Source organism: Lissotriton vulgaris, chromosome 2_1, assembly GCF_964263255.1.
Source record: "Lissotriton vulgaris chromosome 2_1, aLisVul1.2, whole genome shotgun sequence".
NCBI lineage: Eukaryota > Metazoa > Chordata > Amphibia > Caudata > Salamandridae > Lissotriton > Lissotriton vulgaris.
This window is the reverse complement of record NC_141687.1, coordinates 1,335,569,508-1,335,713,686: the sequence shown is the minus strand read 5'-3', so window position 1 is coordinate 1,335,713,686 and position 144,179 is coordinate 1,335,569,508.

The following is a 144,179-nucleotide window of genomic DNA, read 5'->3' as shown; positions in this document are numbered from 1 at the left end:
ACTGGATGGCAGGAAACTGCCTTAAGCTCAATTCAGCAAAACTGAAGTGTTGCTGTTTGGGTCCAGAGAAAACTTCTGGTCCCCTAGTTGGTGACAAGAGGAAATGGGGCCCCTCCCTCCCCGGTTGCGAAGGTCAAAAACTTGGGTGTTTTGATGGACGATTCACTGTCTTTCAGGCCACAAATCAATGCACTGTCTTCTGCTACCCACTATGTGTTAAAAACTATTCGGAAAGTCCTACCGTTTCTTGCGGATGAACACAGGAAGACAGTGGTTACAGGACCGGTGATGTCCCGACTAGATTATTGCAATAGCTTGCTGCTTAATGCCCAACAGGGGCTGTTAAACAAACTTCAAATCCTGCAGAATGCAGCAGCTCGTCTGATCACGGGCACACCCAAGTTCGCCTCGGTAGCACAGGATTTAGTGAAGCTACACTGGCTACCAGTACATAAAAGAATAATCTTTAAAACGCTCTGAGTGATCTTTAAGGCTTTGCATGGCCTAGGCCCCCAATGCATGAGGCTGCTCTTCCAGTGGTATAAGCCTGTAAGATCTTTAAGGTCAGCTGAGCTGGGGCTGGTTGTAGTCCCAAGAGTTAGGAAAGCCCAGTGGGGAGGTAGGAGCTTCTCCCTGGGAGCTGCGAAGGCATGGAATGCGCTGCCGTTGAGCCTCAGACAAATTCCAGATCTGCGTTCATTCAGGAGAGCCCTCAAAACATGGTTCTTTACACACTAACTCCTCAGTTCATATATACTAGTGATCACTCAGTGCCAGGACACCTTCGGGTAACAGTGCGCTTTAAAAATTTAAAAACATAAATAAATAAATAATGTTACTTAATGGAAATATGCAAATAAGGCCCAATGATCTTCTTCTATGAGATACAGTGGAGTATGGAGTAGTCTTGGAACAAATTACTTTGGATTGATTTGAGTAAGCCATTGAATCACTTGAAGGGATGGGAAAGGTGTAATGCGTCTTCCAAACCAAGTAACTTACATGCCGAACAAACTCAAATTTAATTATTTAGCATTACACTTTATAATTATATTGAAGAGGTTCAAGATCGAACTGTTTCTCACACTTCACGGAACAAATACACATTTATATGTCACACACAAACGTGGGAAGACAGCTTTAGTAGTCGAATCACCTAAGAATCCACCCACAATAATGTTCGCTAACTCCACCCACAATAATTTTTGCTAATCCGTGAAAATCCTGGACTGGCCATTCAGCCACTATGGCATTTTCCCAGTGAGCTGCAGACTTGTAGTCTGCTTTCAGGGCAGAATCAGCTGCCAGGACCTAACCGTTCCCCCATAGCACCACTGTTGCTATGACCTCTTACTGGGTGGGGCGGAATTTGAACATTTTTGCCAGTGTTGAATTTGCTTTTCAGTCTGGTTCTGAAATCAGTGACTCTCCCCAAAATTTGAGTGAGTCGGAGCCAAATATTTTCACAGTATTCCAATATAAAGAATCAATATTTCCCAGATCTATGATTTACAAGATCTTCTGTAGTTTTCAGGCACAGGAACATACAGACACAGAAGATACTTTTTGTACTCTTTGTTATCATGTTAAATAGCCTAGCAACAAATCAGTAGAGGTAGTCTCAATCTAGTTTATACGGGCTTTAAAAAAAACCACCTCAACTTTCAACAACAACCATATAACATCATCTGAAAGTCTCCATGGCTAGTGGTGGTCGTTTGTAGGGGTGGGAGAAACTAATCCGTAAAATGTAAAACAGGCAAAATATATCTGTTTTTTTAATGCATCTAGGGAACGAAATTTGGCTGCAAAAAATACCCAGATTCACTCCGCAGATGAACGTGAGAAATAAGTATATTTCCAATGTATCTTGTGGTTCAGACACTTTGTCTGGTACTCACTTGCGAAATGAGTCCTTTGAGAACCTTACAAATTGTCCATGAACCGGGCAGTTTGTGTAGCTTGTGTGGTATTCCCTGGACCTTGGTCCGCCAAAACTACACAAACTGTCTGAACTAAATGTCTGACTAAATGTCCAGCACTTGTTTATGGATTTTTTAGGTCTTGTCTAGTGACACAGCGCATACGCTGCACGCCTTGGCGAGATCTAGTGGCGTCGTTTTCTCAGCCAAAGGGGGACAGGAGATGTGCACGCGTACGGACAGGAGATGTGGACTCCGTACACGTGCACATCTCCGGTCTCGTACGGGTCATGTGTACGCGTGCACATCTCCTGTCCTCCATGTCTCTTGCTTGCTGTGCCTGCGTGGACAGGAGATGTGCACGCGGAGACAGCTTGTTTTGATCGCACTGGCACGTAATGACTTGAGGCGGAGACTCAAACGAGTTACAAGTTCTTGGACTAGATACATTTTAAAGGACACCTTTAGTATGGAGGGTGACTTGTGCCATCTAGAGGCTGGATGCAGTAATTTTACTTTGTTAAATAAGGCCTCGAACCGATGACTGAAGACACCTCCCAAGGGACACATTTATTATCAGCTAGTATACTACAAAACCCAGTGGACCCACCTCCTCCGTTCTTCCGAAAACAATAATTTAAATTAGTAATTGGTTTAAACTATTTTGATGGTGACCACAGTGCCGCAAATTGCACTGCTAGCAGACCTTCAGCAGACGCTCACATCTGTGCAGACTGGTTCAGCCCCAAACTCTGGCACAGCTATTGTCAAGTAGTTTTGTCTCCGCTCCGAGTGAATGTGCAGATAATCTTTACATGTAGCTGTTATCGGTATTCGTTCTAAGAAATTGTTCCTTCAGTGGTCATATGTATCAATAGGCAATATACATCAAATAATTAAGAAAGGTGACAGAATTATATAAGAGTGTTTACTTTATCATAGTTTTTATTTTCATTTAATTCAGTTTTTTTCATTTCAGTTTTTCATATAAAAAATACATGATTCATCATAAATACATTTTTCAAACTCGAATTTTTTGCTTTTTAGAACACACATTATTATTAACACACCAGTAATAGAGAAACATTTTTTTATACACAATTATAGTAAACAATTAATTTTTAAGTAGCCCACCTGATATTGAATACTCAACTCAGTTCGCAAACATACACACATGCATACCACAACCACACTACCAAAAGGGGAAAAAAGGGAGAAACTACGTATTGATTGACAAGTTCACAAGTTGTCAAATTCTAGGGTCTCAGAAGAACTCGAGACCCCCGCACATGATCGGTCGACGCGCGTTTCGGTGGGTGAACCACCTTCCTCAGGACCTTTTTTTCTCTTGTGGATCAAAGATATCAGGGGACCTAAAAAGATTTATTTACAAAAAAAGACAAAAAGTATATCTGTCACCAACCCTTCTCTTAATGATTTAAAAACACAATCACAAAACAACAATATAGGACATTGTTTAGATCTAGCATGGCTGCTCCTCACATGACCGATAATTATATAAAGGAAGAGTGTATTAAAGCCAATTACTCCGATGTAGATGGATCATAAATGGGTAATTTATTATGATGCGGATGGAAAATAATTTGGATATAAGACTCTAGTTGCATGAGAATAAAGAACGGACATTACCCGTATTGTTTAACTGAGATCCCTTTATGCTAATTTGAAACACAAGGGGCATTGTCATATAAACCAAGACATGGTACTACTCACGATAAAAGATAGGCCAATTCGTGTTCCTCAAGTGCTCAGTTGCTAGATTTTAGGACCGGATACTTGTTAAGAGACACCTGCATGGAGGATACAATGCTCCTTATTCTATCATTTATAGCTAAATATGCACAACATATAATACCCAACGGGCGGTCAATCTTACCAATTTTCGTTTCAAGACAGGGTACAATTACTCCAACCTGTTCTGAGATAGTTATCTGTTCTCAAGGGAGTCAAATAAAAACTACAAAGCAAAAGAGTGTCCATATTTAATATTTGGTTTCTTCTTCCAATTAGTGAACACACTATTTGAGCGCGATGTAACCTGCCTAGATGGTATGGTGTTTAGCAATATACCTTTTAGTGACTGATGATGCCCTCAGCGGTACAATATGGATCGATAAGAGGTGGTCTCAACAGCTACGGTCTACATGGGTAGAAAAAGGAGACACAAAAACCCCATTTCGTCAGATGTATTCCACTTTGATACAACGAGTTCTACAAGTGAATACTAATAAGATGGACTTACATCTTGTTAGTGGCACAAAGGAGGAAAGCATTCCTTTATTTAGTTAGAGATATGCCGCCATTCTTCGGACAGGGAGTAAAGATATTCCTTTCTTCGGTTTGGTAAATAACCCCGTTCTTTATACTGCATCCATCTATTGAGTAAAGAGGTTGGAGACATTTGTACAGCCGGGAGCAGTAAGGTGAATTTAAACTACTGTAACGTCTAAAGTCTCTCCCGTTTATGGCAGGAAGAACTCGGTGTGGTTGAAGCGCTAAGATAGAACAGTTAAGGCGAGATGACATAAAGGCTCTAATAGTGCGAGATTTTTAACGAGGTAGTCTCCCCTATTTATGGCAGGAAGAACGCGATGAGGTTTAAGCGCTGAGATAGGACAATTAATACAAGATGACATAAAGGCTCTAGTCGTGCAAGATTTTTAACGAGGCATTCGCGGCAGGGATTTTGGTCGAGGTAACAGACGGGCAGCGTCTAAGATGGTTACATACCTGCACATACGAGGTCTCGGCGTCTATTTTGATCTTCCTCGGCAGTCGGCGGTAAGCGGCGTACGGTGTCTCCAGTCCGATTTTATCCGATGTTATCGGTATTCCCCACTGTGCTACAAAACACCACTAATCCGGCACAAAAAGGAAAATTAATTGACTGTTTTGTAGGCGCTATTTTCTTTGGATGAGAGTGAATTTACTCCCTGGTATTTGAAAAAAACACAATAAAGGCGTTTGTGTAGCACACAGGCTGCACTTCAGATGGCCTTGTAGCACTCTCTGTTGTTGTGTGCGTGCCCTCTGTCCTGTGGCCAGTGATGTGCTTGGAGTGTTCTGGTCAGTATGTATGCATTATATGTGATGTGACTTGGTTCGTGTGAGGTCAAGCAATGCATTTGTATGTTTAGGAGCCTCAAAATCGTTATGGAAAATGTTTGCTGGGTGCTTTGGGGAAGGTTCCAGAGTTCTCTGCCCTATCTGGTTTGAACCCCCCCCCCCTCCCCCCCAGTACGCTAAGAAGCACCCTCAGAAAAACAAAAGTAACGGCTGCCATGCTGTTCTATAAGCAGTCTGTTTTCCTGAAGTTATGTATATGTGTAATACTAGCCCAAGAGCCATTGTCAAATTATCCAGATTTGTTTTTCTCATCTGTGTAACTTGAATCGTAAGGTCCTTAGTAACAGCTTTTACTGTTTGCGACTTCATAAGCAGTTTGCAGTTAGTTTCCAACTGTGACATCACCAATAGGCCTGGCAACAGTGACCATTCTTGGCCCTCTAGGCAGAGCTGCTGCTGCATCTTTGGTCCTGACGGTAATTCCTCATTCTAAATCCTCTAGGCAGTGCTGCCGCTGCTTCTTTGGTCCTGTCCGTAATTCCTCATTGTTAGTCCTATAGGCAGTGCTGCAGGTGCTTCTTTGGTCCTGTCGGTAATTCCTCATTCTTAGTCCTCTAGACAGTGCTGCAGCTGTGTGTCTGTTCCCAGTGGTTATTCCTCATTCTTAGTCCTCTAGAGAGTGCTGCAGCTGCTTCTCTGGTCCCAGTGGTAATTCCTCATTCTAAGTCATCTAGGTAGTCCTGCAGCTGTGTCTCTGTTCATACATCCAATACATTCCATACCAAAACACATATTTAAAATACATTGTCATTCACAACGCAAACAGTTCTAACTCTCAAAAATGCAAGACCTATTGCATTGCAAATGCTTGTTTTCTGATCTGGTGTGAGACAAGACCTTTGGATTTTACTAATATATATATATACATATGTAAAGTAAAGTATAAAATATACCTAATTACACAGGCTTTTTCATCCACTGGTCTGTTGTTGTATCACTCACATTTTGTCTTCTGTCCACTGCAGCATGCACCGTGGGGCAACGGATCAGCCCACTTCGGTGGTTGGCTAGCTTCACTGTAAGTGATGACATTTCTGTTCTTTCTCAATGAGCACATCCACACGCAAAGTAGTTCGTCAGTGCCAGAGTCTACTATGGCATTATGTTCTCAAAAAAATGAAACAGAGACCAAAAAATATATGTTAACTTTTAGACTTTTTTATATTGTAAAGGGTCCAGCAGCTCCCTCAACAATAAAGCTTAAGAAAAACCATGATAAAAAACCCAAGCATTTACAAAGCCTAAAAGCTAGCAGCAAATGTAGAACCTAATGGCTTTGCCAATGCTTGCTCTTCAGTGAAGGCTGGAAAGAAGAACTTAGAATTTTACTGCAAATCACTTCCTCATTCTGTAAAATATTTTTTTTTCCTGGTCTTCTGCAGTTCTCCCCTCACACATTTACATGGGTATCTCAGCATTTAAAACCAATGGTGAGCGTTTTAACATACCTACAACCCTCGCCACCCCAATGCCAATGACCATTCATTCCAAGTGAACACTATGCAGAAGCCCAGGAATGATCGAACAAGACAAATGTCTGTGGGTGGATACACCAATATTGGATCTTGAGACACCTCTTGTTTTGTGGTGGAAAGGACATCAGAGCCAGGGTGTACTGTTGTCCTTCGTGCTACAGGATGGGCTGTCATTTTTGGGAAGTGCCTTAATGCGGCTGCTGATGCTAGAACTTGTACTAGTGATATAGGTCTGGAAGCCGGTGAATATTCTTCGGTTTAACAAGGCAATGGCCTGAAAAGTACATTTCTACATCAAACCAGTTTCTGTGCCTACAGGGAGAAGTTAGAGAAGGTTCTACTAAATTCTAAATTTCTTTGTGGATTATTAAGGTGCAAGGCACACCTCTTCTCCTTCCCACCAACCCCTATACCCATTTTCAAAACCAATCAATGCCACTTAGTAGTTCCCAAACAGGTGGAAGAAGCATTTTTTGTGAACTTTCTTTATAATTGTCCATTTTACCCAGTAGGAAAAAACTGACCTCTTTGACACCGAATTTCACTGATATCTTGTGATTCTTAGAAAAGGATATGATGCAGTTGAATAGAGGTTGCACTCTCGGATTGTGTGGTGTAAGCCAGGTTCATTTTGAGGGGAAATGTACGTATATTAGTGCCCTAACAGGGAATTATTGTGTTGTCATACCGTGCATCTGTGCAGTATGATGCAGTTCACAGGTCTTTTTAGGTGTTGCCGACTCTGTGCATGTGCTGTTCTGCGAGAATTATTGTTTACTGCTCAGTAGGCTTATAACCCTCCCATAGAATACCATTAGATGTTTTTGTTGTTACATTCACTTGCAATCTTTTGATTGCGTAGCTCCCGAAGGCTTCCCTCCCTTTCATGTGGTAGCTCTTCCCTGGAGCGTGGACCTAGTACATGTGTTCTTCCTTGACATTTTGTGACACACTAATTTTTTTTATTTTATAAGGGTTTCAGCATTATTCCTGGACATGGAATGTGCTTTCCTAGGCGTACAGCTTCTTATTTATGTTGCATTCACTCTATCTGCCCTCTCTATTGACGCTTTTGTTACTTCCACACTGTACTACTATACCCCACTCTACTCTACACTACTCCACTTTACGTCACTCTCTCCACTCTACGCTACTTTACTCTATGCCACTCAGTTCAACTCCACTCTACTCTACACCACTCTAATCTATGCCTCTCTACACCACTCCACTCTACTCTATGCCACTCTACAATGCGCAACTCTGGTTTACTTAATGCCACCTCACTCTACACAATGCTACTCTACGGCACTTTACACCACTCCACTCTATGCCACTCTACCCTCTGCCACTCCAGTCTACTCTACGCCACTCCACGGTACGCCACTCTACTCTAAGTCACTCCACTCCATGTCAGTCTACTCTATGCCATTTCACTATATACCCTATGTCACTCAACGCCATGCCACTCCACTCCAAGCCAACCTACTCCATTTCAACCCATTTTATGCCACTCTAATTTATGCCACACTCCTCTACGCTCGTATACTCAGTGATACTCTCCTCAGTGCATTCTACGCCACTCCACTCTATGGCAGTCTACTCCACTCTATGTCAGTTTACTCCCCTCTACTTCGATCTATGCCACACTGCTCTGCACCACTCTGCTCTACACCACTCTGCTCCACACCACTCTGCTCTATGCCACTTTGCTTTTGCCCCTCTGCTCTATGCCACTCTGCTCTTTGCCCCTCTGCTCTGTGCCACTCTACTCTATGTCAGTCTACTCTACTGTACACCATTCCACACCACTCCACACTCCACCATATGACACTCTATGCCACTCCACTCTGCATCACACTACTCTACATCACTCCTCTATGCCACTGCAGGCCACTCTATGTCACTCTACTCCACTTCACTCACCTAACTCTATGACACTCTACATCACTCTAGTCTACTACATGTTACTCCACTCTACTCTCTTCGACACCACTCCATGCTGCTCCAATCTATGCCACTCTGCTCTATACTACTCTATGCCATGCCACTGTACTCCACTCCACTGGCTGCTGCACCACCCCATGTCACTTCACTCTGTGCCACTCTATTCTAGAATACTCTACTCTACGCCACTCTACTCTATGCCAGTCCACGCCACTCCACAAAACTTTACACCACTCTACTTAACTCTACGCCAATCCACCCCACTTTGAACCACACTATGCCATTCCACTCCACTCCACAAAATACCACTCTACTCCACTGTACACAATGGCACTTAATGCCACTCCACTCTACTCTATGCCACTCTATGCTTCACCATTCTACTCCACGCCATCCCACTCTATGCCACGCCACTCAGCACCACTCTGTTCTATGCCACCTCAGTCTTCAACAATCTATGCCACTTGACGCAACTCTATGCAACTCCCTTCTACACCATTGTACTATATGCCATTCCAGGAGATCGCTCCTTCCAGGTCTTCGAGGGTGAAATCACCTCCCCTAGCAAGCCTCTTGGCTGCGGAGTGCCACAGGGCTCTTCTCTGAGCCTGACGCTCTTTAATATATACATGAGCCCCCTAGCTGAGATCGTCCACCCCTTCGGGCTAAAAATTGTCACCTATGCGGACGACACTCAGCTAGTGGTGGCTCTCAACCAACCACACACCGCGACCAACCACTTAAGAGACTGCTTAGAAGCAGTGACCTCATGGATGACCTCATCTTGTCTCAAAATGAACGGAGACAAGACAGAGCTGATGCTCCTAGGTAACTCCCCCACACTTAACATCAATTCCCTCTGGCCTTCTTGCCTGGGACCTGCCCCCACACCCAAGGACACAATCAAGAGCCTAGGCATCTGGCTGGACAAGGCCCTTAACCTTAACTGCCAAGCAACCAAGCTCTCGGCCACCTGCTTCGGTCTTCTTAGGCTCACCCGGAAAATTCTTCCCCCATTACCTTTTAACGCAAGGCAGATCATGATCCAGGGTCTAATTCTGTTGCGTCTGGATTTCGGGAATGCCCTCTACCTAGGGTTCCCTCAGGCTACCCTTCGTAGAGCTTCAGGTTATCCAAAACTGTGCAGCACGAACCCTCGTCCAATTCCCCCGTCAGCTTTCTGTTGAAACTGGACTGAAGAATCGCCACTCGATCCCAGTCAGAGAAAGAATCCAGTTCAAAGGCCTAAGCCTTGTCCAACGAGCTTTCTGGAAAACGGGCGCTCACATCAATCATTCCCTGATCACCCCCTATCTCCCGAACAGACAGCTCGGATCATCCTCTTCCCATTTTGTTGTAGTACCCAGACTAAAGAGAGCCAGATGTGGGGGTCGCTTGTTCTCCTATGACTCGGCGAAACTCTGGAACTCTCTTCTCTTCCATCTGCGATCAGAACCCAATCTACTTTCCTTCCGCACAAAACAGCTAAAAACCCTGCTTTTCAATAAATCAGACTAACATCCAGTTGTTCCTTCACACGCCTGTCCGTAGCGCTAGGAAGCCTTAGGGTAGCAACCGCACTTTACAAATGATCTTTTCATTTCATTTCATTCACTCCACACAATACCACTCTACCTCGTTCCACTCTACTCTAATCTATGCCACTATACTCTAAGCTAATCAACTCTACGCCACTCTTCACCACTCCACTATACACTCTACTGTACTCTACACCAATCTTCTCTCTACGCATATCCACTCTACTTTACCCCTTCTTTTCTAGTCCACTCTACTCCATACATTCTACTTTACACCACCCAATTCTATGCCACTATATTCTATGCCACTCTATGCTACTCTACTATATGCCACTCTACTCCCAGCCACTTATTTTTTTTGAAAATCTGTTTATTAGCATAGTGATCAGAGCAAAAAACATAAATGTACAAACGCAGCTATGAATCAGGGTGTAACATGTTTCTGCTCGCACAGCATTTGCAGATACTTAGTACATTTCAATTTTGATGTTTCTTTTCCGATTAAACATAACAAACCCATACTGTTCAAAAACCCTCCCTCCACCCTCAGGAATCCCTCCTGACACTCCTTTTGCATGCGCATAAACATAGGATGTACATCTGTTTCACCCATGTTGCCGTGTAGTGCATTAAAATCTATATACACAGTCAGGCAGGGGTAGAGTTAATGATAGTACGGGATTTCTCGTACCATCTCTCAGTGCACCACAGTTCGTGACGGTACATGGAATCTCAAGAAAGGCTGGACGTATGTATTACATGTGCAACGAGTAATTTGAGTCCCCGTCGTCCCCTGCTTCGAACATTCCCACAATGGCAAACCAATCCAGCGAAATCGGTGTTTTTCTGAGGCCTCTGTGTTCCTCTCGCTGGAGTGCTTCACCCTCCGCCTTACCCCACCGTGTTACCTCTGCTTTCCATAAATCAGGATCAGGCGGCCTAGCTGACTTCCACCTCATCGTGATTGCCTGTTTCGCTAGCAATAGGGCCATGCCAGTAAAACGTGTTGCTACGCTTCTCGTACGTGCCGATGGTCCCAGCCCTAGGAGTGTATATTCTAGGGTGAGTGGTTGGGGCAGGGAGCCAGTTCCCTCAAGTATGTCACTAATAGTGGTCCAGTAGTAACCCAGTTTGGGGCATTGCCACAGCATGTGTAGTAGCGATGCGTCATCAGTGTCGCATCGGGGGCACACGCCAGCTGCATCAGGGAACATCATGTGTAAGCGGTGTGGGGTCAGGTAGGCTCTATGTAGCAACATCAGCTGGATAAACTTGAACTTGGGGTTCCTAGCTACCTTCTTGGGGAACTGGAGGACACGCTCCCATTCCTTGTCTCTCAGCGGCCTTCCGATATCTTCTTCCCATTACGCCCTGAGAGGCGACAGAGGGATCGTCCTCCCTGTTCTGATGCTAGCAGTGAGCCATTTAGTCAGGTGGCCGCCCGTTCCCATAAGGAATTGCATCGTTATCAAGGGGTTTATAAGTGGTTCTTGCCCTTCAGGTGCCCACCTATGTGTTACATAATGGGGAAGGCCAGCATGCAGTTCCTCCGGGAACACCATGCGTGGCTCTGAAGTCTACGAAGGACAGCAGACGTCCCTCAGCAAACAGGTCACCTACATGTGTTACTCCAGCGTCATGCCGGGACATCAGTTTGTTCGCTGTGAGCGTTCCCGATTCTAGTAGGATTCCCAAAAGCGGAATCGTAGGGGCATAAGACGTCGTTGGGGACGTGTATTTTAATGCCTTCCGCCAGTATGACACTGCTAGTCGGAGGAGTGGCGGGGCATCTCTCGGTAAGTCCGAGCGGGGTAAAAGCAGTGTATGGATTCCCCCTTTAGCATGATCGTCCTCCGTCATGTTGAGCTTGTGAAGGTTGCGACCCGCTATCCAGTAGGGCAGCCATTGTAGCTGGCATGCGTAGTTGTAAGCCCTGAAGTCCGGCAGTCCCATGCCTCCGGATCCAGAGGGGAGCTGTAGTTTAGCGAGGCCTATGCGCCTGCGCCCTGTCCCCCACACAAGTTCCGTGAGTAGTGTGTCAAGAGTTTTAAAGGTCGTTGCAGGGATCAGGAATGGCAGATTGGTGAAGTAGTAAATGAGGCGGGGGAGCATTACCATTTTAGAGATGGCCACTTTGCCGGCTATCGAAAGGGGCAGCGACAGCCAGAATTGAATTTGCGATTTCAGTGCTCTTATGGCCCTCCCAAGATTGCCATCTATCATCGTTTCAGCTTCCCTGTAGATGTGTATTCCGAGATATCGGAAAGTGGTGTCCGCCATCTGGAATGAGTGCGGAGCGAAGGGTAGAGGAGCGGACAAGCCCGTCGCCGTAAAGGTGTATCCGTAGGACTTAGGTTCGCTTATAGTGAGGCCTGATAATGACCTGAAGTCCTCAAACATTTGAGGGATAGGGTCCAGGTTGCCCGGCAGGTCACGGAGATATAAGATGATATCGTCGGCGTAGGCGGACACAACGTGCACCGTCCCGTGCCTCCGAATACCACAGCGGGGGGCTGCCGTCCTAAGTTTACAGAGCAGTGGTTCGAGGGCCAGGATAAATAGGAGTGGGGAGAGTGGGCAGCCTTGCCGGGTGCCCCTCGCTATAGCTATGGGTCCTGAAATGTGCTTGGAGGTACGCACCCTAGCCGTGGGGTGGGTGTATAGCAGTTTGACCCAGGCAACATATTCGAGTGGGATCCGGAATTTCACGAGCGTAGCGAACATGTAATCCCATCTGAGGGAGTCAAAGGCTTGTTTCAGATCCAGCGAGATGCAGCCCTCTGAGCCCGCGCCCGTTGGGTCTCCGAGCATCAGCTGGGCCAATCGCCTGAGGTTCATGGCCGTACTTCGGCCCGGCACAAAACCACATTGGTCAGGATGGATCAGTTGTGGATTGAATTGCGCTAGTCTCGTCGCTAGCACCTTGCTCAGAATCTTGTAATCGGTGTTGAGGAGGGATAAAGGTCTATAATCGACCAGCTGCATCCCGTCTTTGCCCGGTTTTAAGAGGGATGTGATTAATGCTTGCATGGATGACTGCGGTAGGGAGGCAGTCCGTAATGCTTCTAAGTAGATAGTGTGTAAGCGTGGGGCTAGGAGATCGATGAACATTGCATAGAACTCGGCCGGTAGGCCATCCGTCCCAGGGGCCTTGCTCTTCGGGAGAGCGCGTATGGCCTGCCTAATCTCTGCTATCGTGATTGTACGCTTCAGGTCTTTGCATTGCCTGTCTGTGAGTTGGGGTAGGGCCAAATCCCTCATTAAGTCCTCAAAGGCGGCTTCTGAGAGGGGTTGGTGGAGGCTGTACAGTGTGGTGTAGTAGTCTTTGAACGCAGTGTTGATCCCTATTTGAGTTGAGGTCAATCTCCCTGTCTGGTCAAGTATTTCCAGAATCGGATGGCAGACTGGAGAGTCTCGTATGATACGGGCCAGTAGGGGGCCAGCTCTATCTGCCTGCGTATGCTGCCTATTAGTGTATTCCCTGTAGTCTAACAACCTCAGGTCTTCTAGTGGCTCTGCGTGTTTTATGTGTGCGTCATGTAGTGGTGTGAAGTGTGCATTCATGCCTGCAGCTTCGCTCTCCAGCGACGCTAGTTTACCCTCCACCTCTTTTAGGCTACCAATCACCTCCCTCCTTCTGCCCACCCGAGTGGCCATCGCCTCCCCCTGAGAAAGACTTTGAAGGTGTCCCATTCAATCTTTCGGGTACTGGCAGTGTGTGCGTTTGTGTAAAGTAGGCTTCTATGGTGTCAGACAGGGACGACCTGAAGATCGTGTCCTCAAGCAGGTCCGTGGGCAACCTCCAAGTCGGGATGGGGGTTAGCAGTCTGCCCCATTGCCAAGTGAGCTCAACGGGGTTGTGGTCCGATAGGGTTTTTCCCATGTGTTGGGCCTGAACAATCGAGTCTGTTAGGGAGCGGGAGCAGAATATATGGTCGATTCTGGTATGGAGCTGGTGAGGTGGGGAGAAAAAGGTATATTCCCTGTCTTGTGAATGCGTGCTGCGCCACGCGTCTGCCAAATCCCACCCCCCTGCCCAATGTGCCAGAGCGTCCGCCTGTTTCCTGCTTTCGGTGGCATGCAGTGGGGGATGCGACCTATCCAGGGCAATATCAAGAACAGCATTGAAATCCCCCCCAATTATCCAGTGGTGATCGACCCAATCTGCAAGGATCCCGTTGACATTTATCAAAAACTGACCTGTATTTGGTGAATACACACAACCTAGTACAATGGCATCCCCGTCCAATAAACCCCTTATAAACACATATCGCCCCTCCTTGTCAATTCTCTGCTCTAACAGCTTGAAGGGAACAGAATTGCGTAGCCAGATAGCCGCCCCTCGAGAGAACGCTGAATAGGAGGTAGCAAAGAGCTGCCCTCTCCACTTTTTGCGTAACTTCACATTTTTGGCACTGTTCAGGAGAGTCTCCTACAGGCAAGCTATCTGCACCCCCCTACCTACGGTTGAGTTGGGCTAGAATCCTGTGGCGTTTGTGGACCGAGCCCATGCCCCGCACATTCCAGGTGCACAATTGGTAAACATTAAGAGGCCCCATGACCGACTGTGTAATGCAGTAGAGTGGAGCACATGGGTGTCCATGCCAGATCTGTCTTGCTACAAGGGAGGAGTGTCTTACAAACTGACAACCCCTTAACATTAAGGTCCCCAGGCCAACGGGCTCGGGAGCCAAACCAAGATGCCCAACGTGGGCATAATTCGATTAGTTCCATGTGCATACGGGGGGAGCAGACCACCCGTGCCTGTCTCCTAATGGCCTGCGATGGCATGGTAGCCCTCCACAAAATAGGTCCTTATGCAACCCACCGTATGCGAAGAAGTAGATCAGTTATACGTTACCACCCGGATAGTGCCAAGCGTGATGTCGATCAGAACTCTGCAGCCATCTGGGCCGTGATCTTAGGGAACAGTTGCAGGCTGTCCACCGATCCTGATACCTCAGTGTGGGTGTCGGTGGTGACGGTGATCCTGTCTCCGGTTGCTCCCGCGTCGTGTGCGGCTAGCGCCTCCTCCGTCAGCCGAATCATTGATGATGACTGACCCGTTGGTCGGTCGTCTGAAGGGTGAGCCTTTGTCGGTGCCCCCGCTGAGGGGGAGTGTCCGATGTTGGAAGTGGCATCCCTCTGGTCCGATCGGTTCCGGCGTCCGTCGCTGTTGTTGTCGGCAAATGGGTCCTGTGAGGCCGGCGGAGTTAGAGTGACCTCCATCCATTCCTCCGCCTCCTCTGGCGAGTCGAAGAAGTGAGACTTGTTGCCATGCAGTATCTTGAGTCGTGCGGGGAACAGAAGCGCATATTTCATGTCTCTTTCTCTCAATTTGCGTTTCACTCCCATGAAAGTGGATCTGGCACGTTGTACCGTGGGCGTGAAGTCGGGATACACCGAGATATTTTTGTCCTCAAAGCGTATTGGCGCTTTCTCTCGAGCCGCTCTTAGCACAGTGTCACGATCTTTGTAGTGGAGAAGGCGCACAATCAAAGGACGAGGGGGTGCTCCCGGTTGCGGGGGCCTCGATGGCATTCTGTGTGCCCGTTCCACACTGTAGAGGGCAGTGAGATCCTCCGGGACCACCAGTTTCCGCAGCCAATCTTCCACGAACTGGGTGGGGTTCCTCCCCTCGCTTCGCTCCGGAATGCCTAGGATGCGGACGTTATTGCGGCGGGCACGTCCTTCCGCGTCGTCCACCCTGTCCCACAGCTGTTTGAGTTGTTTCTCCACGCCCTCCAGCTTCGTAGAGTGTTCCGTCTGTTGGGGTATGAGGTCGTTCAGCGCTATCTTCTGTTCCGAGACCCACTCTGCCTGTTTATTATGGTCGGCTCGTAGTAGGGATAGGCCCGTCGCCATACTGTCCATGCGTGACTCTAACGCCTCACGCGTGGCGCGTATTTCGTTGAGGATAAGATCCAGTTGGGCGTCTTGGGACCTCTTCCCGGTCGGCGGGATAATGTCCGCGTTTGAGGAGGCTAGCGGGTCCTCCGAGCCCGTGGACTGCATGTCTGTCGGTGCGCTCTGGTCCTGAGTCCTGCCCCTGTGCCTGCCCATTGATCTGGTGAGCAGGGTGGCGCTGTAGCAGGTGTGCGCTCGCCGGTTTTTGTCCCCTTCAATTGCCCACTCAGAGGGCCGGATAGTGACCGCGCAGTATCCTGATTCAAGGGGAGGGAGGCAAGTGTGAGGTAGGTCCCCAGCGCGAGTAGTGATAGCGTCTCTGAGGGGTGATGCGGCGGTCCGCAGAGGGCCTCGAGGACAGCAACAGAACCGACCCAGTGAGGTGTAGGGGGGAGGCCACAGTCCGTAGGTAGTGGTGGGGGAGCTCCCCGTAGATGCCGAGTGTGTGATAGGCGCCCCTCACCTGGTCCGGCCGCAGGGATCTCGTGAATCGCGGTCCTCTCACAGGTCGCCGATTGTGCGAATTCAGTTCAGGTGCATGGGGGCCCCCAACTTGGGGTGGAGTGCAGGGGCCGTGTGTGGGCATTGCCGTGTGTCTCACTCCGGCTCCCAGGCCGCCGCCGCTCAGTCCGGGGGGAGCAGGGCGACGCAGCAGTCACTCGGGAGCCCGGGGCCTGAAGGGGAGACAAAATGGCGCTCGTAGGACTGCCGTAGGTGCCGGCTGCACCGTGTCCCCGGAGCGTTGCGCAGTCAGAGGACTCAGGACTCCCAGCGCCGGAGATGGGCCACACGCTCCCCCTGGCCTGTACTCCTCACCCGTTTCTCTGTCCGTGTGGGTGCCTCCGTTGTGTGCAGGCGGGCGGCGGGCCGGTCCCGGTACCTCCCGCGGCCGCGGGCGGCCCGCTCGGCAGGATAAGCCGGCTGCGTGTTACAGCAGCCAAGGGGAGGCAGCAAGGCGGCAGTCGGAGCGGGCACCATTCACAATCCACAGGCACAACAGCAGGTCTCGTGCCCTGTCTCCGGTCTGGGTCCCATCAGCAGTCCGCCGACATCCAGGGGCAGCCCGGGCAGACCGCCAGTCGAGGCCGCGGCTTCCCACAGTGCTACAGGCCGCAGCAGGCACCACAGCTCCGCAGTGTCTCCGGTGGCGTCTGGGGGGGGGGGCAGCTCGACTCCACTGCACGCCGCTCACTCCCTGAGATTCGGAGTACAAAATTCAGGCGGGCTGCACTTCGGACAGGCAGGATAAGTTGCTCGTGTCTAGGGCTAAGGACGGAGCTCAGAGACTACACGTCCACCATGATCGGCTCTTGGCCACGCCCCCCTACTCCCAGCCACTTTACTATATGCCACTCCACACCACTCCACTCTTTTACACTCGACTCCACACAATGTCACTCTACTCCACTCCATGCCACTCCACTCTATGCCACTCTGCCCATGCCACTCTACACCATGCCACTCTACTCTATGTCATTCTATTGCATAGCACTCTACTCTGTGCCACTCCACTCTACACCGCCACTCCACAATACTGTACACCACTCTACTCAACTGTACACCACTCCACTCTACTGCACGCCACTCTACTCTTTGGTACATCACTCCACTCCACAAACTGCCACCCTACACCACTCTCCTCTACTCTAAGTCACTCTACAACAATGTACTCAGTGCCACTCTATACCACTCCACTCTATGGTACTCTACGCAACTCTATGATACACCTGTCTACTCTATGCTACACTGGTCTACTCTATGCCACTCCACTCTGCACCACTCTACTCTATATCACTTCACTCCAGAAAATGGCATTCTACACCACTCCACTCTACAGCAATCTACTCAACGCCACTCCGCTCTATGCCACTCTATTCTACGCCACTTTACTCTACGCCAGTGCACTCTACACCACTTCACTCTGTCACTCCACTCTATGACATTCTACCCTATGACACTCTGCTCTACGCTACTTCACTCTATACCATTCTTCTCTATGCCAACTACACTTCACTCTACGCAACATTATGCCACTCTACTCCATGCCACTGTACACCACTCCACTCTATGTCTTTCCACTCCACTCCACAAAATGCTGCTCTACTCCACTCTACACAATGGCACTTAATGCCACTCCACTCTACTCTACGCTGCACCATTCTACTCCACGCCATACCACGCCACTCAGCGCCACTCTGTTCTATGTCACCTTAGTCTACAACAATCTATGCCACTCTACTCAACTCTATGCCACTCCATTCTACGCCATTTTACTATATGCCACTCCACTCCACACAATACCACTCTACCTCACTCCACTCTACTCTATTCTATCCCACTCTACTCTAAGCTAATCAACTTTACGCCACTCTTCACCACTCCACTATACACCACTCACTCTGCTGTACTCTACATCAATCTTCTCACTACACATCTCCACTCTACTTTACCCCTTCTTTCCTACCCCACTCTACTCCATGCCACTCTATTCCATGCATTCTACTTTACACTACCCAATTCTATGCCATTCTATCCTATGCCACTCTATGCTACTCTACTCAATGCCACTCTACTCTACGCCACTCTACTCCAAGCCACTTTACTCTATGCACTCCACTCTTTTACACACTACTCCACACAATGCCACTCTACTCCACTCCACTCTATGCCACTCTACACCATGCCACTCTACTCCACCCCACTCTATGCCACTCTACTCTATGCCACTCTATTCCATAGCAATCTACTCTGCGCCACTCCACTATACACCACCACTCTGCCCCGCCACTCAACAATACTCGACACAACTCTACTCAACTGTGCACCTCTCCACTCTACTGCATGGCAGTCTACTCTTTGGTACGTCACTCCACTCCACAAAATGCCACTCTACACCACTCTCCTCTACTGTATGTCACTCTACAACAATCTACTCAGCGCCACTCTATGTCACTCCACTCTATGGTTCTCTCTCAACGCAACTCTATGCTACAGCAGTCAACTATATGCCACTCCACACTGCACCACTCTAGTCTACGCCACTCTATTCTATATCACTTGCCTGCAGAAAATGGCTTTCTACACCTCTCCACTCTATGCCACTTTACAACAATCTACTCAATGTCACTCCACTCCACTCCAAGCCACTCTACTCTACGCCACTTTACTCTACACCAGTGTACGCTACACCACTTCACTCTGTCTCTCCACTTTATGCCATTCTACCCTATCCCACTCTGCTCTACTCTACCATTCTACTCTATGCCAGTACACTACACTCTACGCAACATTATGCCACTCCACTCCATGCCACTCTACACCACTCCACTCTATGCCACCCTACTCCACTCTCCTTTAATGCCATGCTCCTCTATGACACTCTCCTCTCCTCCACTCTACTCTACACCACACAACACTATACCATTAACTTTTAGCCATGCTGAACAGTAGCCACACGGATGTACAACGTGGCTAAAAGACATTGGCAAACCCAATAACTCCCACATAGGCAATACCTATTGGTATTGCATCAGGCAGTCTCTCTCCTGCCTTTTCATTTCAGTTCCTGACTGAGCTCTGCGTTGTTTAGTATGTATGCAATTACTCATCCAACTAGCAGTGTCTTCCCACAGCATGAGCAAATGTCTCTCTACAGTAACCTCCTGGTTTTAAAGCAACATGCTTAAGCTTACCTCAGATTAAAGGGAGGGCTCCTCTACTTGGTGTCCTTGAGGTGGCCTCCTAGCTGGGTCCTATCACAACAACTGTGGAAGAAGTCAGAAACCTGGGAGTATTTATTGACACCAAGCCGTCTTACGTTCCCCATGCCAATACATTTGCTTATGCTTGGTTGGCATTCATGAAGACCTTGTAGAATACTGCATTCCTTCTGGCTGAGGGAAAATGTGCTGTTCTTCATGCGGTGGCAGCACCCCGCCTCACCTGAGCATACCCAAGGACCTGATAGCAAGATTACAGGTGATTCAAAACGCAGGTGCCCGACTGATACTCTCATATTCGTGCTCACGTTAAACCCCATCTTGAAGCCAAGTAATTGCTGCCTGTTTTAAATCACCATTACTCACAAGGCCATTGCTCGCATGTTCTCCCTCCACCTTAGGTCTAAGTTTGTGCGTGGCCTAATATCATCTTCCCTTGCTTTTCGTTAAGTACTGCTCTCTGAAACTGCTTTCCCTTAACTCTGAAAGGCACTATAAGCTACTTTGCATTCTGCAACTTTTAACAATTTACATTTTCATCTCTTTCGAATACCCAAAAAGTGGCTATTGATCAGGTTTAGTGAAAAGCCACTTTGGCAGCTAACATCTGTTTCATTCATTCATTCACTACAGAAGGTATGTCTGCCTTTATGGCACTGTTCAGTTAATTTATTATATGCTTATTGTTTTAATGTCCATTGTTGAGAAATTTGTCTGGCTTAAAAGACATCAGCCATCGACTACGTGTGGGTATTTGTCAGTTTTATGGATTCCAATGATATGGGTTTCTGTTGTGGTGCAGAGTTATGCAGCAGTACAGCAATACCCGTGTTATGCGGTTCTAAGGCCCTTGTTATGTGCACTTTGATGCAGTTATGCAGGAACTGAGCATCGCTTGTGTGCCGTATCTCTGAACTGGGATTGTGATGTAGTTTCATTGTACTAGGCATGCGCAGTGTAACACAGTCTTACAAATACTGTGGTCTGTAAGTGTGGTGTTTAAGCTCAATTCGAGTGCTTTGAAAGTTAAATATATTTCCTTTGCACTGTGTACGTTCAATGTGTTCCTTGAAGGCTGGAACGTGCATGTTCATAGGGCGCAATACACTTTGAGCGTAAAGTACTTTCACTAGAGTATGTTTATTTAGTGTTACCCAATCCACATTAGTTGGTCGGGCTGTGCATACTTTGTGATGCACTACCACTGAGTAATGTGATGTTGTTCCAAATTGTACACCATGGGTAGGTGACACAGTTCCGAAACACTTGAATTGTGTATGTACATAGAAGGCGGAAGTGGCACATGGGTTGTGTGTGCATGTACACAATGTGACACAGTTGCAGTTAAGTGGGCCTCTGCATTCTTCACCATGTTCCAGATCTTGCCACCTTTAAGACCAGACTGAAAATGTTTCTTCTTTTGAAACAGAACTGAGTTTATGCCTACTGGGAGGGTTTCAAACTATGACATCACTTTGGTTTTAGTTGAAAACTTTTGTATATGATCATATATTCAACCTTCATGTACTCGTACCTAAGACATTTTAGTGTGGAATTATAATTTTAACCCTTGTAGAAAGTTTTAGATTGAATTATTTCTTGTTTTATGGGTCAGGTATTTGTGATTGGAGATTTTAGGCCTGGACTACAAAATAGTGGTTGCATTATTTTTTAAAGCAGAATGACATTTTTGCCAACCAAAGTGTACTATTAAATTGCCATTCAGAGTGAGTCGCAATTTTGAAGTTTTTAGGCCTTTTGTACAAAAGCTTGGTCGCAGTATTTTTGCAACCTGTGAGGAATTTTGCAAACAAACTTGTGTACTAGTAGGTTGCTTCAGAAAATTCCCATTCAGAGTGAGTTGCAATTACAACCTAACTCATAAATATTGATATCACAGAATTGGTGGCCTACTGGGGTCAGTGGACTACCATATTGTTGATCACATTTAAATAAAGTACACTTTTTTTAATGTGACTCATCTCCCTTAAAGAACATGGACTTAAAAAAAAAGTTTACATTTCCTAGAAATTTTGTTTGAGAGTTGGCAGTTGTTCTCTGGACCACCACCAGGTGTGCAGCGTCCATTGGGCTCAAAGGGCTTCAGCACTGCTCCTCCCACCCCGTCATGTGTGGCAGCCCGGGATGAGAAAGCTCAGGGGCACACACACAGCCCCACCCAAATACTTCACAGGTCTTTAAAAGACCATTTACTTGTTAACGATCCTTTGTTGTTTTTCATCTCTTCTTGGAGCCCCTGCAACGCCACTCTGCCTATTGCTTGTAGAATCAGCCCCCCCCCCCCGAACTTTTTAGTGGCCACCCCAGAAATTTTGGCCAGAGCCGGCTTTAGCACTGGTGGCGCCCGGTGCGACAATATATTTTGACACCCCCACACCCAATGGCCACCTCCTCTGATTCTCTCACTACCACCTGACAAAAGGGTCCCTAAGCGCTACATTAATAAGTTATTGCTAAACACAGCGCCCCCCTGAGGTCAGCGCCCAGTGCTGCAGCACTGGTCGCACTGCCTTAAAGCCGGCCTTGATTTTGGCTCTAGTTGTGCCTTTGACCACCTCTGCATTTTTTATAAATTCAGGAAGAGGAAGATGTGCCATTTGTGAATGACTTATTGCCCCAACTCTGAAGCCAGTAATTTTTCAATGCTTTGCGATCAAATCACATTTGCAAAGAACTGATACACCTCATACTGATTTGCAACTTGGACAGGTAGTGTTGCCCCTTCCAAATTGCAATTGGGTGTCCATTCACAATCCCATTTTAGGAGTTGGTAAAAGTTCCCTGACTCCTAGACTGGGAATAACACAAACTAAAAACCTATTTTGCGATTACAAATGCACCTGTTTTGTGAATCGCAGTTGATTGAGAAGCCAAAATAGGTTCCTACAACAGGCGCTATACTGCCCGCAAAGTTTATGTACTATGTTTCTTGGGAGTTTTTGTTTTGTGGCTTGAATACACGCTTGTACTGTTTGTGTTTTTACAAATAATAAAGCCAGCTAAGCTAATAAACATTCTGTGTAGGTAAAACAGTCGACCATAACATAAAATGCAATACAACTGACATGTTATCGCTTTTAGTGTAGCTATTTCTGTAGTGTTATAAATTTGAGGAATAACAAGTGTTTGTGGTGGAATAGTCAGATTATTGTGCGATATGTTTTTATTGTAGTCATCAGGCCCACAGGCTTGCCCCAGTTTCAGGGACTGGGACAGCATGACGGCCATTCTGAGTCACTTTAAGGAGTCGCTGCCAAGCCACAGTCTTTGCAAGGATCTCACGTCACGACACGCAAAGCTCCAAAAAATACAATCCTGACAGCCTCTGAAATGGAAACCGTTGCCTTTGGCTTCACGTTTCCCGAATGCCGCCACAATCCTGCGCTGTTCGCCTTCTCGTTTGGGTGAACGTGAAGTGAGTGATGGCCATTACAGCCACGCTCCACACGTTCAGCCACGCTCTAGGCGTACAACCACGCTCCAGACGTACAGACACGCTCCAGACACAGCTGCAGGTAATTCCCGCAGCCGGGCCTCGCCCTGATGCACGAGGCCTTTTGGCGTCTGCTGTTCCAGGTTCTGCTAAAACCTGCTCTAGCAACGATTTGCATGTCTGGTTTACAATAATCAATCACCAAAGGCGGTTGCTCACGCAGGTTCTGTCTATAATGTCTGCACACACCGGCTGACGTAGAGAACATTTTCGCAACCTCTGGTTACTAATGTGCTGTTGGTCCGTTGTCTTCATAGTCTATGAATGCAGATGTTCCCGCGTCAGCTTTTGTGCCTTTTTACTTAGACTTTCTGCAAGCAAGGGCATTACAAAATCTGCCTTTTAGGTAATGTGAAGCGGTTCAATTGTTTCAAACAGCCTAGCGGAGGATAAAATGGCCATTGCAAGAGGCAAACAAACCACAATCCCAACAACAACTAAAAATCCCAATGATGAAGGAAACAGCACATTGAGCTCCGGCTACTGGAAAAATGCACACCAGTTGACAATGAACTTATCCAATGAGCTAATGAGAGGTATCCAGACCTGACTTCCCTTCAGAGCCCACAGGAGTGGGAAGACCCATGGCGGCAGATGTTGAACAAACTCACCTGTGCTAGCGGAACTCGTCTGCACAATTGGAAAAATCTACAAATGGAGCCACTGAACACACCTACATTCTTTAGAAAAAACTCACATGGCCTGCCACCGTTTGGAGACACTAACAGCAGGCACCTATCACAGCCGCATGTGTTAGTGGTTCTCTTCAGAACCACCACCATTAGGCAAGCCTATGGGAGCAGATGGTGAATACACCTGCATGTGCTAGTGGAAGGTCTAAAAAACCGAGCCCTACCATCAAGAACCTCCACAACTGTGAAAACCTACAAAAGTAGGCACCAAAGACACCTACCCACAGGTGTTAGTAATAGAAGGAGTGGAGTGGTGTGGCTCACTGGTTAGAGGCGGCAGACCCAGAAGCAGAGGACGGCCCGGGGCCAGGGTTCAATTCCCGACGCGGCAGGGTTGTGAAGCAGGGTCAGCGGACTCGATAATTCTCGCCTCGGTGCCTACTCTAACCAGGGATCACACTCGGCAACTCTGGGCATTAGCTTGCCGAATCTCCACAACGGCCCCCCACAAACGCCGGGGATGCCTGGTTTCACCTTGGAGATACCCAGGAGGGAACATCTCACAGGGAAAGCCAGGACGGGTTCCCCAGCGGTCTATAGCGCCAGGACGCCTCCGGGTAGCAGTGCGCTTTACAAGACACACACATTTACAAGACACACACAAGGATACTAGATCCCGCTTTAATTCAGAACAAATACATAGGAGGGACTTAACAAAGTAGGGGTGGGTTTATAAGGCCTAAACCCTGCCCTTGACAGCCTCCAAAAATTGTAAAACCTACAAAAACAGACAATAAATGGGCTGATACAAATCAGACGCAACAGCAGAGACATGCAGCAGCTGCACAGGGCCACAAAGCTTTGGATGCCACCAGCAGGCAGGGACCACAAGCACCTTCTTCTTCAATGAGGTTTCTCGCACTGATTACTGATGCTAGTGCTGATGCTAATTTAATAGTAACTCATGTTTTAGCGTTCTCGTTACCACATATATTTGCTTTGAACATATAGTAGGTGTTGTTCTTCACTGGTCATTCGTGCTGATTTTCTTGACCCTCCTCCCCGGAGTTCTAAAAGGAATTCGGAATTTAGGATAAACTCCCACTTTGTACTTACAGTTATTGCTTAAGTGAAACAAGGCTGGCAGTAAAAGAGGCAAGGTTACTGGCAGCCTTGCTTCTCCTAAGCAAGAACTATAAGTAGAAAGTGCACAGGTTTTCAAAACACATAAATAAAATGCATTGTCAATTACAATGCAAATGGCTCAAGCTCACGCAAATGCGAGACCTATTGCATTGCAAATACTTGTTTTTTTTCTTAGGGTCAGGTCAACATCATCTGCCTTGAGTACTCACTGCTCAGTGAAACTAGTTGCACTTCCTAGATTCTGCTTTAATTTACTGTATGTTAAAAGTATGTGACACTGCACTCAAGCAGCACATGGGTGTTATGCAAATCACATTAAGACAGTAACTAATCAAAGGACGCTGTTTTGGGGGCGCTTCTCCGGCTGGCCCCGTGCAATTCAGGGCCAGCGGTCATTCTGGAAAACGTGAGTCCTCTCCAGGACCAGTGGAAATAATCGATTGCTTGGCTGCTGTGTTTCTTGCATAATTATGCATTTGCCACATAAACCATCATCTGCTGAATAATTTGTGGATTTTACGAACAAAACTGCCTTTTCTTGCTCCTTAGTTAGTTAACCCCTGCAGCATAATTTGGTCCTACCCTGTTGCACAATTCCAGAGGCCCTGCTCGTCTCCAGTGAATTTAGGACTGTGCCTCTGTCCCGCGGGAGCAATGGGGCAGGAACCAAGAAAGAAGAAAAGTGGACAATACAGGCTAAGGCATGCATAACATCAATATCAAATGGTGTCTTGCAGGGCTGGTGATTCTGGAGCTTAATGCAAGTTTATCTCTTACAAGATTAACAGTAAAACTCATTCTAAATTTGTCAAGTAAAGTATTTTAGCTTCTTTTCATGGTTCCTGTTTTTATCGGTAGCCCTACCAGCTGGGCCTGTCGTTTTTAAGTCTTGCTTGCATGTCACTTTTGTGCCCTCTTCAGTACTGGTACAGGGCATTGCATCAGTGGGTAGGCAGGATGGAGCCTTAAACATAATTTAAAGATGTGGTCGCAGCTGCGACTGGTGTCTTACCCCTTGAGATCCCTGGCATTGTGAACTAATGTATTTACTTATGTTGCCATAGGTTACTGTGACATTCCACTGCATGAGACTGCACTATTTGTTAACCTACGGGTTGATGGAGTGTTGTGATTCAAGGGGGTTCTAGGATCTTCATGTTTGTACTGGCATTATTCTTACTACTGCCCAGTGTGTGGGTGCTAATAAAAAGGACGTAAGAAATATAGACAAACCTTCCTTTATTGTTTACCACAATTGGCAACAAACTGATCCGGAGTTAGCAACCACATCCACTGCTGTGGTGCACGGGTGATGAGCGACTTCTTTGTCTCTTCCTGAGTCACTTACGAACGGCGAGCAGGAGAAGTGAAACGCCAATAAGCGTGATAAAAAGCAGAAGGAGAGGTGCATGAACATAAGGGGCACCCGGCAGACGAACCCAAGCCCGGCTACATCCACTGGGAAGGTGGACAGAAGCGAAAGGAAATCGGCAGGGGAAAAGGAAGAGGGAAGTGCAAGATGGCGGCAAGCTCCTAAAGGAGGAACCCGAGACGCAGACCGCCAAACCACCAAGTAAGAGCTCTCCCAGGGCGACACCATATGCGCCGCATGCAAACTTCCAACAAAGCCTGTCAGCGGACGCGGAGAGGGTGGCGAAGCAAGGCAAGCTACGGGGCGAGGCGGGTTGCGTAAAGCCAAAAGAAAGCAGAAACCGAATAACGGAGGCACACCCAAGCAAGAAAGCCCTTAAGCAAACAGATGCCCCCGCCGACAAACAAGCCTGCGACTGCAGATCTAATTCCTGCCTAACCAAGGATTATTAAGACTACACGCCACCCACCGGGAAATCACAGGCGCAGGGGGCAGCCATTTTGGGCAGGGCACAGAGTAAACAAGTGGCCATCTTTGGGGGTGAAACAATATGGAACTGCAGCCGTCCGCTCACATGCAACCCCTGACCCCCAAGCACCACCAAGCAACAAGCATCAGGCGAAACGAGGCAAACAACGCAAGTTACGGGATGAGACGAGACGCGCAAAGCCACATGAGAGCTGAAACCGAAGAACGGCGGCCATCTTAGGTTGGGCACACAGTAAACAAGCGGCCATCTTCTGGGGGTGGAACATTACGGCACTGCAGCCTCCCGCTCACCGGGAAATCACAGGCGCAGGGGGCAGCCATTTTGGTTAGGGCACAGAGTAAACAAGCGGCCATCTTTGGGGGTGAAACAACACGGAACTGTAGCTGCCCGCTCACACGCAACCCCTGCCCCCAAGCACCACGAAGCAACAAGCGGAGAACAGGGCGCAACGCTACGCTATCCTCATGCACGACGGCGGCCATCTTCAGACAGCGAAAGGCGGCGGGCAAGAGGGGAGTAATTAGCGAAACGGAAACGGGGAAGACGAAACAAGGGACAAACAACAAGCCATCAAACAAACGCGCACTAAGGGAAAGAAAACAACGAGGGAGGCGCCAAACCACGCTGAGGCAAGGTATAAGGTACGGCCAAAGTAAGGCCAGCAAGCAGGAAAACGCGCCCAATAGCTACCAGCGTGTCGACTCCCCACCCCAGCAGTAACTACAGAGTGGAAAAAGGTTAGACTGGGGACACACAAAGAGGGGAAGACGCAAAGGGGGGGATACCGCAAGAGGCTGGCGGAATCCAGGACCAAGACCAGAGTGGTCAAGTGGCCACCCAGATTCAGGGACAGCAACCTGACTGCAAGAACCACCCCAAGTAACAAAGAAGATAAGGGACCAAAAAAAGAACCCGCAAAACATCAACTAACAGAAGGGAGACCCCAAACGCATCAGGTTAGAAGAGGCTTTGATGCCATGGCGGATAAGGATGATAAACAGGTCACAAATGACCAAAAAAAGAGCAAAAACGACATACCTGCCTCACCCGCTAAGGGGCGAGGCAACCAAGACAACGAAACTATCACACTGGACACACTACTGAGGAAGATAACAGAAGGGAACGATCTAGCTAAGGCCACAAAAAAGACAGTGGACAATATCCAGATGGAACTGATAGTAATCAGAGCTGAGCAAAGCAGGGCGAACAGCAAAATTGACTAGGCGGAGAAAAGGATAAGCCAGCTCGAAGACCGCGCTAATGCAACTCATAAGGACCTAGGCTTGGTGATAAAGAGAACCACAGCGCTACAGAGATCCATGGCGGAGCAAGAAGACAGAAGCCGCAAAGGGAACATAAGACTCCTGAGGGTGCCCGAAGATGAGGAGGAAACCCCAGGGGCGTGTGCCCTAATGCTGGAGAACATAATCCCCAAACTGACCGGTCTCAACTTTGACAGACCGCTCGAAATCGTTAAAGCCTACCGTATACCAGCAAAGAAACTAGCGAACAGCAACACTCCCAGACCAATAATATGCAGGCCATTAAGAGACAATCATACAGACGCAATCTTCGCCGTGGCCAGGAGGGCAAGCCAATGTTGATTAACGGAAAGAAGGTAGCAATCACCCAAGACTTCTCCAGGCTAACAGTGGAGGTGAGGAAAAGGTTTCCTAGCCCAGAGAGAGATCCTGCGCAAAAACAACATCACATTCACCTTCGCAGGGCCTTCCAAAATGAGGATTACGGACAGGCACGGAAGTAGAATTTTCGACGATCCCAACGAGCTACACAGATACCTGCAAGGCCCAGTCCCAGAAGACATGGAGCATCAAAGCCCAGGAGCAAAGAGAAGAGCCTCCTCAGACGGAGCCGAAGGAGAGGACATATGATGAAGGCGTGCAACCCACATGTATCACTTTCTGCTTCTTTCTTGAACCCGAACTCAAAACGAACTTATCTACCTCAAACAAACGCACACAAAGCAACCGCATCTACCTCAGCCGCCGGAAACGACGGGAACTATGGAGAAGGGGCAACAACAACAACCATATCCTTTTGACTTTGAATGGTTTTGTTTTTCCTTCCCTCCACTCTAGGCGGACAACCAACTAAGCAAAAGAGACTATGCAAAGACTTGGGGGGAGGGGGAGTGTGAGGACCCTTGCTGTCGCACAACCGAGTTTCTACAGGCGGGGGGAGGGGGAGGGAGGGAGGGGGGCAGACAGAGGGGGAGGGCGGGACAGGTGGACATGATGGCAGATGAGACAGTAGGCATTTGTGTACAGAGAAATTCCTTTTTCTTCCCTTGCTATATCTTTTCCCTACCTATCATCCCACTTCTTACATTCCAGCCCCTGGGGGGGGGGGGGGCACAAGGCACACCACAAGGCACACCACGGAATATGGACACACAGGCTAGCACCAGAACACAAAGAAGATAGAAACACCAGCGACAGCACAGTACCCCCATGACAGACACAACAAGGGCTAGCCTAACGGCGAACTTAAAGGTGGTGTCCATGAACGTTAAAGGCCTGAACCATCCGATTAAATGCAGGAAAATATTAGAGCACCTGGCCAAACTAAAGGGGGACATATACACGCTGCAAGAGACCAAACTCTCAGAGGAAGAAGCAAAGCTACTCAAAGCAAAATGGATAGGGGACGTACTATGCTCGCCAGCGAAAGGGAAGAAACGTGGAGTAATAACCATCCTGAGCAAGAGGGCTAACCTAACCATACAAACGACAAACGCAGACAAGGATGGCCGCATGCTGATAACAAGCGTCCAGAAAGGCAACGACCGAATACACGTAGCCAACATCTATGGACCAAATTCTGAAGACAAACGGTTCTGGCAAGAAGTAGACAGCAAGCTAACTTACATACCGCAGGAAGACCTCCTGCTCGTAGCAGGGGACATGAACAAGACGATGGACCAGGCTACGGACACGCACCCAATCAGACGAAGTCACAACTCCCATAACATCAACACCCTGAAAGACCTATGCATCAAACATCACCTAGCAGACCCATGGAGGCTACAGCACCCAACGGCGCGCGAGTACACTTTCTACTCACACCCACACAATTCCTACAGCAGGATCGATTACATACTGATATCCAACAACCACACGCACCTAATAGAAGAAACGGAGATAGCTCCAATAACCATCTCTGACCACGCGCACATATCGCTCGCTCTAAGCGGCAAATACAACGAGAACCCAACGAGAAGATGGAGACTAAACGACAACATCCTACAAAACAAAGGAAACGTGAAAGAGATTGAGGAAGCACTAAGAGACTACCTTGAACACAACGACAATGGTGAAGTGGGGAAGAGCACCATTTGGGACGCCCTCAAGCGACACTGAGAGGTAAAATGATCAACATCAAATCAAGAATGAACAGAAGCAGGAACAAAAAAATCTCAGAGATAGAAGAAGAGATAAAAGCACTGGAAAGAGGTCACTGCGCAAACACAACAGACAAGAACACACTCACAATGCTCACAAAAAATAAATACGAACTGAACAAGATTTTGAGCGAACGAGCAGGCTCTTGGCTGACAAAATTCAAATCTGTGAACTTGTGCAGAGCCAACAAAGCAGGGAAACAGCTGGCATCCTACCTAAAAGCTAAACAAAGGCAACACACAATAGCAGCAATAACAGACAAAACAAACAAATCCCAAACAACGAACAAAGGAATACTGGAAGTTTTTAGACAGTTTTACCAGGAACTATACTCCGAGGATAAGAACCTGAGCAGAGACGGAGGATTCGCTCTCCTAAACGACACCAACCTGCCAGAATTCAAAGAGGAGTAGAGAAGCCCGCTCGAAGCCGACATAACGGAAGAAGAAATCGAAGCTGCAATCAGCCAGCTAAAACAGAACAAAGTGCCAGGACCAGACGGATACACCTCCATGTTCTACAAAACCTTCAGCCACCACATAAAAAAGCTACTGTCAGAAACGTACTCGGCCTGCATACACAACGGCAAGATGACAGAGTCCATGAGCGAAGCCAACATCACAAAAATCCCCAAGGAAGGGAAAGACCCTCAGTATCCGCAGAACTACAGACCCATCTCGCTAATAAATGTCGACTGCAAAATCTACGCGAAGATATTGGCCAATAGACTAAACAAAGTCCTACCAGACATCATCCATAACTCACAAGTAGGGTACATCAAAAACAGGCTATCGCAAGATAACACAAGGCTACTATGCCATCTAATCAACCATACAACACAGAGCAGCGAACAGGCGGTCATAATAGCGCTGGACGCAGAGAAGGCTTTTGACAGAGTCTCATGGCCTTTCCTTAGGAACTGCATGGCAAGGTTCGGTCTAGGGGAGAAATACATAGCAATGGTGATGGCCCTCTACAACAAACCCAAAGCAAAAATAGTGGTGAACGGAAGCACATCCGAAACGCTCACACTAGGAAGAGGCACCAGGCAAGGATGCCCACTCTCACCAGGCCTCTTCCTGCTGGCACTAGAACCCCTACTAGCAAAAATTAGAGACAACAAGGGGATAACGGGCGTTAAGGTCAAAGAGAAGACAGTTAAACTAGCGGCATACGCGGACGACATCCTCATCACAACCACAAACCCATCTACGTCAATAACAGCGCTCATGGATACAATAGGGGAGTACGCAGAAGCCTCAGGGTACAAACTCAACAAAGACAAATCGGAGTGCAAACCAATGAACGTCCACACTACAAGAGAGGTCCTCGGGGACTCAGGCCTGGCCGGGCAGACAAAACCACTCAAATACCTAGGTCTACACTTTGGGAGAGACCTAACATCCACGCTACAACATAATGAGGACTTACTGCTGAAAAAAATAAGACTAGAACTATGGTCGCCAAAATACATTAGCTGGTGGGGAAGGATAGAGACGATCAAAATGATGATAACGCCGGCGATAAACTACACGCTAAACATGCTACCACTCCCGATGACAGAAGGCTTCCACAAGAGACTGGACAAACTCATTAACATCTTCCTATGGAAAAACAAAAGACCCAGAATCAGCCTCCCCAAACTGAGACTTACGAAAGAACTCGGGGGCCTCAACCTGGCAAACTTCAAAACATACCAAACAGCATGCCTGGCAAGACAAGGGATGGCCTGGATAGACGACACCCAAACCTACAAACCAGTCTGGCTAGAGGTGGAGAAAGACTTCCTGGGGGGCCTCAACCCGACAGCTCTGCTAACAGCAAACAGGCACCCCTAAGGTCCAACCCAATACTGAAACACACCAGGGAAGCGCTGATGAAAATAGACAGGCGAATGATGCAGAAGCTGAGAGGCACAGCATGGGAATCCATCTGGTTCAACACAAAAGTAACATACCAAGGGGCAACAATGAACAACGACACATGGATCAAGAAAGGGATCAGCCTCCCCAAACAGATGGAAACCAAGCAAAAACTGCTGACATTTCAAAACATACAACAACTACATGGCCTTCCAAACCAAGAACTCTACAACTTCCTCAAGATCAAAACTGCCATAACCAAAGCAAACCTACACAGAGAAGAACCAGGCATCATCAAATACATGCAAACCCTAAACTCAACAGGCCACCAAACTGCAAAGATCTATAAGCTCCTGAGCCCATCCACACTGTCGCAAAACAAGAAAACGACAAACTCATGGGAAACACTCCTAGGCAGGCAGCTAAATGAAAAAGAACGGGCAAAAATGTGGAGCTCGGCAACAACAAACAAAGTCACCCCACAACTAGCACAAACCAAATACTGGCTCCTCCACAGGGCCTACTGGACCCCGTCCAGGCTCCACAAGGTCGGCATCGCAGAATCAGGCAACTGCTGGAACTGCCAAAAGGAGGAAGGAACTCTCGAGCACCTCATCTTCAAATGCGTCAAAGTCAAGAAGTTCTGGGCGCAGATCAACACATTCCTAAACGACATGCTCAAAGCAGACCTAACAATCAGCTACGCAAGCCTTGCAACAGAACACCTGACCGCGAACCTGAACAGCAGAGAAGAGAGAGACCTACTGGACCTGCTGCTCACGGCAGCCCAAAAAATAATCCTGACAAACTGGAAGAACACTGCCAAAGCAAACTTCAAAACATGGATTAACTGGGTCACCTTCCTGAGAGGAGCAGATAACATCACAGGCTACCTCTCTAAGGAGCACAACCCCAAAGTGCATATGTGGGGCCCACTTGACGAGCACCTGAAGAAAACGCAATAAAGAACCCCCCCCCCCCTTTTCTCTTTTTTCTCTCTCCTTCTCCCCCCCCCCCTTACCCGGGGGAAGCCAAGAAAAAGCGAGCACAAATGGACTGTATACAAGAAATGCCAAATGTATATTCCACTTATATTTTTTATCAATAAAAATGTATTAAATAAAAAAAAAAAAAAGCTGCATTTCCCACTGTGTGAAGCATCCATGCTGCGGGACCTGATGGCTTATAGTGCAGTGTGTTCCACTGCTTGACACTGCATTTTGGGGCATCAGAGAAGTAGCGGCGATTCACGCTACCGTTGACGCATTACTTACAGGCAGGCCGCTCCTTGAAGCGCGTACCTGCAGAGAGCCAACCAATGAGGATGTTGTGATGTATGGCCATTTTAGGAGTACTCAGGAAGCAAATCTTTGTAACATGTTCTTGCTGTGAGTCACCAGACAAAGATGCCATTATATGCGGCTATTTTGGAGTGTTCTGCTTTGCATTTTGAAATCAGAGCTTACTGTCTGGATGCACTGTTTTCTGCATGTGCTTCTTTGTGAGTTAATGCGCTTTGCTGCTAAGAGCCACCCAGCAGGGACAAAAAGCGTGCTGCCATATTGTTGCTTTCCTATCACCATTTGTTAAGAGTACCGGCAAGTAGCGCAAAGAGTAACTTAAAAAAATTCTTAAGCAGCACATACTTGAGGGGGGTTTTGTGTAAATAGTTTTTGGGCAATTTTTGAGTACTCCAAAATATCTTTTCACTTACAATGAGTCCAACTATAGGCAATACCCCACCTCTGTTTTTTTCAGGGCCCAATCAACCCAGCATGAAATGGGACAAATGACTCATACTGTTTAAAACATACATGTTAGCCATTATTAGAGATTCCTTTGAGTCTGGGAGAAAGAACGCCCTACTCTTAAATCTAATTGGAATGGAGGCTGAGGACATTTTTGACCATCTGGCACCTATATATCCTTCAACTGGTACAGTTGCAGAGGATTATGATTGTTTTACAGAAACCTTGGATAGACTTAAGAAATGATTCAAGGAGGAACCATATTTTGTTTTAGAAAGGTTTCATTTTTGAACTAGACATCAGCAGCCTAATGAAACTATAGATGCGTACATTTCTACACTGAAGTGTTTGGCTGCATTTGGGTGTAGTTACCTACATTTGGGATCAACAAATTATTCGATGTTCTAACAAGAAGATACAGGAACAATTATTGCGATATCACAATCCCCCTTTACAAGGTAATACGGATATAGCCAAGAGTGTGAAACGTTCAATCTCTTCCTTTAAAACTACTAATGTGGATACATCAACTTCTGATGTAGCTGCTGTCTCGCTCAAAGATAATTCAGTAGAAAAAAAGTGCATTTACAAAATATTGTGTAACAGGTGTGGGTCCAAAAATAATTCATCACAATGTAAAATGTGTCCTGCAAGGAATTGTTTTAAGTGTGGATAAGTAGGACATTTTGGAAGTCTATGCATGTCATCCTCCAACAGAAGGGTATTGTTAGTAGAGGTAGAAACCAACAAAGAAGTGCCTAGAGAAGATATGGTGCTAGGGATTGTAGAGAATGTAGAAGGTAATCTGGGTACAAGTGTAGCCAGGATTCCCACTTGTGAAATCGATGAGGTGCCTTATTCACCACCTGTGTGTTAGATTACTATTGAGGGAAGAAAGGTTGAAGTGATGGCTGACTCAGGGTCACCATTTACAATTTTAGCAGACATATATTTTTATAAAAATTGGGTGGATAAGATTTTGGAACCCAATGATGTCAAAGATTTTGGTTTTGGAAAAAAGGAGCTCAATATGATCGGATACTTCATTGCTGAGATTTAATTTCTTGTTAGGTCAATTGTAAGTAAAGTGTGTGTTGCCATTCATGGTCAGCAGGTGTTGCATTGGAAACATCAGGGCAAATAACGTATGCACTTGGATCCCAGTGCCAAGAATCCAATTTACATTGTGCATGATGATCAGATAGTCAGAAGAATCACCTTCGAGAATGACTTGTTAGAAAAGTTGTTACATTCACATAAAAATGTTTTTCATGAAGAACTAGGAAAAGTTGAGGGGTTCACTCATCGGATTTGTCTTAAAAACAATCTTGTCAAGTAAAACACAAACTTAGGCAAGTTCCATTGTCTGTAAGAGGAGAATTATCACTCATGCTGAAGGGTATGTGTAAAGAAAAAGTTATTGAACCTGTTGATGCAGCACACTATCTCCCAGACTAGTACTGTCTCTCATCGTACTATTTAAGAAAAAGAGTGGTAAATTGAGGATGTGTGTTGACATAAGATCAGTTAACAAAAAGATTTGTCATGGCCGGAGATCATCCCTGACCATGAATCCAAAAGATTTTTGCAAAGTTGGAGGGGCGAAGTTCTTTACCACGATCAATTTAAAAGCTGCATACCACCAGATTGTGATAACTAGGGATTCTTGCAAACGTACAACTTTTTTCACCCCAATAGAACTTTCAGGTACACCAAGATGCCATTTTGTCTTACATCTACACATTCAGTCTTCCAGAAGCTTATGTCTTGTTTGTTTGGGGACATTGAGGGTGTAACTGCACTTCAGGATGATATCCTGATGTACACTGATACGTTGAGAATCATTATCAACCTTTGGACAAAGTGTTAGCTATTCTGGAGAACAAAGGTATGATAGTTCAACCTGAAAAATTTAAGTTTTTGACTTCAGAAGCTGAATACCTTGGTCATGTTATCACAGAAAAGGGAGTATCATCTAAAAAGATTCATTAACAGTAGTTGAACATATTCAGGTCCCCAAAGCCAAGGAGCAGTTGAGATCTTTTTTGGGAATACCTGAATATATTCATGGTTTGTTAAGTATTTTAGTGCTATGACTTGCCCTTTGAGGATGCTGTTATGAAAAGAGACCAAATATGTATGGCGTCAGGACCAGGGCAGTGCTTTCTTTTCTTTGAAGTTAAAAATCATTAAGGCTTCACCATTGGCAGCCTTTTTATAATCATCACAAAGTATTGTGACTGATAATGGCAGCTCTATTGGTTTAGGAGCTGTTTTAAGTCAGTGCAAGGGTGGCATTGAGTACACTGTCACCTTTCCATCTAGACTGTTAACTACAGCTGTAAGTAAATATTCAACAATGGAAAGAGATGCATTAAGTTGTGATTGGGCTCTGGAACACTTTAAAACATATATGGGGAAGCCATTTCTGCCGAAAACTGGTCACTAGCTTTTGATTTTTTTACTAACATAAAATGAGGTAGGAAAGGCTTCATCAAGGTTTATAAGTATTTTAGCTAGACTATTCAAACTTAACTTTTATGTAGTCTTCTTAACTGGTTCAAAAAATGTTAGAGCTGGCTGTTTATCAAGATTGTCTGTGGATTGTTATAATGTTGTGGAGACAAAATGTGAAGAGGAGTGTCTAGTGGCATCCGGTGTCATCATGTCTGTGAGCCAAGTGCTTTCAAAGGATAAATGGATTTAAGCCTCCTGAAAAGAATGATTTTAAAAAACATATTGTGGAAGTGTGGCCTATGGAAAGAAATTTGGAAATTTAAAGAAGAATTGTCTGTAGAAAATGACACTGTAGTGAGGCATCAATGTTTTGTATCCCCCAAGGATATCAGGGGTCACATTATTTCTATGGCTCATTTAGGACATGCAGCCAGTCTCGGACCATTAAGAAAACTAGGGATTTGTTCTGGTAGGCATGTATGGATGCTGAAATTGTACAGTTTGTCCAACAATCAATCAATCAATCAATCAAGCATTTATATAGCGCACTACTCACCCAGAGGGTCTCAAGGCGCTAGGGGAGGGAGGTCCGCTACTGCTCGAACAGCCAGATCTTGAGTTGCTTCCTGAAGGCGAGGTGGTCCTGGGTCAGGCGGAGGTGGGCCGGGAGGGAGTTCCATGTCTTGGCGGCAAGGTAGGAGAAGAACCGTCCCCCTGTGGTGGCTCTTCGGATGCGGGGGACGGCGGCGAGGGCGTGGCCGGTCGATCGAAGCTGGCGTTTGGGAGCGTAGAAGTTGAGGCGGCTGTTGAGGAATCCTGGGCCTTGGTTGTGTAGGGCTTTGTGTGCGTGGGTGAGGAGTCGGAAGGTGATTCTCTTGTTGACCGGGAGCCAGTGCAGGTCTCTCAGGTGTCCGGAGATGTGGCTGTGACGGGGGATGTCCAGGATGAGTCGTGCTGAGGCGTTCTGGATCCGCTGGAGTCTCTTCTGGAGTTTGGCGGTGGTTCCGGCAAAGAGGGAGTTGCCGTAGTCCAGACGGCTGGTGACGAGGGCCTGGGTGACCGTCTTCCTGGTCTCGGTGGGGATCCACCGGAAGATCTTTCGTAGCATGCGCAGGATGTTGAAGCACGACGAGGAGACGGCGTTGACTTGTCTGGTCATGGAGAGGGAGGAGTCCAGGATGAAGCCTAGGCTGCGTGCGTGGTCTGTTGGTTTGGGTGCGCTGCCTAGGGCGGGGGGCCACCAGGAGTCGTCCCAGGCAGAGGGTGAGGATCCCAGGATGAGGACTTCCGTCTTGTCCGAGTTCAGTTTCAGGCAGCTGATCTTCATCCATTCGGCTACCTCTTTCATCCCTTCGTGAAGGTTGGCTCTGGCGGTGGCGGGGTCGTTGGTGAGGGAGAGAATCAGCTGGGTGTCTTCGGCGTAGGAGATGATGTTGAGGTTGTGCTGGCGTGCGATGTCTGCGAGGGGGCTCATGTAGACGTTGAAGAGGGTTGGACTGAGCGAGGAGCCCTGAGGAACGCCGCAGATGACTTCGGTAGCTTCAGATCTGAACGGGGGGAGGCGAACTCTCTGTGTCCTTCCGGCGAGGAAGGAGATGATCCACTCCTTTGCCTTCTCCTGGATTCCGACGTTGCTGAGTCGCTGCACTAGTGTATGGTGGCAGACAGTGTCGAAGGCCGCTGAGAGGTCTAGGAGGATGAGGGCTGCTGTTTCTCCGTTGTCAAGCAGTGCTCGGTTGTGTCAATTTTGCGAGAATTCAGATAAAAGGGCAGATGTTGTTTGTCGCAAATTTCCTGAAGAACCATGGAGAGAATTGGCAATGGATTTGTTGGGGACCTATGAGAGTTTTGATCAAGGAAAAGTTTATGTGCTAGTTGTTATTGACGATTTTTCGAAGTAGACAGAAGAGAAATGGATATCGAAACCTGACACTGATATTGTCATTGAATTTTTGCAGGAATCCTTCAAGAGAGAGGGGATTCCTGATTTTGTAATGACTAACATGGTGTATAGTTCACATCTACCAAAGTGAAGTCATACGTTGTGGAAATGGGTATTAAGCATGTACGCGCAGCTTTATATGTGCCCAATATGAATGGCTTAGTTGAGAGGTTCAATAGGGTGATTGTGGAAGGGGTTCAATTGGCTATCAAAGCCAGGATTAATGATAAGAAACTTGTGTCTGATTTAATTTGGTCATTACATTGTAGCCCACGTGTGACTACGGGGTTTCCTCCGTGTGTAATGTTGAAAGGTAGGAAACCAAGACAAGGTGTGAATCCTAGCTGGTTGATTGAAAGTCGTGTAACTTGAGTATGAAAACTATTCATGATGAAGCTAAAGAGAACGTTCATTCAAAACAAAAGTTAGTTTTTGCTGGGTTGCCTGCAAACGTGAGTGTGAGAACAAGCGTTTTACGCCTTGGTGATATTCTACAAATCAAACTACCAGGACATGTTAATAAACATAGTTCAAAGTATTCTAAACAGCGGAAAGTGGTTAGAATTGGAAAAACGTCAGCATTGCTGAATAATTTACAAAGGGTAGGACGCAATATTAGAATGCCTAAAAAGTATGAAGAATTTGTTCTTTTTAATAGATAATAATGTCTATGTATTTATGATTTTTTGTGTTTTTTATAAAAGAAGGGCAGATATGTAGTCATGTGTTTACTTATGTTGCCATAGGTCACTGTAACATTCCACTGCATTAGCTTGTACTCTGTTAATGTACAGGTTGATGGAGAGTTGTGATTTAAGGGGGGTTCTAGGTTCTTCATGTTTGTACTGGCATTATTCCTACTACTGCCCAGTGTGTGGGTGCTAATAAAAAGGATTTAAGAAATATCAATAAAGCTTCCTTTATTGATTACCACATACAGCTTTTGTGGCCTTTGGCCTCAGAGGTGACAAAATCAGTATTGACAGTGCTCCATCCTCCTCTTCTGCACATTTTTTTATTATGCTAATAGTGAATAATAGTGTTTTATTCACTATTAAAGTAATAAAAAATGAAGCAAGAGAATCTGGAACTGAACCTTCACTGACAGGTGTGGTAAGTAAAATAAAATACTTTTAAATGTATGTTGTGTGCATGCAGGTGAGAGTGCTTTAGTGTGAGGGAACGCATACATGTATGTGTCTATATGTGTGAGCACGTGTGTGTGCATGTGAAAGCGAGTGATAGTGAGTGATAGGTAGTGGCAATGAGTGCAATTGAGGGGTAGATTTATCGAGACTTTGCTCTTGTGCAAAGTCACACAGAGTGACAAAAATATGCTTAAAGTTGTTATAACCTACTTTCTAGCGCAAAGCATTTTGTAGCACTGAAACATATCCTTAAAGCATCACAAATAGCGCTTTCTTCTCTCTTAGCTCTACTTTATGCATTCTTGCATGAGTGAGTTACAGCAAGAGTACATGTGAGTGAGAGTGAATGAGTGAATCATAGTGAGTAAGAATAAGTGAGAATGAGAGCAACAGTACGTGAAAGCAATTGTGAGCCAGCGTCAGAGTGAACAAGATTGAAAACTAGAGTTTGACAATGATTGTGTGGGAGTAATAGTGAGAGCAACGCATAGAATGAGAATGAAAGAGTGCAAGTGAGTTACAGCATGAGTGTGAATGAGTATGAATGTGTAAATGTTAATGAGCATGAGTGAGAATTTGGCGTTAAGCTTACGAGCCTGACATTGTCCCTGGCATAAGGAAGCTAATTCTTTCCATAAAGAGGCACCCATGGCACAATGCTCGGTCTGGCATACTGACGATAATACTGACGATAATCCTGCGATGACAGGCACCTGTGAGAAAATGCTGGCAAATGATTTCAAACTAAAGGTTATACGTGGCATATGGTGTCACCTGTGGCTAAATGCTGGAAAACTGGAATGCTGGATCTAATTCTTGGCAGAGGGACACATGTGAAAAACTGCAGGCAGTGGCATATTGAAGGTAATTCTTGGCATAAGGGAGAATGACTGTGGCATATGGGAGGGGGGAACCATAACAAAATGCAGGCCCTGACATGATAGAGGTCCTTTTTGGCATAAGGGTCACTCTTGGTACATGGGAGGCACTAATAGCAAAATTCTGGCACTTGCATTTTATATGTAGTTTTTGGCCTTACTTGGCACTTATGGCACATGGGAAGCACACATGGCAAAACGCTGGTCCTGGCACAATGGGGGTAATTTTTGACATATCGGGACACCCATAGCACAAATGGGGTAAACTCTTGCGGAGCATCAACTTTCATCTGCCTGTCACACCATCAAAAGACTTGGATATATAAGGAGTTCTCTTTCAGAGCCGGAGCGTTTTAGCAAATTTATGTGAAAACTGTACTTTAAAGTGAACTATCTGACTCCATCTTTTTTGAAAATGTTCTTAGTGGGAGTACTCACCTCCCCCCTCCAACCCTCCCTAGAAGAGGTCAGGATTACTCGAGTCTGTCTCTCGCTGTTCTCCAAGGCAAGTTTTAGGGCTCACCACTTCCAAAACTCACCTGATACCATTCCTAGAACAGAAGGTAAAAAGTGTCTTGATGAGCATTGTTAACTTTCAGCAGCTTCCACTGAGACTTGGAGATTACACTTTCGGTTTTGCAAAATAAAGAAATTCAGGTGAGCAATGTACACTATTATGATTAAATTACAAAAATGAACTAAAAAAACATTAGTAAATAAGTTGCTGCCATGTTTCATTATTGTGAAGGCATACAAAATAAAGTGCTTGAATAAAACATTCACATCTGTGCTTCACACAATAGTGCCTTTCCAGTGGTCTTAAATCAAAATGTATTAACAATAAAGACTAATTTAGGCTGATAACTTAGTTAATATTACGATATAGTCTAAATCAATAAATGCGCACTGTTTTATTTAAATCTCTTTTTCTCTCCCTGAGATTTGTCAATACCGTTCTCATTGCAATATACACTAGAGGCACTATTTAAACACAGTCGGTGGTACAAATATTTTGGTTTCAGGTGTTGTTCTGTGTTTTGTGGCAGTAAATCCCCTTCAGATTAACAGATAATTATTCATGAAACATAAAGAAAAATTCGTATTTTTCATTTGGCATCTGAAAGAGACATTTTTTATGGTCTTATTTTATATTAGTCATGCCGAAATTATGGACCTCAAGCTATGTCAATTATTTTGACGTCATCAGGGCTGAATTAATGTTTGATCACTTCCTGGGACGATTAAAGTCAAAGACCATATATGTAACTTCCTGTGTTGTCATTAAGATCCAAGGTGCGTGACTTCCACTATCCAAGGCATTTTGGTCAGTCGATGTTCATGGTCAGTTGCGCCCCTTTTGAAAGTAACAATGAGTTGCTCCATTTATGCTTTGCACTCAGCTTCTTCAAGGCACTATACACAGGAGCGCCGCCCTACTGGCTCAGAGCCAACAGGCGAAAAATAAAACTATGTTCTATCATCCTTTTATTTTTCATTTGCCGGCTTTGAGCCAGCGTCTTCAGGGTAAGGCTGGACGTGGGAGGGGGTGGGGGGAATATGGAGAAGGAATGCTTTGTGCACTTACAATCGGCCATGTGTGTTAGGACGATCGTGTCAGGGCGGCCAAACATGCATGTACACTTAGGTTTCTCCAACCTGACTGCAATGTACAGCCAGGCTGGAGAAACTGCACAGACTCCCTGTCCTGAGGGAGGGACAGGGCTACAGCCTACTCAAGGCCAATCCCTACACTGCTCTCGTAGCATGAGAGCAGCTCAGGGATTGCACAGGGAGTCTGTCCCAGTGTATGCTGGGAGCCTGGGACCAAGAGGAGAACTCTGAAGTGCGACGCCACTTGGGAGGCGGACGGTAGCTTAAGATAAGTTCCATTAAAATATATATATATATTATTAAACCCCCTCCCGTGCTGCCTCCACCCACCCCACCCCCTTTATTTGTGGCAACCAAAATTGACAATACAGTCAGCTATCCTACGTCAAAAGCATAAGCTGTCATAAGATGGGACCAAATTGCAACAATGGCACGTTGCTAGATGGTGGGGAGTGCCCAAAAAACATTAAATAGAAATCTGCCAGTCTCTGGCTAGAAGGGAATAATAATACAGCCCTGGCAAAATTGCTTGTAGGGAAACAAAATTGAAACCAGACCGGAAAGCTCCAAATCAAAGACAACAGTAACACTAGAATTTGGTTAATGGGACGACCCTAGGTTTCTGCTAATGCCTTGCATTTTCTGTCATCTCTTCTTTGCCGAGGGAGTTTTGTGGGGTGTGATACCTTTTATTGGATCAACAGAGGAAATACAGAGGGGGTTATCGTGTCTTAGATATTACGACCACACAGCTCCCATCTTTGCTAGTATCTGTGTGGTCCTGTGTGCTAATGTACTTCGCCATCCGTGTTCTTCCTTTTCATGGACCAATAAAACTCATCAGAAAATAGAACATGAAAAATTCATTTTTTAAACAGACTAATGAAAAACATCTTTCTTGAAGAATAGGAAAATAAAATGCCTGTCGTTTCTAAAGAGATCCCCCGCCTTTAATTTGAAGCTTATTCCCACATAAAGAACTAGAATCTATTGAGACAGCGTATTTCCTCACTTTGGACCTTTTTCTAGTAAGGGCGTGTGAATCCAGGCGAGGGTATTCCGCAGGGAGAAATCCACTTCTGTAGGTATGACTCTAAGAATAAAATCAAAATTAAAATATAACCGTTTGTTGTGTGGGTTCAGCCTCAGAACCAGTAAGTCCTTTGTGATTTGCACTATTTAGGTAGGCTATACATGTGCCCTAATTTTGAGTTACGAGTCTTAGCCAAATAGGTGTACCACTAAAAACAATGACTGGCAAAAATATATATCTAAAAACTTCAATCGATCATGTGTTTACTAAGTGATGATTTTCAATATAAAAAAGCGACAAAATTCAGCAGCAAAAACATGAAATATTTTGTTATGTTAGAAGTAAAGGGGAGGTATGTTGGATGAATGAAACACGCACAGAAGCAGATTGCATTGGGACTGGGGTTTTACTTTGCCTCTTCATCCCAGTTTTTTTGTGATTTTTATAAAAGCTGCTTTTTAGGTCTCTGCCTAGCGTACACTGCGCAAGCAGTGTCGCGCAGCTGAGAAATGTTGTTTTACAGTATTGGGCTTTATCCCGCCTCTCTCTTAAATTGGCTAGCTCCATAAATGGAGGCTAGCCATTGGAAGAGAGAAGTGTCAATCTTAGTGGGAGCAGATTCGCGGGCGTTTCTGTCTTTTTTTTTTAAAGTCCTGCCCCTTTTCTCTCCGTCATTCGGAGGTGGGCGTTTACTTTTTTTTTTTTTTGCCGGCGCTTTTGGTTTCCATTTCCCCCGACCGCCGCCGGAAGAAGTCGTCCTCGGGTGAGTGCTTGCTGTCCTGCCCTCCCCCCCCTTGTTCGTGCTTGCTGCAGACACCACAACCGGGCGCAAGATGTGTGGACAGTGTTTCGGGGTTGCAGGCGGCCAAACACAGCAGGGTGGTGCCGGTGAGGCCGTTAACGTGTGCACCGAACGAGAGGGTTAGGCGGGCCCCGGTCACAAGTGGGGACCGGTAAGGGAGGTGCCTTGGGCGCGAGACGTAGACAGTGTTACGGGGGTGAGGCCGTTAACGGGTGTTGTCTCCATTAAAACATATCCGGGGCTTCTGTTCATATTGGGAAGGGGCACAGAACGAGAGGGTTAGGCGGGCCGTGGTCACAAGTGGGGGCCGGGAAGGGAGGCGTGTGCGTGTGTTTGACTGTGATCAGTGCACCAGCGGCAGCTGCTGAGCCTGATCGGGAGCCCCTGACAAAGAGGCGGACTGGGAGCGCGCTCTTTTTCAAACAATATATACATATCTATTTTTAATTTTTGGGGGACACATTTTACAGGCTTGCCCCAGCCGGGCGTGAGATGTGGGCAGTGTTACGAGATTGCAGGCGGCCAAACGCAACGGGGTGAGGCCGTTAACGTGTTGGCTCCATTAAAACATTTCAGAGCCTTCTGCTCATATTTGGGAGGGTATTACATGTAAAGGGGTCCCAGTTGAAAAAACTCCTTGAACACAGAGACAAGATTTCAAAGGAAAGAAAAAGCTTTTAACACTCTATAGTTTTAGTGATGTTTTTAATTCACATCCTCAGTTGTAGATCAGTTACATATACATTTATCAAAGTAGTAGACTTATTCTTGTTGCCCAAAGAGGGAAGGGCGTGGGAAAGAGGGACAGGTAAAGGCGGTAGAGTGTTGGTGAGGGTGGTGTGGATATAGAAAAGTTTCAAAAGAAATCACAAGTGGTCACATATACATTTGGAAAATGATACCGCAGGGGCACATTCACATTGCCATTCGGAGTATTTCTCTACAAGTACGTATTCCTATCCCAATACATTTAACACAGACAAAAATGATCTGTTGCTGGTGGTACAACAAACAGATGGTATGTCGACGTTTCGACCCCAGTAATGTAGGTTGATTCCTGCTCTACTGCGGGGTCTTCATCAGGACAAGTGGGGGCGGGATTCCGGGGAAGTGAGGGAGGGCACCTATAAGTAAAAACATATTAATCAAATGGGGAATACCATGTACGGTTACTTGGAGAGGCTTGTACATTCGCAAAACATTACCTATAGGGCCACAATGGATTGAGTGGCACCATCTAGGACGAATAGTGGGCCAGAAGGCTCCAGGTATCGGGGAGAGCTTCAACCTAAAAGAATTAGGTTACTGTCCGAAAGGTGGACATTCATGAAAGTAGTCCCACACATCATATAACCTAATTTTTCAAAAACGTGCTTAAGTAAACAAGCATCAAAGATTACCCAGCCGGGTTAAAACGGGGGAATAATTATCACATACTACAGGACATCACAACCATGTCGCATCAAGATATACCAAACTATATAAGCCCAAGTTCCAGTCGGATATACACGGTGTTATAAAGTCTCGGTCATCTGTGACAAAGATGTAATTTGGTGTCACGATATCGGCCCTGTTTAAATCATCATATTATATAAAGCAAATTTTCTCTTAAGGCACTCTTGATCTTAGCCAAAAACCATACTAAGTCCTTGTATTCAAAGTGGACAGTTACCCGAGGGTTCACAGTCGGACGACAATTCTTCATAAGTCGATGTATTGGACAGTAAATCCCATATTCGAATCTGTATTAATCATCCTTGTGAGAGGAAAGAGGGGTTCAGTTGGAAGGCCCTTGAACCTGACCTTATGTCCTACATATCTATTCTCTTTATTAGACAGTCTAATCATGTAAAGGAAACTCACCGCGAGCGTGGCGGCGGTACATCTCTGCCAGATCCGAGCTCCAATCTACAATAAATAGAAAGCTGGATGCTCAGTAAGATACTCGCGATTGCGCCTACTATTGGAAAAGTGTGCAGTAACCAAAAAAGCCCGGTCTGTCTGCCGCAAATCACTCACCACGGACAAATCGGTTGCTACATCTCACGTGCGCCTCGTCCAGAGTGAGTGCGAGCGGGACATTCGATACCATTTAAAGGGGAAGGATGGCATCGGCGCGTGTGCTTGCAGCAGCTAGATGACTGCTGCTCACGTAGCCAATGTCCGTACACGGCAAAACCATAGAAGAAAGACAAGTACGTTGCTGTAGAGGCTGGTTAAAACTAAGCTCTCAGGAATATTCAACTGGATTCGAGAAATCCTATTTATAACATTAGGATTACTTATCAAAGGGAGGGTTGTCTTGGCTGGCAATGTAAGATATAAATAACACTTCGCTATAGCGGAAACAAAATATTCTGGCATTTAAATCACATTGTTGGTAATGGACAGGTGCTAGCGATTCACAATACATCCCGTTTGTAACATTTGGATTACTTCTACAAGGGCGGCTTAAGGTGGTTGGCAATTTTAAGATGTACATAACACCTCACTATAGGAAACATAAAGAAATATTCCAACAGTACAGTTCATTATTCGTAATACACAAATGCTAGCAATTAAAATTACATTGTCGCTTTGTTCATCTGTAAATGACCTGTAGGGGGACAAAATTGTTTTGGAAAAAACAGCCAAACAGGTACACACATAGTATTTACATCATAGACACTTTTCATCTTAGAAGTACCATCATTTGTAACGCAAACAGGCTAATTGGGCACAGCTTGTATCTTGTTCATTGAGCCCATGGTGGATCGTGTCCAGACGGGTCATCCATTTGCTTTCTCTTACATTAAGGGCAGAGCCAATGTTCCCACCCTTAGGGCCCAGGGAGACTTTTTCAAGGACCACCCATTGTAACTCTTCAACTGTATGGCCGGCACTTCTGTAATGGTCCACTAAAGGTGCCCCCACAACCTCGCACCTAATCCTGCTCTGGTGCTGGAGAATGCGTGCTTTTATCTTTTGCTGTGTTTGTCCTATATAGGCAAAACCACACAGGCACGTGATACAATAAATGACACAATTTGTGTTGCAATTTGTAAACGCTTTGAGATCTACGTTATGATGTTTATAATTGAACTGTTTGGTTTGTATACACATTGGGCAAGCCTTACAGTTACCACATCTGTAGTTGCCAATTGTTACCGGTAGATTCCACATAGTTTGTATGGACGGTGGTTCAGGGGTTTCTAAGAAAGAACACACCACATGGTCCTTTATACTCTTGGATTTCTTAAAAGAGTGCATGGGCAACTGGGGCTGTCCAATATCATAGGCTATCAATGGCCAATGTTTATTTATGATTTTGCGAGGGGGCACCGAACGAGGGGGATAGGTGGGCCGCGGTCACAAGTGGGGGCCGGGAAGGGAGGTGCCTTGGGCGGGAGACGTGGACAGTGTTACGGGGGTGAGGCTGTTAACGTGTGCACCGAACGAGAGGGTTAGGTAGGTCGCGGTTACAAGTGGGGACCGGGAAGGGAGGTGCCTTGGGCGCGAGACGTGGACAGTGTACTTTAACATTAAATTAGGGCGTCTGCGCGTTTTGTTGTGTGCAGCTCGGCCAACTCATTTATTTTATTTTTTTACATCAAATCATGGCACCCGCATGCCTTTCTCCTGTCCATGATTTCACCCAAACCAAAGGGGCAAGGCTCCTAACAACATAGTAAAAAAACCATATGATATATATATTTTTTTACTATATTGCTGGGAGCGATGCTGCCGATTCTTTGCTTTGGGTGAAATCACGGAGGGTAGCAGTGGGCCCTAGCAGTGGCAGAACAGGCTAGAAGGAGCCGCAAAGCGGGGACGGCGCCCGGGACGCAGACGCAGCGTCAGCCAGGCCAGCTTACCCTTCTGCCTGTGGGGATGTGGGTTTAAAGAGTGGCCACCATGAGATGATCACAAACTTGCAATGAATATTTAGGCTCTAGTGTGCAGGGGATGCTACACCCTGTCATATTTTGAATGGCATTTCCTGCAGGTGACGGTCAGAATCTTTCAGAGGATCGTGCAGGGTTCCTCCCACCCACCTCTAATAGGGAACTCATTTTACACAATCCTTTTGGCACAGGAAAGCATTACACGCTAATTGCTTTTGGTTCCCGAAGATCTTGTCTTATGGGAAATCGTTCAAAATAGCAATTTACATATCCGGTCTGGCATGCGGCCTTGCAGGAAGGGCTTGCCTAACAGCGGACATCCTGCGACGTCATTGTTAGAACGGTCTATCAGATTGCACGCACTTTTAATTGTTTTCCATGTCATGTGGTAAACAAAGACCATGTGGTAGTTTTTAGGTCTCGGCCTAGCGTACACTGCGCAAGCAGCGTCGCGCAGCCGAGAAATTTTGTTTTACAGTACTGGGCTTTATCCCGCCTCTCTCTTCCATTGGCTAGCTCCATAAATGGAGGCTAGCCATTGGAAGAGAGATGTGTCAATCTTAGCGGGAGCAGATTCGTGGACGTTTCTGTCTTTTTTTAAGTCTTGCCCCTTTTCTCTCCGTCATTCGGAGGTGGGCGTTTACTTTTTTTTTTTTTTTGCCGGCGCTTTTGGTTTCCATTACCCCCGACCGCCGCTGGAAGAAGTCGTCCTCGGGTGAGTGCTTGCTGTCCTGCCCCCCCCCCGCGCCGTACTTGACTGGCAGGGCTTGTTATGTATCGCAACTGGTTCTTATGTAAATTGCTCTGCAGCTATTGGCAATATGAATCTGCTGCCCCCCGCGCTGTACTTGACTGGCAGGGCTTGTTATGTATCGCAACTTGTTCTTATGTAAAGCGCTCTGCAGCTATTGGCAATATGAATCTGCTGCTGACACCGAACCACCACCAATATGGCCGCACCAGAAGGCTGCTACGCGGAAGTTACGCAGGAAAACCGCGACGGAAAATGAAAGCGTAGTCCGGGCGATCGGTACGCCACTGGCTGCTGCTGCTAGCCCATGCCCAACAAAACAGGTGATGGACAGAATGTGGATCAATGTCACACATTCACCCCAGTCCAAAGATCTGGGCCCAAATCCATCGTTTTTTTGCACTCCACACCACCCTGGGTTAGACAATGGCGATATGCAAATCAGCTCTGACCCTGTGCCCCATGGGAACAGTCCAGTCCGAACTACAAAAGCCATGTCCTTCCCGGAACGGAATCAAGCATCCGAGGACCGGACCGGTTTCGAGGTAACACCTCTCATCAGCCCGGCTAGCTTGACTCCAGTGGTGTGGAGTGCTTGGGACCCACGTCTGAGCATCCCCAGCGCACTTATGGCGGCAATTGCAAATAAAACAGGTGATGGACAGAATGTGGATCAATGTCACACATTCACCCCAGTCCAAAGATCTGGGCCCAAATCCATCGTTTTTTTGCACTCCACACCACCCTGGGTTAGACAATGGCGATATGCAAATCAGCTCTGACCCTGTGCCCCATGGGAACAGTCCAGTCCGAACTACAAAAGCCATGTCCTTCCCAGAACGGAATCAAGCATCCGAGGAACGGACCGGTTTCGAGGTAACACCTCTCATCAGCCCGGCTAGCTTGACTCCAGTGGTGTGGAGTGCCTGGGACCCACGTCTGAGCATCCCCAGCGCACTTATGGCGGCAATTGCAAACAAAACAGGTGATGGACAGAATGTGGATCAATGTCACACATTCACCCCAGTCCAAAGATCTGGGCCCAAATCCATCGTTTTTTTGCACTCCACACCACCCTGGGTTAGACAATGGTGATATGCAAATCAGCTCTGACCCTGTGCCCCATGGGAACAGTCCAGTCCGAACTACAAAAGCCATGTCCTTCCCAGAACGGAATCAAGCATCCGAGGACCGGACCGGTTTCGAGGTAACACCTCTCATCAGCCCGGCTAGCTTGACTCCAGTGGTGTGGAGTGCCTGGGACCCACGTCTGAGCATCTCCAGCGCACTTATGGCGGCAATTGCAAACAAAACAGGTGATGGACAGAATGTGGATCAATGTCACACATTCACCCCAGTCCAAAGATCTGGGCCCAAATCCATCATTTTTTTGCACTCCACACCACCCTGGGTTAGACAATGGCGATATGCAAATCAGCTCTGACCCTGTGCCCCATGGGAACAGTCCAGTCCGAACTACAAAAGCCATGTCCTGACTGGAGTCAAGCTAGCCGGGCTGATGAGAGTTGTTACCTCGAAACCGGTCCGGTCCTCGGATGCTTGATTCCGTTCTGGGAAGGACATGGCTTTTGTAGTTCGGACTGGACTGTTCCCATGGGGCACAGGGTCAGAGCTGATTTGCATATCGCCATTGTCTAACCCAGGGTGGTGTGGAGTGCAAAAAAACGATGGATTTGGGCCCAGATCTTTGGACTGGGGTGAGTGTGTGACATTGATCCACATTCGGTCCATCACCTGTTGTGTTTGCATATTCCGCCCTAAGTGCGCTGGGGATGCCCAGACGTGGGTCCCAGGCACTCCACACCACTGGAGTCAAGCTAGCCGGGCTGATGAGAGGTGTTACCTCGAAACCGGTCCGGTCCTCGGATGCTTGATTCCGTTCTGGGAAGGACATGGCTTTTGTAGTTCGGACTGGACTGTTCCCATGGGGCACAGGGTCAGAGCTGATTTGCATAGCGCCATTGTCTAACCCAGGGTGGTGTGGAGTGCAAAAAAACGATGGATTTGGGCCCAGATCTTTGGACTGGGGTGAGTGTGTGACATTGATCCACATTCGGTCCATCACCTGTTGTGTTTGCATATTCCGCCCTAAGTGCGCTGGGGATGCCCAGACGTGGGTCCTAGGCACTCCACACCACTGGAGTCAAGCTAGCCGGGCTGATGAGAGGTGTTACCTCGAAACCGGTCCGGTCCTCGGATGCTTGATTCCGTTCTGGGAAGGACATGGCTTTTGTAGTTCGGACTGGACTGTTCCCATGGGGCACAGGTCAGAGCTGATTTGCATATCGCCATTGTCTAATCCAGGGTGATGTGGAGTGCAAAAAAACGATGGATTTGAGCCCAGATCTTTGGATTGGGGTGAGTGTGTGACATTGATCCACATTCGGTCCATCACCTGTTGTGTTTGCATATTCCGCCCTAAGTGCGCTGGGGATGCCCAGACGTGGGTCCCAGGCACTCCACACCACTGGAGTCAAGCTAGCCGGGCTGATGAGAGGTGTTACCTCGAAACCGGTCCGGTCCTCGGATGCTTGATTCCGTTCTGGGAAGGACATGGCTTTTGTAGTTCGGACTGGACTGTTCCCATGGGGCACAGGGTCAGAGCTGATGTGCATATCGCCATTGTCTAACCCAGGGTGGTGTGGAGTGCAAAAAAACGATGGATTTGGGCCCAGATCTTTGGACTGGGGTGAGTGTGTGACATTGATCCACATTCGGTCCATCACCTGTTGTGTTTGCATATTCCGCCCTAAGTGCGCTGGGGATGCCCAGACGTGGGTCCCAGGCACTCCACACCACTGGAGTCAAGCTAGCCGGGCTGATGAGAGGTGTTACATCGAAACCGGTCCGGTCCTCGGATGCTTGATTCCGTTCTGGGAAGGACATGGCTTTTGTAGTTCGGACTGGACTATTCCCATGGGGCACAGGCATGGGCACAGGGTCAGAGCTGATTTGCATATCGCCATTGTCTAACCCAGGGTGGTGTGGAGTGCAAAAAAACGATGGATTTGGGCCCAGATCTTTGGACTGGGGTGAGTGTGTGACATTGATCCACATTCGGTCCATCACCTGTTGTGCTTGCATATTCCGCCCTAAGTGCGCTGGGGATGCCCAGACGTGGGTCCCAGGCACTCCACACCACTGGAGTCAAGCTAGCCGGGCTGATGAGAGGTGTTACCTCGAAACCGGTCCGGTGCTCGGATGCTTGATTCCGTTCTGGGAAGGACATGGCTTTTGTAGTTCGGACTGGACTGTTCCCATGGGGCACAGGGTCAGAGCTGATTTGCATATCGCCATTGTCTAACCCAGGGTGGTGTGGAGTGCAAAAAAACGATGGATTTGGGCCCAGATCTTTGGACTGGGGTGAGTGTGTGACATTGATCCACATTCGGTCCATCACCTGTTGTGTTTGCATATTCCGCCCTAAGTGCGCTGGGGATGCCCAGACGTGGGTCCCAGGCACTCCACACCACTGGAGTCAAGCTAGCCGGGCTGATGAAAGGTGTTACCTCGAAACCGGTCCGGTCCTCGGATGCTTGATTCCGTTCTGGGAAGGACATGGCTTTTGTAGTTCGGACTGGACTGTTCCCATGGGGCACAGGGTCAGAGCTGATTTGCATATCGCCATTGTCTAACCCAGGGTGTTGTGGAGTGCAAAAAAACGATGGATTTGGGCCCAGATCTTTGGACTGGGGTGAGTGTGTGACATTGATCCACATTCGGTCCATCACCTGTTGTGTTTGCATATTCCGCCCTAAGTGCGCTGGGGATGCCCAGACGTGGGTCCCAGGCACTCCACACCACTGGAGTCAAGCTAGCCGGGCTGATGAGAGGTGTTACCTCGAAACCGGTCCGGTCCTCGGATGCTTGATTCCGTTCTGGGAAGGACATGGCTTTTGTAGTTCGGACTGGACTGTTCCCATGGGGCACAGGGTCAGAGCTGATTTGCATATCGCCATTGTCTAACCCAGGGTGGTGTGGAGTGCAAAAAAACGATGGATTTGAGCCCAGATCTTTGGATTGGGGTGAGTGTGTGACATTGATCCACATTCGGTCCATCACCTGTTGTGTTTGCATATTCCGCCCTAAGTGCGCTGGGGATGCCCAGACGTGGGTCCCAGGCACTCCACACCACTGGAGTCAAGCTAGCCGGGCTGATGAGAGGTGTTACCTCGAAACCGGTCCGGTCCTCGGATGCTTGATTCCGTTCTGGGAAGGACATGGCTTTTGTAGTTCGGACTGGACTGTTCCCATGGGGCACAGGGTCAGAGCTGATTTGCATATCGCCATTGTCCAACCCAGGGTGGTGTGGAGTGCAAAAAAACGATGGATTTGGGCCCAGATCTTTGGACTGGGGTGAGTGTGTGACATTGATCCACATTCGGTCCATCACCTGTTGTGTTTGCATATTCCGCCCTAAGTGCGCTGGGGATGCCCAGACGTGGGTCCCAGGCACTCCACACCACTGGAGTCAAGCTAGCCGGGCTGATGAGAGGTGTTACATCGAAACCGGTCCGGTCCTCGGATGCTTGATTCCGTTCTGGGAAGGACATGGCTTTTGTAGTTCGGACTGGACTGTTCCCATGGGGCACAGGCATGGGCACAGGGTCAGAGCTGATTTGCATATCGCCATTGTCTAACCCAGGGTGGTGTGGAGTGCAAAAAAACGATGGATTTGGGCCCAGATCTTTGGACTGGGGTGAGTGTGTGACATTGATCCACATTCGGTCCATCACCTGTTGTGTTTGCATATTCCGCCCTAAGTGCGCTGGGGATGCCCAGACGTGGGTCCCAGGCACTCCACACCACTGGAGTCAAGCTAGCCGGGCTGATGAGAGGTGTTACCTCGAAACCGGTCCGGTCCTCGGATGCTTGATTCCGTTCTGGGAAGGACATGGCTTTTGTAGTTCGGACTGGACTGTTCCCATGGGGCACAGGGTCAGAGCTGATTTGCATATCGCCATTGTCTAACCCAGGGTGGTGTGGAGTGCAAAAAAACGATGGATTTGGGCCCAGATCTTTGGATTGGGGTGAGTGTGTAACATTGATCCACATTCGGTCCATCACCTGTTGTGTTTGCATATTCCGCCCTAAGTGCGCTGGGGATGCCCAGACGTGGGTCCCAGGCACTCCACACCACTGGAGTCAAGCTAGCCGGGCTGATGAGAGGTGTTACCTCGAAACCGGTCCGGTCCTCGGATGCTTGATTCCGTTCTGGGAAGGACATGGCTTTTGTAGTTCGGACTGGACTGTTCCCATGGGGCACAGGGTCAGAGCTGATTTGCATATCGCCATTGTCTAACCCAGGGTGGTGTGGAGTGCAAAAAAACGATGGATTTGGGCCCAGATCTTTGGACTGGGGTGAGTGTGTGACATTGATCCAAATTCGGTCCATCACCTGTTGTGTTTGCATATTCCGCCCTAAGTGCGCTGGGGATGCCCAGACGTGGGTCCCAGGCACTCCACACCACTGGAGTCAAGCTAGCCAGGCTGATGAGAGGTGTTACCTCGAAACCGGTCCGGTCCTCGGATGCTTGATTCCGTTCTGGGAAGGACATGGCTTTTGTAGTTCGGACTGGACTGTTCCCATGGGGCACAGGGTCAGAGCTGATTTGCATATCGCCATTGTCTAACCCAGGGTGGTGTGGAGTGCAAAAAAACGATGGATTTGGGCCCAGATCTTTGGACTGGGGTGAGTGTGTGACATTGATCCACATTCGTTCCATCACCTGTTGTATTTGCATATTCCGCCCTAAGTGCGCTGGGGATGCCCAGACGTGGGTCCCAGGCACTCCACACCACTGGAGTCAAGCTAGCCGGGCTGATGAGAGGTGTTACCTCGAAACCGGTCCGGTCCTCGGATGCTTGATTCCCTTCTGGGAAGGACATGGCTTTTGTAGTTCGGACTGGACTGTTCCCATGGGGCACAGGGTCAGAGCTGATTTGCATATCGCCATTGTCTAACCCAGGGTGGTGTGGAGTGCAAAAAAACGATGGATTTGGGCCCAGATCTTTGGACTGGGGTGAGTGTGTGACATTGATCCACATTCGGTCCATCACCTGTTGTGTTTGCATATTCCGCCCTAAGTGCACTGGGGATGCCCAGACGTGGGTCCCAGGCACTCCACACCACTGGAGTCAAGCTAGCCGGGCTGATGAGAGGTGTTACCTCGAAACCGGTCCGGTCCTCGGATGCTTGATTCCGTTCTGGGAAGGACATGGCTTTTGTAGTTCGGACTGGACTGTTCCCATGGGGCACAGGTCAGAGCTGATTTGCATATCGCCATTGTCTAATCCAGGGTGATGTGGAGTGCAAAAAAACGATGGATTTGGGCCCAGATCTTTGGACTGGGGTGAGTGTGTGACATTGATCCACATTCGGTCCATCACCTGTTGTGTTTGCATATTCCGCCCTAAGTGCGCTGGGGATGCCCAGACGTGGGTCCCAGGCACTCCACACCACTGGAGTCAAGCTAGCCGGGCTGATGAGAGGTGTTACCTCGAAACCGGTCCGGTCCTCGGATGCTTGATTCCGTTCTGGGAAGGACATGGCTTTTGTAGTTCGGACTGGACTGTTCCCATGGGGCACAGGGTCAGAGCTGATTTGCATATCGCCATTGTCTAACCCAGGGTGGTGTGGAGTGCAAAAAAACGATGGATTTGGGCCCAGATCTTTGGACTGGGGTGAGTGTGTGACATTGATCCACATTCGGTCCATCACCTGTTGTGTTTGCATATTCCGCCCTAAGTGCGCTGGGGATGCCCAGACGTGGGTCCCAGGCACTCCACACCACTGGAGTCAAGCTAGCCGGGCTGATGAGAGGTGTTACCTCGAAACCGGTCCGGTCCTCGGATGCTTGATTCCGTTCTGGGAAGGACATGGCTTTTGTAGTTCGGACTGGACTGTTCCCATGGGGCACAGGGTCAGAGCTGATTTGCATATCGCCATTGTCTAACCCAGGGTGGTGTGGAGTGCAAAAAAACGATGGATTTGAGCCCAGATCTTTGGATTGGGGTGAGTGTGTGACATTGATCCACATTCGGTCCATCACCTGTTGTGTTTGCATATTCCGCCCTAAGTGCGCTGGGGATGCCCAGACGTGGGTCCCAGGCACTCCACACCACTGGAGTCAAGCTAGCCGGGCTGATGAGAGGTGTTACCTCGAAACCGGTCCGGTCCTCGGATGCTTGATTCCGTTCTGGGAAGGACATGGCTTTTGTAGTTCGGACTGGACTGTTCCCATGGGGCACAGGGTCAGAGCTGATTTGCATATCGCCATTGTCCAACCCAGGGTGGTGTGGAGTGCAAAAAAACGATGGATTTGGGCCCAGATCTTTGGACTGGGGTGAGTGTGTGACATTGATCCACATTCGGTCCATCACCTGTTGTGTTTGCATATTCCGCCCTAAGTGCGCTGGGGATGCCCAGACGTGGGTCCCAGGCACTCCACACCACTGGAGTCAAGCTAGCCGGGCTGATGAGAGGTGTTACATCGAAACCGGTCCGGTCCTCGGATGCTTGATTCCGTTCTGGGAAGGACATGGCTTTTGTAGTTCGGACTGGTCTATTCCCATGGGGCACAGGCATGGGCACAGGGTCAGAGCTGATTTGCATATCGCCATTGTCTAACCCAGGGTGGTGTGGAGTGCAAAAAAACGATGGATTTGGGCCCAGATCTTTGGACTGGGGTGAGTGTGTGACATTGATCCACATTCGGTCCATCACCTGTTGTGTTTGCATATTCCGCCCTAAGTGCGCTGGGGATGCCCAGACGTGGGTCCCAGGCACTCCACACCACTGGAGTCAAGCTAGCCGGGCTGATGAGAGGTGTTACCTCGAAACCGGTCCGGTCCTCGGATGCTTGATTCCGTTCTGGGAAGGACATGGCTTTTGTAGTTCGGACTGGACTGTTCCCATGGGGCACAGGGTCAGAGCTGATTTGCATATCGCCATTGTCTAACCCAGGGTGGTGTGGAGTGCAAAAAAACGATGGATTTGGGCCCAGATCTTTGGATTGGGGTGAGTGTGTGACATTGATCCACATTCGGTCCATCACCTGTTGTGTTTGCATATTCCGCCCTAAGTGCGCTGGGGATGCCCAGACCTGGGTCCCAGGCACTCCACATCACTGGAGTCAAGCTAGCCGGGCTGATGAGAGGTGTTACCTCGAAACCGGTCCGGTCCTCGGATGCTTGATTCCGTTCTGGGAAGGACATGGCTTTTGTAGTTCGGACTGGACTGTTCCCATGGGGCACAGGGTCAGAGCTGATTTGCATATCGCCATTGTCTAACCCAGGGTGGTGTGGAGTGCAAAAAAACGATGGATTTGGGCCCAGATCTTTGGACTGGGGTGAGTGTGTGACATTGATCCAAATTCGGTCCATCACCTGTTGTGTTTGCATATTCCGCCCTAAGTGCGCTGGGGATGCCCAGACGTGGGTCCCAGGCACTCCACACCACTGGAGTCAAGCTAGCCGGGCTGATGAGAGGTGTTACCTCGAAACCGGTCCGGTCCTCGGATGCTTGTTTCCGTTCTGGGAAGGACATGGCTTTTGTAGTTCGGACTGGACTGTTCCCATGGGGCACAGGGTCAGAGCTGATTTGCATATCGCCATTGTCTAACCCAGGGTGGTGTGGAGTGCAAAAAAACGATGGATTTGGGCCCAGATCTTTGGACTGGGGTGAGTGTGTGACATTGATCCACATTCGGTCCATCACCTGTTGTGTTTGCATATTCCGCCCTAAGTGCGCTGGGGATGCCCAGACGTGGGTCCCAGGCACTCCACACCACTGGAGTCAAGCTAGCCGGGCTGATGAGAGGTGTTACCTCGAAACCGGTCCGGTCCTCGGATGCTTGATTCCGTTCTGGGAAGGACATGGCTTTTGTAGTTCGGACTGGACTGTTCCCATGGGGCACAGGGTCAGAGCTGATTTGCATATCGCCATTGTCTAACCCAGGGTGGTGTGGAGTGCAAAAAAACGATGGATTTGGGCCCAGATCTTTGGACTGGGGTGAGTGTGTGACATTGATCCACATTCGGTCCATCACCTGTTGTGTTTGCATAGTCCGCCCTAAGTGCGCTGGGGATGCCCAGACGTGGGTCCCAGGCACTCCACACCACTGGAGTCAAGCTAGCCGGGCTGATGAGAGGTGTTACCTCGAAACCGGTCCGGTCCTCGGATGCTTGATTCCGTTCTGGGAAGGACATGGCTTTTGTAGTTCGGACTGGACTGTTCCCATGGGGCACAGGGTCAGAGCTGATTTGCATATCGCCATTGTCTAACCCAGGGTGGTGTGGAGTGCAAAAAAACGATGGATTTGGGCCCAGATCTTTGGATTGGGGTGAGTGTGTGACATTGATCCACATTCGGTCCATCACCTGTTATGTTTGCATATTCCGCCCTAAGTGCGCTGGGGATGCCCAGACGTGGGTCCCAGGCACTCCACACCACTGGAGTCAAGCTAGCCGGGCTGATGAGAGGTGTTACCTCGAAACCGGTCCGGTCCTCGGATGCTTGATTCCGTTCTGGGAAGGACATGGCTTTTGTAGTTCGGACTGGACTGTTCCCATGGGGCACAGGGTCAGAGCTGATTTGCATATCGCCATTGTCTAACCCAGGGTGGTGTGGAGTGCAAAAAAACGATGGATTTGGGCCCAGATCTTTGGACTGGGGTGAGTGTGTGACATTGATCCACATTCGGTCCATCACCTGTTGTGTTTGCATATTCCGCCCTAAGTGCGCTGGGGATGCCCAGACGTGGGTCCCAGGCACTCCACACCACTGGAGTCAAGCTAGCCGGGCTGATGAGAGGTGTTACCTCGAAACCGGTCCGGTCCTCGGATGCTTGATTCCGTTCTGGGAAGGACATGGCTTTTGTAGTTCGGACTGGACTGTTCCCATGGGGCACAGGGTCAGAGCTGATTTGCATATCGCCATTGTCTAACCCAGGGTGGTGTGGAGTGCAAAAAAACGATGGATTTGGGCCCAGATCTTTGGACTGGGGTGAGTGTGTGACATTGATCCACATTCGGTCCATCACCTGTTGTGTTTGCATATTCCGCCCTAAGTGCGCTGGGGATGCCCAGACGTGGGTCCAAGGCACTCCACACCACTGGAGTCAAGCTAGCCGGGCTGATGAGAGGTGTTACCTCGAAACCGGTCCGGTCCTCGGATGCTTGATTCCGTTCTGGGAAGGACATGGCTTTTGTAGTTCGGACTGGACTGTTCCCATGGGGCACAGGGTCAGAGCTGATTTGCATATTGCCATTGTCTAACCCAGGGTGGTGTGGAGTGCAAAAAAACGATGGATTTGGGCCCAGATCTTTGGACTGGGGTGAGTGTGTGACATTGATCCACATTCGGTCCATCACCTGTTGTGTTTGCATATTCCGCCCTAAGTGCGCTGGGGATGCCCAGACGTGGGTCCCAGGCACTCCACACCACTGGAGTCAAGCTAGCCGGGCTGATGAGAGGTGTTACCTCGAAACCGGTCCGGTCCTCGGATGCTTGATTCCGTTCTGGGAAATACATGGCTTTTGTAGTTCGGACTGGACTGTTCCCATGGGGCACAGGGTCAGAGCTGATTTGCATATCGCCATTGTCTAACCCAGGGTGGTGTGGAGTGCAAAAAAAAACATGGATTTGGGCCCAGATCTTTGGACTGGGGTGAGTGTGTGACATTGATCCACATTCGGTCCATCACCTGTTGTGTTTGCATATTCCGCCCTAAGTGCGCTGGGGATGCCCAGACGTGGGTCCCAGGCACTCCACACCACTGGAGTCAAGCTAGCCGGGCTGATGAGAGGTGTTACCTCGAAACCGGTCCGGTCTTCGGATGCTTGATTCCGTTCTGGGAAGGACATGGCTTTTGTAGTTCGGACTGGACTGTTCCCATGGGGCACAGGGTCAGAGCTGATTTGCATATCGCCATTGTCTAACCCAGGGTGGTGTGGAGTGCAAAAAAACGATGGATTTGGGCCCAGATCTTTGGACTGGGGTGAGTGTGTGACATTGATCCACATTCGGTCCATCACCTGTTGTGTTTGCATATTCCGCCCTAAGTGCGCTGGGGATGCCCAGACGTGGGTCCCAGGCACTCCACACCACTGGAGTCAAGCTAGCCGGGCTGATGAGAGGTGTTACCTCGAAACCGGTCCGGTCCTCGGATGCTTGATTCCGTTCTGGGAAATACATGGCTTTTGTAGTTCGGACTGGACTGTTCCCATGGGGCACAGGGTCAGAGCTGATTTGCATATCGCCATTGTCTAACCCAGGGTGGTGTGGAGTGCAAAAAAAAACATGGATTTGGGCCCAGATCTTTGGACTGGGGTGAGTGTGTGACATTGATCCACATTCGGTCCATCACCTGTTGTGTTTGCATATTCCGCCCTAAGTGCGCTGGGGATGCCCAGACGTGGGTCCCAGGCACTCCACACCACTGGAGTCAAGCTAGCCGGGCTGATGAGAGGTGTTACCTCGAAACCGGTCCGGTCTTCGGATGCTTGATTCCGTTCTGGGAAGGACATGGCTTTTGTAGTTCGGACTGGACTGTTCCCATGGGGCACAGGGTCAGAGCTGATTTGCATATCGCCATTGTCTAACCCAGGGTGGTGTGGAGTGCAAAAAAACGATGGATTTGGGCCCAGATCTTTGGACTGGGGTGAGTGTGTGACATTGATCCACATTCGGTCCATCACCTGTTGTGTTTGCATATTCCGCCCTAAGTGCGCTGGGGATGCCCAGACGTGGGTCCCAGGCACTCCACACCACTGGAGTCAAGCTAGCCGGGCTGATGAGAGGTGTTACCTCGAAACCGGTCCGGTCCTCGGATGCTTGATTCCGTTCTGGGAAGGACATGGCTTTTGTAGTTCGGACTGGACTGTTCCCATGGGGCACAGGGTCAGAGCTGATTTGCATATCGCCATTGTCTAATCCAGGGTGGTGTGGAGTGCAAAAAAACGATGGATTTGGGCCCAGATCATTGGACTGGGGTGAGTGTGTGACATTGATCCACATTCGGTCCATCACCTGTTGTGTTTGCATATTCCGCCCTAAGTGCGCTGGGGATGCCCAGACGTGGGTCCCAGGCACTCCACACCACTGGAGTCAAGCTAGCCGGGCTGATGAGAGGTGTTACCTCGAAACCGGTCCGGTCCTCGGATGCTTGATTCCGTTCTGGGAAGGACATGGCTTTTGTAGTTCGGACTGGACTGTTCCCATGGGGCACAGGGTCAGAGCTGATTTGCATATCGCCATTGTCTAACCCAGGGTGGTGTGGAGTGCAAAAAAACGATGGATTTGGGCCCAGATCTTTGGACTGGGGTGAGTGTGTGACATTGATCCACATTCGGTCCATCACCTGTTGTGTTTGCATATTCCGCCCTAAGTGCGCTGGGGATGCCCAGACGTGGGTCCCGGGCACTCCACACCACTGGAGTCAAGCTAGCCGGGCTGATGAGAGGTGTTACCTCGAAACCGGTCCGGTCCTCGGATGCTTGATTCCGTTCTGGGAAGGACATGGCTTTTGTAGTTCGGACTGGACTGTTCCCATGGGGCACAGGGTCAGAGCTGATTTGCATATCGCCATTGTCTAACCCAGGGTGGTGTGGAGTGCAAAAAAACGATGGATTTGGGCCAAGATCATTGGACTGGGGTGAGTGTGTGACATTGATCCACATTCGGTCCATCACCTGTTGTGTTTGCATATTCCACCCTAAGTGCGCTGGGGATGCCAGACGTGGGTCCCAGGCACTCCACACCACTGGAGTCAAGCTAGCCGGGCTGATGAGAGGTGTTACCTCGAAACCGGTCCGGTCCTCGGATGCTTGATTCTGTTCTGGGAAGGACATGGCTTTTGTAGTTCGGACTGGACTGTTCCCATGGGGCACAGGGTCAGAGCTGATTTGCATATCGCCATTGTCTAACCCAGGGTGTTGTGGAGTGCACAAAATTGATGGATTTGGGCCCAGATCTTTGGACTGGGGTGAGTGTGTGACATTGATCCACATTCGGTCCATCACCTGTTGTGTTTGCATATTCCGCCCTAAGTGCGCTGGGGATGCTCAGACGTGGGTCCCAGGCACTCCACACCACTGGAGTCAAGCTAGCCGGGCTGATGAGAGGTGTTACCTCGAAACCGGTCCGGTCCTCGGATGCTTGATTCCATTCTGGGAAGGACATGGCTTTTGTAGTTCCGACTGGACTGTTCCCATGGGGCACAGGGTCAGAGCTGATTAGCATATCGCCATTGTCTAACCCAGGGTGGTGTGGAGTGCAAAAAAACGATGGATTTGGGCCCAGATCTTTGGACTGGGGTGAGTGTGTGACATTGATCCACATTCGGTCCATCACCTGTTGTGTTTGCATATTCCGCCCTAAGTGCGCTGGGGATGCCCAGACGTGGGTCCCAGGCACTCCACACCACTGGAGTCAAGCTAGCCGGGCTGATGAGAGGTGTTACCTCGAAACCGGTCCGGTCCTCGGATGCTTGATTCCGTTCTGGGAAGGACATGGCTTTTGTAGTTCGGACTGGACTGTTCCCATGGGGCACAGGGTCAGAGCTGATTTGCATATCACCATTGTCTAACCCAGGGTGGTGTGGAGTGCAAAAAAAACGATGGATTTGGGCCCAGATCTTTGGACTGGGGTGAGTGTGTGACATTGATCCACATTCGGTCCATCACCTGTTGTGTTTGCATATTCCGCCCTAAGTGCGCTGGGGATGCCCAGACGTGGGTCCCAGGCACTCCACACCACTGGAGTCAAGCTAGCCGGGCTGATGAGAGGTGTTACCTCGAAACCGGTCCGGTCCTCGGATGCTTGATTCCGTTCTAGGAAGGACATGGCTTTTGTAGTTCGGACTGGACTGTTCCCATGGGGCACAGGGTCAGAGCTGATTTGCATATCGCCATTGTCTAACCCAGGGTGGTGTGGAGTGCAAAAAAACGATGGATTTGGGCCCAGATCTTTGGACTGGGGTGAGTGTGTGACATTGATCCACATTCGGTCCATCATCTGTTGTGTTTGCATATTCCGCCATAAGTGCGCTGGGGATGCCCACACTTGGGTCCCAGGCACTCCACACCACTGGAGTCAAGCTAGCCGGGCTGATGAGAGGTGTTACCTCGAAACCGGTCCGGTCCTCGGATGCTTGATTCCGTTCTGGGAAGGACATGGCTTTTGTAGTTCGGACTGGACTGTTCCCATGGGGCACAGGGTCAGAGCTGATTTGCATATCGCCATTGTCTAACCCAGGGTGGTGTGGAGTGCAAAAAAACGATGGATTTGGGCCCAGATCTTTGGACTGGGGTGAGTGTGTGACATTGATCCACATTCGGTCCATCACCTGTTGTGTTTGCATGCTAGCCCATGCCCAGCAAGCAGATTTGTCCGTGGGGGGAGAAAGCGGTGCGGGCGCGGGGCTGAACATGTACTGCTGCCCAGGAGAGGTGAGTGCAGCCTGCTCTTTCTTACCCGTGTATTGCTTCCAGGTGTTGCCATCTGTCTCTATAGTCAGTGGTCGCTGTCACTTGTTCTTCCACCAACTGTCACAGATTCCTAGCTAATTGTTTTATAAAGTCGCCCATGGCAAATGGGCCCGGTTAGACGGTGCTGGAGAGTGTATTTGGGTGACTTGATATACACAGTTGTTTTTTCAGGTATGCTTGACATGGTTGACTTTTTGACCAGTAATGCATTTGCATAGTAGTTTTTTTTTAATAACATTTCAGTGCATTGTATTGGCGTTCGCATAGAGCTTTCTTCCTCTGCAAGGCCCGAAGTATTTTCCACTTGGACAAGGAATTATCTATTCCTTTTGTTGTGCATGGTAGCAAACGTGCTGCTTGTGGAATTGCTTCTCAAGGGATGCTTTGATGCCATGCATGAGGGTTGCTTGTAAGCACGCACCAATGGTGTGGTGGAAGAAATGTTTTAGCGCAGAGATGCGTTTTGCATATCGAGAAGGAGCATGAGGTATAGAATCGCAGCTTTCAGACTAGTGTGTCCTGACGAGTTCCCCCACAGTTGCTGTTTTGTTCAGGAAAAAGCCTGGTCTTTATGATTTGTGAAAATACTACCCTTGCTAATTGTCATCCTGAACTTAAATGTATGATAAACGTAGAATAATCATCGCCAAGATTGAGTTTTATTTATTATATAAAAGAACTGAGTTTTTTTTTTTAATCAGGAGTGACCAGGAGCGTAGCCTGTCTATATCTGAGGTTTTCCATTTGGTAGTAGAGCCTGAGTTTTGATTGTAGAAAGATGGCTACTGTTCCATGGATCACCCGGAGGACAATGCTGGACTATAAATGAGATTCTTCTAGCCACGGGGAGCCAGTCCAAGGAACGCCATTAGTGATGTGGTCGTAGCTGCTGAAGTTGCTTGCTGTCCTGATCCCCCCCTCGTTGGTTGTGCTTGCTGTCTTGCTCCTCCCCCCTCGTTGGTTGTGCTTGCTTGTGATCCGGTTTTTGTGCCTCTGCGCCCTGCTTGTGCCTCTGCTCCCTGCTTGTACCTCTGCTCCCTGCTTGTGCCTCTGCTCCCTGCTTGTGCCTCTGTTCCCTGCTTGTGCCTCTGTGCCCTGCTTGAGATCCGGTTTTTGTGTTGCTCTCCTGACCCCCCTCACCCTCGTTGGTTGTGCTTGTTGTCCTGCCCCCCCCCTTGTTGGTTGTTCTTGTTGTCCTGCCCCCCCACGTTGGTTGTGCTTGCTGTCCTGCCCCCCTCGTTGGTTGTGCTTGCTGTCCTGCCCCCCCTCGTTGGTTGTGCTTGCTTGTGATCCGGTTTTTGTGCCTCTGTGCCATGCTTGTGCTTCTGTTCCCTGCTTGTGCCTCTGTGCCTTGCTTGTGCCTCTGTACCTTGCTTGTGCCTCTGTGCCTTGCTTGTGCCTCTGTGCCTTGCTTGTGCCTCTGTACCTTGCTTGTGCCTCTGTGCCCTGCTTGTGATCCGGTTTTTGTGTTGCTCTCCTGACCCCCCCCCCCTCGTTGGTTGTGCTTGTTTGAATAATGACATTCCTGGTGTTGGTAACAATTCCGCGGGCATAACAATGCCTTTGCTATCCATCACAGTGAAGAGAGAGGGATGACAAGGCATCCATCATACTTACTTGCCATGATCATGGTCACAGGTTAGGTGTCAACTTTGATCGTATCGCTGTCCTGCAGTATTTATTTGCTTAGGAGGAAGAATAGAAGGCTATCTGTCAGTGTTAAATAAATGAAAATGTCTACAATTTTTCAGTTATCTCTGAGCACTGAACTTATTTTTCTTGTGGACCCCCATACCTTTAAAAAATGGCTGGTGCCAAGTATGTCCTTCAGTTCACCTTTGCGTACATAACCAAAAGTATATAAACTGCAGCATCTCAGTTGTTACATGATAGTAGTGTGCTAGTCACTGCCTATGTTAGAAATATTTTCACAGACATTTTGTGTTGATGCAATGCTTTCTTTTGTCTTTGAATGTGACCTGAGTGGTAAGGTACTGCACCCCATATTCATACATATTCGTTAAGGTCTGTATGAGCTTTGGTTTGGATGTAGATGACTACATTTCTCACTTTCTAAATCATTAACTGATCTCCTGTGTCCATAAAAGCTATCATTTAGTGGCCTTAGATGGTTATTTTGCATTTCAGATGTGAAATCACAAATATGTCCCAAGTCAGTATGGCTTTTCCCTTTAATATACTTTAAACCCTGCACGATTTGCCCTTGTTTTTCAGTTTGATAGGTGGGCAGCCTTACCTGGCAGGCCACCCCCACAGTAACCACAAATGGGCTTGTCTCACTTATTGCAGTGCTTAGTCCCTTTCTTTGTCTGTAGACTCACACTTTAATCCGCCACATCTGCCACATTTTGAATGATAGACTTGTCCACAAAGGCCATTTCGATGTGCATTGTATTTGTGACGTGTGTGTGTGGCTGTCTCTGCGTGTGTGTGGCTGTGTCTGTGTATGTGTGTCTGGCTGTGTCTGTGTGTGTGTCTGGCTGTGTCTGTGTGTATGTCTGGCTGTGTCTGTGTGTGTGGCTCTGTGTGTGTGCTGCTGTGTGTTTGTGGCTCTGTGTGTATGTGGCTCTGTGTGTGGGGCTCTGTGTGTTTGTGGCTCTGTGTGTGTGTGGCTCTGCGTGTGGCTCTGTGTGTGTGTGTGGCTCTGTGTGTGTGGCTCTGTGTGGGTAGCTTTTATTTATAGGTGGCTCTGTGTGGGTGGCTCTGTGTGTGGGTGGCTCTGTGTGTGGGTGGCTCTGTGTGTGGGTGGCTCTGTGTGGGTGGCTCTGTGTGGGTGGGGGTGGCTCTGTGTGTGTGTAGGTGGCTCTGTGTGTGTGTGTGTGTGTGTGTGTTGGTGGCTCTGTGTAGGTGGCTCTGTGTGGGTGGCTCTGACTGTGTGGGTGGCTCTGTATGTGTGTGTGGGTGGCTTTGTGTGTGTGGCTCTGTGTGTGGGTGTAAATGCAATAGGTCTTGCATTTGCAAGAGATTAAGCTAATGGCATTTTGAATGACAATGCAATTTATTTATATGTTTTAAAAACAAAAACATAAATAAAAATAATGTCATGAGCAATGCCAATAGTTCAAACTTTAACAATGCCGAGACCATTGCATTGTAAATGTGAAATGGTTTTACCCATTGCCAATAAACATATTTTCTCTGTTACTTTTCCCACCTCACACCTCCACAAAAAGACAAAATCCAAACCTTTCCTTTAAAAAAAAATCTATTTCATCTATGAAGGGCAGCAGGGAGTGAGAGCCCGGTGAGGTGAGACAGATAGTGATAGAGACAGATAAATAAATAAAGAGACAGAGACAGATAGAGGGAGGGAGACAGATAGAGGGAGGGAAATAGAGGGAGGGAGGTAGAGGGAGGGAAGGAAATAGAGGGAGGGAGACAGAGAGAGGGAGACAGAGAGAGGGAGATGGAGGGAGACAGAGGGAAGGAAACAGAGGGAGGGAAACAGAGGGAGGGAGACAGAGGGAGAGAGAGGGAGTTACAGGGAGGGAGGCAGAGGGAGCGAGTCAGGGAGAGACAGAGGGAGGGAGCGGGAGACAGAGGGAGACAAACAGAGGGAGGGAGACAGACAGAGGGAGGGAAGGAGACAGAGGGAGGGAGGGAGATAGAGGGAGGGGGACAGAGAGAGGGAGACAGAGAGAGGGAGTCAGAGGGTGAAAGAGTGAGACAGAGGGAGTGAGACAGACAGGGGGAGGGAGACAGAGGGAGGGAGGGAGACAGAGGAAGGGAGACAGGCGGAGAGACAGACAGAGGGAGATGGACAGATGGAGACAGAAAGGGAAGGAAAGAGAGGGAGGGAGAAAGAGAGAAAGAGAGGGAGGGAGACAGAGAGAGGGATACAGAGTGAGTGAGGCAGAGGGAGACAGAGAGAGAGGAAGACAGAGAGAGGGAGAGAGAGAGAGAGTGGGAGAGAGAGATGTGTGTATGCCAGTGGCTCAGTGGACGAAGACATTTGCTGCAGGGGCCTGTGTTCAACCTCATGGTCACAGGTTGTTTTTTTCTTCTACCCCTCCCCCCCATTGACCCCGCCACCACCGGTGCACCCCTCGGCCACAAATCACACTGTAAATTCGGCCCCCGAGAGAAAGTTTGTGAGTACCCATGAGTTAAGACATTTTTTAATCCCTCAGCATATTCTTTCAAACCTCCCCAAAAATACCCTAAGGTATTTCTCATTCACCTCGTCTCTCCATTCAAATTTTTGTCTATATATATCTTACACCTCTCCAGTCCCCCCATGAATCTTTCACACCTCCCTTTGTTCTAACAGAAGCCCTCACCTTTGGCTCAAACTCACTTCTTGCGTGTCCACACTTCTCTTTGGCACTTCACCTTTCTCCTCTTCCCTGACCTCTTCAATCGAAAACTCTCACTCCCTTTGTCAGGTTTCACATGTTGCGCCTGCATTACTGCGAGATGTGCAGCTATCGTCAGTAACTTGCACGGCGAGAAACTCGGATCCGACACATAAAACTACATTTCCCAGACTCCTAAGGGAGTGGGAGTTATATGAGGATATTCGACACGCTTCCTGTTGCGTGTAATTCTATGCTACTTCCGGTTTCGTTAGGAGGAAGAGGAGTCTTCTGCACGCCGCAAGGTCTTTCGCGGCTTGGAGTCCCATTACCGGAGCTATCGACCGGGTCCCCATTTCGAGGTAGGATCGGGGAGCCCGGGGAAACTGTTGTTATCCTGGCGCTTGCTGGTTGCCACGCTTGCAGCGGACCTTTTGACTGTGTTGCTAGGAGCGGAGCGCTGTAGTCTTGGCTACACGTTGCCATTCTTCGCTCTAGAAGTGCTTCTGAACTTCTAGTTGCCTTTTGTTGGATTTCTTCTTTATTTTGGCGGAGTGCGGTGGCGGTCGCAGCTACGCACTACCGTTTGGGTGGCAATTCCTTTCTTTCGTCAGAACTGTGCAAAGAGCGGAGTGAAGGGGGTCTGATCTCCTCACTGACGTGTCTGCACGCTCACGGACATTGTTTGTTCCACACCCATTTGGGCAGTCCATGGTTTACCAGGAACAAGTTGTGCAAATACTTTACTTTATCTGTGGTGAGATCCATAAGACATTTACCTGAATTGATTACAGAGTGGAGTGTTGTGGTTCTTGCTCCCCACACACCACCGTTTCTGGGATTACAAGGTGTTGGTATTCTTTAAACTTTCCAAGACGATATTGGGAATTAAATCCTTACAGCAGGAGGTATCCTGCTGCTTGAACTATGAATTCAAACAAAGTATCAATTACATCCTTTATGGTATGAGGAGGAAAAAAGGGGTTTTGTTGAATAAGTGTGTGGGTTTCATAAAGAGTATGAATGGCTTATGACCTTCTGTTTATGTTTCATTAGGCTCTTCAGTCCGAACAGGTGTGATTGACGATATATTCTACTCAGGTTCTTGTTCCAAAATCCCTACAGGTATACACGAGACATTAGCGAGATCATATGAGAGTAGCCAGATGATTACTGCTTGTTTTCTAAGTATATGTTTTGTCGTTACAGGTCTATCCCTTCCCCGCTGTCCCTTCCCTTTCCTTTCCTTTTTTCCCTTGCCTACTGGCTCCAATACTCTGTGTTCTTAAGCAGGAGTGTTTGTGACGTTGGGAGGTGGACCATTATAAGCATCAGCCGGATTCCGTGGAGCAAACCTGGACAGAATTACACGCCCACAAATATAGGTCTACCCAATCAAGTTGTGATTATAATGGCCACAATGGAGGATGTACTCCAGGCCTTGGTTTTGGTCTAGCAGTAATTAGCCTCATCCAAGGCAGAAACAGCGTCATTACGAGAAAAGGTAGACAGATTAAATAGAAACCCCTTTGATGCTTACCCCCCTCAGGTACAGGTTACGGTACCACCACCCATTCCCTTGGCTTGCCCTGCGCGCTACTCTGGTGATCCGGCTAAAACTCAAGTCTTTTTAACCCAAATCATGCTTCATTTTTCCTGTAAACCGGCCTCTTTTCCGAATAGCCACTAACGGGTGGCTTTTGCGATTTCATACCTAATAGGTGAGGCTGCAAATTGGGCGGTGCCTCTACTGCGAAATGATAACGCCATCTTATCAGATTGGGCGGTGTTCCGCACAGAGTTTGAAAAGGTATTTGACCGCCGTGCCTCCACTTTCAGCGCAGATAGAGAACTGCTCACCCTTAGGCAGGGTAGACGTGATTTAGTGTCATATCTGACCGATTTCAATAGGTTAGTGGCTGAAACATCTTGGCCCGAAGAAAAAAGAATGTCCCTTTTTTATGAAGGGCTAAGAGACGGGCTAAAAGACATCATTGCCCAAATCGATCCTCAACCAGCTACCTGTACGGTCATAGTCAATTTGACTTTGCGTTTGGATGGCAGACTCAGTGATAGAGGGGGTGATAGAAGAAGTTGGGACAGAGTTTCCTTTGGGTCAGAAGCTGGCTCTCGGAGAGCACTACCTTCTTCCGAACCAGGCCCTGAACCGATGGAGATAGGAGCAGTAAGGGCACCCTTATCCAGAGAAGAAAAGGAGAACCGTAGAGCCATGGGGTTATGCCTGTACTGTGGAAAAAAAGGGTCATTACGTTAAAGAGTGTCCCAAAAACCTAAGACATCTGGGGTATGGAATAGAAGCAAAAAGCTAGCATTCTCGTTGTGGGATCACCCGAGGCCATGTCTAAGAATCTTCAAGAGAAAGAACAGGAGACACAGCCTTTAAAAATCCCTTCTTTAACTGTTCTAACTCTACAAGACCCGAGACACATATAGTCCTTCCCATGAGTCTGGAGAGTCGGCTACAGGTACATCAGGTCAGAGTTATGATAGATTCGGGGGCCACAGGGAATTTCATCGACAGTGGTTTAGTGTCCGCCTTATCCTGAGATAGAGCGCCCAGAGTTGTCCTGAGGAAGTTCTGGCTGTAGACGGGTAGCAGTTGAAATCTGGTTTATTTCCCGAACAAACAGACATGATAGTTTTGTCAGTTGAAGTCCCTGAGGGACTACATAGAGAAGAGATGACATTGAACATAATACAGGCACCCCAATACGAGGTTATTCTGGGGATGCCTTGGTTGAGCCACCATAACCCTTTGATTGATTGGAAAGCCAAAATAATCCAGTTCTTGTCTGATGAATGCAGAGAACATCTAAACTCTCCCACTGCATATCAGGTCGCTGCTATGTTCTTGCCAGTAGTAGTGGCTACAGCAGCTGAGAAAAAGGTTATCTTGCCTCCTGAATACAAGTGTTACAAAGATGTATTTAGCGAAAGCAAGGCAGAGCAGTTACCACCACATAGGATGTATGATTGCCGTATAGACCTAGTGGAGGGAGCCACCCTGCCATCATGTCGAGTGTATGCTTTATCGGTTCCTGAGACGGCACACCTGAAGGAATATCTAGTTCACTATGTTGAGATTGGATTCATTAGACCTTCCAGATCCCCCGCCGCGTCTCCTCTGTTTTTCATAAAAAAAGCAAACGGGGCGTTGAGAGCGTGTGTGGACTACAGGGTACTAAACAAGAACACTGTGAGGAACCGGTACCCCTTGCCCCAGATCCAGCGCCCCTGATGAAAAACTGTCTCACAAGCGCTCATCTCCATAATACTCACCATTAATCATGAAACACTAACTAGGCCCATAAACTAAGAGATAATTTTTGAGCGACTGAATCATGTGACCTAATTAAAATACTCTATTCATAAACTATTTACAAAATTATATACAACTGCAGTTCACTGAATCTTACCATGGCTTTAAAAATCATACAACATTAATTAAGTCGCATAGGCGAATGGATCTAATAATTATAACTAGACCATGAATAAACAAGACCAGCTTGTCATTTTAAAAATCTAATTTTTATTAACTTTATTATATTCAAAGAAAGAGCATTTTTATTCTGAAATCATTATTTTATTCGCAAATTGAAAGCATCATTCAAGGATGGCTCATTAGTGTGACATTTCAAAGAAAATCATTTGCATGAATTAAAGTAAAATAAAGTTTACATTCCCTAAATTCTATTTCCCTGTCTAAAACTCTCTTCACCTAATAAAATGATAAAGTCTGCTATCCTTACATGCGCCAAGAGTCCGTCAGCACGTCATTCAGGAATCAGGAAGCAAGAGCCCCCTTCTGCCTGTAGGGCCAGTTTTTATACCTTTCTTACTAGCTAATCTTCTCAAAAAGTACACTTTTCCTTGCCATCAGGGTTCCCATTGGTTGACAGATGTCAGACCATCTTCATGTCATACTTTCCAGACCAAGTCAGGGGCTCATCATAAGCTGTTATTGTTCTTAGATTCCATCCTTCTAGCTTCCTCGGAACAGAAACATTTCACCGAACATAAAACTTTTTACTTCCTAATCTTGGCAGGCAATTCAGGCTTTTTGTCCTTGGTGCTCTTCTCCAAGAACACGAATAACTCGACCAAAACAGTTCCGCTTATTATTCCATTGTTTGGCACAAAAGCTCTTTTTCTGCATGTGAGTGAAGGCTTCACTCTGGTCAAGTTTTTGCATTTTCCAGCACTGCCAGTCAGCCATTTTCTTTAGGCCCACTCGTAAACTAGTATTCAAACAAACACAAGATAGTAATTAATTAAAGAATTGAAACCCATTCTGTTTCCCTCCCCTTTGCTAAATATTAACCCAGTTAATTATATTACCTAGCAATGCACAAATAAGCAGCGTATATGAAAACCTTCTTCTTTTAGGCCACCAGGAATCTCCACGAGCTTTTGCCACAGAAAAGACACGACAAAACATATGCACACGAAAATATAGCACATGCTATTAATTAAACAGCCGCATTTAATACTGACAATAACGATAGACAAGGTTAGTTTAATATTTTTCACAAACTTGTAAGTGCAACATGAAAGCATATTAATCCCGCGTATAATGTGTCCAATTTTTAATCTAGGTTGGTTAATTTTTTCTAACACATGCTATTAATACATTTATATTATAGAAGTTTAACTTTGCGAGTTTTAAACAACATCTCGCTCCATCAACTCCCTCATCTGGTGATTTCATAATCACCAAACCACACCCAAAAATTTTCAGTAACATTTTTATCTATATTGATCATGTTTTGAACATTCTCTGTGTTAGTTTTTCTAAAGCTTAGTTTCAGCAATGTGTCTACTACTCTGATAATGAGCTCTACGAAGCTCTTCTAGTTCTATTTCCTTCGCCTGTTCCTTTCTGAGCTTATAAATTCTCTTCTTTTCTCTCACAAATTTCTTTCTCTTATGTAACATGCAGCTAATCTTTATCAAAAGTATTACTATAGCTATTACTGTTACAGGATAAAGTATTTTCCCAATGATTGAGCTACCAATCTCTTGGAACCAATGTTTAATTGCTGTGAATCTTTTAGCCAAGCGCTCTGTAAAACTTTCATCTTCAACAGGTTCAATTTCAGAATGTATTCCTGTTAAATTCTTTATATACATTTCTATATCTCTACTTTTATCTGGGATATACGTACAGCAATGTTGGACATGCAATGTCCCACAGACTCCTCCCTCTTTTGCTAGCAGAATGTCTAAAGCAAGACGGTTCTGCATTACCATGGATCTCATGGCAACAAGTTCAGTGTCAACTAATTGAAATCCACTTGCTGTGTCTGTTGACAATCTGTCAACAATTGTAGATACTTTTCTGGCTTTATTTGCATTCAAGGTAATTCCCACCATAGGTATTATTGCGCCAAATATATCTCCAATAATTTCTGAAAAACTTTCTCTTTTAAATCTGCTCAGGTGATCACCTATTTCAAATGAACCCTTTGGACTTCTATCTACATGGAATATCTTTGGGAAAACTAAATCAACAAAACAAGTCCCATACCGGTGATCGGGAAGACTGTAATAGGCTTTATTCCCACAAATGAAATAAAATCCAGGAAAGATTGGATCTTTGCCCCCTTTAAATCCCCAACCCCCTATAATATGATAGGTATCTTCACATTGACTTGCCGCAACAAAATAATTATCATATAATGTGTTATCTCTCCTAATGCAAAGCTTTCCTCTATCAGGTTTATCTATGTTAATAGCAACATTTTCATTTCTTCCATTAAGTTTCTCATCATTTAGTATGTTTCGTCATCATGTTTCTCTTACAGATTGCTCTTCTCTCTTCCACCATATTTAGCAAAGTCTTTTCCTCAGTTCTCAGCTTACATGTTAGATTATTTTTGAACGCATACTCATAATTAAGTTCACCAGTCACTAAAAAAAATTCCCACATCTGTTTCGCAGGTCTCACTTTGTTTAAGCTATTTACAACTTTTAGATTTGCGAAAATTTCGTCAAAGTCAGAATAATAATTTTTCAACCGGCCTGTTTCATAAAACAAACTTGTTATTACACTACAAGTTATGCCATAGGTAAGAGGAAGCATATTATACGTCACCCCTTCCGAAACTGAAGCAGGTAATTTCACACAAACGTAGCAATCTTTGACATTCATCACCTTGACATATTTAGACAGGAGTCTAGAAAAAGTATTACTAGAAAAATCACCAACAGATATATCTTGGTGGATCTCTGGTTTGTGGTCAATGATTCTATTAGTCTTGCCTGCTACATCATGAACAGCTTGTTTAGTCTCAGCTTTACTAGTCATATTAGCTTTGTATAATTCTTTGTCAATTCCAAAAGGGAAAATGACAGCTAGAATTAACCAGACCAAAATTATTAAAATCACACAAATAGAAGACATTTTGCAACATCTTCTTAGGATAGAACATCTAGAACATTACCGATTCGGTAATTACCGATTTGTGCAAGGGTGCAGGGGGTGTCACTTTGACACCCTCCAGCACCCCAAAAAAAGGCATGTGAGCCATGTGGCACACAGACATGCCCTAAGGGCATGTCTGTCTGTCACATGGCATAGGTGTGCATGCACACATGTGCATGCACACCTGGATTCGGTATTTTAACACCCAATTGGATTGGGTGTTAAAATACCGAATCTGAAGGGCCTGTGGGACTGAAAGTAGTCCCACCTACATCCCAAATTAAAAAAATCGGTAAAATTACCGATTCAGTATTTTTGCGATTCGGTAATTTTACCGAATCGGTAAAATACCGAATCGGACAAAAAAAGGTCCCCTACATCTCAGTAGGCCAAATACCGGTCGGAAACGGCCGAAATCGGCCGTTTCCGACCGGTATTTGGTACCTACATCGGGCCCCAGGTATTATTGTTAGAATTAGGCATCTTTTACTAGAGACAAAAACCTTTCAGAAAAAAACAAAAATTAAAAATGTAAAAATTAAAATTATTCTTGAATATATATATATATACACCCCCTTTGAAAAAAAATTTTTTAACCCCTTCACTGCTAAGGCCATTTACCTATTCTCATTTAATTTCCATTGAAATCAATGAAAAGTGCATGACGAGTTACCCTTGTCATTAGCAGCCAAGAGGTTAAAGGAATCCACTAAAAGCTTTTCTTCGACCTTACGTCTTAAAATGTGTTTTTCCAGCTAACACAATTTCTTCGACCTTGTGTCACCTAACACATTTTCTTCGACCTTATGTCAATCACAATCCTAACCTGAAATTTAAAATTCAATCGATATCACTTGTGTCATCTATTTCTTCCTGACTACTACTGCTCACTTTCACTACTGGTGGGATAATGATATAGGTCCCTTCAGGTGACTTATACTTCTGATTTGGCTTTAATGGTCTTTTTCCCCTACTGCTAATCACTTCTATTTTCTTTCCTGCTTGATTTTTCTTATCCAGTTCACTTTTCTGACTTGAAATCTCGTTTATTTGTTCTTTTGATTTATTCACTAATTTGAATTTCAGGCCTTCATTTTCATTTGGCCAATTATCTCCTTACCTGAATAGTTTCTTCTTTGGCTCAGATTGATTACATTCATTTCTCCAAGCTCTTTTTCTGAATTCTCTCACTTTAGATTCTTCATCACTTTCATCAGTCTCACTCTCTATTTCTGAGACTTGAATTCTAGATTCAGGTACTTCTTTACTCGGCAGCTTCACTCCGTTAGGAACATAATCCTTATAGCTGGTACTTGGTAATTCGTCTTCTTCTTCTTCTTGAATTACTTCCAATCCACCAGATTCAGAATTTTCGTTCCTTCTTCCAGAGCTTCTATTCTGCTTTTCAATACTTTCCTGATCTTGAATCACTTCTTGATCAGACTCGTTTTCTGCATCTTTGTCTAGCAGATCTTCATCGTTTTCAGAGTCTAGTATCACAATTTCTAGATCTTTTTCATTCGATGCCTGATTCACATCTGCATTTTTCAGATCTCGACTTTCTTGTCGATCTTCAGTATCTGGATTCTCAGGTTCTCCTTCAGAGTCTGAATCAGTTGTTGTATCTTCCTCTTCGTCAGAATTCTCAGGTGGTGGCACTCGAATAGTATGGCTAGCATGAATCCACCTTTTCAGACCTTTACACTTAACTGCATTTGTTGTAACAAGTATCACTTGTCTCGCTTTCTGCCACCTGGGTACCAGACAATTTCTCCTTCGATGAACCTTTGTCCTCACCCAATCTCCTGGCAAAAGATCATGAGCCTGCTCCTTTTCTCTTGTGAGTACTTCAGTTCCCACCTGATGGAACACAGAAGTCACTACATCAGACAGAGTTTTACAGTCCTCCATAACTGCACTATCATTAATGCTAAGTGCCCTTCCAACTGGAACAAATGCTTGTCTCATTACTCTGCCCATGAGAATGTCATGAGGACTTAAACCAGTTTTTCTGTCAGGAGTACTTCTCAAAGACATTAAGACAAGTGGAAGTGCGTCAGTCCACTTCATTCCTGTAGCCAAGCACATTTTAGCAAGCCTATTTTTGATAGTACCATTAACTTGCTCAACAACACCTGATGCTTCTGGTCTGTAAGCACAATGTAGCTTTTGTTTTATACCAAGTGCTTCACAAATCATCTGTAACAATCTGTTTTCAAAATGTGTGCCGCGATCAGTTTCAATCGTCACTGGAAATCCATACCTAGGTATGATTTCTCTCAAAAGCAATTTTGCCACAGTAACTGAATCATTGTGACGAGTCAGGAAAGCTTCCACCCATCTTGAAAACAGACAGATTATCACCAGGACATATCTTAACCTATTGTGTGGAGGCATATCAATGAAATCCAACTGTAACCTGGTAAAAGGACCACCTTCCCGTCCTATGGTTCCCAAGCTTACAACTTTTTTTCTGTTCGGATTGATCTGTTGACAGATCAAGCATCTTTGGCAAAAAGATTCTGCAATGATCCTGAATTTTGGATTATACCATGTCTGTCTAAATAACCTAATCATTGAATCTCTGCCTAAATGACCTGGACCATGATACATTCGTGCAATGTCAGCAATCATGCAGTTTGGCATTACTGTCTGTCATCTTTGTAAACCCAAATTCCATCTTCTTCTCTTTGTCTACAACCTGCTTTTAGCCATGTGTCTTTCTCCTCATCATCTGCCTCATCTTGTAAATCTTTTACTCCTTGCCATGTTTCAACTACAGATATTAGCATGAGTGAATTCAAAACATGATCATTGTCTTTATCCCGATTAACTGACATATTGTTTTTCGCCCAAAATTTTGCTACCTCATCAGCGTATGCGTTACCCTTTGTCATGTAGTCATTGCCCTTTTTATGAGCTGTGCATTTTACCACAGCAATTTTCTCTGGTAATTGAATGTCATCAATCAATCTTTTGATCAATTTTGCATTCCTGATTGGAGTTCCCGCAGAAGTTAAATAACCTCTTTGAGACCAAAGCTGGCCATAGTCATGGACTACGCCATATACATATTGACTATCAGTCACTATGGTAATTCTCTTTCCTTTTGCTCTTTCACATGCACGGATCAAAGCAATCAATTCTGCTATTTGAGCTGAACGAATTCCTTTGAGACAAGAAGTTTCAACCACATCTGCAACTGTACAGACTGAATATGCTGCACTCAGAGCACCTTGATTCGATCTCAAGCATGATCCATCAACGAAATAAACAAAATCGGACTCAGGCAAAGGAACATCTTTAATGTCCTGCCTTGGTTTGGTGCAATATTCTAAAACATCCAGACATTCATGTAAATGTAAATGTAAATGTACAGGAATTTATATAGCGCAAATCACCGAGCGGTTTCTAAGCGCTTGCTTAGCGAACCCGTCCTGGTATTCCCCTGTGAGATAACCACGGCAGGGTATCCGCAGGGTGAAAGCCAGGCATCCCGCCGCGAGGGGCCGTTGTGGAGATTAAGCAAGCTATTGCCCAGAGTCACAGAGTGTGAACCCGTGAATCGAGTAGGCACCGGAGCAAGAATTGTTGAGTCCATGGACATTTTAGGACTCAAGACCCCGCTGAGCCGGGAATTGAACCCTGGTCCCGGGCTGACCTCTGCTTCCAGGTTGCCTCCTCTACCCAGTGAGCCACACTTCTCCACATGTTCAATGTCATTCTCATTTCTGATTTCTGTCACAACACCATCAGGACACAATGCGGATGGATTTAGATTCACACATCTTGCAATCGAAACGTTATCTGATCCCAGAATAACTTTTTCATATTTTGTCAATCTGTTACTTCTGGTAAGAAGAATTTCAACTGAATGGGGAACATATACTTTTACAGGAAACCCCATTATTATGCCTTCACTTTGTTCCAGACTCACACTTGTTGCAGCCACTGCTTTAAAGCAACCTGGTAATGCTTTTGCAACAGGATCAAGAACTTCTGAGAAGTAAGCAATTGGCTTTCTCAGTTTTCCTTGTCTCTGAATCAAAACTGATAATGCACATCCTTCCCTTTCACTGCAGTACAGCTCAAATTCCTTTTCGTAATCAGGCATACCCAATGCTGGTGCTTCACACAAGCTTTTTTTTAATTGCTCAAAAGCCTCTAATTCAGTTTTTGTTAGGACAATTGGGTCTTTTATATCTGCTTTTGTCAGCCTCTGTAATGGTTTTGCAATAACCGAAAATCCACTAATCCATTGACGACAATATCCTACCATCCCAAGAAACATTCTGACCTGTCTCTGTGTTTTTGGAGGTTGCATTGCTTGGGTCATTTTTATTCTTTCTATTGTTACCTGTCTAATTCCTTTTGCAATCCTGTGACCAAGATATTTTACTTCTTGTTTGCAAAACTGTAATTTTGCAGGAGACACTCTATGTCCCTCATCCGCCAAATGATTTAAAAGAGTAATTGTATCCGTCACACAGTTGTCTCATGTTTTTGCAGCAACAAGAAGATTATCAATGTACTGGACTAATGTCGATTTTCCAGGCAAATCCAAATTTTCCAGAGATTTCTTTAGCAACTGATTAAAAATAGATGGACTTTCTGTATACCCTTGTGGGATACGACACCATGCTAATATACGCTCTTGGAATCTGAACGCAAAAATTTGTTGGCTCTCTGGATGCAGTGGAACTGTAAAGAATGCATTATAAAGATCTATAACTGTGTACCATTCTGCATCATGCGGAATCTGATAAAGAATTACCGCTGGGTTTAGTACAAATGGGCAACATGGAACAACTCTTTGATTAACCTTTCTCAGGTCCTGAACTATTCTGTAAGTTCCGTTTGGCTTTTTGATTCCCATAATCGATGAATTACATGGACTGCTCTCAATTTCTTTTAAAACAACTTGTTTTATAAATTTTTCAATTACAGGAATTACTCCCTCAATTGTTTCAGCTTTCATTTTATACTGAGGAATATTCGGATAATCTGCTCCTTGTTTTACTGTAATTTGCACTGGGTCTACATGTTTCATTAAACCCATTTCATCACCAGTCAAATCCCAAACTTTAATATTGACTTTTTCAGGTAAATCATTTTTGTCAAAAGCAGGAAATAATTTACTTTCTTCTGCTTCAACCATTAACATTGTTAATTTATAAAGGCCATCTTCTTCATTTGGAGTTTGAAGCTCAATACCATCCGGTGAGCAATATATTTTGCAATTCATATTGCAAAGGATGTCCCTCCCTAATAAGTTTACAGGACTGCTATCACAGACTACAATTCTATGTTTATCCTTAAATTTTCCAATTTCAACTTTAACTGGATCTGTTAAGTCTGTTTTAATTTGTTGATTAGCTACGCCAACTACTTGGATAGTATCACCAGAGAGAGGCAGGTTTTCGATTTCCACTGATCTAACAGTAGAACGGGTAGCACCAGTATCCACAAGAAACTTGATTTCTACATCATTCACTTTACCATTAATAAATGGACCTGACTGATCTACCTCAAGAGTGGCTCCAAGCACACACTCTTCCTCCTCTCTCAGGCACCGTCATAAGTAATCATCAGACTCGCTTCCATCATTTTCTTTCAACCAATATTGTTGAGAAACATTCGACACATTTACTCTTGGTGATCTGTTTACCTGTTCACCTCCGCAGAATCCTGTTTCAGAATTGTACCTTTGCACATTAACACAATTAGGAAGTGGCGGTTGTGGAATCTGATTCTGCTGATTCACTAACTGTCGCTGTAGCTGTTGCTGCTGATTTATCTCGTTTAATTATCGCTGTATCTGTTGCTGCTGATTTACCTCATTCTGCATCTGTGGATTTAATAATGTATTTTTGAAATTTCTGGGTGGATTTTTACACTCGCGCTTCCAGTGTCCAATTTCGCCGCAATTAAAACATGGGAGTTTTTGCTTTAACTCTTCAATATTACCCATTCATTTTGGCTTATTAAAATGTCCCTTAAATTTCCCTTGATTCTGTTGAACGTTTTTATTTTCTAAAGCCGCAATTTGTTGTTCAGCTACTTCCACCTGTGCCCACATTGCTTTTTCTTTTAGCTTTTTCTGCTTAGCGTCTATCTCATCACTGCAGTATTTTGCTTTTCTCAGGATGTCATCAACTAAAAGTGATTGACAACCAACTATTCCTGATCTGATCATTTCACCAATTTCAGGTCTTAAGCCATATACAAATCTGTATATAAAATGGCTCATATCCTTCTCACTCAGCTTCTCATAACCACTGTATTGTTTAAATACCAGGAGTAATCTTTCATAGAAGGAATGTATTGACTCTTTTGGCTCTTGATTTGTTCTGTCAATTTTAACCCAATCTACTTCTTTTGGGGGAATCTTGTTTTTCAGCCATACAATTACTTTATCATACAAATTTGTAACATCAGGTGAAGGTGCACCTGTTACTTTATCTCGGGCAGGTTCTTCTTTGGGCAATCTATAGAAATTTTACATTCTGTCCAAAGATCTGAAGGAACACCGATCTCAAAGAATCCATCAAGATCAATCCACAGAACTTTTGAGGCCTTAACAAATCTCTCTACCTGACGATACCATTCCACAGGTTTTTCTCTCAATTTGGGAAAATCATTTGTGAACAGTAAAATGTCCTGTCTTGACCAAGGAACATGAACATATCCTCCACCAGCTATTTCTCTCATAGGAAACTCATTTGCAACTTCCCCTCTTTCTCTTTTTTCTGCCTCTCTTTTCTTTGTCCATTTCACTCTCCATTTGCTTAATTCGCCTATTCTTTTTAGAAACACTATCAATTCTTTTATATGAGTTATCCTTCCTGTGGTATTCATATTTTCAATGTCTTTTTCAGAGAAATCTACTCTATAATGTTTCTGCTAATTTTTCTGTCTCATCAAACCTATATCTAATTCAGCAGCTATTTCTTCTAACAAATCATATTTATTTTTCGTTTTCCCTTGTATGCTCTTGCAAATGAATAACAATTCATCATCCTGATATAACTTTAAACTGTCAGGACCAACTGTGGCAATAATTAATTCCTCCAAATCTGCTTTCAATTTTGCGACATCAAGTAATTTAGATTCTGAGGACCTATTCATATTTCTTTCTCTTTCTGGAGTTCCAGAATCAGATTCTGCACAATTGGAGATTGACCATTTGAAAAACTTTGATTAAAAGTTAAGTCTGGCATCTTTTTCTCTCGGTGAATTTCTGATAAATCTGAATAAAAATTTTCAGCCACTTTCTGAATTTCTGCATTTAAAGGGACAGTTAGAGCTGAATGTCTGATTTCTTTTTGATCAAAAACTGGAACAACGGGTCCAATTGTTACTGGTACCATTACTGCTTCCATACCTTTAGTTAACTGCTGTATTAATTTTTCTTTTGATCGAAGATATTCTGAAATATCTCTAGTATCTACAAGTCTTTCAGTTCTTATTACGTTTCTTGGGATGTCATTTCTCTGAACTGGAGCTTCAGGATAATTTCTACTATCTCCTGATATACTAGAATTAGTTCTTGTTTCTACTCTCTCAGGAAATGTTGCATTATTCTGATTTAATCTAAATGGAGTTTCACCAGAAATTTCTCTAGGAGGAGCACTTGGAGAAGTTCCTTGAGGAATTCTCGGGGTAGACCATGAACAAACTGGTTGATAAGGTGGCGGTTGTTTTGATTTCGTAGTATAAATCTCTTCTAAAACTGGATCTTCTAATTCGCTTTCTTCACCAATATTATTTCTTTTTGCAGAACTCTTTTGGCCAGATTCTTCACTAAATCGTGCTGGGTATAAACCATTACACATGTCTGCCTGTCTCCAACGACGCATTCTATCTTCATGAGTTTCTCTGTTAATATTCATTCTAGTCTCTCTTGTTACACCTCTGTTCTCCCTTTCTAAATCAAACATCTCATCTTCCCATTCAGCTAAAGCCTCAAATTGTGTAGGTCTGAGTTTTGGTACGAGAGACATCATTTTTTCTCTCAAGTTTTTCATCACCTTCATGTTAAATGACCCATCTTCTGGCCAAGCCAATACACCATCATCTTTGGTATATTCCAACCAATTCTCCATCCAAAGAACAGTATGATAACCAAATTCACCTTCCATATAGGCTGCAGGTGTTTTATACTTATGAAGTAATTTTCCACCTCGCGTTTCTATTTTCTTGTCACTTTTGAAAATATTTTTTAATTTCTGAAACCATGAAGGCTTCTTTTCATCATACATGTAGTAATAACTCATGTTTTAAAACAAATCCGCTTAGTTCCAAAGATCGTAAATATTTTTCTTGTGGTTCCGCTACTCAGCCAATCCGTGCGCAAAACTCACTAATAAGCCAATCAGGTCAAGCCACGTCACTATTCTGTTTGACCAATAGAATTACGTATTTCAGAAAGAGCCAATCAGGTACAAGCCTGCAAAGTCACATGAGCCAATCAGTGCGCGAATACTGTGACGTATGCTAGCCAATCACAGCGCAAACCTGGTGACGTATACTGCCGCTGCAGCTTCACTGTCTCTGATTCACTCCTTGAACTAACCCGTTCTTTACAAAATATTTTCACAGCGCCATATTTTATAATTTTTTCAATTAAATTCAGTTAGTAACTTTACGGAAAGAGATAGTTTTTGCAATCAAACGAGTATCCTTTAAGGTGAATTAGACAACGCTATTTTCACAAAAATTTTACACGCAATGCAATCATACAAAAGAATCCCTAACCATTCATACGTGATATTTTTGGTAGGACTTTAACCCGCCAATAAAAATCCTCACTTGGCAGTAAGAAACAACTCTTCCTTACCCTTTACTCAAGCTTGGAAAAATTCTACTACTCTTTTCGCAATAAGTAAAACAGGACAGTTGTCCCTATACTTGAAAGCTAAGATTTCATAGACAATCCTCACTATACATTCAACCTATCATACCTAAGGTCCCTAAACTTGTGCTGTACGTCCACAACACTAGTGATATATGTCAATACCACTATTTTGAAACAGAACAAATGCACTGTGTAACCTCACTTGTCACACTACTCTTGTCGGCCCACTAGGAATTTTCTCACTACTGGAAAAGACCTTTCGACTACATATAACAACTGGACAAACTTAACATGTTTTAGACATGTATCCTATGTATCTACATGTAGCATGAGAGTTACCATAGTAACCGTAACTCTGCTACCATATAATTGATCCAGCGCCCCTAATGAAAAACTGTCTCACAAACGCTCAGCTCCATAATACTCGCCATTAATCATGAAACACTAACTAGGCTAAATACTCTATTCATAAACTATTTACAAAATTATATACAACTGCAGTTCACTGAATCTTACCATGGTTTTAAAAATCATATAACAATTAAGTCACATAAGCGAATGGATCTAATAATGATAACTAGACCATGAATAAACAAGACCAGCTTGTCATTTCAAAAATCTAATTTGTATTAACTTTATTATATTCAAAGAAAGAGCATTTTTATTCTGAAATCATTATTTTATTAGCAAATTGAAAGCATCATTCAAGGATGGCTCATTAGTCTGACATTTCAAAGAAAATAATTTGCATGAATTAAAGCAAAATAAAGTTTACATTCCCTAAATTCTATTTCCCTGTCTAAAACTCTCTTCACCTAATAAAATGATAAAGTCAGCTATCCTTACATGCGCCAAGAGTCGGTCAGCACATCATTCAGGAATCGGGAAGCAAGAGCCCCCTTCTGCCTGTAGGGCCAGTTCTTATACCTTTCTTACTAGCTAATCTTCTCAAAAAGTACACTTTTCCTTGCCATCAGGGTTCCCATTGGTTGACAGATGTCAGACCATCTTCATGTCATACTTTCCTGACCAAGTATGGGGCACATCATAAGCCCTTATTGTTCTTAAATTCCATCCTTCTAGCTTCCTCGGAAAAGAAACATTTCACCGAACACAACATTTTTTACTTCCTAATCTTGGCAGGCAATTCTGGCTTTTTGTCCTTGGTGCTCTTCTCCAAGAACACGTACAACTCGACCAAAACAGTTCGGCTTATTATTCCATTGTTTGGCACAAAAGCTCTTTTTCTGCATGTGAGTGAAGACTTCACTCTGGTCAAGTTTTTGCATTTTCCAGCACTGCCAATCAGCCATTTTCTTTAGGCCCACTCGTAAACTAGTATTCAAACAAACACAAGATAGTAATTAATTAAAGAATTGAAACCCATTCTGTTTCCCTCCCCTTTGCTAAATAATAACCCAGTTAATTATGTTACCTAGCAAGGCACAAATAAGCAGCGTATATAAAAACCTTCTTCTTTTAGGCCACCAGGAATCTCCACGAGCTTTTGCCACAGAAAAGACACGACAAAACATATGCACACGAAAATATAGCACATGCTATTAATTAAACAGCCGCATTTAACACTGACAATAACGATAGACAAGGTTAGTTTAATATTTTTCACAAACTTGCAAGTGCAACATGAAAGCATATTAATCCCGCGTGTAATGTGTGCAATTTTTAATCTAGGCTGGTTAATTTTTTCAACACATGCTATTAATACAGTTATATTATGGAAGTTTAACTTTGCGAGTTTTAAACAACATCTCGCTCCATCACCCCTCAGTTCAGTTCTACTGGATCAAGTGAGGGATGCCAAGATATGCACCCGTTTGGATCTAAGAGGCACATACCATTTGGTACGTGTTAGAGAAGGGGATGAGTGGAAAACCGCCTTCAAGACTCGTTACGGGTTATATGAGTATACTGTTATGCCGTTTGGGCTACACAATGCCCGAGCGGCATTTCAGTATTTCTTAACGATGTCTTGAAGGAGTTTGTAGACATCTGCGCTGCCGTCTACATAGACGATATTCTTATTTACTCAGAAGAAAACGAGATACATAAACGCCAGGTTTCCAAGGTCCTACAGAAGTTAGGAGAACATAATCTCTACTGGAAACTGAGTAAATGTGAATTCAGTGTGCCTGAAGTGGAATTTCTGGGGGTGGTCCTGTGCCCTACGGGTTTACAAATGTCTGAAAGAAAGGTGAAGGCGGTACAAGAGTGGCCTGTTCCCTCCTGTGTGAAAGACGTCCAGAGTTTCCTGGGATTCGCGAACTATTAACGCAGGTTCATTCTTCAGTTCTCTCAAGTAGCTGTGCCACTGTCAAAATTACTCAGGAAAGGGGTTGCTTTTCATTGGACTAGTGAAGCTGCAGGAGCATTTAAAGATCTGAAGGAGGCCTTTACCACAGCCCCGATACTGGCGCATCCAAAACCCGAATATCCCTTCATAGTGGAAGCCGATGCGTCTGATGAAGCAATGGGGGCTAACCTGTCTCAAAGAAATCAGACCACAGGGCAATTGCATCCGGTAGCCTATTTGTCCAAAAAACTGAGCATGGCAGAAAAGAACTATACGATAGCTGAAAAAGAGCTGTTAGCTATAAAGAGGGCCTTCCATGAATGGCGGCAGTATCTGTGGGGGGCTGCTTTCCCGGTCACTGTGTTTTCTGATTACAGAAATCTGCAGTACATGAAAATGGCCCGTAACCTTACTCAGTGACAAATGAGATGGATGTTATTCTTCTCCGAATATGACTTTTTAAATCACATACAGACCTGGGGCGGACAATCAGAAAGCGGATTCACTTTCCAGACAGGATCATGTTGGCAAATCGTGTAGTGAGAAGCCTTTAGAGGCGATTGTGGATCCAGGAAAGGTGGTTTGTGTTCAAGCAAACACCTTCTTGGATCGGGCCGCCGATCAAAGGATCAGGACGCATGGGTGACGTGGGCCACCAGAGGTAGTGGTAGTACATTGAAACAAGGACTGCCTTTCCAAGATGGTAAACTATACTTACCCACTGCAGCTTTGCAGAAGAAGGCTTTTGAGTGGTGTCATGATTCCCTGTTGGCAGGTCATCAAGGGGTGTGCAAAACTGTTCAGTTGTTACAACAACATTTCTGGTGGGAAACCTTCAAGGGTGATGTATCCGATTGGGTAGGGCGGTGTGAAGAATGCGCCAGAGCAAAGAACGAGACAGGAAAAAAGAAAGGACTGCTGATGCCGCTACCCACCCCTAAAAAACCGTGGCAGACCATCGGCATGGATTTTGTCACAGGGTTACCCCCGGATCAGGGCAAAACAGCCATCCTGGTGTTCATCGATAGTCTCACTAAAATGGGACATTTCATTCCTTGTGTAAATCTTCCCACTGCTGGACAGACGGCGCAACTATTACTAAGTAACGTCATACGCTTACATGGAGTGCCTAAAGTCATAGTATCTGATAGGGGCCCGCAATTTATTGCCAGGTTCTGGAAAGTCTGGTGTCAAGCCATGCAAATCAAACCCTCGCTCTCCACTAGCTTCCACCCACAGAAGGATGGGCAAACAGAGAGACTAAATCAAACCTTGAAGAAATATCTCCGGTGTTATGCGGTGAGGCACATGATTCTTGGGTCTCTTTGTTATGGATGGCTGAGGTGGCGTACAACAATGCCTGGCATAGTTCATTGGGTGTGTCTCCCTTTTGCGCCACTTATGGTTTTGATGCCCGAATGCTCCCTGTCAGCATCCCAGAGGGGGTGGCTAATCAACCTACGGTATTGGGGCAGATGCAAAAACTGCATGCGGTACACCGGAAAATCAGAACACATCTACAAAAGGCCAAGATTGAGTACAAGAGAGGTAAGGACAGGCATCGGAGAGAGGGACCATCATATGAGGTCGGCGATAAGGTATGGCTTTCCACAAGGAACATCAGATTCAAGTTGCGCAGTATCTTTCCCCCTAGATACATTGGCCCATTCGTCATTCTAAAACAGAACAATCCAGTGGCTTACAAATTGAAATTGCCAAGTACGCTTCGGATACATCCTGTTTTTCACTGCAGTTTGCTGAAGCCAGTTTGCGGAAGCAGCTGGGCGCCTTCCTCGAGACGAACGGATCCCTCGACCTCTCGCAGTCTGGCTTCCGGGCCAACCACACCACCGAGACCGCCCTGATCGCAGCCACCGATGACATCCGAGCACTGCTTGACAACGGAGAAACAGCAGCCCTCATCCTCCTAGACCTCTCCGCGGCCTTCGACACTGTCTGCCACCGTACACTAGTGCAGCGACTCAGCAACGTCGGAATCCAGGAGAAGGCACTGGAGTGGATCATCTCCTTCCTCGCCGGAAGGACACAGAGAGTCCGCCTCCCCCGTTCAGATCTGAAGCCACCGAAGTCATCTGCGGCGTTCCTCAAGGCTCCTCGCTCAGTCCAACCCTCTTCAACGTCTACATGAGCCCCCTCGCAGACATCGCACGCCAGCACAACCTCAACATCATCTCCTACGCCGACGACACCCTGCTGATCCTCTCCCTCACCAACGACCCCGCCACCGCCAGAGCCAACCTTCACGAAGGGATGAAAGAGGTAGCCGAATGGATGAAGAACAGCTGCCTGAAACTGAACTCGGACAAGACGGAAGTCCTCATCCTGGGATCCTCACCCTCCGCCTGGGACGACTCCTGGTGGCCCCCCGCCCTAGGCAGCGCACCCAAACCAACAGACCACGCACGCAACCTGGGCTTCATTCTGGACTCCTCCCTCTCCATGACCAGACAAGTCTATGCCGTCTCCTCGTCGTGCTTCAACATCCTGCGCATGCTACGTAAGATCTTCCGGTGGATCCCCACCGAGACCAGAAAGACGGTCACCCAGGCCCTCGTCACCAGCTGTCTGGACTACGGCAACTCCCTCTACGCCGGAACCACCGCCAAACTCCAGAAGAGACTCCAGCGGATCCAGAACGCCTCAGCACGACTCATCCTGGACATCACCCGTCGCAGCCACATCTCCGGACACCTGAGAGACCTGCACTGGCTCCCGGTCAACAAGAGAATCACCTTCCGACTCCTCACCCACGCACACAAAGCCCTACACAACCAAGGCCCAGGATACCTCAACGACCGCCTCAACTTCTACACTCCCACACGCCAGCTTCGATCGACCGGCCACGCCCTCGCCACCGTCCCCCGCATCCGAAGAGCCACCACAGGGGGACGGTCCTTCTCCTACCTCGCCGCCAAGACATGGAACTCCCTCCGACCCACCTCCGCCTGACCCAGAACCACCTCGCCTTCAGGAAGCAACTCAAGACCTGGCTGTTCGAGCAGTAGCGGACCCCCCTCCCCTAGCGCCTTGAGACCCTCTGGGTGAGTAGTGCGCTATATAAATGCTTTGATTGATTGATTGACTGAAGCCCGCTTTCGCTGCCAGGCGGCGTGCACCTCCTCCAGTGCTTTGCGATGGTGGGTTTGAGTACGTGGTGCGAAGCTTTAAAGACTCCAAATTCAGGAGGGGTGTGTTGTGGTATCTGGTTTCCTGGAAGGGATACTCGGCTGAGGACGATTCTTGGGAACCTGTGCACAATATACATGCCCCTGAGGCTATCCGTTCCTATCACCGTAGATTCCCTCTGCGGCCTGGACCTAGGAGGCGCTAGGAGGGAGGACATACTGTCAGGTTTCACATGTTGCGCCTGCATTACTGCGAGATGTGCAGGTATCGTCAGTAACTTGCACGGCGAGAAACTCGGATCCGACACATAAAACTACATTTCCTGGACTCCTAAGGGAGTGGGAGTTATATGAGGATATTCGACACGCTTCCTGTTGCGTGTAATTCTATGCTACTTCCGGATTCGTTAGGAGGAAGGGAAGTCTTCTGCACGCCGCAAAGTCTTTCGAGGCTTGGAGTCCCATTACCGGAGCTATCGACCGGGTCCCCATTTCGAGGTAGGATCGGGGAGCCCGGGGAAACTGTTGTGTTATCCTGGCGCTTGCTGGTTGCCACGCTTGCAGCGGACCTTTTGACTGTGTTGCTAGGAGCGGAGCGCTGTAGTCTTGGCTACGCGTTGCCGTTCCTCACTCTAGAAGTGCTTCTGAACTTCTAGTTGCCTTTTGTTGGATCTCTTCTTTATTTCGGCGGAGTGCAGTGGCGGTCGCAGCTACGCACTACCGTTTCTTTCGTCAGAACTGTGCAGAGAGCGGAGTGAAGGGGGCCTGTTCTCCTCACTGCTGTGTCTGCACGCTCACGGACATTGTTTGTTCCACACCCATTTGGGCAGTCCATGGTTTACCAGGAACAAGTTGTGCAAGTACTTTACTTTATCTGTAGTGAGATCCATAAGACATTTACCTGAATTGATTATAGAGCGGAGTGTTGTGGGTCTTGCTCCCCACACACCACCGTTTCTGGGATTACAAGGTGTTGTTATTCTTTAAACTTTCCAAGAGGATATTGGGAATTAAATCCTTACAGCAGGAGGTATCCTGCTGCTTGAACTCTGAATTCATACAAAGTATCAATTACATCCTTTACGGTACGAGGAGGAGAAAAGGGGTTTTGTTGAATAAGTGTGTGGGTTTCATAAAGAGTATGTATGGCTTTTGAACTTCTGTTTATGTTTCATTAGGCTCTTCAGTCCGAACAGGTGTGATTGACAATATATTCTACTCAGGTTCTTGTTCCAAAATCCCTACAGGTATACACGAGATATTAGCGAGATCATATGAGAGTAGCCAGATGATTACTGCTTGTTTTCTAAGTATATGTTTTGTCGTTACAGGTCTATCCCTTTCCCGCTGTCCCTTCCCTTTCCTTCCCTTTTTTCCCTCGCCTAATGGCTCAAATACTCTGTGTTCTTAAGTAGGAGTGTTTGTGACGTTGGGAGGTGGACCATTATGAGCATCAGCCGGATTCCGTGGAGCAAACCTAGACACCCTTGCTGTCCTCTCTCATCCTCTCATCTCTCCTCGCCCAGCATACGGGTCGGACTGCTCCTCTCGGCCTGTGTCACTCTGCTTCTTGTTCCCAAATTCAGGAAGACATGAATTGTCTGTCTTGCTGTTTTGGTGCAGGCCACGCAGTTATAGAAGTTGCCCCTCCTTTGCTTCGCACCACCAAGAATCTATTATCCTTTAGGAAGATATAAAAACCTTTCTCTATGCTCTGTAGGTTACCCCATTTGCCTGGTTCTCCTTCTCCTTCTGTGTGTTTTTCATTTGCCTTCGGGCAGCCAATGGTTTTTAGCCTCAGGACATCTTTTGGTAACAGTTGCGCACTACAAATGTAAATAGTAATAATAGTCAGAAGCAGGGGAGTCACTAGACCAGAACTTCGGAGGGGGGGGCTGACACCCCCAGCCAGGGCTGGCCATAACACTGGTCGCACACAGTGCAACAGTCTTTTTTGGCGCCCCTCCCCCATTTCCTCCTTCTCCATGAATTCCTACCACTCACCAACAATGCAACTCATCTCTCTATAGCACCTTTCTGACAAACATTTCATTTTTTTATAGCGCTACTCATAGTTTACTCACACTCATTTCTGTTGGGCTTGTTTGAGTGAGTTGCATATTGAGCAGTGAGGGGGACAGGTGAGTTAAGTGTCACATGAGTGCAGAATGAGTAGTGTGCTCGTGTGACTGCAGGGTGGGAGGTACAGGGTTAACAGCACAAGTGCATTGTGAGTGCAGAGTGATCACTGTGAGTGTAGGGTGAACGGGTGAATGGTGTGAGTGAATGGTGATAAGTGTGAGTGCATTGTGATCGCTGTGAGTGTAGGGTGAACGTGAAAGTGAGGGGCGAGAATGAGGAGAAAGTTGTTGGAATGCAGGGTGCATTCTCAGACACTTGAAGTAACTCAGCATGTTATTGACGGCGGCGTAGGGGTTCAGATCTAAGTTAAATTATTGCTATTATGGCATTAATCTGGGATTGAGGGTGGAGTAAATAAATAATGTGCTGATCCTGCAACAAACTTACAGTCCTATGGTTAGGGTTGCCAGCAGATTATTTTGATGGCCCAGTCGGTACAAAAATAAGCAGTCATAAAGCTGTATTTTTCAGCACTTATCTGTGCATACTTCGAACAGCAAATATAAATAGAAAGCACTTTTAATTGTGTTTTAGTGCTGCCTCAATGATCCATGACTGATAATTAAAGAGAACAAAGACAGAAAGTCACATAACGAATGCATACATACTTTTTAGGTCTCGCCGCTCAATGCGCAAGCGCATTGAGCAGAGCGAGACTAAAGCGTCTTAAACAGACTTTACCTAACTGGGCGATTTGGTGCTGTGCCCGTGGCTTTTAGGTCAATGCGCAACCGCATTGACCTAAAATGCGCGTGCACATCATCAAATCGCCGTCTGTTCCCTCAGCTGCACTCCTCCCACACCTTTGAAGTGAAGCTTAGCTTCACTTCAAAGGCCCCTGCTGCTTAACACCCTCTCCCCGCTCCGCCCCCTCCCCTGCCCGCCGTGTCGCATTTCTCCTCCCCCCCTTCTCTCCGTCTTGTTTCTCATTGTAATTCCGCACGGCTTGCCCAACTCTGTTAACATCTCTTTTTTTATTTTTGGCAACTCTGGCGCCTCACTTAGGGTGCACCACTGCGCTCGTTTTTCCACTATTTGCTCCTCGTTGTCCTGCATTGTAACTTTAAGTATTAACTACATGGGCGCCGCGCTTAATATTTTAGCAGGCGCCCGGTTGTATATATTTTATTTTTGGGAGGGGGGGGTTATTTGATAACATATATGTATATTTTTAACAGTACTAATGCCTCATGTAATCCGGTTGACCGGGAAACTAAGCAAACAATGGCGTCCGTACTCGGCTCGACCAACTCTGTTAACATCTCTACTTTGGTGCGGCGAGGAGAGAGAAGGTCGGAGGCGCGACAAGCGGCCTACCAGTCTGCTTTACTTATCATCCCTCGGTGCAGGGAGATTACCCTTCTGCTGTAGTGAATTCTGCACCAATGGCTAGCACTAGGAGCCTCACCTACTCCTGCGCTGTTCCTGCTTGGGGTTTGCCAACCTAGGCGTCCGCAGGCTACAGCACCAATGCCCCGTTGGGCGCTTGGCCTGCCTTCTCAGCCTTCCATGGAGCGGGACGTCCAGGCCACCCCTGCAGCACGTTCCTCAATGGCCTCTAACTCACAGCAGGATGCTTGGTTTTTTTCGGGATGGCTTCGACCGTTGGTTGTGTAATGTACTCTTTGTTCTAAATTCCGGAAGAATTGAATCTGTCTTAGACACAAATACAGACACAAATTTAAATGTTATTGAAATAAGATCATCTTTTCTCTGTCACAAACCCTTATGGAACCCACAGGACCACCACACCCACCACCACTACATCCACCACCACATCCACCACAACCACCACCCCATCCACCACCACTGCATCCACCATCACCACATCCACCGCATCCACCACCACCACATCCACCGCATCCACCAACACATCCACCATCAACAACACATCCACCATCACATCCACCACCACCACCACATCCACCATCACCTCCACATCCACCATGACATCCACCGCCACATCCACCACCACATCCACATCCACCACATCCACCACCACCACATCCACCACCACCACCACACCCACCACCACTACATCCACCACCACATCCACCACAACCACCACCCCATCCACCACCACCACCGCATCCACCATCACCACATCCACTGCATCCACCACCACATCCACCATCAACACCAAATCCACCATCACATCCACCATCACATCCACCACCCCATCCACCATCACATCCACCATCACCTCCACATCCACCATGACATCCACCGCCCCATTCACAACCACATCCACCACCACCACATCCACCACATCCACCACCACCGCATCCACCACCACCACATCCACCGCATCCACCACCGCATCCACCACCACATCCACCACCACATCCACCATCACCACCACATCCACCATCACATCCACCACCACATCCACCACAACATCCACCACCACCACATCCACCACCACTTCACCACCGCATCCACCACCACCACACCACCGCATCCACCACCACCACATCCACCATCACATCCACATCCACCGCCACATCCACCGCCACATCCACCACGCATCCACCACCACATCCACCCCCACCACATCCACCACCGCCACATCCACCACATCCACCACCACCACATCCACCACCGCCACATCCACCACCACATCCACCCCCACCACATCCACCACCACCACCACATCCACTGCATCCACCACCACCACCACATCCACCACCGCATCCACCACCACCACATCCACCACCACATCCACCACCACATCCACCACCTCATCCACCACCTCATCCACCACCTCATCCACCACCGCATCCACCACCACCACATCCACCACACCCACCGCCATCACTTCCACCACCACATCTACCACCACTTTCACCACATCCACAAATACCACATCCACCACCACCACATCACCACCAAATCCACCATCACCACCACATCCATCATCACATCCACCACCCCCACCACCACCATCACATCCACCATCACTCCACATCCACCATGACATCCACCGCCACATCCACCACCACATCCACCACCGCCACATCCTCCACCACCGCATCCACCACCACCGCATGCACCACCACCACCACACCCACCACCACTACATCCACCACCACATCCACTACAACCACCACCACCGCATCCACCACCACCACCGCATCCACCGCATCCACCACCACATCCACCACCACATCCACCATCACCACCACATCCACCATCACATCCACCATCACAGCCACCACCACCACCACATCCACCGCATCCACCACCACCACCACCACATCCACCACCACATCCACCACCACATCCACCACTTCCACCGCATCCACCACCACCACATCCACCACCGCATCCACCACCACCACATCCACCACCACATCCACCACCACCTCATCCACCACCTCATCCACCACCGCATCCACCACCACCACATTCACCACACCCACCACCATCACTTCCACCACCGCATCCACCGCCACATCCACCATCACCATCACATCCACCATCACATCCACCACCACATCCACCGCATCCACCACCACCACCACATCCACCACCACATCTACCACCACATCCACCACGACTTCCACCGCATCCACCACCACCACATCCACCACCACATCCACCACCACATCCACCACTTCCACTGCATCCACCACCACCACATCCACCACCACCACCACCACATCCACCACCACTACATCCACCACCGCATCCACCACCACCACATCCACCACCACATCCACCACCTCATCCACCACCTCATCCACCACCTCATCCACCACCGCATCCACCACCACCACATTCACCACACCCACCACCATCACTTCCACCACCACATCCACCACCACTTTCACCACATCCACAACCACCACATCCACCACCACCACATCCACCACATCCACCATCACCACCACATCCACCATCACATCCACCACCCCCACCACCACCACATCCACCATCACATCCACCATCACCTCCACATCCACCATGACATCCACCGCCACATCCACCACCACATCCACCACCACATCCACCACCACCGCATCCACCACCACCGCATGCACCACCACCACCACACCCACCACCACTACATCCACCACCACATCCACTACAACCACCACCCCATCCACCACTACCACCACCACCGCATCCACCACCACCGCATCCACCACCACATCCACCACCACATCCACCATCACCACCACATCCACCATCACATCCACCACCACCACCACATCCACCACCACATCCCCCACCACATCCACCACCACATCCACCACCACATCCACCACCGCCACATCCACCACCACTTCCACCGCATCCACCACCACCACATCCACCACCACATCCACCACCACCACCACATCCACCAGCACATCCACCACCACCACATCCACCAGCACATCCACCACCACCTCCACATCCACCACCGCCACATCCACCACCACTTCCACCGCATCCACCACCACCACATCCACCACCACATCCACCACCACCACCACATCCACCAGCACATCCACCACCACCACATCCACCAGCACATCCACCACCTCATCCGCCACCTCATCCACCACCGCATCCACCACCACATCCACCACACCCACCACCATCACTTCCACCACCACATCCACCACCCCTTTCACCACATCCACAACCACCAAATCCACCACCACCACATCCACCACATCACCACCACATCCACCACATCCACCACCACCACCACATCCACCACCACATCCACCACCATCACCACCACATCCACCATCACCACCACCACCACATCCACCACCACCATATCCCCCAGATCCACCACCACATCTATATGTGTGTGGCTCTGTGTGTGTAGGTGCAAATGCAATGTTCTTGGATTTTCGTCACAATAAAATACACTGAACATAATCTTCACAAAAGTTATTTACAAATGTTTAAGCTATTGCCATTATACATTACAATAACTTTTATTTAAGTATTAATTATTTACAAAATTAAAAGCCATTGTTATTTGTAATATCAATACATCTAAGTCACGTAAATACAACACACATTGCATTACAAATGATATAGGTGTCACATTTGCAAAAGTTAAAACTATTGAAATTGTAACTGACAAAGCTATTAATTTTGCTACTTTCAAAACCAACACATAAATAAAAAAGTGTCATTTACAATACCAATAGCTCAAACTTTCCTAATGTGAGACCTATTGCATTTCCAATGCTTGTTTATTTATAATTCTATTTAGTGTGAAGAGGAGGTCTTTGCAGGATTTTTAAACAACGCACAGCAGGCATTTTTCTATTGGCAACCCTACTTTATATTACTTGTCATGAAATGCATTCTCACACTACAGCAGTAAATGTAAAATACAAATGTAAGGAATAGGCAGAGTGGGGACCCAGGGGGTACTGGATTCAGGAAAAAACTAAGCATCTGTAATCAGTTTTCAAAGGCATGTAAATATGCAAATGGTCTTTAAAGACCTGTGAAAAAACTCTGCGTGCCGGAGATAAGACTACAGACACTACCCAGCTGAGCCCCCAGCAGCTCGAGTTGCACTGCAGCCCAGGCTGAGACACAGGACGGGGGAAGAGGGGGCTGAAGCCCTTGGGCCTGGGCAGAGGTGTGACTGGGAAAGCGTGACCCCCTTTGCATCGATCCACGGCCCCCCTGGGGGTCGCGCCCCACAGTTTGAAGACCCCTGCTCTTAACAGACCTCTTCCTTGCATGTAATCGCCCCTGGTCATAGTAGAAATTTACTTCTGGCTTGATGACCAATCCATAACTTCATGCAAAGAAGTCAAAGTCACTTGTGAGGGCCTCAATATGGAAGTCTACCTAGACAATGTATTACAATCTGACCGCAAATCTCAGACTTCATGATCTCCCGCACCAGCTGGTCCAACAAATTTCTTCCGGGAAACTCTTCTCCTACCTAGTCACCAGAGCAAAACCACAATATCTACCATTTCGACCTCTAGAAAAATACACTCTGAACCCTTCAAATACAAAGTGGAGAAACAAATCACTTCAGTCAAAACGAATGGCTCTCCTAATCACATATTGGAATCGGTGCACTCTGCCTTTTTTTTAAAGAATGTGCACACATGTAACCCATAAATAAAGTGACTGACAAGAGCAGATGCAATCCTTGGTACTCAGAGACACTTAAACGAATCTAGCACCAGTGCAGCAATCAGTAATCTGCCTGGCTCTGATCTCCTTCACAAACCTCATCTCTGACACCTTTAATCATGCTAGAACTACCTATGGTAAGGCTATCTTCTGTGTGAAAAAGACCACACTATCTAAGGAAAGTTCTCGAAGCAACCAAAAATCAATTCAAATTCTTTAAAATGGTTCAGAAATCTACCATTTCTTAATGCGCTACAAACAATGTGCCCAATTCACAAGTGTCCGAATGCCGTAGGAATGATGTTTAAAAATACATTTGATCAAACATAGCCTCCAATTTCCCCATCACCACAGATCCTCCAAAAAATAAACAATGGGAACTGCATCACCTCCTTGCTCCAAAGCCTCAAACTCAGCAAGAACCAAGGTAGCCATGACAACACTTATAAACAGATGCCCTCAAATAGGAAGTCCTGGTACCCTGAAACATTCTATTGCTGCTCACTCTTAATAAAAGCCAAGCTTACCATTGAGGATCCAAACAAATGCTGCTCCATTACAGTCCTCCTATGAGTTTCTAATACTGTGGAGAAAGTGGTCACCTGTGAGGTCCATTCCCAACACGAGTCTAACAGCAAGCAGCACTCCACTCAGTCTGCCTGAGTGTGTGGGTTGACTGACTGGCCAGGGACAGCTGTGCGTGGTGAACTTCCTCGATCTGTTTGCTGAATTCAGTACAGTAGACAACAAAAATCAAATAGCATTAGACCCATGGGTTGGAATACTACTACTGATGACTGCCAGTGGTTAGAAAAATTGCAAGAATTCCTCTCATCAACTTTTGTGTGTTTGCCGTACCGCCCTAAGTGGCAAGGGCATGCTCATATGTGGGTACCATGCTTAATGTGCTACTGGAACTAAGCTATACCTGGCTGAAGAGCCCTTATCAGGGTGAAACCGGTACTGGGTTGCTTACGGTCCCATTCAGTGAAGATCCTGCTTGGCAGTTCGGACTAGACTGCTCCCATGATGAGCAGGGTCAAGGTTGATTTGCATGTGGCTAGGCCCCAACTGAGGTGGTGTGGTGAGCAAAGGAATGAGGGTTGAGATGCTGCCCCAAGCGATTGCCAGTGGTTAGGCAAATTGCAAGCATTCCTCCCATCACCTTTTGTGTGTTGGGCAACAATATTCTTCATCACAGACTACAGTCAGTGGCCCACTCAAGACACATCATTTGAATGGTTCAAATCCGTCCTTCAATGCAGGTCACAAGTAGTGTGAGTTAGAGAGTTTACACCCCCCCCACCCCCTGCCCACTGATCCGGAGGGCACTTCAAGTTTTCCCACTGTCTTCCTTACTCTTCAAAATGTATGTAATGACCCTCAAGGATCCCATTGACTCCTGCAGTCTCGTATTCTACTACTATTCAGAAAAAGACAAAGAAAACTCCACTGCGCTAAGATGAAATCCTAATATTTGGGCCCCTCCACATCCCAAAGAGAACTGATACTGGGGCCGTGCAAAATTCACATAATTTACTTTACTTATTTACACAAAATTTAGGAAAAATTACACAAAATTAAGTGCAATTATGCGAAATGCAAAACCTGCAGTTTACGCTAAAACTATAGTGCCAAGAAATGCAAGCAATGTGAAGAATAGCTAGTCACATTCTGTTGCGTGCTTTGTTCTTGCATGCTGAATGTTTACTGATAATGCTGTTTAAGTACATGGCACTGCGTAATAGCATAATGTAGGTAATTTTGCATAGCAAGAGTAACATGAAAGTTGGGCTTGGCACCAATGTAGACAGGAGCGAGCCTCAGAGCTCCAGCCCCGGACTCCCGTGTTTGTCACTATCCTGAGCCCCTGGCCCTTCACTGCAACGGTGAAATCGGCAGCGAACTTCCCCTGGCACCCAGTGGACATGACCGGGTGTGATAATTTCCCCAGGAAAGCCGGAAAATGACGAAATTGCCGGTGAGAGATCGATGGAAGGCAGTGCACAAAATGGCAACCGATGTGTGAAATGGATGCCGGAGCCCGACCCACAGCCAGGAGGGTGGAGAGGAGCAGCTTGCCAAACACGTACCGACTGTGGTGGTGACTGGCACTGGTAGCGGATGCTGACGGCCCCAAGATGACGACCTGCCTGCTTGCACCATAGCCTGGGGATGAGAGCGACAAGCGGAGACCAACCAGGCTGTGACGCATTGGGAGGAGGACGGCTCCAATCGGCCATGGTAGTGAGGCACTGAATGCAAGGTCATTAACGGTGCATGCTGAGAGAGCACTGCATTCCTGGGAGATGTCCCACGCGGTGTCTGAGGTGAGGAGGGGGAGACCGGCGCAGAGGTGTGGAGGCCAGCCCAGCGGCTGGAAACCACACAGTGAACAACAAGGTCTACAGGCTGCAACCACATTGGAAGGAGCAGACGCCCTTGTGGAGCCCACGCAAGAAGCTATCTGGCAAGACCCATACACTCGGGGGCAAATTAGTAAGTGGACAGACATAGCTGGAGCAGTCTCACCAGAAAACAGCAGCACTCAGGAGCACCGTACGGCTGCACTGAGCTTTAGCCTACGTTGAGTTGCGGGAGAATAGACGGCAGACTGAAAAGGGAACAAGTTGGGGAATGCCTTGAGAGGCAGCCACTGACTGTGGTAATAGACGGCAGGGCACATACAGTGCAAAGAAATAAGCTGGAGTAGCGCTGCATACTGTCTAGGTCAGGAAGAATACAATAGTTGTGGGGGCTTGGGGGGGCGGCACCCGTAGTAGAGAGAATTTGCAACGAGAGCTGCGATCCAGGGGGAGGGGCCGTAATATGAGGGGATAGAGGCCCTGAGTGCTGCGCCCTCTGGCCTGTCTGGTCTGTTTGGGCCTTTGGGAGAACAGCGCTGTGAGTGCGAATATCAGCAATGGGGCCACGCAAACTGGAGATGGCACTGCCGAGCCCCACGGAAAGCGGATGAGCACATCACTATCCCCAGATGTCAAAACGTGAATACACCCAATACGAGAACGGTTTATAGATCAGGAGGAGCAATTTTCTGAGGTGTGGGGGTGTGAGGCCAAGTGAGGATGGTCAATTGATGTGCCCCAATAGGTCATGGACTTGAGGAGTACATAAGGGCTGTGCCGTGGAATCTCCTAAGAGCATACTCTGAGCGTGGTGACACGAAGACGGAGGGAGGCGATCTGCATACAATTGAGAGTGGGCAAGGCCCCTAGGTGGTCGGTCGCCATGGGGAAAGTCCCCAGAAGAAAAGGTCAAAGCACCGCAATGGCAGGGGGCAGAAGTAACTCAACAGATGAACAAGATGGCACTGTGGACCAGGAGAGGGATGCATCTACCTCAAAGCCCACACTGGCGTACATATTTAAAGCTATCACGGTGTCAAGGGAAGCACTAGAAACTAAAATAGGTTCTATTGGTGCCGACCTCAATCTCCTAAAGGACGACCGCCATTGGCTGGCGGAAAGGGTCACAGGCACAGAGAAAGTGCTTGTGGATGTCCCCTCGGAGGTAGCAGAACTCAGGAGATCCCTTGCTGAGGTGGCGGCGAAAGTGCAAACCCTTAAGGTGCGCACAGAAGATAGTGAGGGGAAATCCTGCTGCAATAATCTACGCATAATAGGAGTACCTGAGAAGGAGGAAGGCGATGACATGGTACAGTATTTGGAAGACTGGATCAGGAAGGAAGTGGTGCCAGAGGGGCTATCACAGTTCTACGCAATTGAAAGGGCATATAGAGTGCCAGCCAGGCCTCCCAAACCGGGGGTACCTCCGAGACCGATTATAGCCCGCCTACTTCATTTCTGTGACAGAAACTATATACTCAGGCATGCTAAACAAGCGAAGGACCTACAAATAGAAAAGAGCAGGGTGATGGTGTTTATGGATTTCACCAGGGAGGTGCAGAAGCAGAGAAACACGTTCCTGGCAGTGAAAAGAAAACAACGACAAATGTGACTTCCCTATGCCATGCTCTTCCCGGCCAGGTTGCCCGTTGTTGGTCCTCGAGGCACACAGTTCTTCCAGATGCCTCAAGATGCATGGGAATGGCTGAACACTGTATCAGGACGGAGGTCGGGAAGCTGCTTACTGAGATCAGCGACAGGAGGGGGTGGAGCGAGTCGTGGACAACCAAGCGCACCATCCCCGACGGAAGTGCTAGTCAAATGGAATAAGGTCATCAGGGCGGTGGTGGAACTCAGTCATGTGGGATCCAGCCCGAGATCAACGAGGAGCGACAAAGATGAGGACAGATCAGAGGCATCACTCATAAGGAGTGCGGAGGAGGACTCAGAGACGGAGATGCTTGTAGTGACACCCCACAACGCGGACGAGCTGGGATGAAGCGCAAATCCAGAATGTTAGAACTGCAATCTACGGTAAACTATATCCTTTTGTTAAGCATATATGATGCATATTGTGAGAAAAGGGAGCAGCATCGACGACTGCCAAAGACATAAGGGATGAGGGGCAGAGGACCAATAGTTTTCCAACAAGGGGGGGTTACAAGTTAAGGCACTCCGAGGTTGGGCGGCAACCACCACACCCACATAGGCAATATCGTTAAAAGAGATTGGATGGGAGGGGAGTTTCTTCCGACTGTCCTGGAGAATGGCGGTTGGGTAATTCAGTTGTTTTGGGGATGTTTACTTGGGACCATGCGTGTCTGGGGAACTTGGTTAAATTGTACTAGGACACTGTCTTTGTGATGGGACCCAACATATGCTACAAGTGCATCTCTTGGAATGTACGTGGGATGCACTCAATGGAAAAGCGGCATAACATGCATGCATTTCTGGTCCACAGAGGAGTGCAGATTGCGCTACTGCAAGAAACACATATAAATGCAACCGAAGGAACTGCCTTAAACGCACATGGTAAGGGCAATTGTTTTATACGAATTACTCAGCTTTTGCCATAGGAGCACTGATTTGGGTGAGGGCAGGGGTCTCCTTCCAATTCACCAGTTTGTTGACCCGAATGGGAGCTATGTAGTGATACTGGGTAAATTAGATGGGCGGGATGTAACGATTGAAAGTATATATGCCCCAAACGTAGAACAAGCCTCATTACTGGTGGACATTTCTAGGTCATTAGCACATGCACTGATGGGGTCGGTACTTTTGGGAGGAGACTACAACAGCGTTGAGGACGTCGAGATTAAAAGATCTCACCCACCCCTACCTGACTCGTCTGCTTACAGGCTGGCAAGAGCAAGAAGAGATTGGCAACAGCAATGGGGGCTAATAGACTCTTGGAGGCCACACCATCCTGGGGAATGGGACTACTCGTTCTTTTCCCCAATGCACAACCTACACGTCAGATTAGATGCCATCTTCTGCACCCCTGACACGCACATGCACATACAGAGTAGTGAATACTTAGCAGGCATAATCCTTTGTTGGCATGCCTTAGCTGGTCTAGGGTTAGGGGGAGTATCCCTACATGACACCTTAGGCCGGAAGCACTGGAAGAGCAGGTGTTCCAGGCGGAAATCCGCACAGCAACAGAACAGTATTTTGCGGAGAATGAATGGAACGGCCTTCGGCATGGGAACAGAGTGTGAGTTATTTAAGGTGGTACTTAGGGGACGATCCATCTCTGAAGCGGTAGGATTGTGAAGGACTTTACAGAGGGAGATGCTAGATGCAGAGCAGAAGCTACGACAGCTTGAACGTGACAGGCCTGAGAATGCCGAAAAGCAAAGGGATGTATTAGAGGCCAGAGAGGAAGTTGTGAGACATGTAGAAAGACTGTGTTGCTTTGATTAAAGGAACAATATGGCTAGAGCTCATGCAGAAAGGGACAAACCTGGGGCCCTGCTGGCCTGGCTGGCCAATCCGGCCAAGAGGGGATCAGTTATTTTGGAACTGACAGATGACTAGGGAGGGACTTTATATCAACAGCAAGATTTTAACCTGCATTTCTGTGACTATTATGCCGAACTGTATACAAGAAAAGCATCCCCCACAGCTGCAGAACTTGATGAATATGTAGAAAGTGTTGAACTACCGCATCTCTGTGAAGAGGAGGTGGAAGCGTTGGGACGGGAGATTGACCTACATTAGGTACGGAGCGCTGTTAAGGCTATTGCTCAAAATAAGACCCCAGGAACTGACGGGTTCCCTATAGAATTTTATGCCACATACATAGACTTGGTGGGACCCCGACTGGTAGCGCTATATAACCAAGTAAAACAGATGGGGAAATTGCCTGGGTCCACTAGGGAAGCCCTGATTATCCCACTGCTGAAACCAGGGAAGCAGGTGCATGACAAAACAGCATATAGGCCACTATCAATGCTTAATCTTGACTACAAGATCCTGAGCAGGATACTAGCTACTCTGCTCTTGCCACGCATGACGACTCTCCTACATTGGGATCAGGCTGGGTTTATACCAACAAGAAATACGGCAATGAATGTGAGGAGACTGCTAAGAGTGTTGGGGGCTGACTCCTATTTTAAAGAGATGGCGACTATCTTGACAATAGACACCGAGAAGGCATTTGATAGCCTTGAATGGCCGTACCTATTCAGAGTGGTGAGCGCTTTTGGATTAGGGCAGGGATTTGGAGCATGGACAGCCCTACTATATAAGGACTCAGTGGCCCGGGTTCAGACAGGAAAGATTATCTCACAGGGGTATGCAGTAGAGAGAGGGGCACGGCAGGGATGCCCGCTATCACCTCTTCTATTTGCAGTAGCCATGGAACCGTTGGCCACCAAAGCCAGGTCTGGAACTTGGTACAACGGACTGGAGGTAGAGGGACATATCCATCTCATAGCGTTATACGCTGATGATTTGATCCTGTTTTTACAAAATACAGAGACAGAATTGGTGGGCGTTAAAAACCTATTGTTATACTTGGAAAGGGTAGCCGGCCTCCGGGTAAATTGGTGAAAGTCATGTTTATTCCCCACCAGGCAGGGGTGGTAGAAACTTATACAGCAAATATATCTAATTGAACACCAAGAAATCTAGAACAAAAAATATGCGCCAGCCTCCTTACCTAAGGCCGCTAACATAGAAAGTCCTATTTCCATCACTCACCAGTTGTGATATGCTTCATCATCTGAGTCTCCTCTTGGTGTCACACTAGTGGCACTAAGGGCTACAATCCTTTCAGAGGAAAAGGGGAGCCCGGGGATGTTTTCTCAAGGATTATCAATGAAACACTAAACTATCCTCCTAATCAGACGTCCAGATGTGAGCGACTGAATTGTGTGGGAAAAGAATGCAGTGCACTATGATATGGTGATAAGTGAGTTAAAATGTCATATCTTTCAAGACATGCCTTGTCTTCTATTCGTGTTCAAATGCCTTTGTGTCTCAGCCTCAAAATTCCTACAAGACAAAATCTTGAATAAAGTGCCTAGTCTCCGCTGTAATAACCTCAACCTCATAGTGGTACCTATACAAACAGCAGGTTCAGGAGGGGAGAGGTGTGTCTCAGTCTATGGCCTTCTCCTGTAGAACAACCTACCTCAATACTTACATAACTTCAACCTCCTGACATTCTGAAAACAACTCAAACTTTTTTATCATAATCTTTGACCCCCCCACCCCTCATTTGATCCAATTTACTTCTCGCTCTTTCAGTAGCACCTAGAAGCGATTCATTGATGACGTGTGATTTAAAAAACCTATAAATAGATAGATTTTCTGCAAGAACCTAAAGTCCCAACAGGCCTGGGAATCAAGGAGCAATGAACTATCCAAAAACATGCAACAGAATATAACAATTACAGCTGTAAACAAAATATTGTTCTCAGGACAGAGTGTGAACGAGTTTGAACAAGCAACATTACAAAATTAATCTGCACACAAAAGCTGAATGACAGCGCATGTCATGCTACAACGGCGATACTCTGAGTGACCCTTTAAAAGAGCCTCGGGGAATAACCAGATCCTGGCACTACCAACAGAGCAGAGTCCTAAGACATAGACAATAATCACCAATTTCCTATTCCGTCTCACATCCACTCCCAAGTTAAACAAACATTTGTGAATGCCATGCAAATAAACATTGAAAGGGGATTGGACGCAGGTTATTGCTTTTGACATGCTAGCGTTGATGCCCTGCGGGGAGACCTCATTTATAGCACTCCGCATTTCTCAGAGCCGGAGATGGTGCTTTTTCAGTGGAGTGTGGGCATAGTTTCAGAGAAGAGTCTCAGTTACCCTGTTACCTTATACTATCTAAACCTGCTGATGTAAATATTCCCGCTCACAGTGACATAGCAAGGGTGGCATCCGGCCTAATGCAAGCAGGGAAAAACAGACTCATGTTTCTTGGGTGTCTAAATTGGTAAAATAATAAGTGCTGGGTCCAAAGTTTTGCTTAGAAGCCTGCGATATTACCGAATGTAGGGGGCAGTGCCTAATTTGAGCCGGTGGGTGCAGGTGGGACCCACAGCACTCATTTTTGGGGAGCAGCACATATTTTTCCTCATCAGGATTTCGCGTGAAGCAAGAGAGGGAAAACACAAATGGAGGAAGAGAAAGTCGGAAAAACCGTAACAACGGAAGAAAGCAGGGATCAAAAAGAATCTGCAAGAGTGAGATAAAGGTGCACATAGTGTCTTGTGGTGTATGAAAAGGGCATGAGGTGAAATCAAGATTATGCAGCTTTAAGAGTCACACACCTGAATTTTGAAGTGCACCCTGAGAACTTCTAAGCGCACATTTGGGCCCACGGCACTTATTGTTTTCCAAATAAAGTCCTGCTTGGAGGTGCCGAATACCAAGACTGCAACTCCAGCCCCAGTAATCCACCACCAGATATCCCCTGCCCTGTATCTCTCTCTTGCTGGTCCTTTCTCATCCTTGCTTTCTCGCTATGTCACTGTTTTTCAGTCTTGTTTCCCTCCTTTTTCCCCTTTTGTTTTTTCTCTCTCTCACTCTCAGTCAATGTCTGATGAGGAAAAATAAACGTAGGTCCCAAAAATGAGTATCAGCAGGCCCCAGCTGCAACTAATAGCTCAAATTAAGCCCTGAATACAGCTATAATTGTGGTCTAGTAAACTACTCAAAACCCTGGCATTCGTACCTCTGCACCTCATGCACTAAAAAAAGGGCACTCCACTACCTGTCCAGGCCCTTTGTTGTGATCTGCATATATTAAACTAGTCAAAGCTTTTTCTTACATTAATCAAATTAGGTTCATCTCTTTCCCTGAAATCTTTCGTCCGTTAGCCCAAGCTGGACATTTGTAGCCAATCACCTGCAGATTACAGTTTCCAATACAAAGATTTGTTCATACTATACAAGAGACGGTTCGCGAAATGGTTGTTAAGAGGTATTTTTCCACCGTTTTATTTCTTTAACTGTTGTTGCCCAAAAACCTCTCCTTGGTGCCCCCGTAGAGGAGCCTTCCCATGCATATTTCAACAGTTGGTGTAAGGTGCCTCCTTTTACATGTATAGTTTTCTGTGTGACATGACAGTCTTAAGGTAACCAGATGGTTGCATGCTATCTAGTACATAGTATGTTATTTATAGTCTAAGGGCATTCATTATGGGGGAATACTCTCAAAAGTGCCATCTGGCATTCACCTGATAGTTTAACCACCTCTTTTCCCCTCCAATTAGATGAAGGACCGTTTTGTGATTTTTGACTGACCCCCATCCTCCTCCTTTCTGCTTCCCTGCCATGTTTCTCTGAGTTTCCTCATTTCCCCTTTCATGGTATGGCTTGACAGTGCAGCCGGCGCCAGTCAATTATGTTAGCATCACCAGAGAGGGGCTTTGGCTCCACCCACGTGTTGGGAGCCAGGAGTACATGTTTTAATTGGGCAGAAGTTGTATGCTTCCATGAAAAAGGTGCTTGCTGGGGTATTTTCCACATTTAAATAAAAGAGGACTCGCAGGAATGAAGAAAGCAGGTAAGATTTAATTAACCTCATCCACCAACAGCCAGCATCCAACTGTCAGGTAAAGGATCAAATAATACAATTCTAAAGAGAACATTCTTCAAAGGAACATTGTGCAACTACATTCTTAATTCTGATTCCATGCTTGTAATGTATTGCTTAACAACAATACCACACATCTTCCTCCTCAACAATAAAAAATACAGAAAACAAATAAACTTAAACAAGTAAAGATACATCAATGTACTAAATGGCATAAAACAATATTTAATTAAACATAATCTTTCACATACACTGAAAGTCTGCGTATTATTTGACTTCTTTCTCGAATACCATTAGGAACTCTGGAAGAACCTGTGGAAGAGTATAAAGTACTAGACAACTTAGAATGGGAATCAACCTCTCTACAGCTGTCATCTGGTAAAGGAATGTTAGAATGACATATGGCACTTTTAAAAAAAATCAAAAAAGTGCTTTTTTACAGAAAATTGCAAATTACCACCAGCTTGAAGTTGGTGGTAATTTGCAATTCCTTAAGACCAAAATGCACATTTCTGGTGCTTCCAGAATTGCATTTAAGGAATCGCAATTTTCAAATCCTTCAATGCATTTGCAAAATAGAGAATCGCAAGTTTTGCGATTCTCTATTTTGCTATGGCCTTTTGGAATGATACATCCCAAAAGCCTTTTTCCAATTCGCAAACGGGACAATTCTGAGAATCTGCCCGTTTGCAAACGGGAAAAAGGCTTGATACATATGGCCCCATATTCATAGGAACATTGAGCTTCAGGGATTCTGAGATGGCACATCACACTTGAAAGCCTCTTTTGAAGATAGCTGCTGCCTAGAGGGTTAAAGAGGATTTTAAGAGACACCTTTGTCCTTTCTTTGTCCTCAGGTCCCTAAAATTGAGGGGCGGAGGTAGTTCTCTAGGTTAAGAAGGGACTCCATCTCACAAAGGGTTTGTCTGAAGCTCCTGTTCAAGACACATCACTTCAGGGATTGCCTATTCTTTTTCAACATTCAATTTGGGTTTTGTGTGGTATGCATGTGTTCACACACTGTGAGAAAGTGAGGAATTTAAACTATTAAACTTCCCCGACAGCATTATGTACAGTTGTTCAGATTTCCAGTGGCAAAGAATTACCTTATAACCTACTTTTTAAAGTACGGTTGAGCATCCTTGCGGTGGAGGAAGAGAAACTGTCAACGCAGCCCAAGTATTTATTTCTACTCCATTGAACCACAAGTTAATTCTTTTTTCCTGATTCTTCCAAATTTTTGGAATGCTAATACCAAGAGAGGCACAGTGCGCGTACGCTTGTAATGAAATGCCATCACAATTTTCAGTTTCTAAAATAATTACACTAATGCACATTATGTCTATCCAAAGTGTGATTTCTATGTTAAGGAGGATCATTGTAAGTAATTCTCACATTATAATCAAGACATTGTTAAAGTGTGTTCATGTTATGTTTGCCATAGTCGATGTAGGACTCGGTTAAAATAATTTATGTTCATCTTTCAAATGTGCCATTGGTTGTAGTGCATTATCACATTCTTTCTCTGGTTTTAGAAGCTGAGCAGCAGCAATTTAGCTAATCTAATTGTAACCAATGTGTTGGTTTCTAATTAAATTGTTTATAATGTCGAATTTCACTGAATGCAATATAATGTGTCTATTTTACCTGCATTTGAGACGGCAAGACCATGATTGACCAGCTCAAAGGAGATATTAGCGGCGAGCATCCTTTGTGCGATGCCTGAGAAAGCGAGTGTTGACTCCTTATCAACAAACTGCTGACATCTGATTGGTTCCCACCTCTTGGGAAATGTGAGATTAGTTGCAGTTTATTGAATCTCATGTTTTAATTGTGCATTGCTGTGTTAGTTAGTTTCAGATTGCTCCTGTCCACCTTTGAATGCAGATGCCCTTATCTAGATAATCTATTCTTGCTTGAATGTTTAAACCTTCAGTCGGTTCTGCTTTTAGGGGCTTTGCCTGCTGACCTGTGCTGCTAAATTTTTCACAACCTCTTTTGATACTTTAGGGAAGTTGCCTTCAAGTCAAGCCAAGTTTAAATTTGTATAGCGCACTACTCACCCAGAGGGTCTCAAGGCGCTTGAGGGAGGGAGGGAGCTTTACTTATCAAATATCCAAGTTTTTAGTTGTTTTCTGAAGGAGAGGTGGTTCTGTGTGAGGCGGAGGTGGGTGGGGAGGGAATTCCAGGTCTTGGCTGCTAAGTAGGAGAAGGATCTTCCTCCCATGGTGGATCTTTGGATGCGTGGAATTGCGGCGAGGGCTTGATTGGACGATCGAAGTTGGCGGGTGGGGGTGTAGAAGGACAGGCGTGTGTTGAGGTATTCGGGTCCTAGGTCGTAGAGGGCTTTGTGTGCGTGGGTGAGGAGGCGGAACGTTATTCTCTTGTTGACGGGGAGCCGGTGGAGGTCTTTCAGGTGACCGGAAATGTGAGCTTGGCGGGGGATGTCTAGGATGAGTCTGGCTGAGGCATTTTGGATGCGTTGGAGTTTTTTCTGTAGTTTGGCTGTGGTTCCGGCGTAAAGGGTGTTTCCGTAGTCTAGTCGGCTTGTGGCCAGTGCATGGGTGACCGTCTTTCTTGTGTTGGTGGGGATCCAACGGAAGATTTTGTTGAGCATACGTAGGATGTTGAAGCATGATGATGAGACGGCGTTGACTTGTCTGGTCATTGAGAGGGAGGAGTCCAGGATGAAGCCCAGGTTACGTGCGTGGTCCGTTGGTATGGGTGCGGTTCCCAGGGCCGGTGGCCACCATGAGTCGTCCCAGGCGGAGGGGGATGATCCTAAGATGAGGACTTCCGTTTTGTCCGAGTTTAGTTTTAAACGGCTGTTCTTCATCCACTCGGCTACTTCTTTCATCCCTTCGTGTAGGTTGGTTTTGGCGGTGTTTGGGTCTTTGGTGAGGGATAGGATCAGCTGAGTGTCGTCTGCGTAGGAGATAATGTTGAGGTTGTTTTGGCGTGCAATGGATGCGAGGGGACTCATGTATACGTTGAAGAGGGTGGGACTGAGTGAGGATCCTTGGGGTACGCCGCAGATGACTTCGGTGGCCTCTGATCTAAAAGGGGGGAGGAGGACTCTCTGGGTTCTTCCGGCGAGGAACGAGATTATCCAGTCCAATGCTTTTCCTTGTATTCCGACGTTGCTGAGGCGTTGTATAAGGGTGTTATGACAGACTGTGTCAAAGGCTGCGGAGAGGTCGAGAAGGATGAGGGCAGCACTTTCTCCGTTTTCCAGTAGAGTTCGAATGTCGTCTGTTGCAGCGATGAGGGCGGTCTCGGTGCTGTGTTTGGGTCGGAAGCCGGACTGTGAAGGGTCGATGGATTTGTTGGATTCGAGGAAGGCGGCGAGTTGACTGTTGACGGCTTTCTCAATGACTTTGGCAGGGAATGGCAGGAGCGAAATGGGGTGGTAGTTCTTAAGTTCAGTGGGGTCTGCTGTAGGTTTCTTCAAGAGGGGGCTGAGTTCGGCGTGTTTCCAGCTTTCCGGGAAGGTGGCGGAGTTGAGGGAGCAGTTGATGACGTCTCGAAGATGGGGTGCGATAATGGAGTCTGCTTTGTTGAAAATGTGGTGGGGACATGGGTCGGTTGTCGATCCTGAATGAATGGTGTTCATCAGGCGGATGGTGTCTTCAGTGGTGATTGGGTTCCAGGCGTAAAGGTTGTTGGAGGGGGGTTTTAGTTCGGAGGTAGGTGGGGTGGGCTGGTCTCCAAAGCTGTTATGTATGTCAGCGATTTTGTTGTGGAAGAACGAGGCTAGAGAGTCGCAGAGGTCTTGGGATGGAGTGATGTCGTTGGTGCCGGCGGTGGGGTTAGTAAACTCTTTGACGATGTTGAATATTTCTTTGCTGTTGTGGGTGTTGTTGTCGAGTCGATCCTTGAATGCTGATTTCTTGGTGGATCGGATCAGTTGGTGGTGTTTGCGGGTGGCGTTCTTGAAGGTGGCCAGGTTGTCGGTGGTTGAGTTTTTTCGCCAGGCTTTCTTGTGGGGCATAATGTGCTTCACTGTCATTGATATGTTGGTGAACTGTTGCTGCAAGTTTCAATTCAAGTCCAAGGCCCATCCATTCGAGTGCAGCTTGTACTTGAATTTGAACCGAGGACCTTCAGTTGCAAAACCCATTCAGCAACTTCACTTGCATGTAGATCAGGGCACAAGTCCTAAAAAAAGAAGTGGGGGGACGCGGTCACCGGAAGTGACGTCACGACAGGAAGTGACATCACGAAAGGGGGCTCCGATCTCGTCCCAGAGAGGCCAAAAAGGTGAAGTCCAACTGTTTGGCAGGGAGGACGGCGTCCACCCTGTAAAATAAGTGGGGGGACGCCGTCCATCCGCGTGGTACCCCGACTCGAGCCCTGATGTAGATATACATACTAGTGCACACAAACTCCAGGAGGCAAAAAACACAAATTTAAAATATTTAGGTGGAGCAGTCACCAATAGAGGATTGAGTTGAATCCGTGTCACTGGGACTGAAAAGCTTGTAACGCCTTGCCAATTCATTCAGAGCTCCCGTGCAAAACATTAACTAAGGCTCGAGCTTTAGAGCACCATCAAATGCCCAAGACCAACATATTTCCAGGAAAATGCCTTTCTTTCTGTGCCTGTTGAGAATCTCAGTGGCAGAATCAGCGACGGCAAGCACGGCTCGGAGGTAGAGGGTGGGGGCAGGGAAGGAGGTAGAGGATGCGGGAGAAGCGGGAAGCAAAAAATTTAATTAAAAAACATACCTTCTCACCTCGTCTCGTCCTCCATAGTCCTCCCTCAGTGACCCGAACAACAGGAAGCACACCCAGGCTCCCAGTAAGCGCTGCGTTTCGGTGCTCAGGCTCTGACTGGCGAGCCTGGGCATGTTCTCCATGAAGGCTGTAATGCAGCCTGCATGGAGAACATGCAAAGTGCGCAAGACTGTTTTGGGCGGCCCGAGAGGGATGGCCAAGTAGTCATTGCGCACTTAGGAGGGTGCTACCACTCCTCCCCCACCCCACCCCCTCAAGCAAAGCTGCGGAAGTGGTAGAAAATAAAATGATAATAACGTGAGTTATCATTTTCTTTTCTCTTTATTTCACTGCTAAAAAGCAGTGAGGCGATGCTCCGTCGCCTTAGCAGAGGAGCTGCCACTGCAGAATACCATTTTGCTTAAGAGCAATGAAATTCATTGCACCGATTCTGGCCATCACAGTCCTCAACCTGTTCTCATTCTGGAGGGCTTCTCTCAATTGCAAACGTGCTTGGCGGTGGGGTCTACACTCAGACATGCAGCCTTTTGGAGCATGAACGTTTGCTTATGTTTGCATGGAAGGTCAAACGTTGTGTGGTGTGACTCATGAACTCCTTCGGGAGGTTTTGTTTTCATGAAGATGGCCGATTAAAAAAAAAAAAAGAGGAGAAACCTGAACTGGGATTCCATTTGCCTCAGAACGCGAGTCAAGGAACGTTCTTGAGTTTCACAAGCTCTCCAGCGGTCTTGACGTTTAAATTAGTTTAACTTGGGTATTTGGGAAGGAGATCCTGTTACACGGTCTCATTTGCACTGCTCTGTCTGACAATGCGAGATGACGTGCTAACGCAGAACAGATCCAGTGGGCGTGGCCTGCCGAGTGTCCTCTGGCTCGAGGATAGGCGCTCTATCCAGCAACCTGATTGGAGCCACAGTTCATGTTCGCTTTAATTAAATAATAGGTGCATAATGCCTAGATGAGTAGGGTACCACCATGTCTTTTCTGCTTTCCCATGGGGCTAGTGCTTGCAAAAAAAACTTTACCCGGACTTTGCATGTTTATTTATCACAGCTCCGGTTCATTTTTTGGCTCTAAAGAAATCATTTCTTCGTTTATGTAAACAAGAATGTCACTTTAGAGACATATATAGCTCAGGGCCGGCTCTAGGCATGTGCAAGCTGTGCACCTGCACAGGGCCACCAAACCCCAGGGGCCACCACGCCAATATATATCCTTAATATATTAATCCTCTGAGGATGGATACATATTTGCGTGGTGCCCCCTGGCAGGGATTTGGCGGCCTCTGGCTCTGTTCCACTTCTAAACTCCCTGACCCCCTCCCCTCTTTACTGGCCTGCGCGCTCCGCCCCGCCCGGACCCCCTCATCCGGGCCCCCTACCTACGCTCCCTGCCCAGGGCCACCATGAGCCTAGAGCCGGCCCTGTATAGCTTATATCCTTTTACAGTGTTATGTGGTCAAGACGCCACAACAGGGATAAAGATCGAGAAGACAAAAAAAACCAGACCATGGTCCTTACAAGCGACCCTATCAGTTGAGCCCAAGAGCTGAACGTCTGTACCCCTAAGGAAATGAAGCTTAGAGGGGGTATTAGACATTGTGTACATTCCCACAGAGAATGACCTTGATACTGAAAACAGCTATTTTGCACTGGGAAGGGAACCATGTCAAAGGAGGTAGTATTATCAGATCATAAGAAATGTAGGAATTTCTAGTGTAAAAAGACTACAACTTTCTCCAAACTCTGCATTTGACAAACCCATTCTCCTATGTAAGTAGAGAACCAAGCCTTTATTCGACTTTTTTTGTATGATCAAAGCGCAAAAAATGAAATATGTAAATCCATATTATGTTCGACAACCTCTTCCGTGGACCTGTCTTGTTTAACAATCTTATTAGGCCGGCCCAACCAATTTCCCCCCCTTTTCTTTTGTTTCCACTGAATAGATGCTCTTCGGTCAGGAATTGTTCTAATTTTTTTTTGGGGGGGGGGGGGATTGTTTTGTAGTGAGGTGCAATACCACCTTAGCAGATTCTTCTGGTCAGGCATTGGAATGTTCACCACTTGGCGAAGCCCAGTCTATCACCAGCAGGGGTTGATTCCTCTATGATGAACTAGTGGATGCTTGGTGTGTTTACAAATCCTCACATAGACAAGGAGTGATTTGAAGCACCAAGAAGAGAAGTGATGGGCAGTGATCAGAGAGTGATGGGTGAGGGATTGAAAATGGTAATAGATGGGGTGTTTGAGAGAGGGGGTGGGGAAGAGGCGAGGGGTAAGTGGTGGGAGTGGTACAGGTAAGTAGCAGTAGGTGTAGAGAGAGAGTGTGAGAGGCAGGAATGGGGGAAGACAGATGGTTAGGAGGGACAAGAGGATTGCAGGTGTCTGCTGCTAGACTTCAACCTGCTCCTGAGGAAATGTACTGGTTCCGGACGAAATGCTGCCAGATGGCTGTTGAACTTCCTTAGCTACTGGAATACTGGTGGTCCTGGGACTGGCTCCTGAGGCTGGTGACAATCTTTTCTGAAGTTTGTCTTTTTAATGCCACATAAATGGGAGGAATATGTGGAACTGCCCAGAATGGTTCTCTGATTGATTTAGCGCAACGGCGAGCATGTGCTAATTGGAGCGCACAAAGCAGCATGTGAGCAAAGTGGGTGAAGGGTCCCGAGGAACACAAGAAGTGCAAGGCACTCAGGACCTGGAACATGTGCTGATTTGGTGGTTCGGAAAAATGCAGCTGCCCAGTAACAGGAGGATCCTGAGAAGCATGAGAAGCACAGGGTCCAAAGATTCACCACTGAACCCTGATTGGAAGGTGCAAAGCGGAGTGGAAGCGAGTGACCATGAAGTCTGAGAAAGAATCTCAAGGAGCAAGAGAAGCATGAGGCACATGGCTCAGGAATGTGCAATGTTTCGATGGGGCAAAGCAAATTGGGAGCGATGGGAAGTCTGTGGATCCCGAGAAGCACAAGTCACATAGACCCAGGAATGTGCGGTAAAGGAATGGCAGGAAGGGATGTGAAAACCAATGATCTGGAAGAGAGTGAGAAGTCCTAGGCACAAGGACCCAGGAATGTGTGATGTTTGGATGGGGCAAAGTGACATAGGAGCAGCAACAAAGCCTGAAAAATGCAAGGTGTACGAGGCACAAGGACTCCGAAACATGCAGAGTTGGGATACCATGATGTGGGAGTGACGAAAATGCTCGGGGAGTATGAGGAGCCAGAGCATCACTATGGGAAGTAAGAGCAGCAGAACTTTTGGCGTTTGCTTGTTTCCCGACTAATGCTGGACAATCCCTGTGCTATTTTTCCCGTCTTGGTTGCCGGGAGGCTATGAAACTGTGAAGGACACTGATCACTAGGACCCACAGCGGGAGCCCGGGACTGCGAGGACCAGCATACCTTGCATCACCCACAGCTGGTGCCTCTTCCCAGGCGTGCCCCGCCTTCTTTTGTGTACTTAACTAACGTCCCCACCGTGCATCGCAGGTTGCGCGCGGGACTTAGCCTGGGGCTAAGCCCGGGCAAAGGGCGGGCCGTCTGAGGCCGTCCGAGGTCGGCAGAGGCCGGGCCGGGCCCCTTTCCTTTCAATTTTTGTGCCTAGTCTGTGGTATTGATCTGTTAATAGATTGTTATATTGTCTTCACTCGGCACCATGGTCCTTCGTTCAGGGAAGGGGGGGGAATGTGACAGCCACTACTTCAGGCGGGTTAGTTACAGGAACTATTGACCAATTTTTAACCCGTGCTACTGCCATATTAGATAAAGAAATTGCCCTGACGGAAAAACGTTTCTCACTAGATCTAGTCACAGGGAAGCGCTCGTCATTGGCGCTATAGGGGCTGCTGTTTCTCCTAATCCATCTTCTTCTGATATAACGTCAGCCCAGCGCTCTGAATTAGGTCCCGAATTGATAGTGCCGGGCACTGTAGATCCTGTAGAGGATACTCTAAATTCCACTATAATCAGTGGACTTTTTGGGTCGCCTTCTCTACTTAATACTTCCCCTCCTAGTCCTATAATATTAAGCCCTTCTGCAATTAACCCTACCCCTACGGCAATAGATAATGTCAATCCTGGGTCAAAAATAAATCGTAAAAATGGTTAGAGGAAAAGAAAGGGTGATTCCCAGAAGGGGAATGTGCCTAAAATCTCAAAAACTATCTCTAAAGTAACCCCCCTTGTGTTGGCTCCTGATCCCATATTTACTAGCCTACCCATAGGGTCCACTTCAAATATTAACCCCAGTACGGACTTTAGTACTAATGGTGTATTCCTGGGACAAATGGAATTTTTATTGAAATCCCTAATGCTTCCTTTACTAGAACGAACCAGGTTGATCAACGCCAAATTAGATCAACTGGAAGCTCTAGTGAAAGCCAACTCTTCTTCATTGGACAGGCTGGTGACCCACACAAAGTCCACTAAGGTATCAACGAAATCTGGCCAGCCCCAGAATACTCATAACGAAGTGCCTATAACTTTACCTGCCACACAAGACCAACTTGCAAAAGAAACCACAGTTGCTGCAGTACCCCAGCCCTGTGGGGATACAGTCGCTGGGCCTCCAATGGCAGCTAAAGCTAATCCCACGAACACAGGTGACAAATACAAAGGACAGGTACAAGTAGATAATAATTCGAAGGGTAGGTTACTAACCCCAGACCTGCCACCAGAAGCTAACCCCTTAGTGGTCATATTAGCGGGAGTCTCTGAGTTGAGAGAACATGTAAAGGAGCCCTTTGCCGCCCTGAAAAACAAGGTAACCAGTTGGCTCAACTTAAATAGACCCTTGCCCCCCAAAGCTCGAGCGAGATTGTAAAGGTGAGGAGAACTCCATGGATAGGTAGAACGACAAAAAATATTGAAGGGGATTGCATAGTGGTTACTTTTAGAGACCCTAGTACTGTTTCTTATATCTGTGCTTGGCCTAACCAGGTACTGGATGCTACCATCCAGTCTTTACCACTAGCCTACTTTTATCCCCCACCTAAAGCAGTGGTAGCTATGGGGAGGCAAAATGAATGGACGAGAGTGGAAAGGCGGGGTGGATACAGGAGGAATTGGAGTAGACCTATCCCTATGCATATCCTGAATCACTTCCTTAATTTTAACCGTTTTAGCTGTCTTGAAGCCGTGGACTGACTGCATTCCACAAATAATGTACCAGGAACTCCTAAGGACAAGGAGGGTGTTTAAGAAGTATCTGTTGCTTCTCCAAAGCTGCTTGATCATGTACAACCTAACAACATACACCTATCCTCGCTGCTCTTGTCAGTGAGGATTGTTGGGTCGCTCATTTTGCTAGCATTTTCAACTCGCAGAGGGTGGTAGACCCATCCCGGGTAGAGGCTGATCCATGGCCAATTCTCCCCCTAAGCATTACAGTTTCGGAGGTGGAACTTGCCATTAGGACTAGCAAAGGAGCGAAGGCCCCTGGCCCTGACGGGGTCCCCATAGACCTATATAAGGCAGATTCATCCTTGTGGGGTCCAGTCTTGACTAGGGTCTTTAATGCAGCAGTCCTGGAGGGCACACCGCCCACTTGGGGTGAATCTGTAATTATTCTGATATACAAAAACGGGGATAGGTCGGATGCCAAAAATTACCGCCCTATCTCCCTTTTAGATTCTTCACTTAAAACTATGAGCCGGGTACTACTGGCCAGATTAGAAGAGTGGGCCGAGGGTAGTGGTATCCTCGCACGGTGCCAATTCGGATTCCGTAAGGGCCTGGGTACAGTGGAACAATGTATTAATTTAAACCTCCTCATTGGGATGTATACCCGCGCTAAGAAGGGCTCGCTCTTTCTCTGCTTCGCTGACCTGAGCAGCGCGTTTGACCTCGTTCATCACGCGCTGCTGTGGTCAACCTTATTAGATCAAGGTGCCCCAGTAGAGATTGTTTATTTTCTGGCTAGATTGTACTCTAAACTTTCTGCACGCATTAGATATGGTCCCGGGGGGGAATGTACTGATTCTTTCAGTGTTAAGTTAGGTATACGACAAGGCTGTGTCCTTGCGCCCCTCCTTTTCTCCCTTTTTATTAATTCAATAGACTCTGAGCTCAAGCAAGTTAATTCTGATGCCCCGGTATTTGATGGCCAGGCTGTTTCCATCTTACTTTATGCTGATGACTCCGTTCTACTATCCAGAACTCCTAGAGGCTTACAGAAATTGATGGATAAATTTGGGGGTTTTATCAAGGAAAAAAAACTAAAAATCAATAATTCCAAAACTTTAATTCTGCCATGTGGAAAGAAAATAAGGAAGCTGAAATCTTTCCATATAGAGGGACAAAAAATAGAAGTTGTAAATAAATTCTGTTACTTGGGCATAACTTTTAGTAGCAACGGTGTGTGGTCTGAGGAGATATCTAATGTAAAAGCCAAGATGTCCAAAAGTGCCCATGGCGTATTTAAATTTGCAAATAAACTTGGCGACCGGTGCATATATGATATGCTACACATTTATCGTTGTAGATGTGTTGCCATTGCGCTTTACGGATCTGGTGTCTGGGGGCATTGTCGCCATAAAGATTTGCAAATAGAAGAAAACAGTTTCCTAAAAAGATTGTTATGCCTGCCTAAGTCTGCCTCCACAATATGGGTCTGGAGTTTTTATCAGATCTAATCTGTTTAAGACCACTGTTGGTATGGAGAGCAATATGGTACAAAAAGGAAACTAGCTTTACGAGGAGTATCATTACTGATTGTGTCCGCCTAGATAAATGCACACTGATCCCATGGATTAATTATGTTGTGACAACTGCAAGGGATTTATTCAACCTCAATCTCCTGGAGGATCAAGAGAGTCTCTCTGATATTTCCAAGACAGAACTCAAGTGCTCCTATCTACATAAGAAAGCCCAAGTGCGTAGAGATACCACAATGTTGTTAACTATCCCTCAGTATTATTACTCCAATCGAGATTCATCTGGCTATTCAAAATGCCTAAAGGTTGTCACCAGACCATCCCATTGTTTTGTCCTTACAAGATTAAGACTTGGAATTGTCCACTACTTGGAGGCATTCCCTGTAATGAAAAATTACCCCTCTGTACCATGTCCTTGTGATGGGGGTCACCAAACAGAGTACTGTACATTTCATATTGTTGTGTGACCTTTATAAACATCTTCGTGTTGTTTATTTAAAACCCTTATTCATAAAACGGACAGTTACTACGGTTAACTTGGCTATGAGATTGTTATTCTCCTTAGATGACCCTGACATTTGTTTTTATACAGCTATGTTTATCTTGAAATCCGTGGCCGCAAGGAAAAGCATGATATTTTAATTACTCAGTTTTATTGCATTTTCGAGCTGCACCCAATTTGTAAATTTTCTAGCTTTTAATGAAATTTTCTGTGTATGTATATGTATATGCTTTTATGATTGTTTTTTGTAATAATCGAATAAAGCTTTTGAAACGAAACAAAAAACGAAGTAAGAGCAAAGAATGGAGGTGGGAGGGGCATGAGAAACTATGATAAAGGCACAAAATGCCATAAAGGGCTTTCTGAATTCTACCAACCTGCTGTTAGCAATACCCACCACTCCAAAAGTGATCCACTGGTGAATCTGCAAAACTGGTAAGAAGAAGACCATACTTTTCATGTTAAACTTATCATCCTTAAGAAGGTGTTCCCCAAACAGGTTTTCTTTTTGCCTCCACGTTCTGCAGAATCTTTTTGTTGGCCTTATGACTCTGAGCACTTTACCACTGCGGACCAGTGCTAAAGTGCATGTGTTTCTTCCCTAAACATGCATAATTGGTTTATACATGATTGGCATATTTAATTTAGCTGGAAGTCCCTTGTAAAGTGGTTTACCATATACCCAAGGCCTGTAAATGATATGCTACTAGTGGCCTGCAGCATGGATTGTGCCTTCCACACAAGTAAGCCTTCAAACCTGTTTCAAGCTTATCATAGCAGGGTACTGTGTGTGCAGTTTACTGCCACTTCAACTTGGTTTTTAAAACTACTTGCCAAGCCTGAAACTCCTCTTTTACTATATATGTCACCCCCAGCCACAGTCCGTGCAGCTAAGAGAAGTCTGACCGAGTGGGGAGAAAGGGGAGGGGGATTTCGACAGACGACAAGGGGAAATTATTTATTTAATTTTCCCTCATGATCGTCTATCGAATCCCTCCCCCACCCGGCCCCACGGCCTCACCACTCTTATCAGCACTGGCCGCTCCTGGTCATCCCTAAGGTAGGCCCTTTGTATCCCTAAGGGCAGGGTGCTATGTAAGTAAAAGGTAGGACAGGTACTTCCATGTTTTGCATGTCCTGGTAGTAACAAACACCTTAATTTATTTTTTACTGCTGTGAGGGCTACCCCTCTCATAGGTTAGCATAGGGAATTCCCTTATACACTTTAAGTGGTAATTCCTGATCAGAAATGGATTGCTATTTCAGGTTTTACATTTTTGAAATGGTAATGATACATCCTCCTTACTGGTCAAGTTGGATTTGACATTACTGTTTTATCAATGCCACTTTTAGATAGTGGAAATGTATCTGCACTTACTGTTCTGTCCGTCTTGCACCCTCTTTCCAACATTCATCTGGTGTGGGTGACAGCTACACTATCTGCATTCACTCTAAAGAGCTACAAACGCACGAAGTATAGGCGAGTCTGAGTACCCATCGACATTGTGATGGCCTTGCCTGGGTATGATGGAAGGGAGGTGTGAACACTTCACTGGATAGGCAGTGTCCCATCCTGACACAGAGGGCTAATTTACCCCCATATACAACCTGGTAGACAGGGCTGGATTGAAAGGACGACCTGTGCACTTGAAAGAGCTGCTTTGATTTACCCCATATGCTTTTCTGATCTATGCCCTGCTGCCTGCTGCTCTCTGACTTTTCTGGTGGAGAACTGAACTCTGGCTTCACTCCAAGTGGGGAAACAACACTTACAACGCAACTTTTACAACGCACTACCTTTACAACTAAACTTTTACAACGCAACATCCATTACAACGCATGCCATTACAACGCAACCATTACAATGCATGTCACTACAATGCATACCACTACAACGCATGTCATTACAACACAGTCATTACAACGCATACCATTACAACGCATACCTACACTATCCAACACTTACCCTACTGTTGCACCCCCTGGAGTTAGAATAGTAATTTTTACCCCTACTCTATCCAATACTTACCCTACTGTTGCACCCCCTGGAGTTAGAATAGTAATTTTTACCCCTACACTATCCAATACTTACCAATAATGCAATATAATGGTATGCGTTGTATTGGTATGCGTTCTAAATGTACTATGCGTTGTAGTGGAATGCGTTGTAAAAGTAGTTTCAAAGAATTTGTTGTAATGGCATGTGTTGTAATGGAATGCGTTGTGATGGATGTTGCAGTGTAAAAAATGCGTTGTAAAGGTATGCGTTGTAAAAGTATGCATTGTAACGACATACATCCCTCCAAGTGTGCTCCAAGGGCTTGTTGGCTTGCCTCCTGGTGTTTTTAACCAATGGATATCAAGGTCTCTACCCCTGGTCCTGTACGTGGCTCAATGGAAGTGGCCCAGAGACTTGCAACAGAGACTTTGACGCATCTCCTGTCTGCGAGTAGCACAACAGGGGCTTCAACTCGGTTGCCAGAGTGAATTTGGCGCTGCATCAGGACAAGAGCTTTGCCTCCTGAGATCTGTGCATCGGACAGCGTATCGCTGCAGGTTAATAAGATCAACGCATCCTTCGACTGCGTGGAGAAACCTAGTGCATCACTTAATGCCTTTCAACCCCAGCACCCGCCTATCACACCAACGCATCACCATCAGGTTGTCGAATAAATCAAAGCATCCTTGACTTGCGAGACTCACATCGATACATCTCACATCGCATCTTGCGATTGCGACCAGAAAGGTTCTCTGTTCACCGAGGCCTGTGTGGGTCCTGTAGCTGGTGGGTGCTCCATCACGGTCAGCCCATACTTTGACTTTTCCCCGGTCAGGTGAGACCTGAAGTAGCCCATAAAGTGCTATTTTTACTTATTATTTTACAATTCTTATCTCAACTTCTATACATTGGATTTTTGCTGTTTTGGTCTTGTTTTGTTCAGAATGTAATAATCTATTTTCCTAAACCTGCGTGGAGACCTTTTGTGGTGTATTCATTTTGTTACTCTGTGTGTGTGAGTGTGTGTGTTGAACAAATGCTTTACACATTAGCTCTTTAGATAAGCCTGATTGCTCTGTAGCAAGTTACCAGAGGGTGAGCACAAGCTATCTTTCGCATGTACTTAGCTTACCCTGACTAGAGTGGTGGTTTCTGTATGGCCTGAGTGTATACATCAGCTAACCAGCAGCTTCAGTTTCAACATGGCTATCTGCATTCTGCCAACCTGCTGTTGGCAAAACCCCACCACTCCAAAAGTGATCCACTGGCTGGTAAATCTGCAAAACTGGGAAGCACACCATAGTTTTACTTCTGCCATCCACAGACTGGAAAAAAAATGTCGCCCTTCCCTAAATGTAGCCACACTTTCTGTCCACATGTGTCTAAACCAGTGGTACTTGAAGAAGTTTCATAGTAGGGTTGCTTTCATTAATGTTACAACACTAAAGTCATAGCAATTGTGAAAAATCCAAGCGTAATACCAAAAAATGTAGAAAATGTACCATGTCAATACAGCAGGAGAGTGGTAAGGGTGTGTTATGTAGCCAGTGTTGCATTTTGGAGCACTGTTGTGGTTTCCCATTTATTGAAATGGCCAATTAATTGCGTAACAACAAATAGGAGGGAGAAGGAGGTTAAACCAAACTAGGTCGGCCTCCAGTCAGTATCAGAAATACAGGAACCCACTTTAAAGGGTTCAGAGACCTAGTTGGTGTATATGGTTACTGTCAATTATGTCAGTGTGTACCAAAAATGAGAAAGAAACATTTCTTTCTAGAGTCCCCTCACTCACCGGGGTTGCCCCACGGTGACATGCTTCATCATTGGGGCCATCCCAGTTCTCTATAGAAAGGGGCGTGCTGCGACTAGCGGACTACGCAGGAGCACTTGTTTGTGAAACGACTATGTGTGGTGTAAAGTGTAGTGATGGTGGAGTGGGTGTGTGATTAAAAATACCGTGCTAGTGGGCCTCAACAATTTATTTTGCTCCTAGTGTGGTATATTAAAATGGGGTAACACTGTGTTCTAACCTTAAATTTGGGCTAGATCAGTGTTATGGTCGACATGTTTCAAGCTCCCCAAGCTTTTCATCAGGACCATACAGGGTCCAGCCCTGTATTTTCCACTCCTATATTTTAATAAATAGGCTTTTTTTGAAAAAATAGTTGTTGTACTATACGCTGTTAGTGATTAAACATGCGTTTTTTATACATACGATTTGTATCCTACTCGTATTTATATATAAGTGTTAAGTTACACTTCATGGTCTCAGGCGAGGGCAGGATCGCCTCGTGGAAACATTGTTCCTATCGGCAAACCCGCTCGGTACTACCTGTTCAATCCTCACCCGACCGCATACTCATGCGTCTCGCCTGAGACCATGAAGTGTAACTTAACACTTATATATAAATACGAGTAGGATACAAATCGTATGTATAAAAAACGCATGTTTAATCACTAACAGCGTATAGTACAACAACTATTTTTTCAAAAAAAGCCTATTTATTAAAATATAGGAGTGGGAAATACAGGGCTGGACCCTATATGGTCCTGATGAAAAGCTTGGGGAGCTTGAAACATGTCGACCATAACACTGATCTAGCCCAAATTTAAGGTTTGAACACAGTGTTACCCCATTTTAATATACCACACTAGGAGCAAAATAAATTGTTGAGGCCCACTAGCACGGTATTTTTAATCACACACCCACTCCACCATCACTACACTTTACAGCACACATAGTCGTTTCACAAACAAGTGCTCCTGCGTAGTCCGCTAGTCGCAGCACGCCCCTTTTCGTAGAGAACTGGGATGGCCCCAATGATGAAGCATGTCACCGTGGGGCAACCCCGGTGAGTGAGGGGACTCTAGAAAGAAATTTTTCTTTCTCATTTTTGGTACACACTGACATAATTGACAGTAACCATATACACCAACTAGGTCTCTGAACCCTTTAAAGTGGGTTCCTGTATTTCCAATTAATTGCGTAGACATACAGTTTGATTAGTAAAACTATATAGAACACAAACGATAATGTATGAAGTTCGGGTTTCATCGTATATTTATCATTTGCGCATCACCAAGAAAAGTGTCTTGATTTCTTTTGATCCTATTAAAATCTTTGTTTTCCCACATTTTAGAATGACAAAAAATGTGCTTCATGTGCTTGCTCCTAATAACTGATATACTTAGAAATGTGTGTATAGTTTATTTACAGGTATTTAAATGTAGTGTGTTAGAAAAATACTGACATCCTATACCCTTTCCTTGCTGTACACCAGCAAGACTGTCACCTTGGCCACTTAAAAAAAATCCTCCCACTTTGAAGTCAGAGTAATAAAGGTAAGTGTTAGTTTCTGAATATTCAGCATTTTTTCAGAAGGCAGAGCATGACATTTGACCTTTGTCTTTGAGTGCACGTCAAATGTGACAAGATAAACACAAAATCTAATGGCATGTTTATTGCTGATTCACTTACTGAACTCCAACATGGTTATTTTTGGGGGTGCTGCAACACGCCACACCCTTACTTCTAGGGCCTATGGTTTAAACATGACAAGCAAAGCAAGAAACACAGAACCCAGTCAGCTTCAATTCACCTTGCTTAGGCAGTCCACGGTTGCAGTACCTAATTAGTAAAAAAGCAAGTGCAGGAGATCAAAATGTTTTATGAGCACACTGCTGATACTGCTTAATTCTGGGGTGTCCGTATACTAAGGCTGCCTCGACTTGATTTCACTTTATGTCTCTTTCTTCTACTTCCAGTCTATTTCACCCATGCAGGTTTGTTCTTAGGTCTCACGCTCTTCGAGACCTTTTGTTTTCTCTCTGAGGCCACTCATTGCTTACCATTGGTTGACTTCAATGTGACTCTCATTTGCTTGCTTCTGAATGGTCACCTGCTGTAGTCACCCTTCCTCTTCATGTGTCTGTCCCTCCCCTGAAGCAAGGGCACATTACTTGTATCCTTCCACTGCTTATTTGTTATGCGCTACTTTTTTTTGTACTTAAGCACTCTACCAGAGTGCATCTTTTTCATCTAGCTCCTTTGTGTACTTCTCCCCCTCCATGTTCCCCCCATCTGTGTTGGCTTGCCCGCCCTCCCTTCTTCGGCTGTCTGTGTTGAATTGACCCCACTGTCTCTTCCGTTGAACATTATGCCTTCTCCCCGCCCTTCCTTCCATTGTCCATACCTCTTGTGCAGTTAAAGGAATTACAAAAGAGAATAGCCCGGGAATTGCCCTCTCTGCCTCATGTGCAGTTAAATGATTTACAAAGAGAAGAGCCCTGGAGGTAGCCTCTCTGCCTCATGTGCAGGTAAAACATTAACAAAGAGGAGAGCGTTGTACATGCCCTCTTTGCCTCGTGTGCATTGAAAGGACTTACAAAGAGAAGAGCCCTGGAGGTGGCCTCTCTGTCTCATGTGTAGTTAAAGGATTTACAAAGAGGAGAGTGCTGTACGTGGCCTCTCTGCCTCATGTGCAGGTAAAGGATTTACAAAGAGGAGAGAGCTGTACGTGGCATCTCTGCCTCATGTGCAGTTAAAGGATTTACAAAGAGAAGAGCACTGTACGTGACCTCTCCACCTCATGTGCAGTTAAAGCATTTACAAAGAGGAGAGCATTGTACATGGCCTCTTTGCCTCGTGTGCAGTTAAAGGATTTACAAAGAGGAGAGCCTTGGAGGTGGCCTCTCTGCCTCATGTGCAGATAAAGGATTTACAAGGAGGAGAGCGGTGTATGTGGCCTCTCTGCCTCATGTGCAATTAAAGAATTTACAAAGAGGAGAGCGGTGTACATGGCCTCTCTGTCTCATGTGCAGTTGAAGTATTTACAAAGAGAAGAGCGCTGTTATTGGCCTCTCTGCCTCATGTACAATTAAAGGATTTACAAAGAGGAGAGCACTGTTCGTGGCCTCTCTGCCTCATGTGCAGTTATAAGATTTACAAAGAGGAGAGCGCTGTATGAGGACTCTCGATTTACAAAAGGGGGTGGTGATGAACAGAGTGTCTGAATTGAGCAGTCCACTCTTACCCAGTCCAAAGATCAGGGCTTGATCCATCACCGTTATTTATCTCACTGCCCCATCCCAGCTCAGAACCTGGCTATATGCAAATCAGTCTGTCCCTGGCCCAGTGCATCATGGGAACAGGGCAGACTAAACTACCAAGCCAATTCTTTACCAGAAAGGAGACAAGCTACCGGGGACCGGTTTCTGGCATTTCAGCCTCTTCGGCCCGGCTTGCTTGAATCCTGATGGAGCAGTGAGAAAGGGACTCATGTCTGAGTATACCCTGCCACACCTATAGTGGCCAAAATCGATTTACAAAAGGGGGTGGTGATGAACAGAGTGTCTGAATTGAGCAGACCACTCTTACCCAGTCCAAAGATCAGGGCTTGATCCATCACCGTTATTTATCTCACTGCCCCATCCCAGCTCAGAACCTGGCTATATGCAAATCAGTCTGTCCCTGGCCCAGTGCATCATGGGAACAGGGCAGACTAAACTACCAAGCCAATTCTTTACCAGAAAGGAGACAAGCTACCGGGGACCGGTTTCTGGCATTTCAGCCTCTTCGGCCCGGCTTGCTTGAATCCTGATGGAGCAGTGAGAAAGGGACTCATGTCTGAGTATACCCTGCCACACCTATAGTGGCCAAAATCGATTTACAAAAGGGGGTGGTGATGAACAGAGTGTCTGAATTGAGCAGACCACTCTTACCCAGTCCAAAGATCAGGGCTTGATCCATCACCGTTATTTATCTCACTGCACCATCCCAGCTCAGAACCTGGCTATGTGCAAATCAGTCTGTCCCTGGCCCAGTGCATCATGGGAACAGGGCAGACTAAACTACCAAGCCAATTCTTCATCAGAAAGGAGACAAGCTACCGGGGACCGGTTTCTGGCATTTCAGCCGTCTTCGGCCCGGCTTGCTTGAATCCTGATGGTGCAGTGAGAAAGGGACTCACTGCTAAGCGTCGAAGGGTATTCTCAGATGTGAGACCCTTGCTCATTGCACCATCAGGATTCAAGCAAACCGGGCCGAAGACGGCTGTAATGCCAGAAACCGGTCCCCGGGAGCTTGTTTCCTTCCCAGTGTAAGAATTGGCTTTTGTAGTTTGGTTTGCCCTGTTCCCATCATGCACTGGGACAGGAACAGACTAATTTGCATACAGCCAGGTTCTGAAACTGGGATGGTGCAGTGAGCTAAAAAACGGTGTTGGATCTAGCCCTGATCTCTTGACTGGGTGAGAGATTTCTGCTTAATTCAGAGACTCTGTCCCTCACCACCCCTTGTTGTAAATATTTTTGTCCACCCTAAGCGTGGAAGGGTATTCTCAGATGTGAGACCCTTGCTCATTGCACCATCAGGATTCAAGCAAACCGGGCCGAAGACGGCTGTAATGCCAGAAACCGGTCCCCGGGAGCTTGTTTCCTTCCCAGTGTAAGAATTGGCTTTTGTAGTTTGGTTTGCCCTGTTCCCATCATGCACTGGGACAGGAACAGACTAATTTGCATACAGCCAGGTTCTGAAACTGGGATGGTGCAGTGAGCTAAAAAACGGTGTTGGATCTAGCCCTGATCTCTTGACTGGGTGAGAGCTTTCTGCTTAATTCAGAGACTCTGTCCCTCACCACCCCTTGTTGTAAATATTTTTGTCCACCCTAAGCGTGGAAGGGTATTCTCAGATGTGAGACCCTTGCTCATTGCACCATCAGGATTCAAGCAAACCGGGCCGAAGACGGCTGTAATGCCAGAAACCGGTCCCCGGGAGCTTGTTTCCTTCCCAGTGTAAGAATTGGCTTTTGTAGTTTGGTTTGCCCTGTTCCCATCATGCACTGGGACAGGAACAGACTAATTTGCATACAGCCAGGTTCTGAAACTGGGATGGTGCAGTGAGCTAAAAAACGGTGTTGGATCTAGCCCTGATCTCTTGACTGGGTGAGAGCTTTCTGCTTAATTCAGAGACTCTGTCCCTCACCACCCCTTGTTGTAAATATTTTTGTCCACCCTAAGCGTGGAAGGGTATTCTCAGATGTGAGACCCTTGCTCATTGCACCATCAGGATTCAAGCAAACCGGGCCGAAGACGGCTGTAATGCCAGAAACCGGTCCCCGGGAGCTTGTTTCCTTCCCAGTGTAAGAATTGGCTTTTGTAGTTTGGTTTGCCCTGTTCCCATCATGCACTGGGACAGGAACAGACTAATTTGCATACAGCCAGGTTCTGAAACTGGGATGGTGCAGTGAGCTAAAAAACGGTGTTGGATCTAGCCCTGATCTCTTGACTGGGTGAGAGCTTTCTGCTTAATTCAGAGACTCTGTCCCTCACCACCCCTTGTTGTAAATATTTTTGTCCACCCTAAGCGTGGAAGGGTATTCTCAGATGTGAGACCCTTGCTCATTGCACCATCAGGATTCAAGCAAACCGGGCCGAAGACGGCTGTAATGCCAGAAACCGGTCCCCGGGAGCTTGTTTCCTTCCCAGTGTAAGAATTGGCTTTTGTAGTTTGGTTTGCCCTGTTCCCATCATGCACTGGGACAGGAACAGACTAATTTGCATACAGCCAGGTTCTGAAACTGGGATGGTGCAGTGAGCTAAAAAACGGTGTTGGATCTAGCCCTGATCTCTTGACTGGGTGAGAGCTTTCTGCTTAATTCAGAGACTCTGTCCCTCACCACCCCTTGTTGTAAATATTTTTGTCCACCCTAAGCGTGGAAGGGTATTCTCAGATGTGAGACCCTTGCTCATTGCACCATCAGGATTCAAGCAAACCGGGCCGAAGACGGCTGTAATGCCAGAAACCGGTCCCCGGGAGCTTGTTTCCTTCCCAGTGTAAGAATTGGCTTTTGTAGTTTGGTTTGCCCTGTTCCCATCATGCACTGGGACAGGAACAGACTAATTTGCATACAGCCAGGTTCTGAAACTGGGATGGTGCAGTGAGCTAAAAAACGGTGTTGGATCTAGCCCTGATCTCTTGACTGGGTGAGAGCTTTCTGCTTAATTCAGAGACTCTGTCCCTCACCACCCCTTGTTGTAAATATTTTTGTCCACCCTAAGCGTGGAAGGGTATTCTCAGATGTGAGACCCTTGCTCATTGCACCATCAGGATTCAAGCAAACCGGGCCGAAGACGGCTGTAATGCCAGAAACCGGTCCCCGGGAGCTTGTTTCCTTCCCAGTGTAAGAATTGGCTTTTGTAGTTTGGTTTGCCCTGTTCCCATCATGCACTGGGACAGGAACAGACTAATTTGCATACAGCCAGGTTCTGAAACTGGGATGGTGCAGTGAGCTAAAAAACGGTGTTGGATCTAGCCCTGATCTCTTGACTGGGTGAGAGCTTTCTGCTTAATTCAGAGACTCTGTCCCTCACCACCCCTTGTTGTAAATATTTTTGTCCACCCTAAGCGTGGAAGGGTATTCTCAGATGTGAGACCCTTGCTCATTGCACCATCAGGATTCAAGCAAACCGGGCCGAAGACGGCTGTAATGCCAGAAACCGGTCCCCGGGAGCTTGTTTCCTTCCCAGTGTAAGAATTGGCTTTTGTAGTTTGGTTTGCCCTGTTCCCATCATGCACTGGGACAGGAACAGACTAATTTGCATACAGCCAGGTTCTGAAACTGGGATGGTGCAGTGAGCTAAAAAACGGTGTTGGATCTAGCCCTGATCTCTTGACTGGGTGAGAGCTTTCTGCTTAATTCAGAGACTCTGTCCCTCACCACCCCTTGTTGTAAATATTTTTGTCCACCCTAAGCGTGGAAGGGTATTCTCAGATGTGAGACCCTTGCTCATTGCACCATCAGGATTCAAGCAAACCGGGCCGAAGACGGCTGTAAGGCCAGAAACCGGTCCCCGGAAGCTTGTTTCCTTCCCAGTGTAAGAATTGGCTTTTGTAGTTTGGTTTGCCCTGTTCCCATCATGCACTGGGACAGGAACAGACTAATTTGCATACAGCCAGGTTCTGAAACTGGGATGGTGCAGTGAGCTAAAAAACGGTGTTGGATCTAGCCCTGATCTCTTGACTGGGTGAGAGCTTTCTGCTTAATTCAGAGACTCTGTCCCTCACCACCCCTTGTTGTAAATATTTTTGTCCACCCTAAGCGTGGAAGGGTATTCTCAGATGTGAGACCCTTGCTCATTGCACCATCAGGATTCAAGCAAACCGGGCCGAAGACGGCTGTAATGCCAGAAACCGGTCCCCGGGAGCTTGTTTCCTTCCCAGTGTAAGAATTGGCTTTTGTAGTTTGGTTTGCCCTGTTCCCATCATGCACTGGGACAGGAACAGACTAATTTGCATACAGCCAGGTTCTGAAACTGGGATGGTGCAGTGAGCTAAAAAACGGTGTTGGATCTAGCCCTGATCTCTTGACTGGGTGAGAGCTTTCTGCTTAATTCAGAGACTCTGTCCCTCACCACCCCTTGTTGTAAATATTTTTGTCCACCCTAAGCGTGGAAGGGTATTCTCAGATGTGAGACCCTTGCTCATTGCACCATCAGGATTCAAGCAAACCGGGCCGAAGACGGCTGTAATGCCAGAAACCGGTCCCCGGGAGCTTGTTTCCTTCCCAGTGTAAGAATTGGCTTTTGTAGTTTGGTTTGCCCTGTTCCCATCATGCACTGGGACAGGAACAGACTAATTTGCATACAGCCAGGTTCTGAAACTGGGATGGTGCAGTGAGCTAAAAAACGGTGTTGGATCTAGCCCTGATCTCTTGACTGGGTGAGAGCTTTCTGCTTAATTCAGAGACTCTGTCCCTCACCACCCCTTGTTGTAAATATTTTTGTCCACCCTAAGCGTGGAAGGGTATTCTCAGATGTGAGACCCTTGCTCATTGCACCATCAGGATTCAAGCAAACCGGGCCGAAGACGGCTGTAATGCCAGAAACCGGTCCCCGGGAGCTTGTTTCCTTCCCAGTGTAAGAATTGGCTTTTGTAGTTTGGTTTGCCCTGTTCCCATCATGCACTGGGACAGGAACAGACTAATTTGCATACAGCCAGGTTCTGAAACTGGGATGGTGCAGTGAGCTAAAAAACAGTGTTGGATCTAGCCCTGATCTCTTGACTGGGTGAGAGCTTTCTGCTTAATTCAGAGACTCTGTCCCTCACCACCCCTTGTTGTAAATATTTTTGTCCACCCTAAGCGTGGAAGGGTATTCTCAGATGTGAGACCCTTGCTCATTGCACCATCAGGATTCAAGCAAACCGGGCCGAAGACGGCTGTAATGCCAGAAACCGGTCCCCGGGAGCTTGTTTCCTTCCCAGTGTAAGAATTGGCTTTTGTAGTTTGGTTTGCCCTGTTCCCATCATGCACTGGGACAGGAACAGACTAATTTGCATACAGCCAGGTTCTGAAACTGGGATGGTGCAGTGAGCTAAAAAACGGTGTTGGATCTAGCCCTGATCTCTTGACTGGGTGAGAGCTTTCTGCTTAATTCAGAGACTCTGTCCCTCACCACCCCTTGTTGTAAGTATGAGGACTCTCGGCCTCATGTGCAGGTATAGGATTGACAAAGAGGAGAGCGTTGTACATGGCCTCTTTGCCTTGTGTGCAGTGAAAGGATTTACAAAGAGAGGATCCCTGGAGGTGGCCTCTCTGTCTCCTGTGTAGTTGAAGGATTTACAAAGAGGAGAATCCTGGAGCTGGCCTCTCTGCCTCATGTGCAGATAAAGGATTTACAAAATGGAGAGCACTGTATGTGGCCTCTCTGCCTCATGTGCAGTTAAAGGATTAACAAAAAGGAGAGCCCTGGAGGAGGCCTCTGTGCCCCACATGCAGTTAAAGGATTTACAAAGATGAAAGCGCTGTACGTGGCTTTTCTGTCTCATGTGCAGTTAATGGATTTAGAAATAGGAGCGCACTGGGCGTGGTCTCTCTGCCTCAAGTACAATTAAAGGATTTACAAAGAGGAGAGCGCTGTACGTGGCCTCTCTGCCTCATGTGCAGTTATGAGATTTACAAAGAGGAGAGCGCTGTATGTGGACTCTCTGCCTCATGTGCAGGTAAAGGATTTACAAAGAGAATAGCGTTGGATGTGGCCTCTCAGCCTCATGTGCACTTAATACATTTACAAAGAGGAGAGCCCTGGATGTGGCCTCTCTCCTTCATGTGTAGTTAAAGAATTTATAAAGAGGAGAGCGCTCTACGTGGCCTCTCTGCCTCATGTGCAGTAAAAGGATTTACAACTAGATGATCCCTGTAGGTGTCCTCTCTGCCTCATGTGCAGTTAAAGCATTTACAAAGAGGAGAGCATTGTACATTGCCTCTCTGACTCATGTGCAGTTAAAGGACTTACACGGAGGAGAGCGTAGTACATGGCCTCTCTGCCTCATGTGCAGTAAAAGGATTTACACAGAGAGGAGCCCTGGAGGTGGCTTCTCTGCCTCATGTGCAGTTAAAGCATTTACAAAGAGGAGAGCGCTGTACATGGCCTCTTTGCCTTGTGTGCAGTGAAAGGATTTACAAAGAGAGGATCCCTGGAGGTGGCCTCTCTGTCTCCTGTGTAGTTAAAGGATTTACAAAGAGGAGAACCCTGGAGCTGGCCTCTCTGCCTCATGTGCAGATAAAGGATTTACAAAATGGAGAGCACTGTATGTGGCCTCTCTGCCTCATGTGCAGTTAAAGGATTAACAAAAAGGAGAGCCCTGGAGGTGGCCTCTGTGCCCCACATGCAGTTAAAGGATTTACAAAGATGAAAGCGCTGTACGTGGCCTCTCTGTCTCATGTGCAGTTAATGGATTTAGAAATAGGAGCGCACTGGGCGTGGTCTCTCTGCCTCATGTGCAGTTAAAGGATTTACAAATAGGAGAGATCCGTATCTGGCCTCTCTGCCTCAAGTGCAGTTAAAGGATTTACAAAGAGGAGAGCGATGTATGTGGAATCTGGGCCTTATGTGCAGTTAAAGGATTTACAAAGAGGAGAGCTTTGTACATGGCCTCTTTGCCTTGCGTGCAGTGAAAGGATTTACAAAGAGAAGAGCCCTGGAGGTAGCCTCTCTGTCTCATGTGTAGTTAAAGGATTTACAAAGAGGAGAGCCCTGGAGGTGGCCTCTCTGCCTCACATGCAGATAAAGGATTTATAAGGAGGAGAGCGCTGTATGTGGCCTCTCTGCTTCATGTGCAGTTAAAGGATTAACAAAGAGGAGAGCCCTGGAGGTGGCCTCTCTGCCTCACACGCAGTTAAAGGATTTACAAAGAGGAGAGCGCTGTACGTGGCCTCTCTGTCTCATGTGCAGTTAAAGGATTTAGAAATGTGAGCGCACTGGGAGTGGTCTCTCTGCCTCATGTTCAGTTAAAGGATTTGCAAATAGGAGTGTTCTGTATGTGCCCTTTCTACCTCATGTGCAGTAAAAGGATTTACAAAGGGAAGAGCCTGGAGGTGGCCTTTCTGCCTCATGTGAAGTTAAAGGATTTACAAAGAGGAGAGTGGTGTACATGGCCTCTCTGTCTCATGTGCAGTTAAAGCATTTACAAAGAGGAGAGCATTGTACATTGCCTCTCTGACTCATGTGCAGTTAAAGGACTTACACGGAGGAGAGCGTAGTACATGGCCTCTCTGCCTCATGTGCAGTAAAAGGATTTACAAAGAGAGGAGCCCTGGAGGTGGCTTCTCTGCCTCATGTGCAGTTAAAGCATTTACAAAGAGGAGAGCGTTGTACATGGCCTCTTTGCCTTGTGTGCAGTGAAAGGATTTACAAAGAGAGGATCCCTGGAGGTGGTCTCTCTGTCTCCTGTGTAGTTAAAGGATTTACAAAGAGGAGAACCCTGGAGCTGGCCTCTCTGCCTCATGTGCAGATAAAGGATTTACAAAATGGAGAGCACTGTATGTGGCCTCTCTGCCTCATGTGCAGTTAAAGGATTAACAAAAAGGAGAGCCCTGGAGGTGGCCTCTGTGCCCCACATGCAGTTAAAGGATTTACAAAGATGAAAGCGCTGTACGTGGCCTCTCTGTCTCATGTGCAGTTAATGGATTTAGAAATAGGAGCGCACTGGGCGTGGTCTCTCTGCCTCATGTGCAGTTAAAGGATTTACAAATAGGAGAGATCCGTATCTGGCCTCTCTGCCTCAAGTGCAGTTAAAGGATTTACAAAGAGGAGAGCGATGTATGTGGAATCTGGGCCTTATGTGCAGTTAAAGGATTTACAAAGAGGAGAGCTTTGTACATGGCCTCTTTGCCTTGCGTGCAGTGAAAGGATTTACAAAGAGAAGAGCCCTGGAGGTAGCCTCTCTGTCTCATGTGTAGTTAAAGAATTTACAAAGAGGAGAGCCCTGGAGGTGGCCTCTCTGCCTCACATGCAGATAAAGGATTTATAAGGAGGAGAGCGCTGTATGTGGCCTCTCTGCTTCATGTGCAGTTAAAGGATTAACAAAGAGGAGAGCCCTGGAGGTGGCCTCTCTGCCTCACACGCAGTTAAAGGATTTACAAAGAGGAGAGCACTGTACGTGGCCTCTCTGTCTCATGTGCAGTTAAAGGATTTAGAAATGTGAGCGCACTGGGAGTGGTCTCTCTGCCTCATGTTCAGTTAAAGGATTTGCAAATAGGAGTGTTCTGTATGTGCCCTTTCTACCTCATGTGCAGTAAAAGGATTTACAAAGGGAAGAGCCTGGAGGTGGCCTTTCTGCCTCATGTGAAGTTAAAGGATTTACAAAGAGGAGAGCGGTGTACATGGCCTCTCTGTCTCATGTGCAGTTGAAGTATTTACAAAGAGAAGAGCCCTGTACTTGGCCTCTCTGCCACATGTACAATTAAAGGATTTACAAAGAGGAGAGAGCTGTACGTGGCCTCTCTGCCTCATGTGCAGTTAGAGGATTTACAAAGAGGAGAGCGATGTACGTTGCCTCTCTGCCTCATGTGCAGTTATAGGATTTACAAAGAGGAGAGCGCTGTATGTGGACTCTCTGCCTCATGTGTAGGTAAAGGATTTACAAAGAGGATAGCGTTGGATGTGGCCTCCCAGCCTCATGAGCACTTAATACATTTACAAAGAGGCGAACCCTGGATGTGGCCTCTCTCCTTCATGTGCAGTTAAAGAATTTACAAAAAGGAGAGCGCTCTATGCGGCCTCGGTCTCATGTGCAGTAAAAGGATTTAAAACTAGATGATGCCTGGAGGTGTCCTCTCTGCCTCATGTGCAGTTAAAGCATTTACAAAAAGGAGAGCACTGTACATTGCCTCTCTGACTCATGTGCAGTTAAAGGATTTACACGGAGGCGAGCGTAGTGCAGTAAAAGGATTTACAAAGAGAGGAGCCCTGGAGGTGGCCTCTCTGTCTCACGTGTCAAAGGATTTACAAAGAGGAGAGCGATGTACGTGGAATCTGGGCCTCATGTGCAGTTAAAGGATTTACAAAGAGGAGAGCGCTGTACGTGGCCTCTCTGCCTCATGTGCAGTTAAAGGATATACAAAGAGGAGAGCGCTGTACCTGGCCTCTCTGCCTCATGTGCAGTTAAAGGATTTACAAAGAGGAGAATGCTGTACGTAGCCACTGCCTCATGTGCCGTAAAAGAATTTACCAAGAGAAGAGCCATGGAGGTGGCCTCTCTGCCTCATGTGCAGTAAAGGATTTACAAAAAGGAGAGTGCTGTATGTGGCCGCTCTGCCTTATGTTCAGTGAAAGGATTTACAAAGAGGAGAGAACTGGAGCTGGCCTCTCTGCCTCATGTTCAGTTAAATGATTTACAAAGAGGAGAGGCCTGTACGTGGCCTCTCTCCCTCGTGTTCAGTTAAATGATTTACAAAGAGGAGAGCGCTGTACGTGGCCTATCTGCCTCATGTGCAGTTAAAAGATTTACAAAGAGAAGAGCCCTGGAGGTGGCCACTCTGCCTTATGTGCAGTTAAAGGATTTACAAAGATGAGAGCGCTGGAGGTGGCCTCTCTGCCTCACGTGCAAATAAAGGATTTACAAAGAGAAGAGCGCTGTATATGGCCTCTTTGCCTCATGTGCAATTGAAGGATTTACAAAGAGAAGAGCCCTGGAGGTGGCCTCTCTGCCTCATGTGCAGTAAAAGGATTTACAAAGAGAAGAGCCCTGGAGGTGGCCTCTCCGCCTCATGTGCAGTTAAAGCATTTACAAAGAGGAGAGCGTTGTACATGGCCTCTTTGCCTCGTGTGCAGTGAAAGGATGTACAAACAGAAGAGTCCTGGAGGTGGCCTCTCTGTCTCATGTGCAGTTAAAGGATTAACAAAGAGGAGAGCCCTGGAGGTGGCCTCTCTGCCTCACATGGAGTTAAAGGATTTACAAAGAGGAGAGCGCTAAACGTGGCCTCTCTGTCTCATGTGCAGTTAAAAGATTTAGAAATAGGAAGCACTGGGTGTGGTCTCTCTGCCTCATTTGCAGTTAAAGGATTTATAAATAGGAATGTTCTGTACGTGGCCTCTCTGCCTCATGTGAAGTTAAAGGATTTACAAAGAGGAGAGCGCTGTACTTGGCCTCTCTGCTTCATGTGCAGTTAAAAGATTTACAAAGCGGAGAGCGCTGTACGTGGCCTCTCTGCCTCATGTGCAGTTGAAGGATTTACAAAGAGAGGAGCCCTGGAGGTGGCCTCTCTGCCTCATGTGCAGTTAGAGGATTTACAAAGAGGAGAGTGCTGTACGTTGCCTCTCTGCCTCATTTGCAGTTATAGGATTTACAAAGAGGAGAGCGCTGTATGTGGACTCTCTGCCTCATGTGCAGGTAAAGGATTTACAAAGAGGATAGCGGTGTACGTGACCTCTCTATCTCATGTGCAGTTAAAGAATTTACAAAGAGGAGAGCGCTGTACGTGGCCTTTCTGCCTCATGTGCAATTAAAGGGTTTACAAAGAGGAGAGAGCTGTACATGGCATCTCTGCCTCATGTGCAGTTAAAGGATTTACAAAGAGTAGCGCGCGGTACTTTGCCTCTCTGCCTCATGTGCAGTTATAGGATTTACAAAGAGGAGGGCGCTGCACGTGGCCTCTCCGCCTCATGTGCAGTTAAAGGATTTATAAAGAGAAGAGCCCTGGAGGTGGACTCTCCGCCTCACGTGCAGTTAAAGCATTTACAAAAAGGAGAGCGTTGTACATGGCCTCTTTGCCTCGTGTGCAGTGAAAGGACTTACAAAGAGAAGAGCCCTGGAGGTGGCCTCTCTGTCTCATGTGTAGTTAAAGGATTTACAAATAAGAGAATGTTGTGCCTGGCCTCTCTGCCTCATGTGTAGATAAAAGATTTACAAAGAGGAGAGCGATGTACATGGCCTTTTTGCCTCATGTGCAATTGAAGGATTTACAAAAAGAAGAGCCTTGGAGGTGGCCTCTCTGCCTCATGTGCAGTTAAAGGATTTACAAAGAGAAGAGCGGTGTACGTGGCCTTACGCCTCATGTGCAGTTAACGATTCAGAAAAGGGGGTGGTGATGAACAGAGTTAAGCAGACAACTCTTACCCAGTCCAAAGATCAGGGCTTGATCCATCACCGTTATTTATCTCACTGCACCATCCCAGCTCAGAACCTGGCTATATGCAAATCAGTCTGTCCCTGGCCCAGTGCATCATGGGAACAGGGCAGACTAAACTACCAAGCCAATTCTTCACCAGAAAGGAGACAAGCTACCGGGGACCGGTTTCTGGCATTTCAGCCGTCTTCGGCCCGGCTTGCTTGAATCCTGATGGTGCAGTGAGAAAGGGACTCATGTCTGAGTATACCCTGCCACACCTATAGTGGCCAAAAACGATTCAGAAAAGGGGGTGGTGATGAACAGAGTGTCTGAATTAAGCAGACAACTCTTACCCAGTCCAAAGATCAGGGCTTGATCCATCACCGTTATTTATCTCACTGCACCATCCCAGCTCAGAACCTGGCTATATGCAAATCAGTCTGTCCCTGGCCCAGTGCATCATGGGAACAGGGCAGACTAAACTACCAAGCCAATTCTTCACCAGAAAGGAGACAAGCTACCGGGGACCGGTTTCTGGCATTTCAGCCGTCTTCGGCCCGGCTTGCTTGAATCCTGATGGTGCAGTGAGAAAGGGACTCATGTCTGAGTATACCCTGCCACACCTATAGTGGCCAAAAACGATTCAGAAAAGGGGGTGGTGATGAACAGAGTGTCTGAATTAAGCAGACAACTCTTACCCAGTCCAAAGATCAGGGCTTGATCCATCACCGTTATTTATCTCACTGCACCATCCCAGCTCAGAACCTGGCTATATGCAAATCAGTCTGTCCCTGGCCCAGTGCATCATGGGAACAGGGCAGACTAAACTACCAAGCCAATTCTTCACCAGAAAGGAGACAAGCTACCGGGGACCGGTTTCTGGCATTTCAGCCGTCTTCAGCCCGGCTTGCTTGAATCCTGATGGTGCAGTGAGAAAGGGACTCATGTCTGAGTATACCCTGCCACACCTATAGTGGCCAAAAACGATTCAGAAAAGGGGGTGGTGATGAACAGAGTGTCTGAATTAAGCAGACAACTCTTACCCAGTCCAAAGATCAGGGCTTGATCCATCACCGTTATTTATCTCACTGCACCATCCCAGCTCAGAACCTGGCTATATGCAAATCAGTCTGTCCCTGGCCCAGTGCATCATGGGAACAGGGCAGACTAAACTACCAAGCCAATTCTTCACCAGAAAGGAGACAAGCTACCGGGGACCGGTTTCTGGCATTTCAGCCGTCTTCGGCCCGGCTTGCTTGAATCCTGATGGTGCAGTGAGAAAGGGACTCATGTCTGAGTATACCCTGCCACACCTATAGTGGCCAAAAACGATTCAGAAAAGGGGTGGTGATGAACAGAGTGTCTGAATTAAGCAGACAACTCTTACCCAGTCCAAAGATCAGGGCTTGATCCATCACCGTTATTTATCTCACTGCACCATCCCAGCTCAGAACCTGGCTATATGCAAATCAGTCTGTCCCTGGCCCAGTGCATCATGGGAACAGGGCAGACTAAACTACCAAGCCAATTCTTCACCAGAAAGGAGACAAGCTACCGGGGACCGGTTTCTGGCATTTCAGCCGTCTTCGGCCCGGCTTGCTTGAATCCTGATGGTGCAGTGAGAAAGGGACTCATGTCTGAGTATACCCTGCCACACCTATAGTGGCCAAAAACGATTCAGAAAAGGGGGTGGTGATGAACAGAGTGTCTGAATTAAGCAGACAACTCTTACCCAGTCCAAAGATCAGGGCTTGATCCATCACCGTTATTTATCTCACTGCACCATCCCAGCTCAGAACCTGGCTATGTGCAAATCAGTCTGTCCCTGGCCCAGTGCATCATGGGAACAGGGCAGACTAAACTACCAAGCCAATTCTTCATCAGAAAGGAGACAAGCTACCGGGGACCGGTTTCTGGCATTTCAGCCGTCTTCGGCCCGGCTTGCTTGAATCCTGATGGTGTAGTGAGAAAGGGACTCACTGCTAAGCGTCGAAGGGTATTCTCAGATGTGAGACCCTTGCTCATTGCACCATCAGGATTCAAGCAAACCGGGCCAAAGACGGCTGTAATGCCAGAAACCGGTCCCCGGGAGCTTGTTTCCTTCCCAGTGTAAGAATTGGCTTTTGTAGTTTGGTTTGCCCTGTTCCCATCATGCACTGGGACAGGAACAGACTAATTTGCATACAGCCAGGTTCTGAAACTGGGATGGTGCAGTGAGCTAAAAAACGGTGTTGGATCTAGCCCTGATCTCTTGACTGGGTGAGAGATTTCTGCTTAATTCAGAGACTCTGTCCCTCACCACCCCTTGTTGTAAATATTTTTGTCCACCCTAAGCGTGGAAGGGTATTCTCAGATGTGAGACCCTTGCTCATTGCACCATCAGGATTCAAGCAAACCGGGCCGAAGACGGCTGTAATGCCAGAAACCGGTCCCCGGGAGCTTGTTTCCTTCCCAGTGTAAGAATTGGCTTTTGTAGTTTGGTTTGCCCTGTTCCCATCATGCACTGGGACAGGAACAGACTAATTTGCATACAGCCAGGTTCTGAAACTGGGATGGTGCAGTGAGCTAAAAAACGGTGTTGGATCTAGCCCTGATCTCTTGACTGGGTGAGAGCGTTCTGCTTAATTCAGAGACTCTGTCCCTCACCACCCCTTGTTGTAAATATTTTTGTCCACCCTAAGCGTGGAAGGGTATTCTCAGATGTGAGACCCTTGCTCATTGCACCATCAGGATTCAAGCAAACCGGGCCGAAGACGGCTTTAATGCCAGAAACCTGTCCCCGGGAGCTTGTTTCCTTCCCAGTGTAAGAATTGGCTTTTGTAGTTTGGTTTGCCCTGTTCCCATCATGCACTGGGACAGGAACAGACTAATTTGCATACAGCCAGGTTCTGAAACTGGGATGGTGCAGTGAGCTAAAATACGGTGTTGGATCTAGCCCTGATCTCTTGACTGGGTGAGAGCTTTCTGCTTAATTCAGAGACTCTGTCCCTCACCACCCCTTGTTGTAAATATTTTAGTCCACCCTAAGCGTGGAAGGGTATTCTCAGATGTGAGACCCTTGCTCATTGCACCATCAGGATTCAAGCAAACCGGGCCGAAGACGGCTGTAATGCCAGAAACCGGTCCCCGGGAGCTTGTTTCCTTCCCAGTGTAAGAATTGGCTTTTGTAGTTTGGTTTGCCCTGTTCCCATCATGCACTGGGACAGGAACAGACTAATTTGCATACAGCCAGGTTCTGAAACTGGGATGGTGCAGTGAGCTAAAAAACGGTGTTGGATCTAGCCCTGATCTCTTGACTGGGTGAGAGCTTTCTGCTTAATTCAGAGACTCTGTCCCTCACCACCCCTTGTTGTAAATATTTTTGTCCACCCTAAGCGTGGAAGGGTATTCTCAGATGTGAGACCCTTGCTCTTTGCACCATCAGGATTCAAGCAAACCGGGCCGAAGACGGCTGTAATGCCAGAAACCGGTCCCCGGGAGCTTGTTTCCTTCCCAGTGTAAGAATTGGCTTTTGTAGTTTGGTTTGCCCTGTTCCCATCATGCACTGGGACAGGAACAGACTAATTTGCATACAGCCAGGTTCTGAAACTGGGATGGTGCAGTGAGCTAAAAAACGGTGTTGGATCTAGCCCTGATCTCTTGACTGGGTGAGAGCTTTCTGCTTAATTCAGAGACTCTGTCCCTCACCACCCCTTGTTGTAAATATTTTTGTCCACCCTAAGCGTGGAAGGGTATTTTCAGATGTGAGACCCTTGCTCATTGCACCATCAGGATTCAAGCAAACCGGTCCGAAGACGGCTGTAATGCCAGAAACCGGTCCCCGGGAGCTTGTTTCCTTCCCAGTGTAAGAATTGGCTTTTGCAGTTTGGTTTGCCCTGGAGAGTGCTGTATGTGGCTGCTCTGCCTTATGTGCAGTTAAAGGATTTACAAAGAGGAGTGCGCTGTACATTGCCTCTTTGCCTCATGTGCAATTGAAGGATTTACAAAGAGAAGAGCTTTGGAGGTGGCCTCTCCGCCTCATGTGCAGTTAAACATTTACAAAGAGGAGAGCACTGTACGTGGCCTCTCTGTCTCAGGTGCAGTTAAAGTCTTTACAAAGAGGAGAGCACTGTATGTGGCCTCTCCGTCTCAGGTGCAGTTAAAGTCTTTACAAAGAGGAGAGCGCTGTACCCCGCCTCTCTGCCTGATGTGCAGTAAAAGGATTTACAAAGAGAAGAGCCCTGGAGGTGGACTCTTCGCCTCATGTGCAGTTAAAGGATTTACAAAGAGGGGAGCGCTGTACGTGGCCTCTCTGTCTCAGGTGCAGTTAAAGGATTTACAAAGAGGAGAGCACTGCACATGGCCTCTCAGTCTCAGGTGCAGTTAAAGGATTTACAAAGAGGAGAGCACTGTACTAGGCCTCTCTGCCTCGTGTGCAGTTAAAGGATTTGCAAATAGGAGTGCTCTGGGTGTGGCTTCTCGGCCTCATGTGCAGTTAAAGCATTTTCAAAGAGGAGAGCGCTGTACGTGCCCTCTCTGCCTCATGTGCAGTTAAAGTGTTTACAAACAGGAGCGCACTGGGCGTGGCCTCTGTGCCTCGTGTACAGTTAAAGTATTTGCTAAGAGGAGAGCGCTGTACGTGGCCTCTCTGTCTCAGGTGCAGTTAAAAGATTTACGAAGAAAGTAGCCCTGGAGGTGGCCTCTCTGCCTCATGTGTAGTTAAAAGATTTACAAATAGGAGCGTGGCCTCTGTGCCTCATGTGCAGTTAAAGAATTTACAAAGAGGAGAGCGCTGTCCATGGCCTCTCTGCCTCATGTGCAGTTAAAGGATTTACTACGAGGAGAGCGCTGTACGTGGCCTCTCTGATTCAGGTGCAGTTAAAGCATTTACAAAGAGGAGAGCGCTGTATTTGGCCTCTCTGTCTCAGGTGCAGTTAAAGGATTTACAAAGGAAAGAGCCCTGGAGGTGACCTCTCTGCCTCATGTGCAGTCAAAAGATTTACAAATAGGAGCACACTAGGTGTGGCCTCTGTGCCTCATGTGCAGTTAAAGCATTTACAAAGAGGAGAGCACTGTACGTGGCCTCTCTACCTCATGTGCAGTTAAAGGATTTACTAAGAGGAGAGCGATGTACGTGGCCTCTCTGATTCAGTTGCAGTTAAAGCATTTACAAAGAGGAGAGCGCTGTATGTGGCCTCTCTGTCTCAGGTGCAGTTAAAGGATTTACAAAGAAAAGAGCCCTGGAGGTGACCTCTCTGCCTCATGTGCAGTCAAAAGATTTACAAATAGGAGCGCACTAGGTGTGGCCTCTGTGCCTCATGTGCAGTTAAAGGATTTACAAAGAGGAGAGCGCTGTACGTGGTCTCTCTGCCTCATGTGCAGTTAAAGCATTTACAAAGAGGAGAGCCCTGGAGGTTGCCTATCAGCCTCATGTGCAGTTCAAAGATTTACAAAGAGGAGAGCGGTGTACGTGACCTCTCTATCTCATGTGCAGTTAAAGAATTTACAAAGAGGAGAGCGCTGTACATAGCCTTTCTGCCTCATGTGCAATTAAAGGATTTACAAAGAGGAGAGAGCTATACGTGGCATCTCTGCCTCATGTGCAGTTAAAGGATTTACTAAGAGTAGCGTGTGGTACTTTGCCTCTCTGCCTCATGTGCAGTTATAGGATTTACAAAGAGGAGAGCGCTGCACGTGGCCTCTCCGCCTCATGTGCAGTTAAAGGATTTACAAAGAGAAGAGCCCTGGAGGTGGACTCTCCGCCTCATGTGCAGTTAAAGCATTTACAAAAAGGAGAGCATTGTACATGGCCTCTTTGCCTCGTGTGCAGTGAAAGGACTTACAAAGAGAAGACCCCTGGAGGTGACCTCTCTGTCTCATGTGTAGTTAAAGGATTTACAATGAGGAGAGCGTTGTGCCTGGCCTCTCTGCCTCATGTGCAGATAAAAGATTTACAAAGAGGAGAGCGATGTACATGGCCTCTTTGCCTCATGTGCAATTGAAGGATTTGCAAAAAGAAGAGCCTTGGAGGTGGCCTCTCTGCCTCATGTGCAGTTAAAAGATTTACAAAGAGAAGAGCGGTGTACGTGGCCTCTACGCCTCATGTGCAGTTAAAGCATTTAGAAAGAGGAGAGCACTGTACATGGCCTCTCTGTTTCAGGTGCAGTTAAAGTCTTTACAAAGAAGAGAGCACTCTACGTGGCCTCTCTGTTTCAGGTGCAGTTAAAGTCTTTCCAAAGAGGAGAGGGCAATACGTGGCCTCTCTGCCTCAGGTGCAGTTAAAGTCTTTACAAAGAGGAGAGAGCTGTACGAGGCCTCTCTGTCTCATGTGCAGTTAAAGGATTTACAAAGAGAAGAGAGCCTGAGGTGACCTCTCAGCCTCATGTGCAAATAAAGGATTTATAAAGAGGAGAGCGCTGTACGTGGCCTCTTTGCCTCATGTGCAATTGAAGGATTTACAAGGTTAAGAGCCTTGGAGGTGGTCTCTGTTCCTCATGTACAGTGAAAGGATTCACAAAGAGAAGTGCCCAGGAGGTGGCCTCCCCGCCTCATGTGCAGTTAAAGCATATACAGAGGAGAGGCTTGTACGTGGCCTCTCTCCCGCGTGTGCAGTTAAATTATTTACAAAGAGGAGAGCGCTGTACGTGGCCTATCTGCCTCATGTGCAGTTAAAAGATTTACAAAGAGAAGAGCCCTGGAGGTGGCCACTCTGCCTCATGTGCAGTTAAAGAATTTACAAAGAGGAGAGCGCTCGAGGTGGCCTCTCTGCCTCATGTGCAAATAAAGGATTTACAAAGAGGAGAGCGCTGTACATGGCCTCTTTGCCTCATGTGCAATTGATGGATTTACAAAGAGAAGAGCCTTGAAGGTGGCCTCTCTGCCTCCTGTGCAGTAAAAGGATCTACAAAGAGAAGAGCCCTGGAGGTGGCCTCTCTGCCTCATGTGTAGTTAAAGCATTTACAAAGAAGAGAGCATTGTACATGGCCTCTTTGCCTCGTGTGCAGTGAAAGGATTTACAAAAAGAAGAGCCATGAGAGGTGGCTTCTCTGCCTCACTAGGATTTACAAACAGGAGAGTGCTATACGTGGCCTCTCTGTCTCATGTGCAGTTAAAAGATTTAGAAATAGGAGGGCACTGGGTGTGGTCTCTCTGCCTCATGTGCAGGTAAAGGATTTACAAAGAGGAGAGCACTGTACATAGCCTCTCTGCCTCATGTGCAATTGAAGGATTTACAAAGAGAAGAGCTTTGGAGGTGGCCTCTCTGCCTTATGTGCAGCAAAAGGATTTACAAAGAGACGAGCACTGGAGGTGCCTCTCCACCTTATGTGCAATTAAAGGATTTACAAAGAGGAGAGCGCTGTATGTTGCCTCTCTGCCTCATGTGCAGTTAAAGGATTTACAATGAGAAGAGCCCTGGAGGTAGCCTCTCTGCCTCATGTGCAGTTAAAGGATTTACAAAGAGGAAAGCCTTGTATGTGGCATCTCTGCCTCACGTGCAGGTAAAGCATTTACAAAGAGGAGCGAGCTGTACATGGCCTCTCTGCCTCATGTGCAGCTAAAGGATCTACAAAAAATAGAGCCCTGGAGGTGGCTTTTCTGCCTCATGTGCCGTTAAAGGATTTACAAAGAGAAGAGCCCTAGAGTTGGCCTCTGTGCCGCCTTTGCAATTAAAGGATTTAAAAAGAGGAGAGTGCTGTATGTGGCTGCTCTGCCTTATGTGCAGCTAAAGGATTTACAAAGAGGAGTGCGCTGTACATGGCCTCTTTGCCTCATATGCAATTGAAGGATTTACAAA